This window comes from Salvia hispanica, chromosome 4 (genome assembly GCF_029641045.1).
Source record: "Salvia hispanica isolate PSC_SH4W2 chromosome 4, Shi_PSC_v1, whole genome shotgun sequence".
NCBI lineage: Eukaryota > Viridiplantae > Streptophyta > Magnoliopsida > Lamiales > Lamiaceae > Salvia > Salvia hispanica.
This window is the reverse complement of record NC_142695.1, coordinates 47,215,695-47,350,182: the sequence shown is the minus strand read 5'-3', so window position 1 is coordinate 47,350,182 and position 134,488 is coordinate 47,215,695. Positions and strand designations below refer to the sequence as shown.

Genomic DNA, 134,488 nt, shown 5'->3' with positions numbered 1-134,488 from the left:
TTTTATTATTAATTTCAATTTTCTGAAAAATTTGGTTTATCAAATTTTATGAATTCTACAATATTTGGAGAGTTACGGATTGTACTTATGTGAATATTATATTTATTAGTATTAATAAATCCAACCCACTATGCATCATTTGTTTATCTATCACTAGTATGCTCTAATTCCAAACACTTAACTTTAGACAGGAAAGAAAGATTAAACTTATTTGTTAATCCCATAATTTTTTGTGACTTTTTTTTTCTTTACGGTGTCAATTCGATTTGATTAGCTGCAGATGTATAATGAGATTAAGTTGGATAACCTTAATGTTTGCATGTCATGCATGATGGGCCCGCAATATATTTATAAATCTCCTAATATTCAAAATCCGACTCGTTGTCATATTTAAAATAATAAATAAATAAATAAAAATATGATAGGGGAAACTAGAAAAAATCTATGTGCACTATTAAATGCTACAGACTAATAAACAAAATAAAAACGTCATAATCAAAATTTCAGAATGTTCCTTCGCTTTCTATTAACGACTTTAAATGCGTGTTAGAAAAATCAAGATTATACATATATCAACTGAATATATTCATTTAAAAAAGAAGTGTTTCAAAATTTTGCCACATTATGCAGGGAAGTCCCATTTCATCTACACCACAAATGTACAACCGTTCGGAGCGTTGATCAGTTAATTTCATCAATCAATTCCCATCCTTCCCTCTCTTAATTTCTTTCATCTAGAAAATACCATTACATTTATTTAAAGATAATGTAGATATTGTTGGATGAAATGTAGAGGCCATTGTGCAGAAGAGTTAGAATATCAGAAAATAGGTGAGGAACGAGTATATTTTATTGCTCTATTTTAACTATAATACACACTCTTCTTGTATAGAGCTAGAGTATGATGCACAAGGAAATATGTAATTGAGCATGCACGGGTATATGTCAACTAGTTTTCAAGAAGACAATTGAATATAAGATCTCATATTCAAATTTCGACATTGGCAGTATGTGAGTTTCATCCTTAGGATGAGGGAATCGCCTTTTGAGTACAAGGAAATATGTAAACGAAAATCTGATCAAGTACACGGTCATCCAACCTATTTATGTGCTGTTGGTTACTATGACTCGTTATCATATGATTATTAATCTAGTCTTAAGTTGTGAGATTATTTTAACTAGAGGGGGTTGTCTATTACTCATTAGTATATGATTATCTATCTACGATTAAGTTGTAAAATTCAATCTCATAAACCAAACATAATACATATTCAATCAAGAGATACAGTCTTTCAAACTGAACGACCCTTATTAGACTAAATTTATTTAAATTTTGAGCATACATTTATTTGGATCTGTCAAATTTCTTACGACAAACTTATTTGATTATATTTATCGGAGTAAATATACCATTTATACAAAATGTTTCATATTTGTTTCATATTGTTCAAATATTTGAAGTTTATATAAATCATACAAAAAGTTTCATTCGTGTTTTATTTTAATTCCTCCGTTTCCTAACAAATAGGAATTTTAGAAATGACATAGGTTTTAATGTAAAATTGGTAAAGTATGAGAGATTTGAGAGAATAAATGAGTAAAGTAAGAGATGTGAAAAGAAAAAGTAGTGAAATTAGTGTTATTAGATTGTGGAGTCCATTTTCTAAAATGAAGAGTTTCTATTTTTAGGAAACGAGCTAAAAAGGAAAGAATTTCTATTAGGAAACAGATGGCTCGAGTAGTACATTTAGTTATTTTTATTTGGATAATGTTAACTCTTTTTCCATGTAAAATACAAAATGTTTTATCATTGTTTTATTTTGGTTCAAATAGTTTCATCATTGTTACATATTTCGTACGTCACGTGGGTAAAGAATTAACTATAAATACGGCATAATGTATTGAATTGAAACACGGGATGAAACTTTTTATAAATTGATGCACATTTTAAACATTTTGTACCGATATAAAATAAATGTGAATCATTTTGTATAAATTTTATAATTACCGTAAAAGTGAACATTATATATAAATTGTGTAATTATCCAGCATTTATCATGTGAGATGCAAATTCTTTATGTTTTATGAGAATTAAAAACACCTTAAAACATCGACTCTATTAGATATTGACAATATGGAGAGTGATCAATTGCTAACTCATCATTTGATTGTTAATTACAACTAATTTAAGACCATAGGATTTTAAAAATTTATGGTCTACAATTTGCCACGTGTAATTTTCATTTTTATTAATTAAATCGAAAAAAATAAAAAAAAAACTACCAAATTAGGGTTTTTGATGAAAATGTCGATAAAGTGTTTCGAAAATATCAATACAATGCTTTGAGAATGTCAACACAATGCTTTGAGAATGTAACACATTGCTTATATTGGCATTCTACATGTATTATATTGACATATTTTATATACTATATTGATATTTTAGCGGTACGAAAAAATAAAATATTTTTAAATTTTTTTTCAAATTTTGACGTCTGAACATATGCAAGTGAGATCTCGTTAGAATCCTCATGAAATTATCTTTAATTTGATATATGGTGTGCGAAAAAATAATTTAAACCGAGAAAGTTATATGCGTTTTAAAGTTATGGAATATTTTTCAAAAGTTAGTTACTAACTAATTTATTGTAATTTGACCTTAATACCCTTGTTGACGTTTTTTATTGATTGTATTGACATTTCGGGGATTGATGATCTAGGCGCTTAATTTGAATATCTAATGACTATTATTTATTTGTAGTTATCAATTAAGTGTTGAGTTAGCAATATAACACTCTCCTTGACAATATTATGTGCAAGTATGGTGCATGTTTTGATACTCTCAAATAGTACTATCTATATTCTCTAAAAATTGGACGAGATTATGTACTCCCTACGTCCCAAAGTATTAGACCAACTTTCCCTTTTGGGATGTCCCAACATATTAGACTCATTTCCTTTTTTAGCAAAAAGCATCTATCTTATTTTATTATCCACCTATTTTTTTCTCTCTCCTCTCTCCTACTTTTTCCCTCTCTCATACTTTACTCTCTCCACTTTAACTATTTAAATATCAATTCCTTAAATCATGTGCCCAAAAGAAGTGAGTCTAATACTCCGGGACGGAAGGAGTAATATATTTATAAAGCATGAAAGAAAAAAATAACATCATATTAGTAATGCAATAGAGTATGATAAAAAAAAAAAATTAAAGGAACAAAATACTCCATAAATTAATTTTAGAATATACTCCATTCATCGACGAATATGAGTCTCATTTAGTGCATGTTTTAAGACATATAAAAAACTGTGAATTATAAAAAATTATAAAATGTAAAGATCAATTTATTAATTATAATAGAATATGATGAAAAAAATTAATTAATGTGAGACCAATTTATCTAGTAATAATATATTGAGATTCTTTAGGGAGTGCGTAATTAACAAAAATAGACTAGTTTTAGGTAATTGACAAAGTGTTAGGAGTAGATGCTTGTTTCCACTTTCTAATCTTAAAGAGTATTTTATTTAATATTGCTCTCATCCATTCTCTACCTTTTTCTAACTTTCTATAACAAACTTTGTATTTTTAATTTTCTTCCTTAATTAAATAAACGTAGGTGTCGACACTCCATACTCCATAGCCGAGGATAAGCAAAAGCCAGCATAAATCAAAACCAATTTCGATTGCATCAATAATTCTCTCCCGCGTTGCGATCTCAGATAAATAGATTCATGGGGGCTTTCAAATTTCAGTTATCTGCCAATTCTTGCATTTATTTGCTATGTATGATCTCTCCTAGTTTAATGCTACTCAACATGCACATTTTCACGTCGTTCTTGCTTAACGCACACTCCTGTCTGAGAAACTAGTGTCGTGTTTGCCCTGTTTTGACCCACGCCCTCTTCGCAAAAATCAAGATTTTGACCATTTCTGCTTCGCCCATGTTTCAATTTTTCTTAGAAAAAAAAACCCTTTCCCTCTTCCGATTTCTCTCAGTGCGTGTTTGTGTGTGTGTTCTTGCTATGGATGGAAATTGTTTTATTCAAGTGGATGTCAATGGAGAAGAGGTTTTCGTGGTTGATAAGGTAAAGATTCTGTCAATTATTCCTCAAAATTAAACTTATCTTCTTCTCCTAACCGCGTGTTTCTCTCTCGAGAATCATGAATGTAGCTTTTAGGTGGTTGATAATTTTTAAGGAAATGGTTTATGGATTGTGAAAGACATTTATTTGCCATTATTTTGTTCACCTATTCTGTTTGTTTTGTTGCTCTTGTCATTTATTAGGAATATTCAATGATCATGACTTTTATCAGTACTACTGCTCTTTCCTTGCAAGAATTTATTGCTTGTTAACGGCCTCCCATCTCTACTCATCACCAAAAATTACATTTGCACATGCATTGATAGTAGTATTAGTTTCTTAGAATGTGTTAACTTCAACAAGCTCCATCGATCGAATAAATAGTTTTGTTGAATGCTACTATGTATTCTTCTTGATTAGCATAGATTGAAAGCAAAGCATTGCTTATTTCAATTAGGATTCATGGATATGTGATATACTCCATGGATCAAATATTTTGATATGTCAGGTATAGTTTTGCACCTCAAATCGGCTCTTTTGCTCGTTGTTGTAGAGCATTGTATTGTCTTGATTAGGATTGATTGTTACTTGATATTTTATCATACCTCTTTTTTCATTGAAGGCAACGCATATAATGCAGTTAGGATTGATTGATATGTCATACGTTTTGGTACTTTTTATGCATCTTTTGTGTCTAAAATCGGCTATTCTGTTCTTTTGTAGAGAGTTATATCGGCCTATTCAGAGAGGATACGTAAGTTTCTCTGTAAACTAAGAGATGCAACGGGAAATCTGAAGGTTATATTCCACGGATTTCCTGGAGGCGTGGAGGGTTTTGAGCTTATCGCGAGGTTCTGCTACAATAAAGGGAAGACCAGTATCAACGCCTCCAATATCTTCCCCCTCGCCTCAGCTGCAGAGTATATGGAGATGAACAAATTAGTCGATGGAGGAGAGAATCTTTGTGAGCAGATTGAGGCGTCGTTGGAAGAGATCAAGTATTGGAGATGGTCCGAGGTTGTGATGGCGTTGAAACAGTGTGAAAACCAATGCGTTGGAGGCGTTTCCTTGGCTGTGCACGATAAGTTGTTGAGCTCTCTCGTTGGGAGGATCGTTTCATGCTCTGAGACGAGCCCCTCTCCATCAGCTTCCTCGTCGGATAGCTCGTGCGATACTAGAAGCTTAGAGAGCTCCAAGAGCAGCTCTGCTCGAGCAATGTGGTGGTTTGATGAGCTCGTAGTGTTGGACGCCCGTGTGATTGAGATGGTGGTGAAGTTGATGGTGTGCAGAAACATTGACAGTGCACTGATCAGTAGGTTTCTGTTTCACTACCAGAAATCGAGATCTGCATCAGCCTCGTGTGGTGAGAGGGTTCGACTCGTTGAAGCAGTGGTCGAGATGCTTGGGATTTTGGATGTGCGTTGTGTCTCCTGCAAGAGTTTGTTTGAGCTCCTGAGGGTTGCGGTGAAGCTGAGGGTGAGCCGGCAGAGTAGGAACAAGGTGGAGAGCGCGATTGGCTCGTTACTGGATCAAGCGATGCTCGATGATCTGCTCATTCCATCCTCACCATCAAGGTGCTACTTGTATAATGTGAATTTGGTGTTAAGTTTCTTGAAATCCTTTCTTGGAAAGGGGGCTGGTTCGGTTGAGTCAAGCCGGGTGGCACACGTTGCAAAGTTGATCGACTCGTATCTAGCTGAGATCGCGCCTGATCCGTGCTTGAAGCCGTCGAAATTCTTGGCTGTGATCAGGGGGCTTCCTGACTCAGCTAGGGACTCTTTCAATGGAGTGTATCATGCTGTAAATTTATATCTTGAGGTATGAGAAAACTGTAAGTTCCCTAGTTGTGTTCGTGTTGTTTTGCTAAGGATCGTCGCGATGCAGGTGCACCCGGGCTTGTCAGAGGAGGAAAGGTGGAGACTCTGCTGCAGCATCAACTACGAGAAGCTGTCGCCACCGGTGTTGAGCCATCTCACCGAGAATGCTCGTTTTCCATCGGAGCACGTGGCTCTTGCGCTCGTCTTCCAGCGAAGCAAGCACGAAGAAGTATCTAACCTTGAAGGAGGGAGAGTGAAGGGTTGTGATGAGGTGTTGGTATGCATGAAAATGCAGCCTCAAATTGTAAAGATGAGGAAATCAAGAATTTCTAGGCTTGTTTATGGTAGATCTTTGCCCTTGTTTTGTTCATAGATTTGCAATTCAATATTGTTGTTGATTTGGTTAGTCTCTTGTACATCCAAACATAAACCCTAAATGATTTGGTTAGTCTCTTGGATCCCCGGGCCTGTCCGGTTTCCGTCCCCTTGGGTATGCCCAAGATGATGAATGTAAACTTTATTTTCGTCTATTCATTTGATTTATTTATCAAAAAAAAAAAAAGAAATGGCTTAATATCGATTTTGTTTTTTAGGAGCACTAACTGGATTACGATACCTCATGCTATACTCTAATTTCCGATCAAGCTTTATGGAGTAATTAGTTGTTTATTTTGATTTAAGAATTGTGTGGTTAAATCCACTCTATATATAATATCAGGCCCAAATCGATTGGATTTCTACTGTCAGCCCAAGTTTTAAGTCGATCACCTAATGATCCACAAATTATTAACTTCCCCGCTTTAACTACTCGTATTAATTCATTAAAAACTATTACTTTCTCCGTTCTTTTAAAAATTACAAATCATGTTATAACACGAATTTAATCCACGATTAGTAAAATAAAATAAAATAAAAAGAGAAAACATTGTCATAGGATAGTGTTAATAGATGGTGGGATTTATATTATTATTTAGTGTTTTATTATCGAAAAGATTCCTTATTTAAAAATAATCTAATTTTAAGAAACATTCCTCAAAAGTAAGGATGTCAATATACCCTGTAATCCGTGGGCTGGCCCGAATTGTCGCACCTCAACCTTTACAACGGATGCACTTACTATAAATAAATTCAAAATTTAAAGTAAATAGTCATACGTCAATTACATAAAACACACATATTATATAATTTCAAAACCAACATTTATCAAATACATATTTCAAAACATTCTGAACAGTCGTGGGACCCTCTTACCACTCTATATACTATACATTTATCTACATACAAAAATGATTAGGAGGGAAAGATTGTCAAAACGTGTCAGCCGCCGAACCCGATAACATGTCCAGTTCCTACGACCCATGTCAATCAAAAACTTCACTGATATCTTATTCTAGAAAAATATTAGTGGTTTATATGAGCCACAACTCAGTACATATAAACCTTGCCTTTAATTTCACACACAAATATCAAATACATTCTTTCACCAAAATATATCACCAGAAGTAATAAATATCATAAACAATCTAATATTCATATGCATATGCCTATCCATTCTTTTCATTTTTCTTTGACAGATCAAGCCTGGTATCTGCCTGGGATTTTCATTGTATACAGTGGCGGACGCAGAAATAAATTTTAGTAGGGGCTTTGCTAAAAAATTTTATTGTTAATAAAATATACATATTTCCTCCGTTCGTGAAATATTGTTCATTTTTGCCATTTTGGTCCGTCTTTGTTGTCCACTTTGTTTTTTTTTTTCTTTCTATTTTTATGGAGCCCACTTTCAACTAAATCATTACACTCATATTCTATCGCAAAACTAATATATAAATGTGAGATCCACATTCCATTAACTTATTCCACTCACTTTTCTTCGCATTTCATAAAATCCGCACTGAGATGTGGACAACATTTTACAAACGGATGAAGTATAGTATATAAAATATACTTCATCCATCCTAAAAAAAAGATTAGTTTTACTATTTTGGGTCATCCCAGAAATTAGAGTATAAATATGAAAGTTTTTATATTACTACGACTAATAATGTGGATTGCAATGATGTAGACTCCACAATCCACTAATATTATTTCTACAGTCTTTTTCCTCTCTCTTGCTTTTTTTCATCTCTCTTATTTTACTAATTGCATATTAAAACTCTTGTCATTTATAAATTTATATATTTTTTTTAGAACAAAAAAAATACTCCGTATATAATAATAATTATTATAAAAATGCATACATATATTTTACATAAAACTAATCCAACACAAATTTAACTATTTTGAGAAACCCTTTTCAGTTCTCAATAGTCATTTGAATAAAAAACGGTAGTGTCAGTTTAGGATACAATTTTTACTAGCTAGTGTTACTACTGGATGGATGATAACTTTAAATTTAGTGGCACTTTTTAAATTACTCCTATTTTAAATCTAAAAACATGCCACAGCCACGTATTTAATGAATACGTAGGCAATTGACATTTTCAACTCCATTATTATTATTATATTCATTTTAAGTTTAACAGTTTATCTTCTCCTCCTTCTAAATTATACAGAGCGGCCATTGATGAAATGTAGGTAGTTTTCTCTGTAAATTTAATTTTCAGCCCCTCCTTTCCATTAAATCTCCAACAATTAGACTTTAAAGACATCAATTTGGTAAGGGCTGAAGATACCTTTCAAAAAAAATTGAAATTTTTTACAATAGAAATATATTAAAAAGAAAAGTTTGGGAAGGGCTTAAGCCCCTCCCCTCTTGAACGTGTGTCTGCCAGTGATTGTATACGACCTGCAGGTCCCTTTTAATTATTTGACCTTTCCACGAAGGCCCCTCTTTGCATTTTGACCTTACCACGAAGGCCCCTCTTTGATTTGACATTTCCACGAAGGTCCCTCTTTTCATATTTTCTTTGACCCGTAGGTCCATTATCATTGAATATGACCTGTAGGTCTATTTTCATTACCATTAATATCAAACACAGGGCAAGATTGTCACATATCCTATTTAATTCAATGATGCAAATAATTTTAATGACATATAAAAATATATCAACTACACCACTCACATATCCATTGCACCCATCAGATATCCATAGCATATTCCACTAAATAATTCCAACATAATATATAAAACATATCCATACTAATTTCACCCCATATAATTCAATTACTCATTCAAATTCAAAACACATAGTAATCAGCCATATAACAAATATAAAATTTAAAATATGAGTTATACATACCTTATAAATAATTTAACTAAATTCCGATTTTGCTTTGCGATCCACAACTCTTATTTTCTTTCTTCTTCTAATTTTCCTTTACTATGTATCATTCTGTTTCCCTTTCTATTTTTTTTTCATTGCTCACTCACTATACGTGTAATTATATAAGTATGCAAAAGTGGTTATTGAAAAGTAATAACTTAAAGCTACTGATAATAATTATAAATATTAAAATAAATAGCAACATGCAAACTATATAGTCCATTTATTTGCCATTTGTCCTATAAAATTAGTGGCACTATTAACTAGTGACCACCACGTACATACTAACACATTTATATTTCAAGCAATGCTACTACTATTATTTATATTATATTGATTTAGGATTACTATCATTTTCTATGTACTAATATATATGTACGCACGTAATTAGTAGTACTATATCGTACACATGCACCCACATTTACATAATTATTGTATATATATGTACTAATTTATACTGTAATACAATATAGGTTTGTGTTAAAATGACAACCCCTCTTAAAATGACAACGTGATAACGCTTATACAGCAATATTATAAACGCTACACAGCAGTATCCAACACGTTGACAGCAATTTATAGATTGCTGTCTAACGTGTTGGATATTGCTGTTCAAGAAAAATTGCTGTACAAAGACCACAAAATTGCTGCCCGTCTTTTTTTGTTTTTGCCACGTGGCAGCTTATTATTCGTCCACGTGTACAAATGATTGGCTAGAAATGGTGGTATGGTGTTATTTTAAGGGATGGTGGCACCCTAACATGCCCCTTACAATATATATACATCCATTTAATGATTTCCATAAATCAAAACTATCTATATATTCGATTATAGTGAATCGATCATAACCATAAATATATCCTCTATGACACACTTAATATCAATTTAACATAAAAGACCATTTAATATGCAATGCCAATATAATATGATAATATGCACATTAATGTAAGTTTCGGGTTAGGGATGTTACACGAATAGCCCGACAAATTTATAGGGTTAGGGTTGAAAATTCTCAGCTCGATAAAATTACAGCCCGATTAGCCCGCACCTGATTAACTCGCAACCCATTAGGGCCAAACTCAATTTCTATTGTTCTATTTGTTTGACTCCTAATTCGACACTTTATTGATTATTTTATAATATAGATAATTGGAAAATAACTTTCAACTTCATATACTATTAAATAAAAAAATTATGGAGTATTAAATTTTTATTAACATAATGATAAATAAATTTCAAACTTCAAAATCACTAACAAATATATTTAACTTTCTAAAACAAATTTTTTGATGTTTATGTTTTATTTTGCACAAATCTCAAATATTAGTATTTGATTATATTTATTTTTGAGTTTAAGTATATATCTCAAATTTATCATATTTAAATACTCCTATTTTATATTTTATAAATATAATCAATTTTCATCATTATTTATTGGAATGATCGCATGTTAATTTTAGCAACCCGATTAACCCGATGGGCTAGCCCGAAACCCAACCATTTAGGTTTAGAGTTGAACTTTTATAACCCAACAAAATACAACCCGATTATCCCGCACCCGATTGACCCGCAACTTGAATAGGGGTTGGCCTGAAACCCGTTGGGCTGGCCCGATTGACATTCCTACTCAAATGTATTCCCCTAAACAATTGATATTTTGATTGTGTTGCAATAATATTTTTTTATCATTAATATTTGAATTTTGTTATTTTTATTTTTAGTACTCCTTATAGTAACTTTTAATCATATACTATTATCATTAAAATACTTTGTTTGTATATTTAACTTAATATTATTAAAATAAAATAATCAAGATATACTTATATAGATTTGGACGTGTTCAATGCATAACAATATCTAACTATATATCAACGTTTGAATCTGGACCACCGCATCACGTGTCATTTGTTGATTGGTTCTCGCAAATCTAAAATACCTCAAAACATTAAATTTCTCATAATAAACTTTTCAATTTAAATTATTTATAACATATCTAATTTGAGACAACTTTGGATTCTAACAAAATCCTAATCGTATGTGCTTAGAAGAATGTTTTATACAAAAATATGTGACGATAGAGAAAAAAAATACAAAAGTGTATTATATCAATTTACAAATCAGTGTGGATCGGTGTACACATTATACAAGTGAATGTGAATATAGTTGTTAATAAAGTTGTTATAGTGAGAAGGTATCATTATTGATGTTGAGTATCTCAAAATGTGAATATTGTTTGCAATTGCATGAAAACACAAAATTGTTGGTACAAAGAAAAATAAAAAGCAGAATTAGGTGGGCATGACGAAGCGGCAAAGCGGGCAGTTATGGCTGCTCTTGAGCCACCTCTCGATGCACCCGCCGTGAAAATAATGCCAACACGGCATCCTCAACACTCCGCCTCCCCCAAACTCCTCCAAGCAGATTGAGCAGCAGCTCTCCCCATCCGCCTCGTGCCCCTCCAACATCTCCAACGACAAATCAGCAGCCGGAACCATCCCCACATAATCGCCCTCCACGACCTCCGTCCACCGCTGCCGCCGCCGATCGAAATACACCTCGTAATCCACGTATAGCGTTCCGTAATCAGCTTCTCCGGATCCGGGGCTCGGAAACTTCTCCCGCGCTTCTGCTAGCGCGAAATCGATCGCGACGGGGACGAACACGCTGCGCTCGGCGTCGATCATGAGGCCGTTGATGGCTGCTTCCACGGCTGCGTATGCTCGGTCGAGCCACAGCGATTCTCCGACGATCACGGTGGCTTGGCGGTTGAACTTCCACGAGAAACGCTCTGTGATCTGTAGAGTAGTGGAATTTGGGGGTTGACTCCAATGCGTGATTTCGAAATTGAGGGAGAAGTTGAATCGGAGGCGCTGGAGCTGGTCTCGTCTGCTGGGCCGGAATCTGGACTCGATTCTCTTGAATTCGATGCAGCGACCGAAGTAGTGGTAATAGGGCTCTACCTCATCACCGGCCATGTTTACTGTGATTTTTCTTTTTGAGGAGATTTCTTGAGGGGTTTGATGGAATATATATAGGAATTGGAATGTTTAAAACAAATTGGGCTAGGCCTGACCCGCCGTCAAACTGTTAATTTAGTTAATTCTATTTTCATAATCACCATTTTATTTATAAATATAAATGTAATTATAATAAATATTCTATTCGTACATGAATAGGAGTCCCGTTTTTCCATTTTAGTTCGTCCACTAATAGAGTCTCGGTTCACTTTTGCCATAAATGGTTATAGGGTCTCACATTCAACTGCTCATTACACTCACATTTTATTTAAAACTAATATATATAAGTGGGACTCATATTCCACTAATTTTTTTCCACCCACTTTTCTTAACATTTCTTAAAACCCGTGCTGCCAACGAATGAGACTCCTAATAGCAGACAAAGAGAGTATCACTTGATCGTATCGGTGCAGTCCACACTTATCTGTGATACCAAGGACAGTCCTAGGAAGGATGGTCAAGTCAACAAACCCCATCACCGTTAGTAGACAATGTGATTAATCCTGGGAAGAGGATCTCAGGCCCTCCGCATCTCTGTCTCTTATCCGTCTCTTAACTAAGAGACATCATCTGCATCCCTCCATCTCTTAACCATCTCATCCCTTAACTATTCATTCAATATCATTTTTTATTTTTATTTCCAACAAATTCAATTAATAAAAACACATTTCATTAAATAAAATAAAATTACAATTTAAATACCTAAAAAAATAAAAAACACATAATTTAAAAAAACTAGAAATTACAAATTGCACACTTAAATTCAAATCACAAAAAAATGGAGGCAAAGAAGCAGAAGAAGGAGTTCTCTAGTGATGATCATCTAACGGTTGCCAAATTTTTCCCAAATGTGCTCCATTAGATCCTCCTGGAGTTGGGCATGGGCGGTAGAATCACGTGTCCTTGCCCGAATAGACAACCGCTCTTGCAAAGACGGATGCACTCCCCTTCGAGGGACTACTTGCGGTTGAGCTTCCCGGGGTTTCAAGGTCGAACCAATTTCCCGCCTCAGGTCCTTCGTCGACGACAATCATGTTGTGCAAGATTATGCACGTATACATGGATGTCGACCATATTATCCATAAACCACGTACAAGCCAGGGCTTTGATAATGTTATATCGAGCTTGGAGAACCCCGAACGCTCTCTCCACATCCTTGAGAGCAGCCTCTTGCTTCTGCGCAAAAAGAGACTGTTTTTCGTTCGCAGGCCTGTTGAACGTCTTCACGAAGGTTGGCCACTTCGGATAGATGCCGTCGGCAAGATAGTACCCCATTTTATACTGGCGATTGTTAGCGATGAAGTTGATGGTCGGCGCTTTACCATTCAGAACTTCGCTGAAGAGGTTGAAATTGTTGAGCACGTTGACGTCGTTGTTCGAGCCGGGGACCCCGAAATACGCATGCCAAATCCATAGCCGATAGTCGGCGACGGCCTTGAGTATAACGGTAGGGTGGGTGCCTTTGTGGCCACTCGTGTATGACCCCCTCAACGCCACAGGGCAATTCTTCCATTGCCAATGCATGCAATCGAGCTCCCGAGCATCCCGGGGAATCCGTGCACTTGTTCATGAAGTTGGAGCAGAAACTGGTAATCTGCGGTGGTTGGCTTCTTCAGAAATTCGTCGGTGAAGGCTGCCCGGACGTCTTTGCAGAATTTCAGCAAACAAAGTCTCCCAGTGGATTCTTCGACGTGCAGATATTCGTCGAACGAATCCGCCGTTTGTCCAGTAGCAAGCTGACGGATCGCTGCAGTACATTTCTGGAGCGTCGTGTGGCTAGGACGGCCAACAGCGTCGAACCCTTCTCTGAAGTACTCTTCACGTGCCGCCAATGTATTCGATATGCAAAAATAGCGCGCGTGACATACGGAAACGGCGACGGAAGTAGATATCTCCCCATACCGGGTTCCGATTGAAGTAATCACGTTCCAATCTTGCGGCGGCTTCCTCCCGGTTTCGATGGATGTAAGTCCGGGGTCGTCTTTGAAGAAGCGCGGCGGCTTCCTCCTCCTCCCTAGTCGATCTTCTTCTAGCGATTCTTCCATTATTCTAGCGGCTTCCTCCTCCTCCTCCTCCTCTCGTCGGGATGAGTCCTCGGTCGCAACACGGTCTCGACGTTGTCTCATCTTGTCGAGACGAGACTGAGATGGCATCGAGCCGCGCTGCGGATGTCCTCATCTGTAGGTCAAACCTAAACCCTGTATTGGACCCCATAACACAATAAAAAAAAATCAACAACACTATGAAATTGTTGGAATATATAAGATATATGTTGGAAGAGTCATTTGGTTTGAGAAAAATATTTGAGAGGAGAATGGGTGGAATATGTGGAAAATGATTTAGGAGAGGTTGGTTATGTGGGAAAGCAAATGAACACTTGTATTCTCAAATTTTCTCAAGTTATGAAAATGGTATGCAATATTTATAGGCATTCATTTTCTATTCTAGAATTCTCTACTAATTCTTTAATATTTTATATCTAGACTTTTCTCGATAAAAATCTAGAAATTTTACTACATTTTAGGGAACTCTACTGAAAATATCTAGATATTCTCCTACTTAATTCTTTTATATTTTAAATATTTGTATTCTAGAGAATTCTATCTCTACCAAAATATCTAGATATTTTCACCTTCAATTCTAGATAATTTTACATAATATCTAGATAGGGTCCTCTTCTAATGCTTATAACACCATAATCCAAAACTAAGACTAAATCTACACCCTTGGATTTTGAAATGAGTGGATGAGATTAAAGCTCACAAATTTCAATAAATAGTAGACAAAAAATCAACAAAAGGGTAATATCGTCATTATGTTCCTATGATAGTTTTCGTGGGTGTTTTTTTAAATCAACATAGTGTATTACAATACCAACAATATGTCATGAGAATATCAACACAAGGACAATAAAATATCAACACATTTTTATTGATATTTTACCTACACTATATTGAGATTTTGCATACACTATATTGAATTTTTTTTTTTTGCATTTATCAAGTTTTATCACCCGAACATTGTCGGAACATATGCAATTGAAATCTCATTGGAATCCTTACAAAAGTATCTTTTTGATATATTTTTTCCGAAAAAAATTTAAATCGAGAAAGTTACGTTAATTTAAAGTTTTGAGATGATTTTGATGGGAGAGAATTGACATTAATACCCTTTAAGTTTATTTAATAATTTTTTTAATTTAAAATCTAATCCATGTGGCATTATTTTAACCACTAGATCTCTTAATCTAATGGGTAAGATTTGGCCTTAATTTGTGATGGCTAATTAGTTAGCAATTGATCACTCCCCTATCTAGATATTTGTATAATATGTACATATTTACAAAATCAAGTTTATATTTCAACATTCTCCTTAAACTTGATTTGTCATTCCGAGCAGCGTCCTGATCTTGATAAAGTCTTCGTACTTGAGGGGCTTTGTGAAAATATTGATAATTTGATCTTGCGATTTAACATACTCCCGATTTGCAATGCATTCTCTGATGTAGTGGTAACGGGTGTCGATGTGCTTGCTTCGGTTGTGGAACACTGGATTTTTGGATAGCGCAATCGCTGACTTATTATCCACACAAATAGTTGTTGGCTCCTTTTGTGGCCATCCGAGCTCCGATAATAAACTCCTGAGCCAAATTGCATGACAAACACTGAAAGTGGCGGCCAAATATTCGGCTTCGCAGGTTGATAAAGTGACAATGGGCTGCTTCTTAGACATCCAAGTGAAAGCAGTGTCTCCCATGTAGAACATATATCCACTTGTACTCTTTCGTTCATTAGTGTCACCAGCCCAATCAATATCACTATAGCCAACAAGTCTATAATAATTAGTAGATGAATATAATAGGTCATAGTCGATCGTACCTCTGAGATATCGAAGTATTCTCTTCGCTGCCTTGAAGTGAGTATTGGTTGGATTCTCCATGTAGCGACTAACAAGCCCTGTGGCGTACAATATTGTTGGAACTGGCAGCAGAAGCGGTGTTGCATGGATTAACATAATTTTAACAATTATTAATCACACCAATAAATCACGTAATAATCAGATCTATTTAGCAGATTATTTAGACAAAATCTATTCGCGTAATTCTTACATGTATCATGCTCATAACTTGAATTGATCATGCTTTAAGAATATTGAAACCTAAAACATGCTTTTCTACGTAGCAGAAAAATACCTTATTAATTCTCCAAAGAATTGAAGATGGCTAGCTGCTTCTCCACTTGACGCTTTGAATACTAGACCACAAATCTTCTCTCTGGTTCCCGAACTGTACTCCGATATCAGTGTGGGCTGATCTCACCAGAATACTAGGACTTCAATAAAGAAAACAGAAGAAATCCTTTTGGGAATAGGAGTAGAATTCAAAATCCTCTTCAGCTAGAGGGAGTCGAAATTTTCGAAAATTTTAAGTATAAAATTGTGATCATTCTGTCTCCTTTATTCTACTATTTATATTAAGTTCCTTTTGGGTCCAGACAGGGATCTATGGAATGTTTTGGATATGGGCTCATCCAATTTACTTTTTACTAATTAAATTGAACCCACAATTTAATATAAGTTATAATTGGAATATTACGAGCAGCCACTACAGAAGTAATATTGAACTCTCTCCATCCAAATCCGAAATTACAAGTAATCCGGGTTTCCGTTTAACTTTCATTTCCCGCGCTTAAGATAAAAATGTCCATTAATTAATTAATGTCTGCTATGGACTTAATTAATTAACTTCTTATTAATTCCAAGAGTGGACTTAGCATGAAACGATTATTTATTATTCATAGAGTAATCAAACTCCAACTAGCTAGGTTACGAATAATAAAACCTTGTTTCGCGCTCCTCTTGAGGACATTATCAAACGAGACTCAGCTCGCGCACGATTCAATACAATAGCAATCCTAGCACCGCTAGATATTGATCACCATTACCCAATATATCAGGATCATTGGGTTACGAAAAACCCGCACCATTTGATAAGTCAAAGTAATGCATAATCAATACCACTTGCTCAATGCTAACCTACATTGATTAAGAAACAAATATTTATCAAGACCTCGCCTTTTAGTAGATAGCCTAAGGGCAAGTCTTGCTGTTAGATCCGTTCAGTGCTATACCACACCAATGTCATCTTATTTCAGTAAGGCTTAGAAATATGCGGACTGACATTGCAACCTTTCTCGATGGATAGTCAAATTCCAACTAGGTTGTGAAATTCATCTTTTTCTTTGTTTAGAACTGACCGTGTTACCTTAAAGTGGACGCCACCCACAACCGGTCTACTAAAACAAAGACTTAGACTTTGTTAAGTTAACTTATACATTTAAATATGCATTAACATCCATTAAATGTAAAACATAACAACATTATGACAAAAATAATCTGTTTTATTCATTGGAAAATAAAATAAGAGTTTTACAGTATTCAATTACTCGAAACGTGATTTCTAGTATACAAACTCTAACAATCTCCCACTTATACTCAAAACACTTTCGAGTGTACAAAATGTGCTAACGTCTAATTCTCCCACTTATACTGAAAGCGGATTGAGGTCTTGAATTAGTCGAACTCCCATTCCTTCAACATGGCTTTCATACGGCTTTACCGCTAATGCCTTCGTGAAAGGATCTGCCAGGTTGTTTTCTGACTCAATCTTGACCACTTTTATGTATCCTCTCTGCACTATATCTCGAATGATATGATACTTCCTCTCTATGTGCTTGCTCGCTTTATGAGCCCGTGGTTCCCTCGAATTTGCCACAGCACCAGAATTATCACAATAAATGGTGATGCTCTTGGGCATATTCGCAACCACACCTAAGTCCAGAAGGAAGTTCTTAAGCCATACAGCCTCTTTTGCAGCCTCCGAAGCGACCACATACTCGGCTTCTATGGTAGAGTCTGCAATGCATTTCTGCTTTACACTCTTCCAAATTACAGCTCCACCTCCTAAGGTAAACACATATCCGGAAGTTGATTTTCTCGAATCTACATCAGCTTGAAAATCTGAATCTGTATATCCTAAAGGACAGAGCTCGGCTGCATTGTAAACTAGAACATAGTCCTTAGTCCGATTAAAGTACTTGAGTATGTTCTTTACGGCAATCCAATGTCCTTGACCGGGATTTGATTGATATCTTGTAACCATGCCAACAACAAAGCAAATATCGGGTCTAGTACAAAGCATAGCATACATGAGACTACCAACTGCCGAGGCATATGGTATTCTTCTCATCTCTGCTATCTCAGACGTTGTCTTAGGACACATCTCTTGAGATAAATGGATGTCATGTCTAAAAGGTAGGAAACCTTTCTTGGCATCTTGCATGGTAAAGCGTCTAAGTACTGTGTTGATGTAAGATTCTTGGGATAAGCACAACGTTCTCTTTGCACGGTTCCTAAGAACCTTGATACCGGGAATGTGTCCCGCATCACCCATATCTTTCATCTCGAACTGGCTGGACAACCAAGTTCGCACTGATGACAACATCTTATTATTGTTTCCAATTAGAAGAATGTCATCTACATACAAAACTAAGAACACAACATTTCTCTTTTCAACCTTCTTATACACGCAGCTTTCATTATGGCATTTTTCGAATCCAAACTTTTGTACGGTTTGATCGAAACACTGGTTCCATGATCTAGATGCTTGCTTGAGGCCATAAATGGCCTTCTTAAGCTTCTAAACCATGTGTTCCTTGCCCTTTACCACATAGCCTTCGGGTTGTTCCATGTAGATGGTCTCCTCAAGACTCCCGTTTAAAAACGCAGTCTTAACGTCCATCTGCCATACTTCCCAATCCATGTAAGCTGCTATAGAAAAAAGTATACGGATCGATTTGAGCATGGCCACAGGGGAGAAGGTCTCATCGTAATCGATGCCTTCCTTTTGGGTATACCCCTTAGCCACTAGTCTTGCCTTGAAGACTTTAACTCGTCCATCGGGTCCACGTTTACGTTTGTATATCCACTTGCTCCCAATGGCAGTACAGCCTTCGGGTAGGACAGACAAATCATAGACGTCTTTGTCTACCATTGATTGTAGTTTCGAATCCATTGCTTTCACCCATTCGCAATGATCGACATCTGCCTGCGCCTCTGCAAGATTCCAGGGATCAAGTACATTGTTGTCCGAGGAGTGATCCATACACTCTCCCAAACCAATGTATCTATCGGGCTCATGCCCTACCTCCCACTGGGACGTGGCACTACAACATCTGGAGTATTAGTTGAAGTTTCTGGAATTGTTGTTACACTAGGTAATTGTTCTTGGTTAATGGAAGTTGTGACTGGAGTTAACTCTTCAAGAGCTATCTCACTGCTGGACTTATGATTCATTACAAAGTCTTCCTCTAAGAATGTGGCATGAGTGCTCACAATTACTTTCTGATCTCGGAGACTATAGAATTCATAAGCTTTCGTTCCTCTAGGGAATCCTATAAACACACATACCTCCGTCCTAGATTCTAGCTTAGTTGGATCCTTTTCCAATACATGGGTCGGACACCCCCACACTCTGAGATGTTCCAGATTGGGCTTTCGCCCATTCCACAACTCATATGGGGTTGTAGGAACTGATTTAGAAGGTAAGTGGTCTAATAGATAGTTTGCTGATAGCAAAGCATGCCCCCAAAACGAAATAGGTAACCGTGCATAACTCATCATCGAGCGGACAGTATTCAATAAGGTCATGTTCCTTCTTTCAGCTACGCCATTCTGCTGGGGTGTGCCCGGCGCAGTCGTTTGGGATTGAATTCCCGCCACTGATAAGTAGTCCAAAAACTCGGCACTTAGGTATTCGCCTCCGCGATCAGATCGCATGCATTTGATACTCTTACCATGATGCGTCTCTACTTTAGCCTTAAACTCCTTGAACTTGTCAAAAATTTCAAACTTGTAGCGCATCAAATAGATGTATCCAATTTTCGAGAAGTCATCTATAAAGGTAACGAAATATCGAAAACCGCCCCTTGCCTCAGTTGACATTGGTCCACACACATCAGTATGAATGAGCTCAAGTACTTCCTTGGCCCTATTCCCCTTTGACCTAAAAGGTCTCTTAGTCATCTTGCCTTCGAGACAGGATTCACACTTCGAAAATGGTTCCTTTTCAAGACCTTTGATGAGATCTTGATCAACCATCACACGAATTCTTCTTTCGTTGGCATGACCAAGTCTAAGGTGCCATAAGTACGTTTCATTCATTGAACTTGAAGGTTCTTTTCTTTTCTTAGAAATTTCCGATGTAGCGTTGAGTTCTGATTTACGTTGAGTAAATTGTGTAGAAGTGATTGTGTACAGATTGTTTTCCATGATACCACGACAGATATAAGAACCATCTTTCTTAATAACGCAATTGTCATTAAAAGAAATCGAATATCCATCAAAAGACGATTTAGAAACTGAAATTAAATTTCTTCTAAAAGAAGGTATCAATAAAACATTCTTCAAAATAAAAAATCTATCACTAGAAAAATGTAAATAAACGTCTCCCACTGCAACGGCCGCCACTTTCGTAGCGTGCCCAGCTGGACTTCGATCTCACGATCATGTAACCATCTTGTCACCTGCATTAAGTCAAGATCAAAACATATATGATCAGTTGCTCCAGTATCAATAACCCAAGTATGAGTAGATGTCGAAGCCAAACATGACTCGACTACTAAAGGGTGCATACCTGTAGCCTTGCCCTTCTTAGGACAATCTGGCTTCCAATGACCTTTCTCTCCACACTTGAAGCACTTTCCAGTAGGCTTCTTGTCACCCTGCTTCTTCTTCTTTCCCTTAGCATTCTTATCTGCCACTGGGTTCGGTGCCTTTTTCTTTCCCGCGCGAGGCTTAGAGCCAGAGGAATTGGGCGCCAAACTCACCATAGCTACCTTAGCTTGAACCATAAGGTCCTCCACCGACTGAAGTTCAGTCAGCAGCTCAGCCAAAGTGTAGTTCCATTTGTTCATCTCAACATTGAGCTTGAAATGTTGGAAGCTAGGGGGAAGACTTTGAAGGACTATAGTAACCTGGGACTCGGGATCCATCGTCCCTCTCAAAACCTCAATCTGGTTGAGGTGACTCATCATCTCGAGGACGTGTTGCCTCACTGACGAGCCTTCCTTCATAGTCTTCGTCATGATACTCCGAAAAGCTTGAGACTTAGCCGTTCGATTCTGAGTACCAAAAAGATTTGCGAGATTTGTCATAATCTCGGCGGCAGTTTCCATGGCAGAATGCTGATGCTTGAGTACTGATGACATAAAAGCCAACATGTAGCACTTAGCCATCTCATTCGCCTTATGCCACCGTCTATGCGCATCTCGCAGTCCTTGCGCGGCGTTAGCTGCCGGCACTGCTGGGCGTGGAGTAGTGAGCACAAACTTGTACTCTTCGGCTGTGAGAACGATATCCAAGTTTTGTTTCCATTCTATATAATTTTGGCCCTCGAGTTTGTTTTCTTTGAGAATGACAGAAAGAGGATTAAAAGACATCTTGACGGATTTTATTGCACTGCAAACAGAAGAATTTACTATTTGTCATAAACTTATGTAAGGAAATTGAGTAGATTAACCATAAAACTTTTCAAAATCTTACAACAGCAAAATTAATAAATTGTATCCTCCTCTGGAGGTTAATACGCATTAAAATTTTGACAATTTTACTGGTCACAACACCGACACATCAATGGCATCCTCCTCTGGAGGTTAATACGCCTAATGTTGCCTAAGCACGACCATCAGATTTAGCATTACAGAATTTTATTTCTACAACACACTCCCACAACAATGTTCATGTGCTGACAACAAAACCAAGCTATCTCATAAATTCTGATTGAACCCTGAAACTCGCAGTTCCTTAGGATTATTGTCCTAACTCTGCAGGTGGCAATAATATTGAGAACCACTTTCTAGTTCATTCTATTTACTATGTGAGAAGTCCGCCCTTATGAACTTGCTGTTTTCGTAGCATTATTGGCCCTACTCTGTAGGTGGCGATAATATTAGAAAATCAACTTCACAAAATTTGGCAGTCCAACCGATGGAGACCATATATAAACTTTTAGTTCATAATTATTTCTTAGATATTTGGGTTATGGTTTTTCATTAATTATCCTTTAGCCTTAAGGCAGATTAAGACTAATTAAATTTTGTTGGTATTTAATTGACTGGATAATTAAATCTTTTATTATCTTTAGTATCTTAGTTTAGGAATTTATTTATTCCAGAATTTAATTCTTATTCATGTCATCTTATAAGATATATCTAAAATAAAGTATATTATTTATAATCTTAATTAGACATGAAAAATTAAATTCATATAATTTTCAGGTTCAAGATTATGAAGAAAATTAAATTATATTATTTAATGTAATCTTATATATCTATCTTATTAAAGATTCTAGATATATATGATAATTAAGAAACTATTAAATTATTCTTATCTATATCATCTAGGATATAAAATATTCATAGATATAGAAAATAATCAAAATATTCCTAAAATCTAGGGAAATCTTCCCAAAATATTTTATTTCATTAAATAATATTATTTTTAATGATATCTTTTAATTTATGAATTAAATAATCATCAAAATAATCTTTCGTCAATATCTTGTGATTCGAGGTTTGCACGAATCAACACGACGAAGATTTGGAGACATCCCCCGGAGACGCTCGCCGGGGCGGCGAATTCGCCGCCCGACCGCTGCCGGCAGCCCGCGTCCGAAGGCGTGCTCCTTCCTCCTCCCTCTCTCCCGTCGGAAAACCGCCGAGACACTCCCCCGGTCTTCGTCAACCAGCCACGCAGCGATGGCCGCGTAGCTCCGGCGGCCTCGCGCGAACCAGTAGCCGCCGTTCTCGGCGTGGCTGCTCTCGGTCGTGCGCCGCTAGGGCTGGGCGACTAGGGTTAGGGTTTCTAGGGTTAGGGTTCGTCGCGGCGGAGAGAAGCCGCTGCTCTCGGATGAGGAGCGAGCTAGTTTGCTCTCCACCACCATCGATTCGCACCATGCGCCGCCTAGGGTTTCGCGGTCTTGGCTGGCGGCGCGTACGAGCCCACCCTCGCCAGCGCGTCGCCCAATCACCGTCGAACCTCGGCTCCCACTCAATTCGACAACCCTCTTCGATCGCATGTAGCGCGATTCATCCCGGCGCAAGCGCCGACGAATCGCACATCTCGTGCGTTCGAATAATTCAAGTTCTATTGATTCGAATGTTCTTGAGTTCATCATGCATAATTATAAACAATAAAACAAGAACCTGCTTCGCAATCAAATAACACATGCATACATGAAATTCGCGAAATTCAAATCGAAATAATCAGAGCCAAAGACTGGCTCTGACACCAATTGTTGGAACTGGCAGCGGAAGCGGTGTTGCATGGATTAACATAATTTTAACAATTATTAATCACACCAATAAATCACATAATAATCAGATCTATTTAGCAGATTATTTAGACAAAATCTATTCGCGTAATTCTTACATGTATCATGCTCATAACTTGAATTGATCATGCTTTAAGAATATTGAAACCTAAAACATGTTTTTCTACGGACCAGAAAAATACCTTCTTAATTCTCCAAAGAATTGAAGATGGCTAGCTGCTTCTCCACTTGACGCTTTGAATACTAGACCACAAATCTTCTCTCTAGTTCCCGAACTGTACTCCGATATCAGTGTGGGCTGATCTCACCAGAATACTAGGACTTAAATAAAGAAGACAGAAGAAATCCTTTTGGGAATAGGAGTATAATTCGAAATCCTCTTCAGCTAGAGGGAGTCGAAATTTTCAAAAATTTTAAGTATAAAATTGTGATCATTCTGTCTCATTTATTCTCCTATTTATATTAAGTTCCTTTTGGGCCCAGACACGGATCTATGGAAGGTTTTGGATATGGGCTCATCCAATTTACTTTTTACTAATTAAATTGAACCCACAATTTAATATAAGTTATAATTGGGATATTACGAGCAGCCACTACAGAAGTAATATTGAACTCTCCCCATCCAAATCAGAAATTACAAGTAATCTGGGTTTCCATTTAACTTTCATTTCTCGCGCTGAAGATAAAAATGTCCATTAATTAATTAATGTCTGCTATGGACTTAATTAATTAACTTCTTATTAATTCCAAGAATGGACTTAGCATGAAACACTTATTTATTATTCATAGAGTAATCAAATTCCAACTAGCTAGGTTCCGAATAATAAAACCTTGTTTCGCGCTCCTCTTGAGGACATTATCAAACGAGACTCAGCTCGCGCACGATTCAATATAATAGCAATCCTAGCACCGCTAGATATTGATCACCATTACCCAGTATATCAGGATCATTGGGTTACGAAAAACCCGCACCATTTGATAAGTCAAAGTAATGCATAATCAATAACGTATGCTCAATGCTAACCTACATTGATTAAGAAACAAATATTTATCAAGACCTCGCCTTTCAGTAGATAGCCTAAGGGCAAGTCTTGCTGTTAGATCCGTTCAGTGCTATACCACACCAATGTCATCTTATTTCAGTAAGGCTTAGAAATATGCGGACTGACATTGCAACCTTTCTCGATGGATAGTCAAATTCCAACTAGGTTGTGAAATTCATCTTTTTCTTTGTTTAGAATTGACTGTGTTACCTTAAAGTGGACGCCGCTCACAACCGGTCTACTAAAACAAAGACTTAGACTTTGTTAAGTTAACTTATACATTTAAACATGCATTAACATACATTAAATGTAAAACATAACAACATTATGACAAAAAATAATCTGTTTTATTCATTGGAAAATAAAATAAGAGTTTTACAGTATTCAATCACTCGAAACGTGATTTCTAGTATACAAACTCTAACAAACATATCCGGCCTTGTGCAAGTTAAGTACCGCAGGCTTCCAACCAAGCTCTTATACAGTGTGGGCACCACCTTTACTTCTTTATCATTCTTAGATACCTTGACTGGCTTGCAATCCTCCATTTTGAATTTTTTAAGGATCTCCTTTGCGTAGTGTTCTGGTGTGATGAATACTCCATCTTCAAGTTGTTTTACTTTCACTTCGAGGTAGTATGCCATCAGCCTGATGTCTGTCATCTCGAATTCTTCAGTCATGGCTTTCTTGAATTCCTTGAACATGCTTGGATTGTTTCCTGTGAAAATGAGATCATCCACATACTAGCACACTATTATGATATAATTTCCATTACTTTCCACATAGAGCGCATGCTCATGTGGGCATTTGATGAAGTCGTTATCTTCAAGATATTTATCGATCATGGTATTCCACGCCCTTGGTGCTTGCTTTAGCCCGTACAAAGCTTTCTTCAACATCAAAACTTTTTCTTTTTGTCCATTCACCACGTAGCCATCAGGCTGCTTTATGTAGACTTCTTTATTAAGGAATTCATTCAAGAAAGCCGATTTCACATCCATTTGATAAATCTTCCATCAATTCTGGGTTGCAAGAGATAGTATTAGTCTAATAGTTTATAAACGAGAGACGGGAGCAAATACATCGTCATAGTCAATTTCAGCTCTTTTCTACATCCTTTTGCGACGAGTCTAGCTTTGTACCTTTCAACTTCACCGTTGGAATTCTTCTTAATTTTATACACCCACTTAACTCCAATGGCCCTGTGTCTCTTTGGTAGTGTCACCAGCTCCGCTCCCACTTGTCATTCTTCTCTATGGCTTTGATCTCTTCATCAATTGCGACTCGCCAATTTTCACTTGTTGTAGCTTCTTCAAACCTAAATGGTTCACAATCAGCAAATTGGCAAAATAAGGTGAGATCTTCTAACCTTTCGGTGACTTCATACACTCCATCCAAACTTCGTGTGCGTTATATGGCTCTTTCATTAAGGAAAGATGGTGGTGAGCTTCTAACAGCTGATGCAGGAAATGTAGGTGGAGTTGTTTGTTCTTGTTGCATCTCTCTCGTCTGCTCGCCTGTTCTTTGATTTCCAAACGAAGGTATGAAGCTGAAGTCATTGTATGAGCTGAAATCCCATATTCCTTCTTCATCGAACTCCACATCTTGGCTAATCGTGGTTTTCTGCGATGTTGGATCATATAAATTATAGCCTTTAGTGTTAGAGTCGTACCCGATGAATATGAATGGCTTGCCTTTGTCATCGAGTTTGCTACTCGTCTGATCTGGTACATGTGCACAGGCTTTGCTCCCGAACACTCTTAAGTGGGCGATTCCTGGCTTTCTTCTGCCCCAAGCTTCTTAAGGAGTCATTCCCCAGACACTTTTTTGTTGGAGACCTGTTAGACAGGTATACGGCGCACGCCACTGCTTCTGCCCAAAGTTCTTTAGGTAAATTCTTCGTCTTCAGCATGCTTCGAGTCATATCAACGATGGTCATGTTCTTTCGTTCAGCCACTCCATTCTGCTGGGGGATCTTGGAACTATTAGCAGCTGTTGAATTCCGCTTTCTTTGCAAAATTCCATAAACTCTCTGGATGTGAATTCTCCATCTCGGTTGGTCCTCATTGATTTGATTTCTAGACCACTTTCTTTCTTGACGGCAGCCTTGAACTTCTTGAAGGCGTCAAATACTTCTGATTTTTGCTTCAAGAAGTATACCCACGTATTTTTTGAAAAATCATCAATGAAAAGTAGGAAATAATTATTTTTACCGAGGGAGGTTGGCTTGATTGGTCCACACACGTCTGCATGGATTAACTCCAATGGCTTCTGAGCTCTCAAACTTGACTCCTTTAGGAACGGCTTTCTGAAGTGCTTCCCAACTAAGCATCCTTCACAGAGTTGATCGGGGTGCTCGATGGGTGGTAATCCTCTTACCATTTCTTTATTTGATAGAAATTTTAAGCTACCAAAATTCAGGTGCCCAAATCGAAGATGCCATAGCCAAGACTTATCTTTATAACATGCTTGAAGACACTTTACTACATCATTTTGAACATTTAATAAAATTATTCTATTCTTGGACATTGACACCTTGGCGATTAAATCATTTTATCCATCTCTTATTGAAAGGCTATAATCTTTCATATGAATGGTATAACCTTTCTCTAAGAGTTGTCCAAGACTCAATATATTAGTTCTCATATTGGGCACATATTATACGTTAGAAATAAAGTCATGAGCTCCATTCTTCAAACGAATTAGAATCTTACCTTTTCCTTTAACTGGAATTTTAAATTCATCACCAAAGGAGACATTACCACTTACTAGTTCATCAAGCTCCACGAACATGCTCCTGTTCCCGCACATACGGTTGCTCGCTCCTATGTCGAGGTACCACATATCATTTTTTCTTCCAGCTTCTCCTTTATAAGCTAGAAGAACACATCTATTTTCTTCATTCGTATTCTCCACGTAATTGACCTTCTCTTCAACTTTTTATTTTGTCTCTCTGCACTCAGAAGCATAGTGCTCATATCTATGACAATTATAACACTTTATTGATGATTTATCATACCTCGACTGTGGGTTGCTCTTTCCTCGTCCTATGATTGGAGACTCCTTTCTTTCTTTATTTTTTGCAAAATATCCCCATCCACGTCCACGAGCATATTCTCGACCACGACTGCGATCTTGTCTCTGTCCGCGACCTCTTCCTTGTCGACCACCACCATTACCCGAACTTTCTTCTTTCTCCTTTGGACTTACTTGCAACTTTAAAAGTTGCTCCACAATTTCTTGTTTCTTCTTTTGTTTCTCCCCTATGCTTGTAGCGAACCCAATAAGTGGTCAATAGTCATTTCCTCCAAATCTTTTGTTTCTAATATTGTAACTAATATGTGCTCAAAATTAGGGGTTAGAGAGCGCAATATTTTCTCCATGATTCTAACATCCTCCAATTTTTCACCATTTCTTTTCATTTGGTTTGACACCGCCAAGACTCTTAAAAAGTAATCCGAAATTGATTCGGACTATTTCATATGTAAAGATTCAAATTCTCCTCTTAAAGTTTGGAGGCGTATCTCATTTACTCGCTCGACACTAACACACGAGATTTGGAGCTTCTCCCACACTTTTTTGGTGGTGCTTGCACTCGACATCTTCTCGAAATCGTCTTCCCCTAGAGCTTGGTAGATGAGATAGGTCTCTCTTTCTCGCATCTCGCAATCTATCCCTTGTTGTTGAGATAGATCGGTCTCGTCTTGCGGCTCCTCGTAGCCATTCTCCACGATATCCAATAATGCTTTCATCTTGATACTTCAATTACCGAAACTGCTCTTGTTGAGCATGGGGACTTGGAACGACGACAAGTTAGTCATACTACAGGTAGGAACTTATGGCTCTGGTACACTTTGTTGGAATATATAAGATATATGTTTTGGAGGATTAATTTGGTTTGGAGGAAATATTTGAGAGGAAAATGTGTGGAATATGTGGGAAATGATTTAGGAGAGGTTGGTTATTTGGGAAAGCAAAGGAACACTTATATTCTCAAATTTTCTGAAGTTATGAAAATGGTACAACTATGTCATATTTATAGGCATTTATTTCCTATTTTAGAATTCTCTACTATTTTTTTAATATTTTATATCTAGATTTTTCTGCATAAAAATCTAGATATTTTTACTACATTCTAGGGAACTCTACTAAAAATATCTAGACATTTCTACTAAAATATCTAGATATTCTCCTATTTAATTCTTTTATATTTTAAATATCTATATTCTAGAGAATTCTATCTCTAGTTAATTCTACCAAAATATCTAGATATTTTCATCTTCAATTTTAGATAATTCTATATAATATCTAGATATTTACAAAATCAAGTTTATATTTTAATATTCCAACAAAAAATCGGGTATTGTTATACCTAAATACACAAACTTTTATCCAATTTTGGTTTGTTTTTGGGCATGAACTAAATATTTTACCTCCAAATACACAAACTTTCAATTGCTATTATCAATTGTGACAAGGTTGTCAGTTTCTAGTGAATTAGTATCATCGTGGTTTAATTAATATGATTGTACCCGTAGATATTATGGCCCTTCCTCCCATTCAATATCATCTCCTTCAAATTCATCTTCAGCTTCCTTCTTATTATCTCTTTCTTTTTCTAGAGGAGCATAATAGGGTGTGATGTCATCATCACTAGAAGAAAGGGAGGTGGACAAACCACATTTGCATAAGCAACAGTTAGATCAGAAAAACCCGTATATTCTCTTTGTCGTTTGCGGACTTCTTTGTCGTCTGCCGTCTGTCCACGTTGCTCTTTTGTAAGATGATCAAACTTTCATAGGTGTACTAGTAAATGTTGAGATATGGATGATACAAAACAAATAAACCACGAATGTGCATTCATTCATTATAAAAATTACAAATAATTGTTGCTGATGTATTGATGATACAAAACTTTATTAATCCATTTTTGACAAAATAAACAAGTAAATAATTTGCGTTCATTATGAAATCATGAATTGTTTGCAGAGATGTTCATAGTAATGCTGAGATATGGATGATACAAAAAAAAAATCTCGGATTACCTCTCTAAATCCTTGCAGATGAGAAAATATATTTACGCTGTTAGAATGAGAAACAGGAAATTCAAATGGAAAGATGGTAAAGAAATTTGGATTAGTACATGAAGATCAACCGATCTGAGGTAATGAAGGTGTTGAATATTTGTGGACCATTGAGTTTTGGACTCACATATTAATTAATTGGGATGACCCTAATCCGATTAATATTTGAGCCCATGTTTCTGGTGCAGGACCAATGAGTTATTTGGCCCGTTACTTGCCTGCTTACTCCGATGGCCGCCATGTGTGCAGCTCCACGCGGATCCTGAGTCTCAGCCGTTGGATCTGGAGTGTGTTTGTTATGTGAGAGTCTGACCTCTTACCTCTCTCATTCTGTTCATCCATTCTAGAATTCTCTCTCTCTCTCTCTTTTCGAGCGTGCTCTGCCTTCTCTCTAGTTTTCCGGCGACTCTAGTCGGAGTTCTTCAAGCTTGTGTTTCCACCAATGATTCTCAGTTTCTAAGAGATCTATCGGTTTAGTTTGAGTGTTAGGAAACTTCTTCGATTTCCTTCTCAAACCCTAGGGTTCGGTCTTCTTTCTGTGACCGATCTCCTGAGCTTGGAGGTGGTGTGGTGAGATATCTTGGTTCGTGACTGTGTTCAGAGAGACTTATGTTGGTCTGCGTGTTGAGGAGGCCTACTGTGGTGGTAACCGGTGAAACCTAGGGTTTCTGGGGTCCTTGTTCAGTAATACTCCCTTGTGACGATTGGTTGAAGCTTTGGGGAGGTTCTTGGCCCGGTGCAGTCGCCTGTTGCGACCTGAGCCATATTCCAGTGCTTGTTACCTAGTCTTGCACGATTTCTTTGTGTGTTTAGATCCTGTGGGATCATCACTTGTGTTACTAACGTTTTTACCTAAGTGTGCAGGATTATTTAAAAAGATGAAGACTCAAGTTCTATGTGATACTTGAACTTATTTTAGGGTTCTTCAATTGTAATCTCTTGTATCAAATTAGTGTGTAATCTTAGTATCACGCTTGTATTGGCTTGTACCTCTAAGATTAGCCATCTCAGACTCAATCAATAAAAAGAGGTCCCGGTAATTAGTGAATCCTAAGTAATCTGATCCCTACAGTGGTATCAGAGCCACGGGGGGATCACTTAGGCACACCGGGTCGCAAATTAAAAAGGAGGTGGGCTCTTCAGAGTAAAGCTCAAGCCTCCGGTATAGGCTCTCAAGTATATTCGGGTTCTCCTTAATGATAGGGTTCCCGATCTGGTAAATTGGCTGAACCTCTCTTTTACTGCTTTCTTAGAACCCTAGGCTTGGGTTTTTGTTGCTGGTAGTAACCGCTGGTCGCGGTCTAGATTATGTGCTCTTGTTTTTCTTGCATGTTTCTTGGTGCTTACTGCTTACTTTTCTTCGGCTGCTTTCTTGCTTATCTTTTCTTACTCAAGGTGTGTATCTCAGAGCTCAGTTTCTGTGTCTTGAGTGAATTACCTATCCACCCTGAGTGACCCTCTGCGCCCCCATATATTGGGTGATTGTGAACTGGGAAATCCCCTTGTCGGGGTACACTTGATAATAGTGTGTCTAGGATCACCTTGAGTTGTTCTTCCTGTGTGTGTGCGCGCTTGCTGCTAGTTGCATCTGTGATTATTGCATGAAAAATCTCTGCATATCTGTTTCTAGTGGATTCCTTGACTGTTACTTGTTTAAATCCACTATCTGTGAAAGCAGAGTTGTTTGTTTTGCCCTTGGTGTTGTTGGTTCTTTTGTGTGTGTAAAGATCTTTCTCAAAATGACCCAGCCAGCTGGCATTGTCCCCTTCAATGGGAAAAATGATTTTGTTATTTGGAAACAAAAAGTAAAATGTGTCTTGATTCAGCAAAAGGTTTTCAAAGCCATTGAAGGGGTTCTTCCAAAAAATATGTCTGCTGAGAAAAAGGCTGAAATGAATGAATTAGCTAGGTCTTCAATTATCCTCAACCTTTCTGACTCTGTGATTAGAAAGGTTGGGGCTATTGAATCTGCCAGTGAGATGTGGACTAAGTTGGATACTCTCTAAACTGAAACTTCTATGTCCTCTAGGGTGTATCTTCTGGAAAAGCTTTTCAAATTTAAATTGGGTCTTTCAAAGGACATAGATGAAATATTGATACTTTTCAAAAATTGGTCCAGGACATTAAAAGGTCTGGAGATAAAACCATTGATGAGTATACTGGCATAGCCCTCATGAATGCTATCCCTGATACTTATGGTGATGTTAAGGCAGCTATAAAATATGGAAGGGATGGTGCCCCTCTAGACATAATAATCAGTTCTTTAAAGTCAAAGGAATTGGAGCTTAAAGAAAACTTTAACCCTAAATCTTCTCAAACTAAGGCTTTGAATGTGAGAGGGAGATCTAAATCTAGAGGGGATGACAGTAATTCCTCTGGGAATGATAAGAAGACAAACAAAGGCAGGTGTAGGTCTAAAAGCAAAGACCCTAAGTTTAAAAGAAAATGTTTTAATTGTGGTGAAGTGGGTCATTACAAGGCAGAATGTATTAGACCCAAGAAAGGTAAGAATCCAAATGGTAATAACCAGATGGAGTCTGTTGCAAATCTGGCCAGGGAAGATGGTGCTGATGGTGTTTGTTTTATGAACCATGATGTTTTTTCTGTAAACTCTGTCTCTGAGTGTTTCTTTACCAAAAATGACTGGCTAATTGATTCAGGATGCACTTTTCACATATGTCCTTTCAAAGATGTTTTCACTTCTCTCAAACCTGTTGAAAATGCTTTTGTGTCTATGGCTAATGATAAAAAGTGTAAAATTCTTGGCATTGGTACTGTGCTTTTAAAGTTTGAGAATGGATACTTGCTGCCTTTGAAAAATGTGAGATATGTGCCTGATCTGAGTTATAATCTACTGTCTTGCTCTTGTCTTAAATATGAGGGTTTTGAGGGTAAGTGGGGACAGGGTATTATGAAGATCTGTAAGGGTGTACTATGCCTGTTTAAAGCTGTGAAAAAGTGTAATCTGTATGTGTGTACTGCTAAGCCTCTAACTAGTTATGATCACAGTGTAAATCTGGTTAAAATGGATAAGGCTTTACTGTGGCATAATAGACTTGGGCACATGAGTCAGAAGGGGTAAAAATTTTGAAAAATTCTGAAATTTTGAGTGAGTTGGATTTCAAAAATGAGCTCCCCTTTTGTGAAACTTGTGTGATGGGAAAACAGCATAGGGTGTCTTTTCCTACCCCTGTGACTGAAAATGTTAGTCAATATGTCTTAAAGTACTTGCATATGGATGTTTGGGGCCCTGCCTCTGTTACTACCCACTCTGGATCTGTGTATTTCCTATCCATTGTGGATGATTTTTCAAGAAAATTTTGGTGTTTTCTTTAAAACATAAGTCTGATGTTTTTCAATCCTTTTCAAATTGGAGAGTTTTAATTGAAAATCAAACTGGAAAGTGTATCAAGACCATTAGGACAGATAATGGCCTTGAGTTTTGCAATGCTCAAATGGATTCTTTGTGTCAAAAATCTGGGATTAGGAGACATAAAACTACTCCTTACACCCCTCAGCAAAATGGAGTTGTTGAGAGGATGAATAGGACTTTACTTGAAAAGGTCAGGTGTCTCTTGTCCAAAAGTTGTTTGTCAAAAAAGTTTTGGGGTGAAGCCCTTTACACTGCATGTTATTTGATAAATAGATCCCCTTCTATTCCTCTTAAGGGCAGATGCCCTTAGCATGTTTTTACTGAAAGAAAACTCAATCTGTCACACCTAAAGGTGTTTGGATGTAGTGCTTTTATTCATTCAAAAACTGATAAGTTAGACCCAAGGTCTAGGAAGGGTGTTTTTGTTGGCTATCCTGATGGTGTTAAGGGTTATAGGGTGTGGGTTAGGGATGAACCTGGTTTCAAGGTTGTGGTTAGTAGGGATGTCATCTTCAACGAAGAATATTTCCCTTGTGTTGTTCCCGGGTCCCCTGCTTCTCTATCCTCAGATGGTGAACCTCTTAGTGAGGTGGAGCAATCTGAGGAGAGGTCCTCAAGTGAGGTGGAGTCCCAGGGCAGTGATGCTTCAACTGAGGTGGAGCAGGTGTGGAACTCTTCCCCTAGTAACCCAGATTCTATCACCCCTGAGCCTCTGGAAAACCAAGACCCTGATCCTGAAAATGTTTTTGATGGTGAGCCACAACCCAATAATAATCCAGATTTACGCAATTATCAGTTAACTTGGGATAGAGTGAGAAGGGTTGGTAACCTGATAGATTTGGTTCTTTTGTGAATTTAATTGCCCTAGCTTTTAATGTGTTTGAATCTGATGGAAACGAGCCTCAATCTTATAAGCAGGCTCAAAAGTCCAAGTTTTGGGATATGTGGTTGACGGACTAGGTTTTCGGTCGGGTGTGTAAATGCAGGGGTGTATCCAACTGATCAGGATAAGATTCCTAACCTAGCTGAGTCGTTGGCACGACAACCAAACCTGGTGTCAAATAAATATCCTCAACCCACTTCTAATGGCTAGTATAGTGGAGGTCAGGGTCGAAACCCACAAGGATGGACACGTTCGGATAACTGCGGTGACATTCCTGGGTGATTTTGGTTAGCTACCAAGCTTTTGGGGTTGGGATTCTACCTAGGCGAGAAATAAAGATGGTACTCTACTGACTAGTAGGCGTGAAAATGACAGACATGTGGTTGTGTTCGTGAAAATAGGGCACAAGGTAATTCAGAGACATGTGAAAAGTAAACAATTACTAAAAGAGGAAACTTAGACAATAGGGTATATCTGGTGGTTGGTTGGCTTTCTGACAGGTCTGGAAGGTACAACTGAAAAGTAAGAGACAAAAGCAAAAGCAACTAAAAAGCAAAAGTGGTCCAAGGCAAAAGTTGATTTTGACGTTTTCTTCTTCACCAAGTATTAACAGAAATCATATGAACACAAACTTCATGAAAAAACTCAGATTCGTGAATTCAAACTCAAGATCCATTAATTAAAATGCTTAGCTTAAGATGAACAGCTGAAACTGCAGATTACTTCTACTGACTAACATGCAGGGTGGTGATCACATCGCAGAACAACAAAAAAAACTCATGCACGAAAACTTAAACTGAGACATAACTACAATTTTCGATCAATAACTTCAGATCTAGCCTACTCGACGGAAAACACATGCACGCACTTAAAAATTAAAAGCAATGACTAAATCTAACTTTCCTAGGCAGAATGAAGCAAGCTCAAACCAAAGAGACATGAAATAGAAACTTCATAACTTAAACGTTTGGATCTTCACTAAGTACTTCAAAAGGCAACAAGATAAATGTTTGCAACAGATCCAACGAAGAAAACAGGTAAGAATTAAACTAGAAAGCAAATAACGATTGTTTTGCCACTCCGGGCGGTGATACTGCTATACTACTATGGCAAAATGGCTGGAACAGTAGAACGATGATTTCTCCGGCAGACTCTTGGACGTCAAATGACCATAGCTGTGATGAGGAACGAGAGACTGGATAATGCTGAAAGACTGATCTTCTAGAGAGAATTCTACTAAGTGTGAAGAGTGAACGACCCGAGTGTGTGTTTTCTCTCTCCAAGTGGCTTCTTTTATAGGGAGGCTTGCCCTTGCTTTTAGGGTAGACTTCCTTCTCGATTTGACTTTTCTGCCCTTGTTAATGATCATCCCAGCTATCCTTCTTCTCCATCTCGAGCCTTTTCTCTGGCATGCATGCTGGTCAGTATTGAAAAACCTAGGCAGTGGAATATCAAGTTTAATGCATGCATGCAGAAGTTAGGCTTTGTTAGGGGCACCTTTGATGCTTGTTTGTATGTGAAAAACCTTGATAAAGTGTCTGTGTTCTTGCTGCTGTATGTGGATGATATGCTTATTATGGGTCCTTGCATTAAGTCTATTAAACATGTGCAATCTGCTCTCTGTGATAATTTTGACATGAAAGATCTTGGTGATGCTAAAAATATTTTGGGGATCAATATTCTTAGGGATAGGAAGTCCTCTTCTCTGGTCCTTCATCAGGAACCTTATGTGCAAAAAATTCTTGAAAAGTTTAATATGCTTGGTGCTAAAATTGCTTCTGTTCCCTTAGCTACTCATTTTATGTTGAGTAAGGACCTTTTTCCTACAACTGAATCTGAGGTTAAAGCTATGAAAAAAGTCTTTTATTCTAATGCTATTGGCTCTGTGATGTATCTTATGGTTAGTACTAGGCCTGATATTGCCTATGTTGTTTCTTGCTTGAGTAGATACATGTCTAACCCTGGGCCAGTGCATTGAGAGGCTCTTAAATGGTTGCTTAGATACTTGAAAAATACTTCTAAGTATGGCTTATGTTTTTCTAAGCATGATTAAGGTGTTGAGCTGTGTGGTTTTGTTGATTCTAACTATGCAAATGATAAGGATAAGAGGAAGTCCACAACTTCCTATGTGTTTCAAGTTTGCAGGTCTTGTGTTAGTTGAAAATCACAGCTCCAACACATTGGAAGTCCACATGGGATGTTGTTTCTCACACCCCACTATTTTATTCATAAAATATATCATTAAAATAACCCTCTGTTGGCTTTCACCTTTCGTTGTATTATCGTAATAAGTATTATTAAAATTGTATAAGGACCGGAAAGGTTAGATCTCAATTTCCCAAGGACCTAATTGTAAATAATGTTTCATCTTCTATTCTCATGTTACCTCAGATGAGATGAGGACATCTGAGTGTGTTGGAATATATATGAGGTAACGAAATATAGTGCAATGTAACATCTTCTACTGTATAGTACAACAACTTTATAGATTCCTACTTGGATGATGCATGTATTTTCTCCTTAAATTTTATCCCTTCTAGGTAGGAATTTAAGTGGCGCAACAAAAAAGTTTAAATCTATTAATCTAACTGCGGGTATAATCTGAGCAATTAGAGCATCCACAATCCTGGCCCAGATTCAAGTCCCAAGTCCCCTCCACATCATCATTCCTTTAAATTTGAGTCCCAAGTCATAACTCCTCTAACCTTGCAGGCCCCATCCCAGACCACAACTATTAAATTGCATTATTCACAACTCTAACTTATCATACTTGTAAAAATTGAAAACGTCGAACAATTATAACACGAAAAATTCATTTTTAATTCGAAAATAATAAATTTCCAAACGTATAATTATAAATTATACTATAAATAAAAAAAATTGAAAATATTAAAAAAAATCACTCCCTCTTTAGTCGCGCCCCTCCCTCTTCTTCCTCTTCCAAACTAAAAATATCAAAAATTGGGGCTTGTGGTCCGGCCCGAAGCACCTCCAACCCTGGGCCAGGACTCAACAGCGGCGGCCCGGGCATGCATAACGCTGGGATTGGACGGACCTTAGGCGCGGCCCCGGGACGCGACTGCATCACTAGGACCGTCCCAGGCCGGAAAATGGGGATGTTTAACGCGCCAGGGCCGAGCCAAACCCCAGTTGCGGCCCGGTCTGGCAGCGTTAGTGATGCTTTTAGGCCCATTATCTACTTATTACTCCTATATCTATAATCTATGTCCAAGCCATACCCGTAACATTCATAATTGTGACGTCTAGTATAGTACTATAAAAAAATTTATAGTTAAATGAACAAAAGTGTTAAGAGATTACGTTATAATAATTTGAATTTAAGATCTTTAGTCTCAAATATTAGACTTTCTACGATCAAACTAACACACATATACTGATATACACTAATTCATCTACAGTAAACTTATGTAGATAGAGATATTTGTCTTTCAGATTGATTTGAATTATTGTTTGTTCTTTAATTTTGCAGATGCTACTTATATTTGATTAAAATTATGTCAGTGTTTAATGTCTAGTCTTGTACATTTGCACTACAATTAGGCCATACGCCCCTAACGTTGAATTAACCAAGTTTCAACAAAATGAAACTATACAATGACTGATCAAGTTTTACATCATACACTAAATTTATTTTTTCATCCGTGCATCACATAATAGATAGTACTTCATCAATATAGAGTAAAATATAACTATAGAATATTATGACGAATATTAAATACGGCAAAAATGTCATAAATTGTGGATACTATCAATTACAATCATCAAATTTTTAATATTTTACCAAAAATATTACAAGGGTTAATTTTCTCGACTCTGAAATGTTGATGTGTTTGTCGGATGTCAGCATCTTCGTAGTTCACAAAAACTTGCACGAAGCAATCTCGCCGTGAGGTGAGAAACATATTAAATTATAGATTCAACTTATATTCTGATTCAAATATTAATCTTATCACATAAAATGTAAAAAGATCCCACACAAGACTGCACTTATTCAAATTTTCATTATTGCATGATCGCACTAGTCTTATGAACTCTAAATTGTCGAACACTCACACGAGACTCCCCTCCATTTCTTGATATATACTTCATATATCCACCATTAAATGTCTATTATATTGACATTTAAGGATAGTGAGGATAAAACAACGTTCATAAGTATATCATAAGTATAACTGTGTAATATTATACAGGGATACTAGCCTCTAATATCATGGAATTTTCAAGAAGTTGAATTTTTCCTACGAACTTTCAAATTGGCAAATAATATCACAAACTTTACACGAGTTTGTTATTTCCCACCAGTTACTAAATTTTGGCTATATTAATAGATTTAATAACAATTTTAGACGGTGTACATCAAGAAAAACTATACTCAAAGATTGAAAAACTTGAAGCTCTCGTTTGTTGTCGAGAAATTACGATAAAAAAATCTGTATCATGATATTATTTGTCGAAATTTTTCACCAATAAAAAATAACAAAATCAGATAAAGTTCGTGATATTATTTATCAATCTAAAAGTTTATAGGAAAACCAAACTTTGTAAAAATTCCATAATATTAAAGGTCAGAATTCCATGATATTAGAGGTCATATTATTATTGTTATTAAAGGGCAGAAAAGTATTCGAAAACAAAAAGGCGAAACGCGTCATTTCACAGCCACAAAATAAAAGACCAACAAATAAACTAGTAGGGCCAATGGAACAGCAAAAGTGTATTCCAAAGTGAGGCCTTTCCGAAAAGCTAAAGAAATCAAAATCACCAAAAATATGCAGCCCGCGTGGCCCAACGACCCTCCCTGGACCAAGCGAAACTCCACGTCGGATCGCCAAGAATAAGGAACTGACACGTCAGCAGGGAATATAAAAATCCTCACCTCTCCACCAATAAAAAGATGCAGATTCCTGTGGGTCCCCGCCTCTTCTATCCTAGTCCTCAAGTGTCCGACAACTGGCACCGCAACCCATCTAATTCATCAAGGCCCCACCCATCCTTTCAAAATCTCATTCAAAATATGCTGATGAGTCTGAATCAAATTTGTGATTCAAATGGATTCAACTTTCAACAAAAAAGAATAAGAGTGAGAGCCGTTTTTACCTGTGATCGTGAAAATAAGTGATTGCAATTTTCAAACTCTTATCACACAATCTGCAAACAAACAACTAATATACTTGTGTGAATGTACTGATATAGCAATAGAGCGGTTAACAAAGATTTTGGATTTTAAGTTTACTAACACCACCCTTAAAATTTCTATTTATTTATCGTTGGTAACTGCATATTAAAATAAAAAATATTTCTTTTTTCATATTAATTTTTGAAATGACTAATACTAGTAAATTTGTAAACAAATACTCCATCGGTCCCATTAAAAATGAAACGTTTTCTAAAATAGAAATAATTATATCTCTACTTTTTCATCTTTCTTACTTTACTCTCTCTTTATTAACTCACAAAACAACACTACATAAAATCTCGTGTCGATTCCCAAACGTTTCATTTTAAGTGGGACGGAGGGAGTACTACATAGTAAATTACTACTTCCTCCGTTCCATGGTAATAGAGTCATTTTGTCATTTTGGTACGTTCCATAGTAATAGAGTCATTTTGTCATTTTGGTACGTTCCATAGTAATAGAGTCATTTCTCTTTCTAGTAAAAGTCAACACATTTTTCCACACTTACTTTACTCTCTCTTACTTTTTTCTCTCTATCTTTTTCATTTTCCACTTTATTCTCCCTTTACTTAACTCACCAAACACAATTTTTCTTAATCTCTGTGCCGAAAAAAAACGCATCCATTACTATGGAACGGAGGGAGTACTTTGTATAAAAAAATGTCAAAATTGTGGGAATTGGTATGGCAAGTGAGTACTAGTACTACTCTCTCCGTCTCAGCTAAGATGACTAATGAATATGGTTAATTGGATAGAGGAGTGAGTGCACTATTAAATGGAGAGAGAAAAAAAGTTGAATATAAAAGAGAAAAAAAATGGTTGGATGTCTTAATTGTAGAGAGAAAATTACCAAAAATAGAAAAATGTCATTTTAGTTCGGACAAACTAAAAAGAAAAGTGTTTCATGTTAGTTGGAAGTGAGTGAGTAGTATTTAAATCTCAAAATAATACATATAATTAAAAGGCAGTTAAAATAATAAAGTACTAATGAACTAAAAAAAAGTAAAATCTTGATATAGTAGGACTGTAGGAGTATTTCCTTTAACAGAAGTGTGTCCTTTTTGTATTCTTGTTCACACAGCTTAGCTTGTTTCTTCTTTCTTCTTTCTCTCACATAAGTTACCAATTACCAGTTTCTCTCCTATCTCTCCGCAACCGGAAAATTCGTTTCTCCTGTTATCCCTGGGATATCTCGAATCATATTCCTGATTCCTCTGTATCTCTTAGAAATTCAATTCAATTCAAAAGAAGCGATGAGGAGGTGTGAGCTGTGCAAAGCCAAGGCGCGCACGCACTGCGCGTCGGATCGGGCGAGCCTGTGCTGGGATTGCGACGCCTCCGTGCACTCGGTTAGCTTCCTAGTGGCGCGCCACTCCAGGAGACTTCTCTGCGACGTCTGCCAGTCGCCGATGCCGTGGACGGTCTCCGGCGGAAAGATCACCCCTACCGTCTCCGTCTGCGAACAATGCGCCGGTCAGGAGCTGTGCGAAGGCAGCGGTGGAGGAGAATCGGAGGAGGACAATCAAATCGTTCCATACTCGCCGCTGCCGCCAGAGAGCGACGATGAGGCGATTGACGGTGGAAACGTCGTCGTTTGGCGGAAGAAGATGAGAATTGAGGTTTGCTTTTAGTTAATTTTATTTTGCTTTTTTCAGCTTTTGAGGAATCCGATTCGAGAAATTACTATTATTCATGTGGCTGTTGTGAATTGGTAATACTGATAACGGCAGGCGGATCGGAGCTGCGCGATGTCTCGGCGTGGTGTTAATGTGTGTGGATCGGGGATTTTGGATTCGCTGCGTATGCTCCACCGTGAAGATACGGGTTCGGGTCAACAAACGGTGGACTACTCCGATTATTCTGGTCCGTCGATCTGAATTTCTATCAGATTTGGTTGTGTATATAATTTCACCCATAAATAACTTCTACTCCTATTTTGGAAAAACTACTACCTGGGAACTCTGATTAGATTTGAGATTTGGTTGTGATTTGGGATTGAATTGAGTTGATATGAATTCGAATTGATATGCGTATGCAGGGCCAGGGTATTTCTTTTCACTAGTTTTACCACCCGTGCGCACGGGCCAAAAGATTTTCAAGAAATATGAAAATATATTTATCACAAATTAAATAAAATTAAAAAAATATGTAAACATAATGAAAAAATTATTGAAAAATCATGTATATAACCTTCTGCATGTAGACCTTGTATTGATAAGATTGTAATGATTTAAGAAAAATATTTCTACTTCTGCATGTATCAATCTATGAAGATACTGTATGAAATGAAATGAGGGAAACAAACATAAATATTTTGTGTGTATACAGTATACACACATGATAAATAAAACTATTTGAAAAAGTAAACTGTTTCACACATCTTCTCAACAAAATAGTAACAAACATCTCTCTAAGATCAATAACTCATACATTTTGAAACACTTCTTTGTACACAACATTCAAAGTTGAATCACATTTACTATCATTCTCATCCCCACAAACTAAAATCTTCAAACCTTCACGACTTGTCACTCTAGATACAGCAACATAAAGTTGTCCATGACTAAACACCGATTTTTTCAAAAATAACCCAACATGCGAAAGAGATTGGCCTTGACTTTTGTTAATGGTCATTGCATATGACACAGCCAATGGAAATTGGCGTCGTTGGAATCTGAACGGTAGCCTTGGATCAGACGGTATCAAGGACATACGTGGTATCAAAACCTTATGACCGTTACTATGCCCACCCAACACCCGACCCTCCAAAACATAATCTCCTAACCGCGTAATTACTAATCTGGTGCCATTACACAAACCATTAGAATGATCTATGTTTCTTAACAACATCACAGGAGTTCCAACTTTCAACATCAATTCATGATTAGGTGTACCTGAACACTTCAATTTATTCAAAAATTCAACTGAATGTATGTCAGCAGAACCATTCGAATTAGAATCAGAAGCAGAAATGCTATCAGAGCTCAAATACACTCTACCTTGAGACTGATCCAACGCAATCATGAACTGGTTTACCTCATCAACAATATCAAGCGTGGGAGCAAGTATAGCACGATCATGTAAACAATTGCTCAACTCCTCAGGATCCATATAAGAAGGATAAATCTTCTCAACAATGGTTTTAAGAGGATCTCCATTATTATCCAAGACGACATCAGGCGGAAGATCAATAACGACTTCACCATCATTCGGACCTCCAACAATTCCATCACCTACTGAAGCAACCCAAGAAGAAAATTCATTCAACTTTGAAGCTTCAACAGCGGATTCAACACTCAACAATCTCATGTTTTTAGTCAACCTTAATACCGTACAACTACTCCAAAGATATGAAGAATTAATCGTAGCATTCACAATACTCTGACGACTCCCTTTAGGAACAACGGGTAAAATTTGTCTAAAATCACCACCAAAAACTACAGTCTTTCCACCAAAGGGTTTGTCCATATTGGATTCACTACACACACGAAGTATATCTCTAAAAGTCCTGTCGACGGCTTCTATGCAGTGTTTATGAATCATCGGTGCTTCATCCCATATGATAAGCTTGGACATTATGATAAGCTCGGCCAGATCTGTCCCTTGTCTTATATTGCATACTGAATCTTCATTCACATTGATCGGAATCTTAAAGCGTGAGTGTGCGGTTCTACCTCCAGGTAACAATAGAGATGCTATGCCACTGGACGCAACATTTAAAACAATACCTCCTTGCGAACGAATTCCGGCTGACAAAGACTTCCATATAAATGTTTTACCGGTACCTCCATAACCATAAAAAAAATACATTCTTCCTTCACTTGAATTGACAGACGACATTATCGTATCATGAACATTACGCTGCTCATCGGTGAACTTCAAAAGATATTCCAAATATTCTCTACCTAAAGCTTCACGATCATAACACAACTCATCGCTGACCAATGTATTCTGAGATGACTCAAAATACTGTGACTCTGGATACGGCATACCATGGTAATCTCGCAAACTTTTACCAACATTCTTCAACAGTTTCTCAATCTCAGCCAGCACATAATTTTTAATTTCTTCATCATTCAGCACCAAACCTGGCGTAATAAATATAAGTATATTATAAGAGCGATAGGGAACAAATTTACTATATTTAAAATGTACAAAAATATGATGTCAAATAAACATTACCGGGTTGATTCCTCAATTTTCTTTGGTTATAAACAACATCATCGGACAAATGCTTCCAACACTTTTTCCAAACCACATCCGGACGGGAAACAGATTCTGATGACAATATGCTCACAAAGAGCAATCTCAATGAATGGGCAGAGGACCAAAAAGAAGCCTCAATAATTCCATCAATATACTCTTTATCATCATCCAACAATCCCATAGCAAAGCATGCATCGCGAAATGTATCATACTGAACACCATTAACAACCCTAAGATCCTCAAAGCATGTAGCTCCTTTAACGACATTCAACAGACATCTCAAGTAATACATATCACCTGAACCAGGGGCAACATAAAACAACCTCCCAATCGAATAACGTTGCTTCCTGGGTTGCCAACGATTTTTCTTCCAAACAAACTTGCTCGGAAATTCCCCATATGTCAAATTTCTTCCTTCAGAATATATCTTGTTTGCCTCCATCCAACCTAAGAACTTACTCTCATGAATGGTCCTCCGACTCATAACATTATCTAAAGAATCAGCTTCATCAAAAATGATATGTTGTTCATTAGGAAGATGAAAACTCAACCTTTCAACCGAAGGATCTTTGTACTGAATTTCAAACCCCAAAATTCTCCAAGCAGCTTCACAGGATGATACATATCTACAATCATAATACAACTTAACTTCATCAAGATTTCGTTCAACACCATCAACACCTGATTGGAAAAAAGATGTTGTCACCCTATCATAACCCTTATGTACATATTTGAACAAATACTTGATTGATCGAGATTGATTGCACCACTCAACATTAATATGACCACCATACTTTATAAGGATAAATCGATTATGAGGAACAACATATCTGTTATCCAAAGGTACACCATCCTTCACCACAAATCGACCATTATCTCTGCGCCTATAAATTGGATAACCTTCATCATCAACCACTGTATCAGAAACAAATTTCTTGGGATAATACTTAGTACAACGTCCGTCACGCATGCAAGGGGACGATTTTCTCACAACACCACATGGCCCATGCATCATCAATTCTTTCACACACTCATGATAATAGGGATCAATCACTGGATCTGGAATTTCAGCAGATATAATTTCATCAATGCGTCGGGGATGAGGTTGTTTATCCTCATTACTTAGAAAAAGCAAGATATGTGCATGTGGCAATCCACGCTTTTGAAACTCAATGGTGTAAATAACTGCATCATAATTTATATAAAGAGTATGGTTCAGTAACAAAACAAAAACATTAACAACATGTTTACAAATTAAATAAAAATAAAATGGAAAATATACCTGCTTTAACAGCTCCAAAGATTTTTTTGGTCTTTACATCCCTTATGAAACCATCCAATTTCACTTTAAACATCCTACTGACGATATCAGGGCGATCATCCGATTTTAAACCCTTAGACCCAAGAAACCTAGTAATCTCAGGCCATTTAGGATTGCAAGTAAATGTTATAAACAGGTTAGGATAGCCAATCCACCTACAAATAGCCATGGCATCTTGGTAATTCTGAATCATATATCGGGCACCACCAACAAAACTGGAAGGCAATATTATTCGTTTTCCTTGCCTGGAACTATCAGTTTCACCACGTAGAACGGCCTCCTCCAACCCGCTATAAATTTCAGCTCGTAATTTTTTCTGTTGTGTTCGTACATACGTCAAACGACCAGACTCAATCGCAGTGTACGCATCAACAATAAATTGTTGAAATAATCGCTTCGCATACAAAATAATAGAACACTCAAAAGCTCTATCATGAATGCGGTACGAATAAAACTCTTTAGGGCTAACTCTCTTTCTGTTGCTCAATGAAGAAGTGGCAGAATCGGAAAAACCTATAAATTCAGTATAACCGTCCTCTCCATACGGGAACAACAACGGATATTGCAACGAAAGATAAGAAGGATGAAGTTCATGGATACGTTGCAATTTGCCTGACTGTTTTTCAACAACAATGTCTCTATCACCTAACGCCTGATCAAAATCCCCTACCACAAGCATGGCCACCTCAGACACAGAAGGCAGATTATAAGTCCTTCCATCCCGACCTCTTTTACCAAGCAACTTCAATTTAACATTTGGTGGATTATGTTGATTGATCATTTCTTTAGCCAACCGGAATGACTTTACCAACACATTATACTCATCCAACATAAATTGTAGATCACATACAATCTCAGAGTGAAGATTATTTACATCATTCCTTTCCCTACAAAAATAAAAAATACATTATATAAATTATAACAAAATCAACTGAAAATTAAGAGTAAAACCACACACACACACACACACACACACACACACACACACACACACACACACACACACACACACACACACACACACACACACACACACACACACACACACACACACACACACACACACACACACACACACACACACACACACACACACACACACACACACACACACATATATATATATAAATACATACCTCACTGACCCCATCCTATAATTGATTTCATTATCAGTGTCATAAATATACAACTGGGCAAACTTGGGACGTACACCATCCGGGGGTAGCAAACTACCAATCAAGTGGTAATTTTGACCATGTAAACAGAAAACAGGTGGAGAACGACCAGTGTTCATACTATTATCAATTTTACCTCCCAAAGAAGTAAAACAAAACATAGAATTATATGAACGAATATTTTTCAAGAAATGAACACTTTTGGCATCGTTAGAGAACATCAGACGCAACAATACTTCAGGAGGTGTTATCATCAAAGGAATCTCAATATTCCCATTCATACAACAAAGGGAATATCTTGGAACCTTGGGTTTATTAGGTTTGCCAAGACGTTCTTCATACCAAAAAATCGCACCACAATGCGAACATGAGTACAAAGCATCACCAATATCCCAATAATCTACATATAGAAAAAATAATTAATTTAATTCAGTTGCATTAAAAATAATATTTTATTAAAGAACTAAACTAATTAATAAAAGAGAATATTCAACACGATAAAGAATTGATACAACACAATCTAAATAATGATAGAAATATACCTCCAGATTGAAATAAAGATGACGATACAACAGTGCTCCCTTCCGTAATAGATGTACCAAGTTCATCACCAACAACATCGTTTATAACAACAGGATTCTCAACAGATCCACCAACAAAGGCTTCAAAAAAATTTTAAAAAATAGTACAACAATATTAATGAATAAATAATTAATAATTTGCTTATATTAAATACATACAAAATAAGTTTCATAATAGACAATTAGATGGCCCAACACATTAAAAAAATAGCATACTTATTAAACATACATAATACACAATTAAATGCCCCAACACATTAAAAAGAATTTCTTACTTATTAAAAAAAAAATTCAAAGATAATTTTAATAACATTGTACATGATATTAATAGTTACATGAAATTATGAACAAAGTAAATACAACAAACGTTATAATTAACCTATAAACTAATAAATAAAAAATTAAAAAAATATAATACAAAAATATTTTTAATGTTTATATATAAATATTAAACAAAATTATTAAATAAAAATTACAAAAGAGTAATACACAATTACATGGCCCAACACATTAAAAAGCATACCCAAATAGAAAAAATATATAAGCCCAAACAGATTTATAAATTAGGCCCATTCATTAAAAATTCCAAGCCCAATTCGTATGTCAAAAATTATACGGAAGATTAGTGGTGAATTAATTGATTTAATTAGACTATAGATTAATTTTAATTAACACGCTTAAGAAACAAAACAATACTTTATACAACCTATATAAGGCATTTTCCAATTATTTAATGTCGGCGGCATATTTTGTAGAAAACCCTAGCTAAACGCTCATTTCCTCCACCGGAAAACGGCGTCTTCTGCTCGGAATCGCAGCCGCATCGAACACCACTACACCTTACAACTCATTTGCAACTACAATACTACCAAAACAACCCCAAACCCTACAAATTCGACACTGAAAAAAACCAACGAAAATTTCTAGTTCGACTGCTAAATGCTGCCTCCATCATCGGTTAAACGGAGACGACGGAGAGGGGCGTCAAACAGTAGACCTCAGCAAAACGCCATTGTCTAGCTAATAAATCAGATCAAAATCGGTTTCTATTACAGGTATATTGCTAAATTAATTTTACTAATCTATCAAAAAAGTCGAAGATTAGTTATATTCTGACTTTATTCATTGATTTTTTTTTCAGAATCGGAGAAGAAATGGATGGCTTTCGATGATTCAAAGCATAGACCGAAGGAATTGAAAAAAGAGACCACAAATATTTCAATTACATCAAAATCGGTTTCAATTGAAGGTAAAACTCTGGTAGATTTCAATTAGTATTAAAAAATGTCTATCAATACACCTATTTTGACCTTTGTTTGGCTCTTTTCCAGAATCGGCCAGAATTTACGAAATGGTGGAACACTTTCTACGATTCAACAAAAAGATCGACAACATTGGACAAAAACAACACAAAAATTCGAAAAGCCCCAACTTAAGATGCCAGATAAGATAAGTACCTTCATAATAAGTTTATTTCACAAAAAATTTCAATTTTTACATGTTTAGTTGTTTCTTAAAAAGGGCACGAAATACACACTTATGATTATATCATTATGAGATTTCAAATTGATGCAACAAACTTGGAGATAAGAGTATTTATTAAAATTTATGAAACTGTGAAAATCTAGAGGTCTATTACAAATTATAGAGTGTTATGATTTTTCACTGCATACATCAAATGCTTTTCCTATAGAAATTTCATTGCTAAACAATGGGAGAATTCACCACTTTGAAAGAGGAAAAAGATCATTTACAAATTGCTCAAAAAGAGAAGCACAAAATCAGTTTTTTCTGAATTTATGAACTATATTGAAATAAACATTCTATAACTACTGTCATTGGATCTTATACTTTACTGCAACTGACACTCTAAAAAAACACTTAAAACTTTCTAATTGCAGGAGAAAACTTGAAAGACAAAGCTATATGCAAGAAGAAGAAGGAAAAAAAAGAATTTACAGTGGATTCGTAATGCAAACAGAGGTAAAATACTGACCTGCTTCATTTGATAAACCTTCATATGAGCAACCCTTGATTATTGTGGAACCCTTCAACTTCTTCATTGCATACACATGTAAATGACAATTAGCAGATGTGTCATTTATATAAAGAAATTTTGTTCTTAAAAAGGTGTTCAAATGGAAAGCAACACAAATTCCAACATGACCTTTCAATTGCCTTACAATTAGGGTTTGAGATTCATTTTGGGCTTGAATCCTACTGAATATGCATGCTTAAAAAGTAAATTGAAGAACTTCATTAGTGAGATAAATAGAAATTTAAGGTATTTAGAAGAATGACAAAAAAATGTAGATATGCCTACCCTGATATATAGTTCACAATTAGTTTCACATCTGAAATGTATTAAATTTAGAGCAATATTTTGTATTAAATTATGCATCTCTTAAGTAAAGGAGATAAATAGCTTTAAGAATTAGTTGATAATGATATGACTATTTTCTTTGCAGATAATTAGATGTAATAGATGACTATTTTGAATGCAGATAATTAGATTTTTAAAAATATAACTATTCAAACAGATTTTCATATCTATAACACCAGATTTGTAAATGAATACTACACATGTTGCAAATAAAGTGAAAGAATAGGATCCTGATTAATAATTAAGAATGTTGTTATTAGATTTGAATTAATAACTTCTGGTTTTTAAACTTTGGAATTTTAACTTGCTATTTCACTTTGATGTTTCTTGAAAATCATCTTTGCATTATTCATTAGAAATGGATACTTGACTATGAGTTACTCAATAAACCTCCATTGAACATTCTGTTGTTTAACATACTTAAGATTCAAATAAATCCTACCATGATTATGCTAAGTAATGGAGACCAAAATAAAGATAAAACTTCTGCAATATAAATAATTCAAAAAAGACAACCAAAAGCCATCAATAGAAATAAAAACCAACTTAGAATTGTATTAATACCAAAACAGATAATGATCCCATCCAAAATCCAGCAGTGTTACCTAATGTAACATAATGCAACAACAAAACCCCCAAAAAACACAGGTGAAATTTCAGAAATGTTCAAAATACTTAAGCAAGAAATAAAAAACAGATAAACTCTAAAAATTTCCCAACTCTAATCAGCACCAGACAAATCTTGAGTGTAGCTGACAGATGCTTCATCTTCATCTTCAATCACATTCACTTCCTTCGTCTTCTTCTTTATCTTCTCAAAACAGATATCATCACAACTATCAAAATCATCTGCCAGGCATCTTTTCACACTTCCTTCAGCAAAGCATTCAATCCCCTTCTGTTTAGTAACAACTGATAAATCAGGAGTTACAAAACCTTTTCCAGAGACCTAAAAAAATCCATAAATGAGAAACATAGTTGCCCTAATGCATATGCATACTTATTTCAGTTAATTTACTTAAAAAATACCTCAACAATATCAGATCCGAAGAGTAAATCAGCTAACTTGACATTAGTATTGAAAACTTGGGATGCAATGTTCTGAGGAACAAATTTCTCCACCACTTCTGGAATATTACAGATTTTGTTAACCGTGTATGGATATCTGCGATAATATTCCTTGCTATTCCTAGTTTGAATCTTAAACAGCACTTGTTGACCCACAAGCAGCTCCTCAATCTTCTTAGGAACATACTCCATAGCAAAATGCTATAACAACAATAACACACATTAAAATAGAAAATATAACTACTATTGATAATAAATTCTTATTTAAACAGGCAGATTACCTCCATATTACTCCCTATCAAGTCATTCACCCTTTTTTCCAATTAGTTGAACAACTTCTCTATCCCAAAGCAAAATGGATGCATTACTTGAGTCATCAACAATGTTCGCAACAAACCTAAACCTAAATAAGAGGAAAAAGGTATTCAATTTAATAACTTCTTGTAAAATAAAAGAAAAGAAACCAAAAACACACCAAGAAAAAAAAAAGGAAACAGATTAGTACCTCTTCACAGCTACATCAAAATTCTTAATACAAAAGTCACACCTAAACTTTTTGTCATCCAAAATCCTGACTTTCTTCACACATGTCTTACATGCTAAATAATACCATTCTCCAAAATGAGGTTCGATTGATTCAACTTTTCCAAAAACCCAATAAGATCCATCCTGCTGACCAAAATCAGAAATAAACTGCTACAACATTAAACAAAAAGACAATATGGAAAATAAACACAATCTGCTTTAAGAAATGATTATATACCTCCAAACAAACAACATCACCAAGAGCCTTGACATCAAGATCATCAAACTCTCTATTAACCATCATTCCAGGTTGACCAACAGAAATAGTTTCAAGGAATGTATCATCATGTTTAATCCTATATAGTATAAATCAAATCAAATCAAATCTATTAATATCATACAAAATTAAGTCACTAATAATTATCCAAAAAAATACAATACCTGCTTCGAAACTCCTTCACTTCATCTATATCAGCATTGATTAAAATTTTGGAAGCTTGATAATGAGTGGATACACCAATCTCACCTAAATTTATAATAAAGAAATCTTAAAACCAATACATGACAAACATTTAACTAAACATTAATCTTAAAACCAATATATGACAGACATTTAACTAAACATTAATAAACATCAATAAGATAGAAACATACCTCTGAAAACATTAGGCTTACAAAACTGTACTATAATGATAGGAACTGTCCCTTCAGCCTTTGACAATTGAGACAAATAGGATTCCACATTAGAGTCCCAAATTGTACACAATATTTTGTTGTGGCTGTTACAAATATAGCAAAGTCAGTTTCAAATATTTACACAGTTAACTCAATAGATGATACCAAAATGTTTAAAAACGAAGGAAAACATACTGCTCATCACTTATTTCCACTTCAATCAACCTATATCTACTTTGCTTAACAACTCTTCCAGGTGAAGTAATGACACCAATAATGTCTGCCAAGAAAAAGATCAGATCAGTATACTTAGAATTGAAAAATAAGATCTGCACCACAAAATATCTCAAAATATTTATACCAAAAAAGGATGACTGGTCTGCATTCTCACTGCTTGCTATTTCACCAAATGGTTTAAATGAAAAAACCATGGCTGGAAACTCAGTATCTCTGACTTCATACATCTCAGTCCTGTAATTCATCCATAGTCTATATGGATGATTAGTAGCCTTGTTTCTAAGGTTGTTATCCCTAACAAAGAAGTTTTTTATGTAGTAGATGCCTCCTTCAGTAAGTTTGTGTTCTAGATTTTGAAGTACGTTCTTTGGAAATGTGGCTTGAATGAATGTCCCCTGATAAGAAAATAATTTACATATTAGTGAATAGAAATAGAAATAAATCAAATCGAAGAAAAAGATCAATACGAAAGATATTACATATTAGATATATAAATATAAATCAGTAACCTAACATACAATAAATTATGTCTTTTCTTTTGCAGGCTTAAAGATCTATTATAAACACTAATAGTGCCGATTCCAAAAAGGATCAAGAATGATGACATTGAATGCCAAATTTCAAACTTAAACCGTGCAGCAAACAATCTGTGGAATAGGAAGAGTGCAAAGATGAAGAATGAAACAGAAGTAATAAACAAACATAGGTCAGTTTTTCTATTCTAGCTGAAGTAGCATTCAATTGAGTGTGCCTAAGGAAGTAGTATTGTACAGTTGCATAAAAACAATGAAGAAATAGAACTATATACTATATACATAAGATTAGGATAGATCAAGATATAGCAGATAAAAAATTAGTATACTATTGAATACAATAAAATTTTTAATATACCTTAGTATCATGGAAAACAGATTCTATATTGATGTCCTTGTTGTCATCAGGAACACCTCCAAAGACACGAACGCAACGAACTTAACAATTGAGTTAGTAATGGCAGTGTGAAGATTCTGAAGCAAGGTAACATAGGGAGCCATAGTGGAGACTGATTCTGATGAAGTAAAACAGACCATACAGTAAGATATAAATACACACTAATTTTGATCTCAATTGCTATCAGGTAGACAATATAAATATTCCATGAAACGAATATAGACTGCACAATAAGCACAACTAATCACTGACTTCTGTCTTATTTTACAGGTGCGCAAATCAAATTGGAAGAGAAGAGCAAAGTTGAAAAAAAAAGAAAAGAGAGAACAGATAGAAGATATAACACATGAAAGGTGAGAATAACTAGGGTAAACTTCTTCTCCTTGAAATGAATATCTTATTTGAGGTATTGGCATTGTCTAAAATATAGTTCTAATAAAAGAACAGAATCTATCACAGAATTCATCCATTTTTTGGACACAAGTTTATTCTTCTTTTGTGCAGATATTCATCATCTATCAATAATAAAAGTGGAAAAGAGTAATGATCAACAGGAAAAGGTTAAAACACAAAGATAAATATGGAAACAACAGAAGATACGGAGATATCAAAGGTGAGATGTACTAAACTACTAAATTTTCAGCTACATATAAAGATTGAAGCAGAAAAGTAAACTAAAATAGAATAGCAAAAGTGAGAACATCATTATTTAGTTAAAACTACTAAAACTAAGATTAGGCAGTATAGAAGTGGTGTAGAAGAATTATACAGACTACATAGAAGGAAGAAAGACATATACCAAAAGTAGAATGGTATTCTAAGCTGGGGAAGAAGAGATTGCAGAGTGAATAAAACTGAAGTAGAATGGGGTATTTATAGTTGTTTGTTGCTGTTTATTTGCAGACACAACAGAATAAAAACAATTAAATTAAGAAATCAGACATAATCATGAGTGAGACCTTTCAGATAACAAAAATAAAGGATAATAAAAAAAATCAAAAATAAAAGAAAAAAAATCGATATCCAAGTATATGCTAATATAAAGTAATATGCTATTTTTTGGAACTACTAAAAAACTACTAAATATATTCAATCAATGTGGATTTTCATGCATGCTGTAATAAATATAGGGCCAACTAATTGGGCCTCCTGACAGAGTAATAAATGAGTAGTAGTTGATGTTTCCCTATTAATATCAAGCCTATTTTTCCAGGTATACCAAGAGATAAATAAAAAACCCTAATCAGGGATGTGCAGCCTCTAATTTTCAAGGATGAAGAGAGAGAAAATCCTGCTGCAACCAATAGAAACGAAGCAGGCAGAAGATGCACGCCTAATACCTCTCCTAATCTGCAAATACGTCTCAATGTGAAGGAGAAAGAGAGAGAATATTGGATGCAATCATTACACAGAGAAAGAACAAAGAGTATGCACGCTTAAACCTATTCTAATATGTTTATTTCTTAAACCTTTTAAGAAACTAATCCATATTTCTTATGGAAATGCAGGATTCCTTCATATATTCTATGAAGATAGAATTTTGACTTCTTACAATCTACAAAATGGAAAGAAGAAGAAGAAGAAGAAGAAGAAGAAGAAGAAGAAGAAGAAGAAGAAGAAGAAGAAGAATTAATATAATTTAGGTAATATATTTAACTTAAACACACTTAAGAAGTATAATTTATACTACATACTAATCAACAATTAATTCGATTTGCAGGTTAACATAACATATAATTACAGACATGCTTGAAGACATTAAGAATATACACCAATTTGTGCAATAAGGAAGATGAAGGCTCAAAACAAAAGTAAGTTCATTAATTTATACACATTTAAGCAGTCTAATAGTTTTGAAAATTAATTGAATGTATAGGTTCTTCAATCATATGATTTTAATAAAATGCAATAGCCCTGACATCCATGTATTAATCACCACCATTGGAACAAAAAAAATTCAAGTGGCTAGACAGATTCTATTAATCCCTATTAAACATGAAATATATTTATTAGTCCAGAGGATAATTCTATTAATCCCTTCCAATATTAAACATCAGTTTAGGCACTCACGCTTGCCATGTTATCAGTGCTCTCTTTGTGTATTTTGGCTTTCCAGTTCTCTAGGACTTTCTCTCTCTCCTTATTCTGCAGAGTGATCAATGCTCATTTATATTATTGGATTTTTTGTGTCACAACTAAATGAGTCACCTATATACATATGATTAAGTTAGCAATATAATAGAAGAAATAGGCTTTATATGAAATTATATAATTCTGAACTTTATGAAATTAAATGGGTCGAGCTTTACCAAATATTTCCAGTAATTTAAATGACCTATATACATGTGTGTTTATAAAATTATAGATTTAACGTTTTTTGCATATTTTTCTTAAAGGCCTTTCACTGAACATTATTAACTGATCCAATATTTATATTTTACTTTATATTTATATCATCCATCATATTGTACACAGATTCAACTTATGCCTTGCAAAATCAGTAGTAATCAATAGAACTTATATATTTATTGTACATATGCATATCATACTAAGTTTATCAAGCTAAACTAAAGGAGCATCTTTGCAAAGTGAGTTTTAATCAGTTGTGTTAATCTTATATTGAAGATATGCATTGCACATCCAGTTGATTTATGTCTATGCTATTTCTCTCAATCCCTTCCATGTTCGTGCAGTTCACTATATACTTGCAAAGTGAGTAATAGTAGATTGTATTAATCTATGTTGAATATCAGTATATCCTAATCATTATGTAATTGCTATTTCACTTAAATTGTTAATGTTGTAAATGTGCAATACTAATATATCCTTTATACTTGTGTAGGAAAATGAAGCATTGGATTTTGCAGAAGATATATATCTGAATTACCTTTAAAAAGTGTGACCTCATTGTATTTTGGAACTGTAATAAAATAGGCATATGCTATAAAGTGAACTGCACAAACCAATCAAACAAAGGCTAAATAAATGATAAACAAAAAACATACAGCATTGAAACCCACAATGACAGCAACAATATTGACAAAATAAAAACGCAAAAAAAATGAAAAACAAAAGCAAAAAAACTTCATTTTCCCGCCAAAATGCTGCCAGGTGGCAGTCAAAAAAACTGGCACTTTATATATTAATTTTTATATATTAATTAATAGATTTCAAACTTATCTACTGCAAATATATGTATTTTAATGGATACAAATAATAAATACATCCCATTAGTATTGATATCCAATAATTTCGTTGGCAGTCGGCAATTTGCATGCATACCAAATGATAATAATGACGTATAGCATTAATTTCTAATAGTCAAGGCAAGCCAATTTTTCTATATGGAAAGAATGAAGTCGATATTGATTTAAAACTAAATCAAATTTGTACATACTATTAATATGTGAATACCAAAATGAGTGTCACAATCATGCCTATACCAATTACCATCCAACATGAAGAGCGTTTGGTGCATATTTTTGTAAGAAACTAACTATAATCGTCTCTGTATTTGATAAGTACGAATCTTCCATTATTTTCATAATATTTCGAATTTAGCGATATTAAATGAAATGAAACCAAAAATATCTTTCGCTAGTCATGGGACTAAATTCAATTGATATAATTGTATTTTCCCTTTGAACGCCTTCGGGTCTCCTATTTCTGTGATCGAGTTAAAACGAGTTTTGTTATAGTATTTGTAAAATTAGTTAATATTTCCTTTAAAAATATCTTTCGATTAGGCTAATTTGACTAGCAAAAGCTATACATATCTCAACTTTAAGTTAAATTAATCTCCAAATTATGGCCGGCGATTACTTCTAGTGGCAAATATTTTCTGCAACTGTTGAAGAATCGACTTTTAATTTCTGTCATTATTTTTGGATGGAGTTGATTGTAAGTCTAACTGTATGATTTCAAATGTCAGCTTATCACTCTAATTAAAATGTGTATTGTACGACTTATTATGACCATCAATCACTCTGAGTCGTGACACATCTCCAATTACAAAATAGTTTACCTTTATTAGTAAGTTTCTAAATCATTTTGATTTATCTAGTCTAAAAAATTTAAGTGTACAAGCTCGCGAAATTTTTGGGGGATAGTATGTTTAGTAGTAGTATTATTTGTTTTATTTCTCTCATCCATTGCTTATCTTAACATCGAATTTTATTGATCATCAATAAAACATAGTACTAACATATACTCCTATTATTTTTATATAGACACCACACATTCTGTGAATCTATCTCACATAAACAGAAAAATTATGACGATTTGATTGGCGTTGCATCATTTTAATTATATAATTACCCATATCTATTAATAGATTATTTTACTTTATCTAGATGTTTAATCTGAATAAAGTATTTTATGAAGTTGGACTACTTTGATGAATTATAGTTTTATATTTTATATTAATTTATCGATTACAAGTAGTTATTTATTACTAGTTTAAGAGAAAATTATAAATAATATAGTAATATTTTATAGTAAAATTTTGCAAATAAAAAATTAAAGAAAGGGAGTCGTTAGAAATAATTATAAAAATGATGGCCAGAATTAACTAAAATAGTTTTAAAGTCAGAAGTCAGAACCATGAAAGAAAGAATAAAAATCTCTGAAAATAGTATTTATATTAAACGAAATTAAATCTTTTTCTAAAAATATTGGATAATATATACTCCAGAAAATACAAGTATATTTCATCATCCACCCAAAAATACAACTATATATATTTCATCATCCACCTAGAATATATTTTTATTGAAAAGTATGAAAAATAGAGATGGATGAGGGAGGCATGTGTTGTTTACATAGTTGATCTCTCAAGCGCTGTATCATAACAATTCTGCCGTTTGCACTCTATCACACACAAACAAAGAAAGAAGCCCACCCATCTCATTATCATACAAAGCAGTAATAATTGAGTCTCAGATCAACGTTGCTATCCGACTCTGTTCGAGTTGGTTGTGATGCTAAAAATATGTGTATATTTTCATTTGGGGATCAAGAACAAACTTTAGAAGAAGGTACTATTGGTGTATCAGGTGAGCATGGTTCATTGCTGGATGATGTTACACCTAGCGGTATCGTAAAATCACATTCGTTAACTAAGTTGGGTTCCACCAAGAAATACTCCCCCAACCTTTAAAGCACACCCTGAAGATTTGAGTACTCTAGATTCTTGGAGGAAAGGGATGGATGGAGTTGGAAGGCAAGTACAATACTATCAATTATCAAGAAAGACATAATACAGTGCATAACGATAATTAATGAGAAAGAATACTACTTCTTTCCTGCTAATGAATTGCGAATCTAATGAGTATGATCAAGACACTCCAAAGCCGATCCCTTATTGGACCGGAAGAACCCTCCTACATCTCTTCTATGAATGTGTCATCTATATTAGCTCAGCTGAGTAACCTTGGCCTTTCTCAGTGCCTCAAAGCCCTTAATCTGTCTTGAGGAGTGATTTCTCCTTTCCCCGGAGCGATGGAAATCTTAGAATGCTTTAAAACTCAAAATTCTTGTTTCAGATATTGCATCCTAGGTGAGGGAGGCACTGTGTGACTGTGTGTTATATTTTATCATACAATTGTCACTTTAATGATATTGATTTGCCATTTCAACTTGCCATACTAATAATTAATCCGCAATACGAGAGATCTGATAATTATTGAAACAATAAGAACAATTTGCTATATGGAGTACTGAAATTTAATATTCTTGAACTTTCGATCCTCTCTGTCAAAACAAGCAAAAACTGAAATGGAATGATATCCACCATGGCAGAAGAAGGTACATTCAATAGTCAAATGGTCTGCATTCAGAAATTATTAGAATGGAGGAATGCAGAGCTCAGTGATCAAGAACAATGTTTCTAGACCAAAAACTTGCAAAAAGAAAAATAAAAAAAAAAAAAGAACTTCCATCAGGATCCTCACTGAAAAGAAGGTATTTCCTCATTCCTTCTTTCCGATCCCATGAGACATGTTATAGATCCCTCTTCCCTGAAAACACAGATACAGTTGCCCATTAAAACACAAGCATGATAAAGGAATGAGAAGAGACAGTCACTGGGAGATGGACTCACAATAAGAAACAAGGAGGTGCCAGCCAAAGCCATAGGAATGGCAACCGATGTGAGCTTATCCATCGGCTGCTTCAAATGGATGTATTTGTGAATGCTCTGGAAAAGTTTTTGCTTCTCAATGAGCTTTGCTCTCGGCCTAAATGGTTCCTCAGACATCCTGCATGATTCATCACTATGTAACTAATGGCTGTACAGGGAAATAACTTTTTCATTGCAGAACACCACACAAAAAAATTTGGCTATTTTCAAATATAGTGTAGGATCAATACTCATATTAATCGACCTCAAAATATTAAATCAGAAAGAAAACAGTCCGTAGCATGATCAGTTAACATGTCCAAATTAACTTTATGCTAAAGGCTTTCAGCTGCAGACAAAGATGAAATGCTCTCTTTGATTCAATTGAGTCACAAAGAATATGCAAAACAAGAAAATTTGTTGCAAAGTGCATTCTAAAATATTCATTGCAATTGATACCAATTATCACAACCACACAAGTGCTAATTTTCAAGAACTCATGCTTGAAGAAGACCAATGACATAACGAGAATGTATTAAAGACCTACATTTTCACTCATTTTTTTTTCAAACATGGAAGTTAATGTAAGTTTTAAAAGCAATTTTTTTAGTTCATGTCCAACACCAGAAATGGGTGTAAGTTCATCTATTTAGGCAAAATTACCAAAACAACCAACAAGGTCTCCGCAATTTCGCCTAAAGCACAAAACACAGAAATCACCAAAAATGAAAAGAAAAGAAACGAAAAACGGATATTCCAGGTCAAAATCAAACTCAACATCTCAAGTGAAGGATCGATCTGGGAAATGACGACGACAATAAAAGATCTATTTCTAGAGGGAAGGATCCGTTCCATTAACACAGCAGATAACAGATCAGCAATCAGGAGTAATATTAAAAGTTTAGAAATCCAGATTCGGGAAGCTAAAAAACTCATAAATTAATAGTAACAAACCCTAACTGAAAACGAATTCGCTTCACGGATTAAAAAAAAAACAAATAATAATCGAAAGAGAGAATGATCCGAACCTGAATTGCAGATGTTGGAAAATCAGAAACGGCGAAATTGGATGATGGTAGAGAGTAAGCGAGATCGATTGAAGTGAAATGAGGGTTGAGAAAGGAGAATTTGTTCTACATAAATGGGTTTCGGGTAGGGTGGATCCACTGAGTATTATTCGGGCTTAGTTTCTGAAACGGCCCACCCACACAAATTATTAATTCTAATTTTGTTTATTTATTATCTTTTCTATTTTATTTTTTTTAATTAACGACAAACACACGAATAATGCCTAATTTTTTATTTATAATTAAATTTATTTATAGGTTAAAAATATATACTACTTTAGACTTTTGTAATTTAGCCAGTATCAGAATTCCAGACAAACAAAATAGTTGGATGTTTGACTGAAACTGCAACCTCCTAAATAACTTACTATAAATTGTTGAAAATTGTTTACCAAAATAAGCTTATATATAAAAGATTAAACAACTAGTAAAGTCACCAGTTCAATTTATCTTTTCCTAATCTGAAATTTGTACATCAATAATTGTACCATTATAATTTATTTTCAATAATTATATACTTCAATTGTATGTACCTTTTATTTTATTTCTCTAATTCACAATTCTCTTTCCAGTTTATACGTTTAATTATTCAGACATTTTTACAACTTACAGAATTATAAAAGCTCTTGAAATATTTTATGCATTCTCTATGCTAAACTAGGCCAAACAGTCTGTTATTCCTACATGGAAGTCGAAAATTAATTATCTACTTGCATGTTGGTTCTAATTTGATTCAAAATATATAAAATGTAATCGGGACTTAAATTTTGAGTATGTTGTTGTATATTTTATCGGATAGTTATCTTAATTACTCTAGTTTTTATTTATATAAATCCTGATTTAGTTAGGCATAACTCCAAATTCAATAATTAATGATATCATCTAAGATACTCATAAATTATAGTTATTAGGTAGTAAATTTGTAACACGAAGCATAAGTTCATATCTTAAAGAAGTTTCAAATAAAAACCTATATTTCGATAGAAATGACTAATTAACATTTTATTATCAAATGCGAGACTATGACAATTCTTGACTGTTCATGAATATACATGAATTATATAAACAGTGTTACTTGAACTTGGAAATAAAAATATATTAATTGTCGATATAAAACACCGATGAATTGGGATATAGTACAAATATTCAGTACAATACAGCTAAAGTCTCTTTCAAAACGTTATGGCCCTCCAATAATAAAGGGACTATATATAGTATTAACTTATTTCTGGAATTAATATTCTTCTTTATTCAACCGACGAGTGAATTAGAAATAAAATTTTAATTCGTGCAAATTATTTTCAATTGTGCTGGTTTTAAAATTATGTAAGATATTCAGAAAATTAATGCATTAAAATTATTGATATATGTAGATTGGTTGGCTGAAATGTACATGTGTGATAACTCAGATGTGTTATAAAGGAGAAAACCTACCATGGGGCTTTCATCATTATACCAATGGTCCCTTCCTTCCTTGAATTATATCTATATTATATTTCTTGCAATGATAAAATACCAAACATATATGATGTACATACTGATAATAGTAAAAGACAAAATATATCAATAGGCAACAGGTTCACAAAGTGCCACGGGAATATATATATAATTGTTTGTATTTTTGTTCATTTAGTTTATTAAGTATACTTACTAATTTTTCAACATACTAGTATCTCGGAATATCAATGAAAATTATTAAATTTCGAAAATCAACGAGTACAACATTGGATCCCAAATTTAAAAACGAATATAACATCATTATGTTTAATGGGTCCGTTTCACTTTTAAAAATGAGAATATGCTAATTAATAGGGCCCTCCCACTCACACGAATTTCAATTAAAACTTATGATATAAAAAGATAAATTAAGATATGGTGTATATGAAATGGAACATCATGAATCCACTTATAAATTGTACAGCACTAGACGACGTGCTAAAGGTCAATTTAATTTATCATAAAAGTTTATATATAAAATAAATAATTGAAACCACTTTAATTATAGTACTAGTAGATTAATTGATCAATATTTGATTGACTAATGGGGTGTCTAATCGTTGAAAGTTAAAATCTGATTACGTCAACAATAAAGTAATGTAGCACTTGATAACAGCATGATTATCATGTTAATCAGCTAATAGCACATGTTTCCAATGTTTTCAGTCAATATGGCCTTACTCTTGCAAAATCATTCAACCAGGCAAAAGATTTTCATTATGTAACGTTACTACGTCATCTGTGACTGTATTATTACAATAATTAAAACATGACAAAACATCCGACCTTTTGATTGGAAAAGTATAAAATAATTGATATAGTAGTACAAGAAAGAAAAGAAATCACATGCATCGAATATCAAAGATTAATTGCAGCTGTCCTCACACATAAATCTGATTTTTTTCACATTGTGTACGTATCTCAAATTTGACTTTATTACTAGTAAATTAATACACATGTTTATTTGTGATGGAATGGAGATTGAGTAGTTATACAAAGATGTCATACCTTATTAAACAACGTGGTGAAAGCATCCATTTTAAGTGGAGGCAAAGCGACACCAATTTCAATACCCCCAATAACCTCTCTACTTTCACTTAGAGAGATTGCATTATGATTATGAATCGACACTTCTTCAAGCTTGACCGGTCTTCCCCACCCGAAATCCAGATCATACAAGTCCAATTTGGGCGATCCACTCACCGTAATATGGAGCTCCGACTCCCGCAACTCCTCCCACTCGGATATCCAATTTCTCGCCCCACTCAACATGTCCACATTCAACTTCTTCACCGTATCCCCGATCGCCTTGGCAGCATGAACAACTCCGTCTTCACCCACCAATTCCCCTCTCCTCGCTGCCGACCGACCGAACCCCACACAATTACCCGCATAATTACTAGGCACCGCGAATGGCAATCGGGTCAACCCGCCCGCGATAAAGCCGAAATAATGAACCACACTCGCATCGGTACACCAATGCGCCTTCATCCAGCACACCCATATAAAAGCGCATGCCACCACATACGGCGAGAGAAGCAACTGGGTCGACCCGAATAAGAGATCCGACCGGGTCAGGATCCATTTCTTGATCTCTCCCATTTCTTTGGGGCCCAATACAAATGTGGCTCTTACAATATCATTATTACTACTTTTATAATAATTTGATTCTTTTATTTCATTTTTCAATTTCCAAAACTCAGTCAAGAAGAACGACCTCAGCCCACTAGTGTCAAGGATCACTGACCTATCATGGGACGCCACGTGTCTCCCGCCGGCGCCATTTTTGCAGATCCAAGCCCACTCTTTCAAGAAATTGTTGAACGTTCTCCAATCCGCAGCCGCATTTCGCAGCGCGAATCCAATGCTGATTCCCATTTCGGGGAAGACAGTGATTTGAACAGCCAAAACCGGTCCGTCTCCGCCGCCCATTTCCGGCACCAGGCGGCGGAAATCGCCGCAGCTCCGGCGGTGGTTTCCGGCGAGATTCTTGAACGCGCCGCCGTCGGGCGCCGCGGCTACGATGAGGAGAACGGAGTCGGTGTCATTATACTCGAGGCGGGGCTCGGCGGAGAGGGCCAATTTTCCGGCGAGGGGGAAGAAGTGGGTGAGGGCGAGAGAGAGAGAGTGCTTGAGCTTTGGCACAGCGGCGGCGGCGGAGGCGGAGGAGAAGAAGAAAATGGGCTGAGATGGGGAGAAGAAGAGCCAGGGAATGTCGAAGAAGGTGAGTGGGAGAGTGGCCGGAGGAGTGGAGCGCGGCGGAGGGGAAATGGCGCAGCGCTCCACAACGGTGACGGTGGCGCCGGAAGACATGAATTGGGGGGTTGAGGGAGTGGGAGAAGAATGGGGTGAGGTGTAGGGAAATTCCTTATTTATTCAACGGTTTAAGAATAAGTATATGTATGTAATTTTTATGTGTGCATAATGCATGTTTTATTTCAAATACGAATGATTATGTTACGACTTTAGATAAAAGTTTGTCGAGTAATGAATTTGTGAAGGAAAATGTATGATGGGAACTATGGGACCAATTGAAACTCGTGAATCAATACCACATACGGACACAAATGAATCTATGCTTGTATAGTAGAATAAATAATGCATCCTTCGATGATAAATCGTAAATTATATTAATATAGCGATACTATTTGTTACGAGGGAAAAAACATTTTATTTGGCCACAACATATAATAATAGTATAGTGATGTTTTCGCATTTTTCACTTGTTAGCTGGCGCTCAAATAATTTATATGGAAGTATTAATACTCCACTACTTATCAAATTTCAAACCAGAGTGACTAGCTAGCATGAACACATGAACACACTTGGCAAGCAAACTACTCCATCCGACTTTACCACCTATGTTAACTCAGCTTGGGCTAAGGCTAGCCGCGAACCTAAAGTGTATTTTATTGGGTCTGTCCAAGTCACTAAAGTCGTACTTGACTGCACATATGGTCGACCAAAGATTGAATGGCCTCATATCACTTTTTCTTATGTTTAAGTAATTTCTATATCCTCCATGTCATCTTCCATATCATCAATATTCATCCAACCCAATCATACATTTTTTCAAGATTTATCAATGACCACTCAACCATACCATTGTATATTTTTTATATTATTTTTCAACAATATTATTATTATATAAAATATTTATTATTGCATAGTAAAAATTATAATAAAGCACAATAAATAACAAACTAAAAATTATAAAAACAAACAATAAAGGTGACTACAAAATAAGAAACTATACCAAAGAAAGTATTGTATGCGGAGAAAAGATGAGATTTTTTTGTATGCAAAACTCTAGCAAATGTGTTTATTTATAGAGGATGAAAAATTATAAATTTCGATATATAATTTTTTAATATAATATATTAAAGATATATAAATTTTCTCAAAAATAAATATCAACCAATTAGATATTTGGCACAACCTCATTGGAGTAAACATCAAAGGATTGGAGAGACCAAGCGATCGGTGGTTGCACACCATCTTACCGCGATTGAAGAGAGAGAGAGACGGGAAGGATCCCCTGCTGTGCACAGCAGGGGGCTGTGTTCAAAACACAGCATTTTGTGAATAAAACGCACATACACTTGATTTTATCCTTTTTCCATTTTCATTTTCTTTATTTAATTGTATATGTAACATCCCGAATTTCCGAACCCTAATTTTAGAGCCCTAAAATTTATTATTGATGACGTGGGAGATGTGAATTATTTGCTAAATTAATTTATTGCATGAGTTTCCTTGACCGGGGAGTTTGAAAAGTCAAACTTGTTAATTAGGTGATGTGGCATGTGATTTATTAAATTATGAGGTGAAATTTATTTGTTTAAGGGTGAGTGAGAATATTAGAGAAAATTTCCATAAATGCTAGCCATCTAAATATTGAGATTTTCGAACCCTTGGACTTTTGGAGAAGGAATTCTATTTTTCCGGATTTAATTTAATTCTTGGGATATTTATCCAAATTAAATCCAAAACCTAATTATTTCCTTATTTCTTGATGAGAAAATCGCACCCTATTATTTCTAAGGTGATTTTCGAAAATCACCTATTCTTGGGAAGGAAAAATTTATTTTGTTTTTATGGATCCCTTATTTGATTTCCTTCCATACCTAGAATTAAAATATTCTATCAAATCTTTCCATACCTCAAGAGATCTTGCCATATCCTATTTTAGTTAATATTCAAAAATCTATGCCTTATTTAAGGCACATATTACACGCCTATTTCTATGCCAATGGGGTAGGATTTTTATTTTTATTTTGCTTCGTGATATTTTATTCTACTCCGTAAAATATACCAAAACAAAATCTTGGCTAATTAAGAAGCCAAATTTTCGAAAATCCCATGATTTATGCCTTAGAGCTTATTTTTGGTATTTCTTCTCCCCTACTCCATAATATTGTTTTATTTAATTGTGGAGAATAAATCTTACCAAATATTCTATTCTATTTACCTAAAGATCTTGTTGAGCACTATAAATAAGAGAAGCCCCAACCCTAGCCCCCACATTTTTCGTCCCCTCTTCTTCTCCATACTCTCTCAATTTTCTTCTACTTTACTCCAATAATCCTCCATCCTTTGTGAAGAATTAAAGTTTGATCCAAGAATTTTGAAGAACCGAGTCTAATACTTAACTTCTACCATTCGTTTTTCTCTTAAGGTATTTTTATATCCATCTTCTTAATTCTACTCAATCCTTCTTCTTTCTAACCGATTAATCGGTCTTCTTGAACCCTCATGCATCTTGGTTGAGTGAAAGTGAGATAAAAGGGGATATGGGAATATGTTTCATGTGTGTGCGTGTGCGTGTGTGTGTGTGTGCGAGACGTGTGTGTGTGTGTTGTGTTGGTGTAGTATGTGTTCGATGGCTAAATATCCTTGCGTAACATATGTCGATGTTAGATCTAGATTGGAGATGCGAATGGAACTTGTGTGATAAACATGATTTTGATTGATTAGTAATGATAAGATAAATCGATGGGAAAAGGGAAAGGTTTTGAGACATGCATGAGTAAGAGTAGTGTTGAACCTAATTTGTGATATGTGCCTATGTGATTAAAAGGTGAAACTTTGGTTGTGAAGCCGGATAACGGAAAAGCGAAACTACTTGAAATCTAAGCAGTCGAGGTGGGCTTTACTCTTAAAACTCTCTTTTATTTTGTCAAAAGTATTGATTGGTGTTATAAGGGTGGTTTAACTGTTATGTCATGCATATGCTTGTTTTATTGTGATATTGTGTGCCTGATGCCTATTTTGTGAGTTTGCTCCATTGGGCTATAGGGCTATGGATATGTTAAACGAATTCGGGTCTGAGTATGGGCTGCAAACCCTACCAGGCTGTGTACACGAGGGGATCGGGAGCCGTCCTTGCTAGTCGGCCGATCTCTTGGGCGAAAAGTGTGGCCACACTTTCGTCGCACCATGGAAAGATTGTGATTGTGGAATTTGATGAGAAAAGTGGGGAGTATGTTTGATTGGCCAATCTATGAAAATATATTTTGTGATACTCGTGATATTCTCTTATAACTGCTTAAAAACTCGAGTTCACTATGGTAAGGGTGGCATAACTTATAAAATGTTTTGGCAACGAGCTCACTGAGTATTTCAAAATACTCAGCCCTGCATGTGTTTTCCTTATGTGCAGGTTGGACGATGACGAGCGGTGGCGGGTGTTGAGCATGATAATTAATTAAGATGGTTGTTTTGAACTTCAAGCGTAGTTGTGTCTTCATACAGAGCTATTCTTTCTCTTGGTCGCTTTCCGCTGAGTTTTTGATACACTTATGTTTATTTTGAATATTTTGCACTCTCCTTTCGGTTTAGAGGCCTTAGACTATCTTGTGGTTTGTATCTTGAAAACTATGTCATACTCTGGAGATTCTTGAACGCCATATATATTATACCTTCCTTTTTCTTATTCAAGTTTCTAGGTGAAGTTGTTGTTTTAAATACTCTGATAGTTCTTTCTAATCTTTTGGTCAACACTCTTTAAATGAAACCCTAGCCTTTGTTCATTTCTTCGAGTCCGTTTGGTAGCAGTTGCCGCATTTATTGTACCCTAGGAGGGCGGGCTGTTACAGTATGAGTAGGAAATAGCACAACAGTGTTGTGCACAGTAAAGAATCTATTTCCGAGAGAGATCAGCTTTGATATATATATATATATATATATATATATAGGGGCGCACTATGGTCCATAAGGCAAATTCTGTCAAACATCAAAGCAAATCTCAGCCCTTGGATCCTCAGATTAGATGGTTGTGATCATAATACCCGAGATACATTATTACACTAAAAGCGTTACATTATAAACTAGGCTACATTATTAGACTGCACAATCTACATTATTAGACTACAGCGTGTTACATTATTAGCCGAGCTACATTATTAGACTACACGATCTACATTATTAGGTGACACGTGGCATTAATCTAACGGTTACATTACAGGATCCAATGGTTGAGATTTGCTTTGATTTTTGACAGAATTTCACTTATGGACCTGATCACATCCCTATATATATATATATATATATATATATATATAGGGGTGTACTAGTATAACAACTAATTTTAAAGTTACAACGTACATCCAACCACGTGCTGCCACATGGCACGAAAAATGCAATATTGTACACAGAAAAATGCAATACGCATTTGTAGAAGCTATAAATGAATTTCGGCAGATTGCATTTTTGTTATATGCAGATTGCATTTTTTATTGTTAAGTTTTGCATTTTAGATATTGACTGTTTAAATTGCATTTTATATATAGACGGATTGCATTTTTATATGTGAAAATGCAAAACTTAACAATAAAAAATGCAATTTATGTGAAAATGCATCAAAGCAAATCTCAGCCCTTGGATCCTCAGATTAGATGGTTGTGATCATAATACCCGAGATACATTATCACACTAAAAGCGTTACATTATAAACTAGGCTACATTATTAGACTGCACAATCTACATTATTAGACTACAGCGTGTTACATTATTAGCCGAGCTACATTATTAGACTACACGATCTACATTATTATGTGACACGTGGCATTAATCTAACGGTTACATTACAGGATCCAATGGTTGAGATTTGCTTTGATTTTTGACAGAATTTCACTTATGGACCTGATCACATCCCTATATATATATATATATATATATATATATATATATATAGGGGTGTACTAGTATAACAACTAATTTTAAAGTTACAACGTACATCCAACCACGTGCTGCCACATGGCACGAAAAATGCAATATTGTACACAGAAAAATGCAATACGCATTTGTAGAAGCTATAAATGAATTTCGGCAGATTGCATTTTTGTTATATGCAGATTGCATTTTTTATTGTTAAGTTTTGCATTTTAGATATTGACTGTTTAAATTGCATTTTATATATAGACGGATTGCATTTTTATATGTGAAAATGCAAAACTTAACAATAAAAAATGCAATTTATGTGAAAATGCAAAACCCAACACTATAAAATGCAATTTACATACAACAAAAATGCAATCTGCGAAAATGCATGTACAACTAGATTGCATTTTTGTGTTTAAAATATTGCATGTTTTGTGCCACATGGCAGCACCAGATTGGATGTACGTTGTGACTCTAATTAAGGGGGCACCCTAGTGCTCCCCTATATATATATATATATAGGGGTGCATTATAATGATAACCCCAATTTGTGTGATAACCCTATAACTAAATCTCCACCACACATTTTTAAAATATGTGGTATAGATTTAATCTAACAAAACTATCATTTTATCAAATAAAACTATCATTTTCGGATATATTAAGGGCAAAATTGTCATTTCGTTTTAAAATTTGGTGGGAAAGAAGGAAACTTGACTCAAACGTTCCATTCGATTTCTCACACACTCAAACCCTGCATCAATTTCTCTCACAATCAAACCCTCTGAATCGCGTTTCAAAGCCTTCGAATCGAAGGAAAAATCATCCGATTCTGGAAAATGTCGAAGGAAAACGATCAAGCATCATCGAAGAAAGGTTGGATGAAGTTTATTACTTATTTCACTTTTGATTTTGCTCGATTTTTTTAGATTCTGTAGTTTTTTAGTGTAGATATTTCTTATATTTATACAATATCATTCATGCATAACAATATTGAGAACAATCTATATATTTAGATTTACATTTTGCTATATGTGCTGCTGGTGTGTGTTTTTCTGTGTTTGTGTGTGTGTTTTGCTTTGTTTATGTGTGTTTTGCTGTGTGTGTGTGTTGCTATGTGTTTGGATGATCTGTTTAAATGTAGAAATTGTGCTTTTGCTTGATAAAATGATACTGTGGGTGCATAAAATGAAAGTTTCTGAAAATGATAAAATGATACTTTGTGAATAGTGTTTTGTTCTACTTAAGTGACAAGTTATGCCCTCTCTGCTTTTTTGAACTCATTGAAATTTAGAAAATGATAGTTTCAGAAGATAAAATGATAGTTTCATGGGATAAAATGATAGTTTCAGATTATAAAATGATAGTTTCATGGGATAATATGATACTTTATGTTTGTGTGTGTGTGTGTCCTGAGGCTACTGCTGCTGTGTTTGTGTGTGTTGTTGTGTGTGTCTCTGTGTTTTTGTGTGTGTGTGTGTTGCTATGTGTTTGGATGATCTATTTAAATGTAGAAATTGTGCTTTTGCTTGATAAATGATACTTTGGGTGCATAAAATGATAGTTTCTGAAAATGATAAAATGATAATTTGTGAATACTTTGACTTTATATAATTACATAAACTGTTTAACACACTGAAATCTTTTGTTTATTAGGTAAGAACATTCGTGATGTTGAATTCTTCTTTCTAGATTTTTCTGCTTCCTGAATATTTTGGTGCTTATTGCTTCCGCAGCCTTCGAAGAGTCCTGCGGCTCAAACGAGAAAGAAGTCCGCCACAAAGCGGAAAAAAACAAAAGCTGTTGTCGCTGACAGTGAACAGCCAGCGCCTGCTGTTAATGGTGCCCAGGAAGATGCCGCCCAACAGGCATGAAGTGCGTAGATGGTGAAGCCAAGCGCGAGCATGATAGGATCTCTAACTGAAACTCAGCGCTTGTTTTAATTACCATACTTCAGCATAGATTCTGTTGGTAGACATTTACTTATGTAGGCTTTAAACATTATTTTGCCATTGTTTGTGGTTCAATTTGAACTAGATTAGACTTTTCATTTGTAGGTCTGTGCAATGTGAAGAGAACTCTTCTGTATTGTTCAATTGAAATTTATTGTTCAATTGAAATTATTTTGGAAGCCCTCTTCAAAGATAGTTTGTCATAGAAGTTTCCTTGTAGATGTAAACCGTTGTAGAAACTCTGTTCCAAGGTTGCTCATTTTATCAGCCAAAAAGTATCATGTTATCAGACAAAAGTATCATTTTATTAGTAAAAAGTATCATTTTATCAACTACTATGACTATCATTTTATCAGCTATGACTATCATTTTATCAGCCAAAAGTATCATTTTATCAGCCAAAAGTATCATTTTATCACCTATGACTATCATTTTATCAGCTATGACACGCCTGAAAAGTATCATTTTATCAGCCAAAAGTATCATTTTATCAGATATAACTATCATTTTATCAGCCAAAAGTATCATTTTATCAGCTATGACTATCATTTTATCAGCCAAAAGTATCATTTTATCACCTAGGACTATCATTTTATCAGCTATGACACGTCTGAAAAGTATCATTTTATCAGCTATGACTATCATTTTATCAGCCCAAAGTATCATTTTATCATAGTATCATTTTATCCGACAAAACTATCATGTTATGCAGTAAACCTAATATTTATAAGCCAAAAGTAACATTTGAACACATAATCGACAATACATAATATAATCAAATAAGAATTTCAGTACATCAGAAACATAAACCAATCGACAACTAATATTAATCTAAAATCAAATTCAATACATGAATATGAACACAATCAATAATGATTGTTACCTTCGTTATTTGCTACAAATTTCATCGAAGCAAATTTTCACAGCAATTGAAGAGGTAATCAATGAAAATAAGAACGCAAAATTCAAAACATCTTCCCGATCACAATTATGCGAGAAATATGGAAACAAAATCTGGAGACTACGGAATAATGAACAAATCGAAGAAAATCTGGAGATGTTGAAATAAAATAGGCGAGAAATATGGAAGATGGAGATGAGAGAATCGATCTGTTAATTGTGAAGATGAAGATGAAGATGAAGGTGAGAGAATTGAGTTCAAACAGAATGAAAGCGTGAATCGCGCGTTTAGAGTAAAATTCAGAAATTAAATGAGGAAATTATATTTTTACCTCTCTGCGCCTTTTTTATGAAGTAAATCTAAGTTTGAATCTCAACCACAAGATTATCAAATATGTGTGGTCCAGATTTGGTTATAGAGTTATTATGTGATTTGGGGATTATGATATGATCACATCTCTCTCTCTCTCTCTCTCTATATATATATATATATATAGAGAGAGAGAGAGAGAGTCCCGTTATCCACAAATCCACTCTTAAAGACCGAACCACCGAACCCTACCAAATTAGGGCTTTTAGATCTAGTTTTTTATGGATAAGATACAGAAATTTATAAATTATTTTCGCCTTCATCACGAACCTATTTTAATTCATCTGAAGGTAAATAAGTCATACTAACATGTTACGAAGATTTAACTTCGTTCCAGAATATATTACTTCGTTCTAGTAGGTTTTTACTTCATTCTAGTAGGTTTTTACTTCATTCCAGTACGTAAATGTGGTTTCGCCGTCGCGTGCCGTTCTTTCTCTCTACAATATCTATCACCAACGCCATGGCGCTAATATGGTTTAATAAACACATGGAATAATGTAATAAATTATTGGAATAAAGTATGTGCAGAAGCATTTGAAGTCCTACGGGAATGAAGTAAAAATCTTATCCAATGAAGTAATAACGTTTCTGAATGAAGTAATAAACTCACTTGAATAAATTGCATTTTTAAATGTTAATCAAGCAAAATCCCACGTCAATGAATTTGAATGAAGCATATGTTGAATCATTTTAAAACCTATTGGAAGCAAGTAAAAACATGTTGTAGTTTCAAGGTATTACGTACAGAATGAAGTAATAAACCTATATAATGAAGTAAAATGGGCTTGTAATGAAGTCGAAAAAATTTTCACAGCAGCACATCTCATCAAAAAAACTAGATCTAATGGCCCAGATTTGGTCTCTTGTTCGGTCTTTAAAATTGGTTCGACATTGATCACAACTCTATAATGTCGAACCAATTTTAAAGACCGAACTAGAGACCAAATCTGGGCCATAAGATCTAGTTTTTTGATGAGATATGTTGCTGTGTAAATTTTTTTCACTCTTCATTACAAGCCAATTCTACTTCATTGTATAGGTTTATTACTTCATTCTGTACGTAATGCATTGAAACTACAACATGTTTTTACTTGCTTCAAGTAGGTTTTGAAATGATTCAACATATGCTTCGTTCGAATTCATTGACATGAGTTTTTACTTTATTCACATTAAAAAATGCAATTTATTCAAGTGAATTTATTACTTCATTCAGAAACGTTATTACTTCATTAGATAAGGTTTTTACTTCATTCCAGTAGGACTTCAAATGCTTCTACACATACTTCATTCATATAATTTATTATATTATTCCATGTGTTTATTACACCATATCAGCGTCGTAGCGGTGGTGATAGATATTGTAGAGAGAAAGAACGTACGCGACGACGAAACTGCATTTACGTACTAGAATGAAGTAATAATCCTATTATAATGAAGTAAAAACCTATCGGAATGAAGTAATATATTCTGAAATGAAGTTAAATATTCGTAACGTGTTAGTATGACTTATTTACCTTCGGATGAATAATAAAAGACTGGTGATGAAGGAGAAAATAATTTATACATTTTTAAATCTCATCCATAAAAAACTAGATCTAAAAATCCTAATTTGGTATGGTTCGGTGGTTCGGTCTTTAAGAGTGGGTTTGTGGATAATGAGACTCTATATATATATATATAGGGATGTGTTAATATGACAACCCTCTTTATTGTAACACCATACCACAATTTTAGGCCATTGGATCTGAAAATCGTGTGCTTGTCATGCTGCCACGTGTAAAAACACGGAGGGGTAAAATAGGAAATTTCTAATTTTACGTTACCAGATTGCAGTGTTGTTCATTGAACATTGCAGTCTTACCACAACAATATTGCAGTTTACCACGACTGCAATATCTAATACGGTAGACTGCAATATCTAATACAGTAGACTGCAAACCCGTGTTTTTTCACGAAACTTAATCCTAGACGTCTATAAATGAGATCTAACGGACTATATTGGTGGTATGATGTTATCCTAACTATGCTGGCACCCTAGTGCACCCCTATATATATATATATATAGTCCCATTATCCACAAATCCACTCTTAAAGACCAAACTACCGAACCCTACCAAATTAGGGCTTTTAGATCTAGTTTTTTATGGATAAGATACAGAAATTTATAAATTATTTTTTGCTTCATCACGAGCCTATTTTAATTCATCTGAAGGTAAATAAGTCATACTAACATGTTACGAAGATTTAACTTCGTTCCAGAATATATTACTTCATTCTAGTAGGTTATTACTTCATTCTAGTAGGTTTTTACTTCATTCCAGTAGGTTTTTACTTCATTCCAGTACGTAAATGTGGTTTCGCCGTCGCGTGCCGTTCTTTCTCTCTACAATATCTATCACCAACGTCATGGCGCTAATATGGTTTAATAAACACATGGAATAATGTAATAAATTATTGGAATGAAGGATGTGTAGAAGCATTTGAAGTACAGAATGAAGTAATAAACCTATATAATGAAGTAAAATGGACTTGTAATGAAGCCGAAAAAATTTTCACAGCAGCACATCTCATCAAAAAAACTAGATCTAATGGCCCAGATTTGGTCTCTAGTTCGGTCTTTAAAATTGGTTCGACATTGATCACAACTCTCTATATATATATTTATTTATTTTTTAATTATGAAATGACTTGTTGGTCGGCCTCATCATATGACCGATAAACTTGGTCTAATTGTCAGGCATTGTATACTTATTCGCATTATCAAATATAAGTACCTTTGGAAAAACTCTAGATGCAAATTTAGGAAAAGAATTGTAAATGGCAGAAATTCGGAAAATCTAATTACAAATTACAGCAGAAGAAAAAGAATAAAAATATAAGTAGGAACATCATAGTATTCCATGAGTGCTCATTTTTAAATAAAGGTTGATAATTTAATATGCCAACAATATTTGATGTGTCGTTCCAAACTTACCGTGCTCACACTCTCGTCTTTGTATCTACTTAAACAGGCAGATATTGCAAGTCTTTTTTGCTGTAAATAATGAAGAAATAAAATGAGAAAAGATGAAGACAAGTAAGATGATTGAATAAAGAAATTGGATATCTGGTTTGTGATAATCAATTAGCTATCCAATAAAATAATTGAAGTACTCCATGTACTAGTCTACTTTATACAGTATTATACAAAAAAGTCAACATACGTACGAGCACCGATAATGACATTAATTAAAATATTTAGAGCATCCGCAGCGGTGCTCTTAGCACCGTCCGTCCGTCCGTGCCGCTGAGCATCCGTCGTCTGTCCGCCGCTGCAGCTCGTCCGTTCGTGCCAGCGGCACGGACATGCTCTTAGCTAAGAGCACATCCATGCCGCTGAGCATCCATACGTGGCAACGTCTGATTGGCCAATGGCTAATTCGATTTTTTATTTTTATTTTTTTAAAATTCGAAATTTATTTAAAAAAATGTTTTTAAATAAAAAAAAAATATTTTTCCACTTCCCAAAAAATTATATTCGTTTTCTACCCACTTTTAATTTATTTTTCAATTTTTTTCCACAAAATTCACATTTTCATCTATAAATACCTCCACTTCAACACCAAAAAATCACATTCTCTCATCTTATTTTTTTATTTTATCATCTACATTCTCTCATCTTTTTTCTCATATTCTCATCTTTGTAGGATTTTAATTATGTATTTTTTTTATTTTCTAGGATTTTAATTATGTATTTTTATTTTTAAAGATTTTAATTATGTAATTTTTATTTTTTAGGATTTTAATTATGTAATTTTTATTTTTGAATGTATTTTTATAATGTAGAAATGTTTTTAATAATTGGAGTATTTAAATTGAATAATAGAATGGTGGGACCTTTGATCTTGTCCTTAGCTAAGAGCACGGATGTGAGTGTTGTGCTCTTAGCTAAGGACAAGGAGTAAAAGTGGGTCCGAGCCCACTTCCATGCTCTTAGCTAAGAGCACGGATGAGAATGCTCTTACAACTATTTCAACTTTTATTACTAGCTAAGAGCACGGATAGGGCCATTTCAACTTTTATTACTGAATCCGCACATTCTATTTAAATTGTATACTTCCTTGTAAATATACTATGGTTTTTATTTAGATAACACTGTTATGTACTGTACTAGGCCATAGCCCAGACCATACATTTGCCTCGTTAGGCCCAATTAAATTGAAAAACATAAGAAAAAGTCAATGGACCGCATGCATGCAACGAGGGGGGAATATCGCATCCGTCCCTTATTAAGTGTCACATTTAGTGTGAGCGCGAGTTTTAAGAAATGTAAAGAAAACTAAGTTGAATAAGTTAGTAAACTATGAGTCACACTTTTATGTATTAGTTTTAGAGTAAAGGCTAAAATTGGTCCTGAACATATGGTCATTTTACGATTTTTGTCCTAAATTTTATCTTTTTTATTTTTTGGTCCTGCACATTTCAAATCGGATCACAATTGGTCCTCCGTCAATAGTTTCGTTAATTTTATAACGGTCAACGGGTTAAACCCAATTTTGACCAAATTAACTTTTAATTTTGATATTTTACTCCCCCTAATTAATTCCCTAATTAGACTAGTTCCCGGCGCTCCCGGTGCGGAGCCGGAGGGCTCGTTTGCGATGGAGATGGAGCAGGAGACGTCGGCTTCAACAGAGCCGGGGCTGGAACCGAAGCCGGAGGGGAAGCAACCAGAGCCGGCGTAGGTGCAACCGGTGGAGGAGGAGATGGCACCGGAGGCGGCGGCGAGGCGGGAGGAGGAACTGCCGGCGGAGGTGACGCTGGCAGTGGTGTGCTAAACGGAGGAGGAGCAGCGACGGGTGTAGCAACAGGTGGCGGAGAACTAACCACCGGCGGAGGCGCGGAGACTGGCGGTGGTGTTGAAACCGGAGGCGGCGTTGCTGCTGGAGGCGTCGGAGTGGTCACCGGAGGCGGACTAGCGGTGGGAGGAGTGGGAGTGGGCGGGGAATTGGTGGCGGTAGGAGAATTCGCCGACGATTGGCCGCTGACGGTGGCGACTCCAATGCAGATGGTGTTCCTTCTCTACAAGTGCCGCATCAAGCGTATGGATGAGTCACAGAAGCTTGCTGGAGGGAACTCGCGAAGGATGAATGAGCCGGCAATTCCTCCTCCCGCCTCGCCCCCGCCTCCGGTGCCATCTCCTCCTCCACCGGTTGCACCTACGCCGGCTCTGGTTGTTTCCCCTCCGGCTTCGGTTCCAGCCCCGGCTCTGTTGAAGCCGACGTCTCCTGCTCCATCTCCATCGCAAACGAGCCCTCCGGCTCCGCCGCCGGGAGCGCGGGGACCTAGTCTAATTAGGGAATTAATTAGGGGGAGTAAAATATCAAAATTAAAAGTTAATTTGGTCAAAATTGGGTTTAACCCGTTGACCGTTATAAAATTAACGGAACTATTGACGGAGGACCAATTGTGACCCGATTTGAAATTTGCAGGACCAAAAAATCAAAAAGATAAAGTTTAGGACCAAAATCGTAAAATGATCATATGTTCAGGACCAGTATTGGCCTTTACTCTTAGTTTTATAATAAAATGAATGTGACTATGTGTGGTCTATTCACCATTTATAGTAAAATTATGAAGGTGAGTTTAAATTAAATTGAAATTGTATTGAATTAAAAGAAATTGAATTACAGTAAATTTTAATAAAAGAATTGGTGAGAGAAAATTTGGAAATCTATAGTGAGTTTGTTGTGATTATCCAAATACCTATCTAAAATGCAGAAATCTAGAAGAAACGACAAAATTAAAAGAAATAGTACTCCCCCACCATTGAATCTTTTTATCTGCTTTTCGAAATACTATAATAGGCTAATAATGCTCCAAGTAGCACTCCGCCCATGACGACCGCCCTGCTCGAAACATCCCATATCGCTCCGCCGCCGCAAGCAGCCGCGGCGCAGTCGCTGCCCCTCACCTTCATCGACATCATATGGATAACTTTCCACCCCATCCGCCGCCTCCTCTTCTACGAATTCCCTTGCTCAAAGCCTCATTTCTCACAATCAATCATTCCCAAACTCAAACAATCCCTCTCACTCACTCTCAAACACTTCTTCCCTCTCGCCGGCGCCATCTCCTACCCTCTCAATTCCGCCGATTTGCCACAACTCCGATACACCCCCGGCGACTCTGTCTCGCTAACCGTTTGCGAATCGAGCCACGATTTCGACGATCTCGTCGCGAACCACGCTCGAGATTCGGATAAATTCTACGACCTAATCCCTAATTTGCCGCCGATTACTGTCGAATCCGATTTCAAATTACTCAAAGTCCTAGCTCTGCAGGTCACTCTGTTTCCCGGCCGCGGACTCTGCATAGGCGTCGCGAACCACCACTCCGCCGGCGACGCCACCTCCATCGCCGCCTTCTTACGGCGCTGGTCTTCGATCTGTAAAATTGACTCTGAAATTGAATCTCCGCCACTATTCGATAGATCTCTATTCAATTATCCTCCAAAATTGGACGCTCTTTACTGGAACCTAGTCAAACAATTTCCATTCACGCAGCCGTCCTTTCCTCTGCCGACTAATCGCGTCCGAGCTACGTACGTTCTGAGCAAATCGGATCTGGAGAAGCTCAAGTTCTCGATTCAATCAGCCAATCCAGATTTAGGCGGCGTATCTTCCTTTGTAGCTATGGCTGCTTATGTGTGGTCATGTTTCGTAAAAACGAGTGCAGTCGAAGAAGACGGAGACGAAAACGGGGATCGCCTGGAGTATTTTATGGCGGCAATCGATTTACGAGGTCGTATCGAGCCGGTGGTTCCAGAGAATTACTTTGGGAACTGTTTAACGTACGGACTGGGGAGAGAGCGGCGCGTGGAGCTGGGTGCGGAGGATGGATTGTTTGCGGCAGCGAGGGCGGTTGCGAAGGCGATTAGGGAGAGGTTGAGTGAGAAGGAGAAGATTCTGGAAGATGCGGAGAATTGGATCAGTGAAACGGCGGAGGTGGCGGAGATGAAGTTGGGAGTGTCTGGGTCGGCAAGAGTGGACCTGTATGGGATGGATTTCGGATTGGGGAGGGCGAGGAAGGTGGAAGTGTTGTCGATTGATGGGGAGAAGTATGCAATGTCGGTGTGTAAGGCTAGAGATTTGGAGGGAGGTTTGGAGATTGGAATGTCTTTGCCCAAGATGAGAATGGATGCTTTTGCTACCTGTTTTCATCATGGAATCAAGAATTTCTGAATTTTCAACCCTTTGTTTCATGAATAATTTTAATTTTAGTTGAGTCTCGTATTCGTATACTATATCTCTACCTAATATTTCCTTCAAGTGCATGTAATAACTTCATCGTGCCATAGTGTTAATGCATGTATTTTTACTATGCAAAAATCGTTGAATGATCCAACGTGCAATCTCTCTATTTTATTATTCAATTTGTCCCACCAACTTCATTACCTACGGTACTAGTACTCTTTATATGTTTTAAAATACATATAGTCCATTTTTAAAATTTGATCCGTACAATAATTAAGTATGATTTACATTTTTCAAATAACATCAAATTTTTTAGTAAGTAAAAAATTGGAATTTGACTTATATGCATGGAGGAATAATAACTTCTGCCAACGATCTTATATTACATCTTTAATAATCATCAAAGAAAAGTGACTCTAGGCTGTGAGATAAGAGGGTGAACGTTATTAAGGAGGAGCGTGCAAGTTTGGAAAGACTTATTGCACGAACCATTACTATGGCTAAGAATGTGGAGATGGCTAGTTTAGTTGATGAAGTAGGTAGTGGAGGGGATAGGCCGCCTACTTTTGTGGGTAGGAGGCCTCCTCTATTCATATAACCAAAATTAAATACGGATGTTGTCTGTGTGGCGCGGCGCAGTTGGTTTTGGAGGGGCAGAGTTGCAAAAATAGGCAAAAATTGAATCTCACTACTGTTGTTTAGTTGCAACATCTCTCGCACACAAATGTGAGGTCTTGGAAGGTGGGCTTCTGACAGGACTGTGAGTTACGGCCTTCCCCCTTAGCAGGCCACTGCGTATCGTAATTAAACACCCTTTACAATACTATTGGGGCCCTTGGGTTTGGGATTTTGACCTTTTTTGCAAGAAGAGTAAAGTTAAATACAGATGTCTAATTGGAAGGAGGATTATGTGCATTTGGCAGACTCCTGATTCTAGATGTGGTGGAAATTAAAAGGTTGCTAAAACTATGGTGTTTGCTCTAATTTGACTACCGCGGTACGAAGTTTATTTATATTTTATGGTAGTCGAAAATTAGATTCAGAAAGTGATAGTTTGTTGAGCTTTCAATGGTTACTGGTGCTTTCATATTTCACTTAATTGTTGGTCCATGTGAAGAGGGTACAAAGAATTTGCCAAGATTTGTGGTGATCAAGCGCATGCAAAGAGAGGGAAATTTCACTGTTGATTCTTTCAAGAAAGACATTCATATGCGTAGAATTTCTTACTAGATTTCTCTTATTTTCATTAGTTTATCCGTAGTCGGCCTTTGTCTACTTTCTTGGTATCCACAATAGGGAGGCCGAAGCGGCCGCCCCGGAGTCGGGGTGGCGCAGTTCCCGAGTAGACGGCGTGGGTGCGCCGATTTCGAATTTTTCATTTTTTTTTATTTTTCGTTTTGAAATCAGTAGAATGAGAGGAAGAGAGAAAGAGGAGAAGAATGAGGAAGAAGATATATAAGTAGGGTTTTGATTTGATTAGATTTGGGCTTTTTTAAATAAGGAAGAATATAGGTTAATTTTGGGCTTTTTTAAATGGGTTTTGATTACTTCAGTCAAATGAGTCAATCAAAATTATTTGGTTTTTGGTTATTAGTTTTAATTTTTTATTTAATTATATGTTTTTTCTAAGTAATTATTTTTAGTCCGATAATTTTAGTTCTAATTGAATTAAAATGTATAAAAAATAAAATAAATTGAAATGTGGCCAAAAAGTGTCCACTATTGCTGTGAAAACCTTTTTTGTGGTGGTGGACAAATCAGAAGTGACTAAGGACAAAAAAAAGTTGGCTTGTCCAAGGAAGTGTTCCTCCCAGGGTACTAAAAAAAAATAAAAGTTTAATATTCTTTCGCTGCAATGCAGACGAAATGGTGTATAAAAACAACAGCCCAATTTATTAGAGCATCCACTATAGGTGGATGCTTTTTGGTGGACAATTTTTTTTTTTTGTCCATAGCCCCATTTTATTTGTCCACAGCCACAAAAAAAAGTGTCCGCAGCAATAGTTGGTGCGGACACTTTTTGGTGGACAAATTTCACTTTATTTTAGTTGTTGTATTTTATAATTCAATTAACAATTAAAATTATTGGACTATAATTAGACAAAAACGGCTAGTGCAATAAAATTAAAATTGAAAACTAAATTTTCGTCGGATTAAAGTGAGGGGAAAATTACAACGAAACTTTGATCTACGGAAAATCACACATGTTCTTCACGCTACGCCGCCTCCCCTACGTGCCCAGATCTCTTCAATCAAATCGACCTGGAGTTGGTCGTGTGTTGTGCTCCTGCGTATATCAGCGAAACGTTGGATCGGATATTCATTACTACGTGGTACACCCATCTGTATCGGCGCGGAGGCAACGCCGTGACTTGTACTTGCACCATCTTCCGGCGCCCAACGTTCTGCAGCAAATCCTTCATCTTCTATTATCATATTGTGCAATATGATACATGCTACCATAATATCCGCGACATCATCTTCGTGCCTGAAGCGTGCAGTGTGTTTGTTTGCTTTGTCTCTTCCTAGTGCTTGTAAAATTATCAAGCCTCCTAGATCCAGCGAATCGACTAGATCGCAGGGTCTAGGAACTCGCGGAACTGGAGAAATTCGGTCGTTGGATACACAGAACACTCCTTCAAAACCCTCAACCACAAATACTAAAATTTAGCACAGGGAAGTAGGGATCGATCCCACAGAGATGGATGCGTAATGATTATGCATAGAGATCTGGAAACTATTTTTTTGGTTTGGCTGCTGCCACGCATTTTTTGGGTTGAGGAAATTAAACTAGGTTTGGAAATGAACTCTGCTATGCTAACAGCTAAATCTAGGCAGAAATGAATATTGCATGAAAACTACGACTAGACAATCACTAGATCTAAAGACTCGTAACTAATTTACCTAGACCAGGGAATTTAAAATGCAAGTGGGACCCAAAGCTGAAAAAGTAAATACGGACGAAAAGAAAAGCTGCAGAATAACTAACTAAAGCATCAACTGAAAAAATGACTTCATCTTCTCCGATGGACTCGCAAGAACACTCGGTAAATTTAATTTGACGCGATTCGGAAACAAACAATCAGATTCAAAACATGCAGGTGACATACGAAAAGATAACAGAAAAATCTACGCCACTAGACGAAGCCTAACAGAAACAGAGCATAACCCTTGAAATTCATGCACAAATCTATCTCCCCTGCTCAGATCCAAAACTCGGATGCTAAATCCACTCCGGATCCAAGCATCCGACACAAAACTCCAACCAAAAACAGCTCCATAACAACAGATTTGGATTCTCCACAGATCAACAACAACAAATACAGATCAACCATCAAACTCCCAGATCAAACACTATGTCGACAGAGAAAATAGCTCAACATAAATCAACTCCAAAACAGCGGAAATGAAACCAACAGAAATGCATAGGAAATTAAGCAACATCAACAGCAGATTCGACTCCCGAAAGTGAAGTTCGAAACAAGAAACAACAAACTGAAATTAAAATGATTGTATCTTCGCCCTCACGCGGACGGTGTTACGTCGGAACTACTGAACTCAAAACGACCCCCTTAACTACCCCGAATTCCCATTTCCAAGTGTGTGTGTGAGTGCTGAGAGTGAGCAAAAAACAAAAAAAACGTCCTTTTTTTCGTGCTGCACACTCCTCCATTTATAGGCGTTGAGGTGGGGCCCAGCGAGGTATAGATAGACCTTGTTGCCCTCAGCTATTAACTCCCTTCCTCTAGCCTTCTTTTCCTTCAGTTTTGATCAATTTCTGCTCTGTTCCCCGCTAGACTGTTTCCTCCAGTATCTCCTGGATCTAGCGCTTTATCACACACCTGGCTTAATCAAACATGTTAGACCCAGCAGAAATGTGATGCTTTTCACTATATAACCAATGCATGAAATTAGCCTTATCAGTGCCACACTCGTGCCGGGCAGCGTAGAATGGCCCATCGCGCTTGGAGCACACCAAAAGCTCGCTCAACATCTTTCCTAGCGGCCTCTTGTTTTCGCGCAAAATATTGTCTCTTCGCTCTAGCGGTTGGCGAAGTGTCTTGACGAATACGGGCCAACGAGGGTATATTCCATTTGCCAAATAGTATCCCCTGCGATACTGCGTGCCATTTGCTACAAAACTGATCTGCGGACCCTCTCCCCGGCACTCATCATTGAAGATAGGCGACGACTGCAGAACGTTGATGTCGTTGTTCGAACCTGCAACACCGAAATACGCATGCCAGATCCGCAAACGGTAGTCAGCAACGGCTTCGAGGATCATCGACGTATGTTTCTGCTTGAAACCGGTAGTGAACTGGCCTTTCCACGCCACCGGCAGTTTTTCCACTCCCAATGCATGCAATCAATGTTGCCCATCATGCCTGGGAAATTGTGCACCGCACCGTGCATATCTAGCAGTCTCTGGCACTCATCAGGGGTTGGCTTTCATAGGAACTCCGGACCAAAGACTTCCCGAATGCCCTTACAAAACTGCCGGAGCACAGTTAGACTAGTCGTCTCACCCATCTGTAGGTATTCGTCGAACATATCAGCCGGTCCGGCATAGGCAAGCTGCCTAATTGCAGAGGTGCATTTATGCAAAGTAGACAGCCCGATTCGGCCAGTGCAATCACTCCGGAGAGTGAAGCACTCGAACCGATCCGTCAATGTCGTCGCTATATGGGTAAAGAGCGGTCGCGACATTCTGAAACGCCGACGAAAAATCTCAGCCGGGCAACGAGGGTCAGCGCTAAAGTAGTCGGCCATAAGCCGCTCAGCCGCTCCGACATGGTCCCGTGGGATTGTCCGACGATGACGAATCTCATGAGGGATCGCCGCCGCCGCCGCCGCCTCCTCGTTGGCCTCCCTCTGCACCTCTTGAATTAAAGAATCCCATGCTTGATTCCACAAATCATCCATAATCGAAATGTTTTTAGAGATAGAAAATTTGGATAGAAAGTGAAGATGTGTGTGGAGAGAAGATGAAAATGGGAGGAATATTTATAAAAAAACCTTTATAAATTCGAAAAAAAAAAAATTTATTAAAACCGGCGACCGCCGCGCCGGCGTCGCCGCACAATAGATAGGCGCGGCGGCCGCCGCGCTTCTCTCTCCATCGCCCCGTCCTCGCCGCAAACGCGGCGAATTGCCGTCCGCCCCCGAAAATTCGTTCGCCCGCGGGGCGGACGCCCCCTCCCCTATAGACCGCCGCGGCTAAGCCGCAATGGGGGCGGCCGGCGCGCCGCCCCTATAGTGGATGCTCTTAGTACTACTCTTTTACTTAATATTGTGACTTGTCACTTCCGCTCATCCCACGTAAAAATCATATTTCATTTTTTTATCATAAATGGTAATTAGGTCTCATATTCCACTAACTCAATTCAATCATATTATTATATTATAAAATCAATATAAAAAAATAAATCTCATAAAAAAGTGAATATGTTCCCACACCAAATATGATTAATATTGTGGGACAGAGAGAGTATGATTATTAATCGTAGAGTGATTAAAAAGTACTCCATTGAATACATATTTATGCACTTATATCATAATAAAAGGTGAGGTGTGTTATATTGCTAACTTTTTAAGTTGCTAAGTCTGTTAACTCATCGATGCAGTGTATTAAAAATATCAACACGATGTTATTAAAATGTCAACATATAATATCAACACATTATATTAAAATGTCAATAGAATAATGTGTTGGCATTTTTAATACACCATGTAGATGAGTTAACAGAATAAACAACTTAAGAAAGTTAGTAATTAATCACTACTCTGATTATATTATACTCCCTCTGTTAAAATCCATACCGTCCACAATGGGACTCTTTTTATGGACGGAGGGGGTATAATTATACCTTTCAACAATAGTATTATTATTATTAGTGATATATAAAGTGTAACTCAATTCTTAATGATACAAAAATGATTGAAGTTTTAAATAATGAAAAAGAGAGGAAAAAAAGAGAAAAAAAAAAAATATTAAGAAACTAAGCAAATCGATGTCCACATACTAAAATGATAAAATCACATGCAACGAGAAAGAAATGACATTGATCGAAAATTGAAAAAAATCCTATAAATTGTTGAGTGATTGCTGAAAAACGGCGGCAAATGCATCCAAGAATTGGCGAGGTCTGGACAATCCAATCTCCAATCCTCCTTGAAAATCCCTCGACTTACAAAGCGACATCGACGTGTCGCTGTCGATCGACGGCGACTCGAACTTGTTCGGCCGCCCCCACCCGTAGTCCACTTCATACAGATCGAACTTGGGCGACCCCGCCACCCCGAACAGCCTCTTCCCGATCAATTCCCCGAACTCCCTCGGCCACTCCTCCGCCCCCTCCAGAATCCCCTTCTCGTTGTACACCCTCCTCTCTATCGCTCCGGCGATGCTCTCCGCCGCCGCCGCCACCCCTCCCTCCCCCCTCAGCTCCCCGCTCCCCGCCTCCGCCTTCACGAACGCCAGGCAGTTCCCGAAGTACCCCGCCGGCAGCGCCGCCCGCAGCCTCCCCCGGCAGTCCGCCGCGAAGCAGAAATACTCCGCCTCGTCGGCCGGCGGCGGCGCCGCCTCCGCTGCCGCCAGGCAGCTCCACACGAAGGCGCAGGCGGCGACGAACGTCGTCGGCCGGATCTCCGGCCGACGGCCTTGCACGTGGATTTTCAGGCGGCGGATGTCGTCGGCGGTGAGGGTAAAGGTTGCCCGGTGTTTATTTAGAGGGAACGTGACCGGCGGCGACTCGACTGCGCGTGATTTTTTCATCAAATTCCAGTAGTGTGAATCGAGGCCGGCGGGATCGGCCACGGCGGATCTATCGAAGGACGGCAGCAGCGAGGTATTCTCGATTTGGGCGGAGTTTTTGGTGGCGGCGGCCCATGCTTTGATGAATTGGACGACGGAGCTGGCGTCGCCGATGGCGTGGTGGTTGGTGAAGCCTAGGCAAATGCCTTGATCGGGAAAAAGTGTGATTTGGAGAGCTAGAACGGAGAAAACGACGTCGTCGGAGGATTGCAGCGGCGGCGGGAGGTGGGGGACGCAGGCGTGGAAGTCGTCGGCGTTGCGGGGGTGGTTGGCGGTGAGGTGGGAGAAGTCGAGGTCGGATTCGGCGACGGTGAGGGAGACGGAGTCGCCGGGAGAGAAGCGGGCGAAGGGGGGATCGGAGTCGGAGGTGAGGGGGAGGGTGATTTTGCCGGTGAGAGGGGGGAAGTGGAATAGGGTTTGGGATAGGGAGTGTTTGATTTGGGGGAGAATGGATTGGAGGAAATGGGATTTGGAGCAAGGGTGGTTGAAGAAGAGGAGGCGGTGGACGGGGTGGAAGTAGAGCCAGGTGATGTCGAAGTGGAGGAGGGGGAGGGTTAGCTCCGGTGTGTGCGGCGGCGGCTGGATGGTGCAGCGCTCCAGCACGGTGGACATGGTGGTGGTGGGATGGCAGTGGGAGTTGAGGGGGTTATATATAATTCGATTTCGTTTAGTTAAGTTGAAATTTGCGATATTAATTTGGCAATATTCGATTAAGAAAGTAGTAATATTAGAAAGTGAGTGGGTTGGCGAATATTAAATTATGATTTACTACTATGTATACGTATCTTTGAAGTTCTCAAGGTATAAATTCTATTTTAATTTGGCTACTTGATAATTGATATAACATGGGATGCACTTAAAAAACTACTACTAGTATCACTTATATGAATATGAAATTTATGCATCGACCTGTCGCATCCACAGCTGTTGGCGGAATCTTGCTAGTGGATTTGGTATGGTGCTTTATTACTTAATCAATTGCAGTGACTTCATAATCCACCTAACCCCATTTTAATTTAATCATTATTAGTGGAAGAATTCATAGGAAACTTCTTAGGGTCGTGCAACCATATCTGAGAAATGATATTGCTGGACTCTTATCGAATTAAAAAAAGGATAAAAATCAAGTTATATGGTTAAAACTTGACCATCGCCAAAAACCACCACCGCATAACGCTATTGCCGATATGTGACAAATATTAATATAGACCGGAGTTTAAATCCTAAAGGGGTTGAATTCCTTTTTAATGCAGTAGAGGGGTTTATTTTTTTTAAATCATAAAGGGGTCGAAGTGAGTGAATCGTTGAGAGAGAGAGAGACGTTTTAGTGTTGGTGTTGAAAGAATTGTAGTGATTGAGAGAGAAATCGACGGGTTGTATTTCATTTTAATTTTTTATATTATTTATTTAATTTTAATTTTAAATGGATATTTGTTAAAATAATTAGAAGATTAGTTAGTGACTTAAAAATCAGAATTAAGAGTTTAATTTGGTCAAAATCGGGATTAAACTCGTTGACTGTTAGTTTTTAACGGAACTATTGACAGGAGGACCAAAATGATCAAATTTCCATATATACAGGACCAAAAAATCCAAAAGATAAAATTTATAACCAAAAAGGTAAAATGATCATATGTTCAGTACCAATTTTGGTCTTTACTTAATAAAAGTATTCACGCTGTCACCCATAATTTTTTTTTTTTTTATTCACCCTTACCTACACATCGGCTCTAAGACATTGAAAACAAAACAGTTAACTGAAATAACTACCACTCCAATTTTAGGCATTTTCCTTAATTTACAATCATGGTAACTATAATTCCTACGAATATAACTCAATCTTCATTGCACAAACAACCTACGACAAATCGAACAATCATTAATTTGCAAACTTTCTTGATTTGATGTCGAGCACGTCTCTTTCATGCTTGTTAGTTTTAAACAGATTCGATATAGTCCTCAGCAAAATTTCCAGTGAGATTCCTATTTTTGAATTGTTGTTTTGTTTTTTTAGAGAAAATGATTTTTTTCTGTATATATAAGAATATTTCATCATGGATCTGTTTATGAATTGTTGTTATATCTTTTATGATTAGTTATGGTTAGCATGTGATCTAAATAACTCTATCATCAGATATTTTCTTGATTTAAACACATGATCTTGGATCATAGAGCAAAATTTGAAGGGAATTAAACCATGCGTGACATTAATTCTTATGCTTTTATCTTTTCATATAAATCGTTTCGAGACGAACTACAAATTCTTGGTGAAATGAATAAAAGAGTATATAAACTTTGATTGCAGATGGAGGTAGGATTGGCATTACCGGACGAATTTGAGAACTTTATCGCAAAATTTTACATCCCTACCTACATCCTTGTTCCTGAGGGGAGGGCAGAGCGCTTGCCCGACGTGCCTGAAAGCCCCGTGTTAGTATTCATCAACTCCAAAAGTGGTGGTCAATTAGGTGCTCAACTTCTCCTCACATATCGCTCCCTACTCAATAAAAACCAGGTGAAACTATCATCCTTCAGAAAAACATTACATTTCCTAAATGATTATGTACATTAATATTTTGATCCATGCAATTTTGCATTGATGTTGTGAATATTAGATTAGAAGGTCCATATATTTGGTTCGTTACATGGTCTCATAATGCCAGCTTTTTTAGGTTTTTGAATTGGGAGAAGAAGCTCCTGATAAAGTGCTGCATAGGATTTTCCATAATCTCGAGAGGCTCAAGGAAAATGGTGATCAATTTGCTCCTAAACTTGAGAAGAAGTTGAGGATAATTGTAAGTAATAAGCTTTGTAAAAAATATGGTTTTTCCCCTTACCATTTCTAGTTGTAAAATTTGATGAAGCTGGGCTTATGTAGTGAAACATCTCATTGTTGATGATTCGCAGGTTGCCGGAGGAGATGGCACAGCCGCCTGGCTTTTCGGGGTGGTTTCCGATCTAAAACTGTCTCAGCCACCTCCCATCGCCACTGTACCTCTTGGAACCGGAAACAATCTTCCCTTCGCTTTCGGATGGGTGAGAATACACTGGTTATTTTTCCTATATGTCACGAAAATTTATTTCTAGAACTCAAATATTTAGAAAGCACACCCCTACCGAGATTTTCTTTTTTTTTTTGGTACGTCTGCCCTTGACAAGCATTTGCATATATGTATTCGTTTATTTTCTTTGAAGCTTAGAATTCCATTTTTCAGGGAAAGAGGAATCCCGAAACAGACCGTGATTCAGTACTCGCATACTTGGATCAAGTGGGGAAAGCAAGAGAGATGGCGATGGACAGGTGAGTATGAATTCAAACTCGGTTTTAACATCTCACGAAATTCTTGAAAATTCAGAAGGTCTGTTCTCCAGTTGGCACATAATGCTGCGGATGAAGACAAAACAAGAGCACGAATGCGAGCCCATCGCACCTCTTGAGCTGCCCCACTCCTTGCACGCAATCCAGCGCGTGCTCCCAACAGACGACCTCAATCTAGTAAGCCTCTTCGTTCATCAGAAAACTCGTCATAAACTGCAGCAGCACCTCATCATAGTATTTGTTTCAGGAAGGCGGCGACTCATTCCAAGGAGGGTTTTGGAACTATTTCAGCATGGGTTAGTGCTCTCATTTGTTTCAGTTTGCTTCCATAATATTAATACATAGTCTCACTCCATTTCATCTGTCTCTGTAGGAATGGATGCGCAAGTCTCTTATGCGTTTCACTCGGAGCGCAAACTCAACCCAGACAAGTTCAAGAACCAGCTGGTTAATCAGGTAATAGTGGTGATTCCATTTTTCGGAATAAACTTTGTTTTTTTGTCCAACACAAATAAGAGGGGTTGCTTTCTTTCTTGCATCTTAGAGCACATATGCAAAGCTCGGGTGCACGCAAGGGTGGTTTTGTGCTCCTCTAATTCACCCATCCTCGAGGTTCATTTCATCTCATGTTTCACTCCATCCTAATTGGGAGCTCGTACTGTGTCACGGTTTGCTAACCCAGGCACCTCTCGCGCAGGAATATTGGTCAGATCTGCAGAGCTAAGATCATGAGAAAGCACGGCGAGTGGATAGACCTCCCGATCCCTACAAGGTAATGATCGAACTCTCCCGTTCTTGCATGTTGTTGTTTTTGCATTGAGACGCCAACTGCTTGCTCTGCAGCATCCGTTCTATCGTGTGCCTTAATCTACCAAGCTTCTCTGGAGGACTAAACCCATGGGGGATTCCTAACCCAAGAAGGCGACGTGATGTGAGCATAGTCCTTCAATTTTTTCCTTGTTTGTTTACTTGAAAACGACTAGTTTTATCATCCTCAAACTAATGGACAGAGGGAGTTCACTTCGCCTTATGTGGACGACGGGTTACTCGAGATAGTAGGGTTCAAAGATGCTTGGCATGGGCTAGTTTTACTCGCCCCGAACGGACACGGGACACGCCTTGCACAGGTTACTTATCTTTTCCTTTTCTTTCCTGTGCAGTAGTCTTCAAACTATAACTAAACGTGCCCTATGCAACGACACCTAGAAGGATTGATGAAAGTTAAATTCACTAGCCTAATTCTTGTTATCTGCTGCAGACAAACCGTATAAGATTCGAGTTCCAAAGAGGAGAAGCTGAAGATACTTACATGAGGATTGATGGGGAGCCATGGAGACAACCTCTTCCTGTTGACGAAGACGACATAGTCGTAGTGGAGATCTCTCATCTTGGCCATGTCAAGATGCTTGCCACAAATGAATGTAAATCCAAAAGTATTCTTGATCCTTCATCCCTCCCTTCGTCTCCGATGGGACATGACGATGACAAGGACAGCGATAAGGAAGAGGAGGCCAATGGAGACGAGCTGAGGAAATTTGGGGCTGCAGACACCTTCAAAATTCCAGATGATGTTGACATATCTCATGTCAGTTAACTCTTTAGTGCATCGTTTTCTTCGAACATCATACCTGAACTCAACCTCCTACAACTGTCACAGTTACTGCCTGAAATACTCAAAGAGAGACAACACAACTTTACACAATGTAGAAAATCAGAATATATATAACCATCAAATTGGATGTTCATGATGCCTCAGTATACAAAATGCCTGTATTGATATGAAGTGTATCATAGAATTACATATCTAACTTAAACATCAAGCTGCCCCTCAATTTTTGGGATTAGTAGCAGCTGCCACTTACTGTGGTCTTTTTTTTTTCTTTTTCTTTTTCTTCAACAACTGCGTGAACGTTGAGGAATTGTGCCGTCTCTCGTAATAATGGACTCTGATATGTGGTATGTACTTGGATTATGTCGATTATTTAGTGACGGCCTCATTTGCTTTCTGGGACGCAGCAGCCCTTTCTTCTGTTTTCTTTTTCTCTCTGAAATTGATGAATGGAAAGAAAGATCAGTAGGAGGTTCAGAGAGTATCAGAACTTCTTGGAGCAATACTTAACATCATTACCTTTCTGTATATTCCTTTAACAATTCTTTCGCTTGAACCAGCTTAGAAAGCAGATTACGGTAGACATCTAGGTCGCGATCAACACTTCTCTTGCTGACATTCAGTGCAGCACAAAGCTGTCAAGCCATCAGGGAGAAACAAACATGAAATGTCTATCAGATACTAAAGATCAGGTGAGAAGCAAACGAGAGACTCATTTTTTCCACAATTTTCATAAAACTGTATACTACACGATAGACATTCAATTCCAAAACAATGCAGACTGTGGCCTAGAGTCAGAAACTGCGATGTGTGCCCTCATCAGACCACCTTCTAAAAAATGATGATTCATTGGAAAAGTAGTTATTTGATTAACCTATTTGGTGCATATGAAAACTCATATATTTAAAAACCTGAACCCAATTAACAATTGAGCACTCAGCATTCCAGAGTTGAAAAACTCTACTTCACTATTAACATTTGGATGGATGGAGATAGGATTTTTTACCTTATCCAAAATGTTTGGTTCTGTGGAATTTGATAACTCAAGCAGACGGAAAAGGCCAACTGCAAAGAAACGACTGTAACTGAAACTCCCCTTGGTTCCCGCTCTTTCTGCAATGTCCTTTAAAATCCCTTCAATTTCTCCATCTCTTGATGCAAATTCTACTAAAGAACTGGGTGATTGAGTTTTGGCCCATTCTTCTACTTTCTGTGCATCAGCCCTGCAACATAAAAGTGTTAATATTGACACTTCGTGAAAAGCTCCGAGCATTTTCAGTTGCCACTGCTGTCAGAAAGAGGTTGGCCACCAAATGCAATATAATTCAGAGCAAAGCACTTCTTTTCTATAAACATACAAGGTACAAATAATAATCAAGAAGGAAACAAGTTTATGAATAAATTCAAATACCTTCAGATACTATGGGGAGTATTATTCAGTGATAGCAAACCTAGTATCATCAAAAATAAAATGGAGTAAGACAAATATAGAAAAATGTTAGATGTACCTAAATTGAGCAGGATCGTCATTTAAAGCCCTGATATAAGCCTCGAAAATGGCTTGCCGGTCCTCATCACTCGGGTAACCCTCCATTAGTCGATCGTACACGGTAACAAAACCCAGAGCAAACACGGGATCATACCGGAATGACTTCTTGTATTTCGTGAGATGCTGCTGCACAATAAGCTCTTGCAACACAGTGTTGTATATACTTGGAATTGGCCTCTTATACGCCTTCAAGAAATTCAATTTTGTCTGAGAAACAGTAGGCACATCTGGAGGCATTCAAACCCAAAAAATAACTTGAGAATCCAGTCTAACAAAAAGAGAATATTACTAGATTCAATACAAATATAATAGATTCATAAGTTCTCCTAAGGAAACAATTGTTCAGCATAGTATCATTCGTATGTTTTAGCACAATGTCATAAAATTTGCACAAATATATACCTTAAAAATGGGGTTTTTAGGAGAAACAACTTAATCAAAAGCCAGCTAGCCCTAGCTAACATTACATTCTAATTAGATCACATCACTATAATAATAAGTTCCATTCAATTTCAACCACATCCTAACATCATAATTACTCATATTCTTAGCACGATTTTATAAAACTTTCACAGAATGGACCTTGGATTGAACTTTTCAACATAAAAGAAGTCTGCTAAATTGAGCTAACATTAAAAAAAATTCACATTCTAACTAAATCATTCCAACAATACGTTCCATTCAAATTCCATTACATCTTAGAAATACATCATCCAGCCATTTCCATCAGAATGCATCCAATCCACACCACTAAAACAACTAATCAAATCCTCCAAACTCTTAAATCCCAAACGAACCACACTACCAAAATCGAAACGTGTTCTTCAGCAAAAATAAAACCGATTCAGAAGAGGAGAGAGAGTAGAAAACTCGCCTACTGAAGTGCACATGCAATGAACGACCATGCGAGAGGAGCTCGAAGCGCGAACACTGCACGCGTCATACGTCACCGCGCTACGGAGTTTGAAAGCATCAAAATTCGAATAACTCCGAGCTGAGGAGTTCAGATCCGGAGATTGAACTGCGGCAGTGAAGGAAATTGTAGTAACCGCCGCCATTGGAGAATCGAAATCAAATGTTTTGCGATTGAATCGAATTTCAGAAAAGAAGAATAGAAGCTAATATATGTGAGAGGAGTGGATAAAAGAGATTATCCGTTCAGTTTTTTTCCCAATTTTATATGCCAGCCAATGAATGTCTCACACGTCTATCATTCTTTTAGACCATCTATTTGTTTAAATAAAATGGAGTATTGCGTTTAAAAGTTCGCATAAAAGCTTATGGCTAGTTCGGTTTGTCTATTACATTTGTAAGTCGTTAATTGGTTTAGAGTAAAGCCCAAAATTGGTCCCCTAATGTATGATCATTTTATGATTTTGGTCCTAAATTTTATCTTTTGGAATTTTTAGTTTTGTACATTTCAAATCGAATCATAATTGGTCATTCGTTTACAATTCCGTTAATTTTATAACACTCAACGGGTTTAACCAAATTTTGACTAATTAAAGCTCTTAGTTATGATTTTTAAGTCATTAATTATATCATTAATTATTATTCTATTTATTATTCTACAACAATAGTACTCCTCTGTCCCATTAGAAATGAAACATTTTCCTTTTTAGTTTGTCCCATTAAAAATGAAACGTTTCTAAAAATGGAAACAATACTCTTTCTACTTTTTCTTCTCTCTTACTTTACTCACAAAACAACATTACCTAAAATCATGTGCCGAAAAGCAAATGTTGCATATTTAATGGGACGGAGGGAGTATATCATTAATTAGGTCACAAACGGACGGCGAGACGATTGAGTGGCTGCTGCAGCAGGCGGAGCGGTCGGTGATCGCCGCCACCGGCACCGGAACAATTCCGGCGAATTTCAACTCGCTGAATATATCGGTGAGAAGCTCCGGCTCGACGTTCTCGGCGCTGTCGCATTTGAGCTTGAGCAACGGCGCCTATTTTGGGAAGAATTTTGGGGATTCTTCGCAGAGGAGGATTTTCTTCCACGGAGGCGGATTGTCTTCGTCGGAGAATGCGGCGAACTATCTCAATAAGCAGGAATCGCGCGACGGAGAGGGGAGCGCGGGGCGGAAAAGGGCGTCATAGGAGGATCTGCGGTCGGCGGTGCAAAATCAAATGGGGAATTACATGATGCAGTCTAGCTCCGATTCCGTCGACTCCTCTCCCCGCTCCCGCCACACCGACTCCTGAGACACCGAGGCGCCGGCGCCGGCGCTGCCACCGCCGCCGCAGAAGCTCCGCCTCATGTGCAGCTACGGCGGCCACATAGTCCCCCGCCCCCACGACAAATCACTCTGCTACATCGGCGGAGACACTCGAATCATCGTACTCGATCTCCACACCACCCTCTCAGGCCTCCGCCACCGCATCTCCAAAACCCTCCTCAACAACCAATTGTTCTCGCTGAAATACCAGCTGCCTAGCTAGGATTTGGATTCGTTGATTTCAGTCACTACCGATGAGGATCTCGTGAAAGACGAAGTTCAGGTCCGTCACTGCTTTATCGCCGGCGATTGAAGTGAGGGGGAGGGAGATGGAGGGTTAAACGTCGCGGGAGGGAGAGGGTAGAGGGAGAAGACAATTCATTCTATGGTCAAAATTGGGTTAAACCAGTGACTGTTACTCCCTCCGTCCCGATTAAGAGTCACATTTTTCCATTTTGGTCCGTCCCCAATTAAGATTTACACTTCATTTTTACCATAAATAGTAAGTAGGTCACACATTCCACTAACTCAATTCACTCACATTTTATTATAAAACCAATATAAAAAAATAGGTCTCAAATTCCACTAACTTTTTCAACCAACTTTTCTTTACATTTCTTAAAACTCGTGCCCGGTCAAAGTGTGACTCTTAATCGGGGACGGAGGGAGTATAAAATTAACGGAATTGTAAAGGGATGACCAATTGTGATCCGATTTAAAATGTACAGAACCAAAAAATCTAAAAGATAAAGTTTAGGACCAAAATCGTAAAATGGTTATATATTCGGACCAGTTTTGGCCTTTACTCGTTGGTTTATTACACTGTAAATGAGATAGAGCAATCTAAAGTCATGTTACTCTCATGAGCACGACAGACATAGTCGCCACTACAGCGAAAGTTGGGCCGATAATGTCGGCCCAAATTAATTATAGCGTTTTTTAATTATTTTTTACCGAGAGAAGACGAGTTGGAGAAAGAAAAATCTACAAAGGAGTGGAGACTGAGAGGAAAATGGGCCAAAGGGAAGTGAGTCTAAAATTACAACTTTGCACATTGGAGGTAAGAGTTCGATTTCTCATTTTTTGTGATTATAATTTAAGCCTTGGGGAATATATTAGTATTTATTCTTCTATTTTTAAAGTAATACGTAATACTGTATTCCCTCCGTTCCATAGTAATAGAGTCATTTTGTCATTTTTGTACGTTCCATAGTAATAGAGTCATTTTTCCTTTTAGTAAAAGTCAACACATTTTTCCACACCTATTTTACTGTCTCTTACTTCTTTCTCTCTTCATCTCTCTGCCTTTTTCATTTTTTACTTTATTTTCCCTTTTTTTAACTCACTTAACACACTTTTTCTTAATCTTCGTGCCGAAAAGAAATGTCTCCATTACTATAGAACGGAGGGAGTATATTGTAGAGAGTATTAAGTACAGTAATATACTGTATTAATCCAGTTAAAATAAATTAAAACTAAATGTAATAATGACTCGTACTCAAAGTCATGTAATGATAAAAGTATGGAGTATATATTTTATGGATTATGGGTAGTGATATGCAAATTCATATATTGTACAAATTTCAAATTAACTTTGTAATACAGTGTCAACATAACGGCAACATAATGTCAACGTAGTGTAAAATTTCAAGATTTTGATGTCAACACAATATCAACACAGTGTCAATAGGTGTCAACCGTTGACATTGTGTTAATTTTTTTATTACTATTATTTTATATCATAATTTAGAATTTATATAATATTTAGAATTTGCATTTGATTACATTCATATCCTTTTACATTATATACCAGTGAATTTTTCATTGCAACGAGGGAGAATTTAATAAATAGTTTTCTCACTGTAACATTGTTTGTGACTTAGATATGAGATAGTATTGGTTTTGCACGTAAAAGAAGCTTTTATTGTTTGTATATAGATATACAAAAATGACGTGTCTAATTTATTGATAAATAGGTTTTCTGCAATTCGAAAATGTCCAAGAATAATGCAAAAATCCCTTCAATATCATTATGCCATATGCCAACGCACTAGCAATTAGTATAGTAAAATCAGAGACCTAAATTGTACAGGTTACTATTTAAATAGGTTTATGTATTGTTTTCATTTTGTTTTATAATTATGTATCTTTATTTAAATTATTAATTTTTATTTTATCCATAAATCTTAATTCTAATACTTAGATAAAATATAAAAATAATAATAAATGTGAATAGGTTAAATGATTTAAGATTTAAGAATTCTTAATGTCTTATGTACTGGACTACTGGTACGTGCATGCTCATGGAGAAATAGAGAAATTCAATAAAATCCTTGACCAACTCTTACAAATAATTTGTAGTTTGGACATTTAAACTTGGCAAAAATATCAACACCTAATAAATCTGAATAAAATTTGAACCCAAAATTAACCTTTAATCAAATCGGAGCGTCTGATGTAGCCGTTTACCATCCCACGGCCACGATGGAGCGGACTAATCAATAACGTTTATTTCAAACCCCAACGGTCGAAAATCCCACAATAAACATAACAAAATTTTCCCCCAATTTCTAATCATCGATTCATCTCAAGAGATAAAACCCCCCCAAAAAATCAAGATTCTCATCCCAATTTCATCTCTGATCAATTAGAAGCCTATTTGAGAAAGAAAGCAAAATGAGCGTGGCGCAGCTCCCAGACGCCATGGATTCTTCCGAAGATGTGCAGATATGGAACAACGCCACCTTCGACAACTGTGAGATTTCCGAAGATTTGGCAGCGAGCAAGCAGTCTTGGGGCTCTCTGGAATCGATTTTCGGAAATCCTAAATCGTCTTTCGATTCTGTTTCAGGTAAAGAAAATCAGGGTTTCACTTCGGAGAATCATAATCAAATTCCCTCTGCTTCCCCTTTTCCCACAACGACGCCGTTTAAGCAGCTCAACGCTGTCGAATCGGTTCAAAAATCGAAAGTTAGAGGTTTCGAGAAAAATCGAGTCTTCAAGATCGACGAGGAGATTGAAGAAATCGAAACACAAATCGCGCGATTGAATTCAAGATTGGAGGTTTTGAAGGTGGAGAAGGCGAGTGTCAGTGCTGTGGAGAAGAAAGGGCGAGTCATCGCGGCAAAGTTCATGGAGCATAAACCGAGTGTCAAGAATGATGAGATTTCGAATTTAAACGCAAGAACAAAGCCTAACAGACGAGGGATTAGTTTAGGTCCAGCAGAAATCCTCTCCGCAGGGCGTAGAGGGATGAGTTTGGGGCCTTCGGAGATTTTCGGGGCGGCGAAGTCGAGGCAGATGATGATCAACAACACCCCTCTGCAGAGTAGGAGGCAATCTTGCATGTTGAAGTTGCAGGGGATTGATGAGGAGAAGGTGAAGAGCTGCAGTTTGAGCCCGAAATCGAGGAGAGTTGCTGCAAAATCAAGGCAAGCTGTGACCACCATTGGATCAAGAAAGACTGTCAAGAAAGAAGATGCTGTTTTGAGCTCGGTTCAGCCCAAGAAGCTGTTTAGAGATGGCGAGAAATCCGCCCCAAACAAGAAGGCGGTCAGGCCGGGGAGGGTGGTGGCGAGTAGGTATAATCAGGCTTCAGCGGTGAGGAAGAGATCTCTGCCGGAGAATGATGGTGATGCAGGGAAAAGGGTTGAGAAGAAACGGTCTTTATCCATTGGGAAGATGAGGGCTAATGAGGGCGAGGGGCGGGTGAAGAAGAGGTGGGAGATTCCGAGTGAGATTGTAGTTCACAGCAGCAGTGTGGAGGGAGAGAAGTCACCAGAGCCAGAGTGTGCTGTGGTAGCGCCTTGCTTGCTTCCGAGGCTTAGGATTGCCCGTTGCAACGAGAGCCCACGTGGCTCGGGGCCTGCGAAGAAGGTTGCGGAGCTGGTTGGGAGGAAGTCATATTTTGCTAGTGATGATGGTGTGTGTCAAGCTCTTAGTTATTGTGAAGAGGAAGAAGAAGATGATGATGATGAATGAAGAGTGTTGAGTTTTGGTTGGATTGTGTTTTTTGCATTGTTATGGTAAATAGAGAATAAGGAGTAAAGCATACCTGTGCCTTTTATATTGACTAGAGTGGTGCATGTTCTTGTATGTGGCTTCATCTGTGCACGTCATGTTTGTATTAATGACGGCTTTTCTATCATTTGAGTATTGAGATTACAATGTTGTTATATTTGAATGAAAGCATATACTACTTACTACTTTTTTAAAAAAATTAGGAAAAATATGTCCTTCGTAAACAACAATTCTAGTTGAAAGTTTATACGAAAATCAAACCTTTTAGTAAATTTATTCAAATGTATTTTAATTACACGAAATCATTCAAATGAATCAATTCTCAACCCTTGTTTTTCGAAATTGTTATAGTGGTATTATTCAAGACTTTAGAGCATAAAATATACATAAAACTGTAAAATTGGAGTTCTAATGTACAAATGCCAATCCATCAAAATATATAGATGCAGTCAAAAAATGAATTGAGGTCGAGTAACTAACGGTGTTGGCCGGGAAGCCGACGACAGTAAATAGTTTTATTTAATTCAAATTTAGTTTATACCAAATTTTTTATACATACCAATATTTTATACTATTAACTTTCCACCACTTTATTGCCCCCTACCTTGAAAGAAGAAATGTTGCTAGTGAAAAAATAAACACATTACGGCGTAGTACTACAAGCAATACATATGGTGAACTTGAGTTTTATTAAATAGAACTGGCTCATATTAACAGGAAGTTAGCATGTATAAATTGGGCTGTGACTCTCAAGAAAATCAATTGAATTAACCAACATATATGTCTACGAGTGAACCCTCACTGAACAAATTGCACCAAAATAAATAGGAAAACATATAGGTGCAACGTCAAGAATAAAAGGAGAGTAGGGGTAATAAACAGCTCGATGATTCTCATTACCAATCTTTCAATAAGGTAACATTTTAAATTACATAAAATGGAAAAATACAACATGAATATGACTTCATTCCATCTACAACAATTCGAACAACTTCAAGATAGTGGAATCAACGAACCGCACTTGAATAAGTAGATACCCACAAGCCTGTAACAAAAGAAAAACCCCAATACTATACAAAACAGGTAGAGCTATAACAATTCAGGTAAAGCTGTGATTTCCTTAGTGGAATTAACATTGAAAAATAGAGGAATTACTCAAAGATTGTTGCGCTGAGATTTAACTCCAGTCTCGTAGAAAAATCGAGAGAGAAGCTGATAAACAACACATGTGATGTATGAGTTTTCCAGACCCTCAGCCAATAAGGTTACAAAAACATGGCAAAGGGTATAGTATAAGTGTAAAACACTAAAAACTCATTATCAAAACAACTCAAAAATTCAAAAAAGATTCAACTTTTACAAAAAATTAATAGCCTCAGCATGTTAATTATAATCAATAGCAAGGTAGATCCACCGAGAGGTTCCCCTACATAAGCAGGACCCGGCTTCACTACACCTCATATACTATCCAACAACCATCACAGGCAATGATTTTAATCTAAAAAGAATATTAGAAAATTCTCAGATATTTCCATATTTTCATGGCAAGATGTAGCAATATCAAGGGGTTCTCCCTTTACAGGGTCTCAATATCACTACACCTCAAAAATGGAAGTTTCATCATTGATTAAAAAACCTAAAGAATTATGAAAATAGATAGAATTATGATCAATGACAAATAAATTGGTAAAAGTGTGAGGTTCAGATAATTATACAGCTCTATCGATCATGAATTTTCTGAAGCAGAACTGGCGTTAAGCTGATGATTCATCATCACAACCATAAATCAAACAGTAGAAAAGTTAAATTGAGAAATATTGGCTCATATTAAGAAATTCAACCATTATTATCAATCTACTTCATCGATTGGAAACCTCGGAAGCGCGGATAATTGTTTAATCATAGCCAAAACCCTAATTATTTAAAAAAAAGGTTGAAATTTGGATTTGATTTTGAAATTTAGCGGACATTTTTAGAGGTACAACAATGGATAGCGTAAACCCCCACGTGAAAGCCGCCGAATCTTTGCCCCTATGACTAGCTCTATTTTTCAATCAAAATCAGAAAACAAGCTAAAGGTGTGGTGAGGCAATCGGATTTGAAAAAATAAATGAAATAGTGAGAATGTCGCCGTTGTTTTGACACAAATAAGCCGTGAAGAAGGTACAGCGGCTTATCTGCAACACTAAACAGCATCGTTCTGGCACGAGCTTTGGGACTTGTTTCTTCATTAGAGAAATTCAGAGGAGCCCGGGTTGCTACATGCGAAAAATGCAAAGATTTTTTCGAAATTGAGCAAATAATGATGAACGAAGGAAAATGATACACGAGGATTTCTGAAATTGAGATCTGGGTGAGGAAGAGAAGAGAGATGACTATGCTTTTATAGAGAAACCCTAATCACAATTGGGTGGGCCGTAGAGGCTAAATTTCAGAGGGCCTGACAATATTGTGAAATTAGGAATTTTGAGATGTAAACTACTTTCCCAATATCCAATTATGAACCAATTTATAAATAAATGAAAATATTTTCATTATATGTGATTTCAGATTTTTGAACGACACCACAACTGTTTGTCCATTCTTGCTATCTTCGTGAGTCGTGACCATGTCCTCAAATCAGATGAATGGATATGACTCACACTAACAAATACAGGAAGTGTCTCTATTTTAATATAGTACAAATATAAATATTTTTATTTTATTTTGATTCTTTGGTTTTCTAGAAAACAAATTATATTTTTCCTAGTACCAATCTCTTTACGTGGAAACTCAACTTATTTGGTTTATGCAATTTGCTGACAATGAGGCAAGCACTCACCAAAAAATTGTACCAATTCCAATGTTCATAATGATGTCGCTGTATTGGCTCCCTCACTAATCAAATCATCGCAGTCTTACCGCGATACGAACACGAAACCGAATCTACATGAGCTTCGAATTCCACCCATCGAAATCAACCAAATTTCCAATCGGAGTCAGCTGAGTTCGAATTGATGCTGCTGAGAACCGTCAATTCAGGTTATTATCATCTCCTAATTTGGCTCACCGCCGAATATTCGACGCCTATATGGGCAGTTTTGATTGCCGGAACATTTGTCGTCGTCACTCTCACCCTCTCCATCTACCTCATGTTCGAGCATCTTTCCGCCTACAAGAATCCGGAGGTCCATTTCATACGATTAAGAGTTTTTCCTATCTTTCAGTTGTTAATTTTGTTGGCGATTTGATGATTGCAGGAGCAAAAGTTTTTACTTGGAGTGATACTAATGGTGCCATGCTATGCTGTTGAATCAGTAAGCCTTTTGGTGTTTTTTTATTCTTTTTCTGTTTGGTTGAGCTGATTGAGGAGAATGATCGTGAGTTGTTTTGTTGATTTTGGTTGGTGGTTGTGTTACAGGAGTGGAAATTTAGTGTATTGGAATATGTTTATGTTTAATTGAGTTTGTTTTTAGTTGAAACGACGAGCGAAGAGAACTTATATGGTGAAAGATGAGATGGTGCAGCAGAGTTATTTCTTAATTCATTGATCACATTGGTGAAAATTTTAAACGTTTGAGTCTGAGAAGTTTCTATCCATATTATAATTACTGTGTGGTGACTGGTGAATCACCTGAGATTAGTAGATGATTCTCATGTCGAAACACTATGTTGCAACAAGCTACAGTGTATCGGTATATATGCCAATAGTAGCATTGGGAATTTATTCACTATTGACTCAAAATGTGTGTGTATGTAGCACCTTTTTATCAAGTTTTTGGTGTTTGGGAAGCTTGTAGAGTGTCCTATAATTTTATGGTATCATTGACCATTTACTATCACATCTCTGTAGTGGAACTGATATGGGAGCATAGGTCTTTTATTGTTTTCAGCTCTCAAGTTACTCTGTAAACTTCTTAAAGTGCATATGTAAACTTAAAAGCTGTGGGATTTAATGGCCAGATGAGAGCGTGTTTTTTAGCATATAATTCAAATATTAAGTAGATCTCCATATTGGTTGTCTTGTAATGCTTAGTACTAATATTCAACTCTTGAAGGTTTTATCTGGGTTCTTTTTTCACTTATGCTCTCTCAACTACTTCCCACATTGATTCTTCTTATTTATGTTCTTAGATTTTTTTGTTCCGTACTTTTTTTTGTGTGTGAATGATGCTAATTCTGTTAATTTGCTTTCCTTAAGACAACATTTCTCATGGGATCACTTCTCATACAGTCATGTAGACAGATTAATGACTGATGATATCAATTAATTTTATTGAATACTTCTATATAAAGTAGTACATCTTCCTGACTGACATCACATTAGAAATCTGCTTGGCTTCATTCTTTACTACTAAGGTTTTGTGATGATGAACGTTGCCTATGAAATGTTTAGTCAAAAAATCCTCATTTTACTTCTTCTCAAGCATGGTCCTCTGTTTGCAGTTTGTCTCGATGGTACACCCAGCAATTAGTTTTGATGTTGGGATTGCACGTGATTGCTATGAGTCCTTTGCCATGTATTGCTTTTGGAGGTATCTAATCGCTTGTTTAGGTATATCATAAAGCTTACCCTTTTAATATCGAAGTTCTTTAGTTAGAGTTTGTTATTGCACATTTTATCCTTTTTCTCACATAAGTTAGTAGATCAATAAAGGCTTCTGAAGAACTTTTATAAGATTGTGGTAGTTGACGTCACCCCTGGCCATCAGTTTTTTTCCCTAAACTAGACTAACTAACTAGTTTGTCAGAACAAATTCAACCTATTTTCACATGGTGGATTAGGCGGAGAGGAGGGAGCAATTGAGTTTATGATAAGGGAAGGACGAGCAGGTATGAAAGCACCCCTACTAGATGATCATGGTCATGAAAGGGGAATCATAAAGCATCCTTTTCCAATGAATTATATCTTGAAGCCTTGGAAACTTGATCAATGGGTTTATCAGGTTATGAGGATTGGAATTGTTCAGTATGTAAGTTCCATCCTCGTGTGAAATTCTTTAGTATGTTCTGTCACCAACTATTTGTACGCTTTAATCTCGCTATGCCTGACCAAGTTTGGTATACTTCTATGGCAGATGATAATAAAAGCATTTACCGCCATTTCAGCAGTAATTCTCGAAGCTTTTGATGTGTATTGTGAAGGCGACTTCAAATGGAACTGTGGGTGCGTTATATCCTTTGAATATTTTTAGTAGCTATCTTGGAACTTGTTTTAGATTAGCTGTAACTCTTTAGGACACGAAGGAGGGATTTCAAACGGGAAGGTGGAAGCTGAAATAAATGGAACATAGCAATAATAGGCAATCATGTTTTTCTTGGGATATGCTAGTCACTAGAGCGAAAAACTTATGCTACCTTTTGGTGAACCACTCTTTGAAGTGAAATTATACTTACAAGCTAGTGGGGTGATTCAACTTGTTTTAATGAATTTGTACTCCTTTGTGTCCTGTTTAATGAAAATTTATATCATTCATAATCTGCATACACATTACACAATATGCTACTTCTGTTTAATATCGATTCATTTTGAAGTTTTTTTCTGTTGGATTTATTTCAAAGTGAGACTTTTACTACTATTTGAGTGGCTTAAATGGATGTATGAGAAGCCTAAGTACTCTTAACACTTCGTTGTTTTATAGGTACCCTTATATGGCCGTGGTTTTAAATTTCAGTCAATCTTGGGCTTTGTATTGCTTGGTTCATTTTTATGCCATCACAAAAATTATATTGGCACACATTAAACCTCTGTACAAGTTTTTGACATTCAAGTCAATTGTGTTCTTAACTTGGTGGCAAGGTGTGGCAATTGCTCTATTCTACACTGTTGGCTTATTTAAAAGTCCGATAGTTGAGTCATTGCAATTTAAATCAAGTGTTCAGGACTTCATCATCTGCATAGAGGTAATTGTTTTAAGCTGACTTATTTGTTTTGACAGCAAAAAAGAATCTTGTCGGGGCTTCCATTGCTTATTACAGATATCTAGATTTTGATAGATACACAATCTGCTCAATAGTCAATTTCTTATTGTATTCTAGTTTGATGTGGTCTGTGCAGATAATATATTGTGTTATAAATGTTTGCATATTCATCCAGGACAGATGGGTCTTGCTTCTGCGGTTCACCTTTATGTTTTCCCGGCAAAGCCTTATGAGTTAATGGGAGAAATCTTTTCTGGAAGTGTTGCAGTCCTAGGAGATTATGCATCCGTGGATTGTCAGCTGGACCCTGATGAGGTTAGGGATAGCCAACGTCCCACAAAGCTGCGCCTTCCTCAACCCGACTATGAAGCCAGGAGTGGCATGACCATCAAAGAGAGCGTTAAGGATGTCTTTCTCGGTGGTGGTGAATACGTAAGTTCTTCCCTCTTTATTTAATACACATCTCCTGCCCAATATCGAAATTATTCCTAAATGTGTATATATAGTTGGATTGTTGGAGTATAGTATACTCACAAACCTATGCTTCCTCCCAAGTTCTGTGTCAATGATAGGGCTTGATAAGGTGTCGTTAATTTCGCCTGCTGGATGTATTAAAATAGGCTTCCCGTTTGCTCTGCAGATTGTGAATAATGTGAAGTTCACAGTCACTCAAGCAGTAGAGCCAGTAGAGAAAGGAATCACTAAAAATCAACCAAAAGTGGCATATGATCTCCGAGAACATAAAGAGGGAAAGGACAACCAAGGACGACAACTGCATTTCCTCATTGGCACAGCCAGTGATCCGTGGAATCGACGATCCCCTCCTAAATGGGAGCTTCAGTGACAGCAGTAGTAGCTCAAGGAAGAAGAAGAAGAAGAAGAAGAACCGAAACAAATCCGGGTACACCAGCGCAGAGAGTGGCAACGAAAGCAGCATCGACTCTGCGTTTGGTGGTTACAAGACTCACGGTTGTCGCTGGCTTGTCAAAGATTAGTGAATGTGTATAACACCGATTGAATTTTCGTTGAGCCAGCTACGTACCGCCACAACAATTGTAATTCTGATGGCTGGGACTATGTTGTTCTGTATTTGGTGCTTGATGATCAGACCAAGGAATTCGAGCTATTGAAAAAAACTATAGATTTTCTCCCCCTGTTTGAAATTATTGTATAGAGAAGAAAAAAAAGAAAAACCTCTTCTATATGCCACACACTACATAAACAAGAAACCATTGTTTGGTCATGAAAATTTTAAATTCTTCGTACAATAAGTAAAATAAGTAATTACATATGGGTGACGTAATGATCCTATTTTTCATGAGGAAATTATGTGTTCTACTTGTAAATTTGATCATATCATCAGTATATTATAATCAACTCAATGACTTAACGTTCTGCTTTTCATACATTCGAAACTCGAATGTTACTTAGTTGTTTCTATTCGTTTCGTGAGATACTCGCAAAGTTAAGGCCTTAAGGCCATATTTGGTTGTCAGGATTCTATCTGATAAAGTAATCTGATTCCTTATATTTTTAACCTGTGTTTGTTTCAATTTTTAATTAGACTGGAAAAGTAATCAGAATCCTAGAACAAGAAAAGTTATTACAACTTTCCAGGATTCAAAATCCTAATTTTTCTTAAGGATTTTCTTTTCCAATTTTAGGATTCTTACATATTTAATACAATATATTATTATTAGTATTATTATTATTATTAAATATAATATTATAAAAATAATTTAAAATTATAAATTATATTTAGTTTCAATATAATAAATAACTATAATTAAATTTATCGTAATTATAACTGTATTATTATAATATTTACATATAATCGTTATTATCATTATAATAATTAATAATTTATTAAATAATTAAAATATAATTATAATATAAATGATATAATAATAAAAAATAATTATTACTATTATTTCATAAATTAATAATTAATCAATAAAATCGTAGTAAAATTTAAATTATAAAATTTATTTAATTATAATATCCGCAAATATTATAATAATAATAAAAATAATCATATTTATTATTATAATCATAAATATAATAATATAATTATTACATTTGTAATAATAGAGCATGTAACTATAATGACAATTATATTATTATATATTATGATGGATGATCCATATTTAAACTATCCATCGTAATAATAAATATAATAATATAATTGTTATCATTTGTAATTAATAATTTATTAAAATTTTTATATTATTATTTCTTTTTATAAATAAAAATTAATATATAAAAATAATAAGTACCATATTTTTATTATTAGTTTGGTGTTTAAATCAAACATAAAATACAAAATCGTGATATTTTCCAAACACTGTAAAGTAAAGTTATTAGGAATCATATTCCCGGGATTCATTTTTCCGAGAATCATTTTCCTTTCCAACTTTACTTTCCCGTCAACCAAACAAGTGTAATTGAGGTATTAATTTTTCTTTTTTCATATCTTACTTAAAAAATTTAGTCACTCTAAAATTTCTCTACCAATTTTTTAAATTTAACTTTATTAGTAACTTTTTAATAACTGGAGTACTAATTTAGTGTTTAGTTTTTAATTAATGTAAATAATATAAGTGATAAAATAAAGTGTTTTTGCAGATGCATGTTGCGACTTGCGAGTAGTAGATATAGTCATAGGGTTATACTAAAATGACAACCACAATTAAAATGACAATATACCACTAATGAGAATCCTTAGATTTAGGACGAGATTTAACCTTAGTTTGCCACGTGGCATACTTGCTTGCCTATGTATCGCAGATCACTTGATTATCTTTGATTTCATATCGCAGATTGTTTGGAACCATATGTCAAGTTGTTTGTCTATGTATAGCAGATTGTTTTCCTAGGTTGTCATTTTAACTATGGTGTCACCATAGTGCTCTGATTTCGTATTACAAATTGCTTAGAACCATATGCCGAATTACTCGCCTATATATAGCAGATTGCTTGTCTAAGTTGTTATTGTAACTATGTGGTCAATATAGTGCTCCCCTATAGTCATACGTGTTCAAGATTATTTTCATGTTGCGGATGCCTGCGGAAAATCTAGTAGGAGTACTATGAAATTCCACTTTTATACCATAATAAATTGGAAGAGATCGTTGATTGGTTTAAAATAAACTAACATTGTCCCAATTTGGTTTTTGCGAATAGCTTTTATATTTTGTTCACAAATGAATCGACAATTTAATTAGTTAGTTGCATACAAGGCTCCCTGTACAAAATGGTACTACTAGTTTTATTTTATGGAATAAACAAATTTATTTTTTGTATTTCAAGACGTACAATTTATTTTTCAAGTCAATTTCAGCTTCACCATAAAGTGGAACTGGGAGAGTATTTCACACAATGTAAAGTCTGTATTTGAAAATGAGATTTCAAAATTAAGCGCTGAATAAAAAAAAAGGAGCAAAGTTAATGTATGGTAAATCAAAATCAATTCTTAAAAAAGAGAGATAAAAAATTATTAAAGTACTAGTATAATTTATTTTATGATATCCTTAATTATGACAATTGAAATTGTATGTGTTGAATATGGAAAAATAATATTGTATTTTCCCTTTAAAAAAGATTAATTTATTCTTTAATTTTGAAATTATAATATGAATTCGAATCAAGAGATGAAACAGGAAAGTAATCCAAAGTAAAATCTTGCGAATCTTAAGGGGTTACTCTCACTAACAAGCATTTGCATCTCTAGATTACAAATTGTATCTCATTGAGATTCACGAAATCTCAAATTTCAAATATTTTTAGATGCAGTTCAATGTATTCGATATCATGAATATACGGTAGTAACATATTTCGTATAATAAAATAACTGTGTGAAATTAAATGTGTCGAGATTCAAATTTGGACATGTTTATTTAATGTACTCGATGTGAATTGAAACAAAATTAAAATCTCCTGCATATCGCCAGTTGCCATGAAATCAGTAGCTTTAAACTTAAATACTACTACACCAAATGAAATGTTGATAGAGTAAGAGCCAACACGTTTAAAGTTTAATATAACTACTTCCCTCAAATCAAGATTGACTCTTGACAAATCCCCCTTAAAACCCATGATTAAATCGCACCTAATATACTCATATATTCTCAAACTAAAAAGAAATTAAAAAATACCCCACTTAAAATATGCCGGCTAAGCTAAACAACTTCTTTCTCTCCACATATACACACAAAAAATCAAATTTGAATAAATAAATAAAAAAAGTGTCATTTTCAGTTGTACTCTTATTTCTAAGGAGTAATTGACTCGGTAACCTTCAAACCAGTTAAAAAAACATGGATTCCCTAAACTACCCCTCGAATCAAACCAATCCACCAAATCACATATACCCTAAATCCAATTTCTTCATCTCACGAATAAATTATGTAAATGAAAATTCCAATCCATCCTTTGTTACCTCGTATGGTCAAATGTTCAAATTCAAAAACGAAAAAAAACAAATAATGTACCATTTTCCATGCAAGGGCATTCCCGTCATTTCATAATATCCACAACTATATAAAACTCGCCGGCTTCCGTATCTATATTGCCGCCACTTTTATAGCAACGCTTTATTTTACTACTTCTCTTCAAAAAAAATAAAATATAAAAAATTCTCACCCTCACTGCGTGTTACGATATGCAGAGCCACGGCGGCGGCGGCGCCACTTCGAAGAAGGCGAAATCGAGAGAAGTGAGCCCGAGATACCTCTCGCCGGCACCGACCACGCCTTCTTCTTCTTCTTCAACCTCAACGATCGATTATCACCGCGGCAGCCATGAATCCCCAAATAGCACTCTCTCTCCAATAAAACAGAAGCCTGATCAATCGAGAAAGCCTAAAACCCTAGAAAAAAAATCATCGGGCTTTCTCCGCGGGCTTTGGCCCTCATCGTCGGCGCCGAAGAAGAAGGCCGAAATGCTCGCCGATCTCATCGGCGACGAGAGGCGTGAAGAGTCGAAGCAGCGGAGGAGTAAAGCCAAAATTGAGCGGAATCCGCCGCTGGCTCTCGGCCGGCACCGGAGCTGCACCGAATTCAGGCGGTTCGGGAGTCAGAGGGAGAGTTCGAAGGAGAATCGCAACCCAATTTTGGGCGGATCGATGCGATATTTGGGGAAATTCAAATTTTCCGGTACATCGCAGTCGTCGGAGGAAGACGAAAATATCATGCCGGGAAGATTATCTGTTGATGAGGTGGCGGTGAGAAAGAAATCTTTTCCAAAACACGTGTCCGAGCCCGAATATTGCGATTCGGGCTCGGAATCCAGTGATACCGGCCCGAATTTTGATTTCTCGCCGGCGTCGTATATGGCCCCGACCGTCAGCTCGAGAAAGCACGGGATCGATGTGCCGTCGCGATTCATGCAGGATCGGTCCCGGCGATGGAGTGACGGCAGCAAATATTCGTCGGAAAATATTTCTAATAATAATAATAGTATTAATAATTCTCCGAAGATTTCAAATTTGAAGCAGGGGAGTGGAGGTTGGGCCGGCTCACCGGGCTCGGTGAGAGCTCCGTTAGGTGAAAATAAGGGGAAGGTGGCGGAGAAGCCGCCGATGAGCCCCTCGAGGGGGAAAGGAGTGAGGAATATTTTGAATTTGGGGATTGAATTGGTGACGGGGAGGAAATCGTCGTCAAGTTCGTCGGTGCTTGGGCCGGGCTCGGCCGAGAATGTGCATCAATTGAGGCTGCTGCATAGTGGGTTGGCTCAATGGAGGTTTAGCAATGCAAGATGTGAGGTTGCTAATGAGAATTATATCAAAGAATGTGAGGTATAACAATATTTCAATTTCGTATTTTATTTCATGAAGGTTTTGTTGGTAATTTAATTGTTGATATGTGGTCGTTGATTTTTAATTTGTGAGGTTATTTTTCGTAGGAAAAGTCCGGACATGTTCAAATTGCCATTTACAAGCTTCAACAATCAATTATACAAAAGAAATTTCAGCTTCAAAAAGAGAAGTTGGAGATGAAATTGGATTACATAATTCACTCTCAGGTAAATTATATAGTTTTTATAATTTCATTATAACCGTTAATATATTAATTTATATATGTGACCTATTTTGAAATTATAGTATTACTCCTCTCTACTTATGAGTAAAAGAATCTTTACATCTAACAGATTAAGGCATTGGAGGCTTGGGCAAATATGGAAAGACAACATTCAACAGCAGTTTCAAATACAACAAATTGTTTGCATTCTGTTGTTTGCAAATTACCCCTCGTTGATGGAGCAAAGGTAATATTTATTTTTTATTCCAAAAATTAAAACATGCACTATGAAATAGGAGATTAAAAATGAATAATTTGCAGGTCGAACCACAAATGACTTCAGTTGCTATGTGTCATGCATCAAATATTGCAACAAAAATCAACATGACGGTTGCTACTTTTCAACCTACGGTAATTAATTAAGTTTCTACTTATTTGTGTGTGTATGTGACTTTATGTTTAGAAAAGAAATAAGTTTGTATTGTTTAGGTTGAGAAAACGGTGGAAGTTGTAGCTGAATTAGCAAGGGTGGCTATACAAGAGAAGCTAATGTTGGAAGAATGTTTGGAGCTTTTCAAATTCATTTCTGCATTGGAGGTAATTAAAATTTTTCTATATAATAATTAGTTATTACGTAATTAATTTAAGTTAAAACTAGTAGTAATTGTTTGTTCGACTTTATTTTTGAATTTGATTGCAGTTGGAGGAGAGGCATTTGAGGGGTAGCATCCTGCAATTAAGGTTGAAGGAGCAGCAACAGCTAGGGATGTTGGCGTAACATCTTACACACACTAGTCAATTTAGTTAAATTTGTAAAAGTAATGAAATTTCGTTTTAGAGAATTTGTATTTTCTATTAGAAACAGGAGTATATAAATTCGAACACAAATTATATCGGAATCCGGCAATAGAATGTAGATTCATTCATTCTCAACCAAAGTTACAAAATCCAAATCCAACAATTACTTGCTAAACAACAAAATTTTCCTGTCTCGGAACGCTATCAAAATTCGATCATTTTGAAGCTACCAAAGAAAAGAAAGGAAAAACCATAACCTATATGAATATATATTACACGATTAATTAAATTACACACAAAAATCACAATTAATTTCTATATCAATTTCGCCATCACAAGATTAGACCATAGCGGGAATGTTACAAAAATAATGAGGATTATAACAAGCAAAACGGCGTAGTAATACCACTTTCTTGACTCCTTTTGGATCTCACGTGCGTCCTGCAGCTGCTCCGTCCCCCGCCGCACAAACGAGCTCGCGTGCGCCACGTGGCTCTCGATGTCGTTCAGTTGCTGCCCTTGTGCCTCCACAAGCGCCGCCATGTCGAGGAAGATCTGGTGGAGCTCGATGAGATTTTTCTCGATCTCCTTCACAGCATCGTGCCGCTCCTGGATCTCGGAAATCGCGTCCATTATTTGGCCGCGCCCTTGCTCTTGGATCGCCTTTTGCATGAATGACTCGCTCTCGCCGCTCGAGATTAGGTTCTCGATAAGATCTTCATCGGCCTTTTGCCCGGTGACGGTGAAGTACCGCCGCCCAACAGTCTCCTTGTACTCCTCATTCATGCGGGCCCGCAGGCCCTGGAAGTCGTCCATCATGGTCTTCAGCTTTTTCCCTAGTCCGCTGACCACTGAAGTCCGCGTCCTGTCAGCTGAAGACCCTGGGCCACAGCCTGGGACCCGCCTGTTGGTGGCATTGGACTTTTCCAATGCCTCCAACTTGCCTTTAATGAGTTTGACCCGCTTCAAAACCTGTGCCACGTCAGCATCCATGCGGGCCCGCAAGTCCTTCATGGTCTTGGCATTGTGGACCGTTTTGCTCTCCTCGTTGGATTCCTGCAGCCGCTTGTAGAGCTTCTCGACATCGCCCATGTCTTTCTTGACATTCTCGACATCGTCAAAGAATGTATCGAGGTTAACGCCCTCGATGCGGCCATCGCCACCCGCCTCGAGGTCGTTGCCCTGGGCATTTTTGAAAGAATTTGAGAAGAGATCGTTCATCTTGGCCGCCTATTGGGAAAGCCGAGTGGTTCGTGAGTGCTTGTTGCGGTGGCGTTGGCGGCGACAGAGTGAGAGATGTGTGTGTTTAGATTAGGGGTGGCAGGTCAACAACTTTTCTTGCTCTCTCCGGACTAGAGTCGCATGGTAGGGTTGGAGGGAGAAGAAAAGAAGAGAAAAGCCAAGATTTCATGTGGAAATTATAAAAAAGTGGATTTGTATTTTTTTACTATTTCAGTAATAAATTATGGAAGACTTATTTTTGAGTAGTTGAGATAGTAATGGACACCCTAATGTTTAGGTCTATTTTGTCGGAGAAGGATGTGATTGTTTTCCTTTTTTTCATTTGGTTTCTTGCATTTCAAATGGGTATGAAAATAGCATTAGGTATAGTGCAATTCTTGCATTTCAAATGGATATAACATAAGCCATTAGGTATGGTAAAATTCTTGTACACATAAAAATAGCATAAGGTGTTGTAAAAATTATTCTACTAGTAAATTCCTAAATCACACTTTCTGAGCGTACGACGTCGTTCCTTCTGAAACCCTTTTCCACAGTCGCATCACAAATCTGTCTCTCTCCTTTGAACATTTTCGGTTGTGAAAACCTTCGATCTCCTCAAAAACTAGACGTGGTAACAAGCAATGGCCACCTCAATTGCCGCCATGACGGCTCGCAGAGCTGCTACTCTTGCTCGGCTCTCACCATCCACTCGAGCCGCTTCTCTGGTTTCCCGCCGCGGCCTCGCTGGCACAGCTGGTGCTGATCTGAAATCTTTATGCTGATTTGTTCGTTAGTGTTAGTCTTGCGATTGGTGATTGTTGTGTATCTGATTGATTAATTTTGATTTTGAATCTGCTTGGCGTAAATTAGTTTTTTTTACTTGACAATGTTTTCGAATTTCAGACCTCCATGGGCCACCGAAGGTTAATATTTGGGAAGACCCGATGAGTCCGTCCAAGTGGAAGGAAGAACATGTGAGTAAATAAAAACTCGGATTTTTGCCAAAATTGTCAACCAATTATGTAATTAGGGTTTCTGGATGATTGTATGCTAAAATGAATGCATATATGGAGATTGGAAACCTTAGGTTGTGTTTCGATTGCTTGAAATAAAAATGTTATAGAAGAGTTATGGAGGATCAGTAATTGAGTAGCGTTGCTTGCTAATGTCTGAATTGCATGATGTAAATTTTCTAGTTACTTGTTGCTATCTGGAGTTATTCCTTGTGTTTTACGAATCGATTGATATCCATACTCCATAGACATAGTCATAGAATATTTTTATTGTGGAAGCTTCAATTTCTTGATAATCTTTGTAAGACAGATCCATAGGAATAGGAGCAAGGATCTGCCATGTACTTACTAGGCACTGAATATTGAACAACATTGAATTTCTTCGTTAGGAGTAAGTGATATTCTTCATTAACTAGAAGTGTGAAAAGTAGGAGTGCATTGGTGCCCTTACACTCACAAAAAATTCAGCATTTCCTGAACAATGATTAAATATAAGCTATCATGAAAAGGGTAAAGGATAAGAGAATCAGACTATAAAGTTAGTAAACGCACATGAGGCATTCCTGAACAGTGATATAAGTCCTTATCTGGATAATAATTGATTTTTGGGATTTATTGAAGGTTTGTACTAGGAAGTTCTTTATTTTAGTTTGGATTAATTTAGAGGGATAGGCATGAATGCATATGCTGGCTCTTTATAATGGGCCAAGATCCTGTAATTATGATGTGGTTATGTCCTGATTCCAAATTCTTATGAATTCTCAGCTCATTCCTATGGTCAGCTTGCTGGCTAACCCCCTCAGTTTATAGATTCTTTCACAAAAAATATGGAGTTGAACAGTTATCATGCAGACTAGTCCACACAAAATGCATGTTATTGTTTCACACAGATAACTTGTCAAGTTTTTGCCTTTTGACTTTATGTCATGATCACAATTCACAAGTATCTTGTCTCATGAACATGAAGTGTGTTTACTAGTAAGTTTCATTGAGTCTCCGACCTCTGTCTGCTCATGTTAAGTGTATTAGTTTTTGATACTTGCAAGCAGGGTCTGTAACCTTCTCAGATTGCTTCTTAAACGTTTGATATTTATTTATAATTACATGTCCTTTTGATTTGTAGTTTGTGATTGCCTCTTTAACCGGGTGGTTTACCCTTTTCTACGGTGCTTACAAGGCTTTTAGTGGAGGCAAGGACAAAGGAGAGGTATGTTTCTTCTTCTGAAAATACTTAGATATTGCAGCAATTAATAGGAGCAAAGCATGTTTATGTAGAATGTTATATATATGTGTATGTGCGTGCGCATCTGCATCTACTTAGTCAATAAATACAGATATAAGTTATATAACCCATGTTGTTCCCCTGTTTTTGATTTTTTTTCCTGACTTGCCTGCAATTACATTGATTTTTTCATGTACTCTGCAGAAAGTAGCAGAAACAGCACAATAGGACGGCGGTTCAAGTTGCTGTTAATTTTTTCTTCTAATAATATGTGCTTCAACTTATTGTTTGTGTGAAGAAAGTTCATCTCCACCTGGTTTCTGTAATGATCATTAAGAATATTCAGCTGATTGATTTCTCGACGCTGTACTTTTTCTGGTGGAAGAATGGATGTCCTCTCTTTCCCTAGTCGTTTTCCTGTTCCAACTACATCTTTCCAGTTGCTTGGGAAATTTTCTGATAATAATGAAAACCATAATTTTGTTTTACCATTGCTAGTTTGTCACTCTTTTGTATGTTATGGTTCCACTTTGGAACTACCTTTTTAACTCCAAATTTAGGTGTGAAATTGGATAAGTGAAACCAGGTTCGAGATTTATGATCTTTAGACATCTAATTTGTTTATGGTATCATGTCAAAATTTTCTCTAAAAATGATTGAAGTTCGGATTTTTTTTCATGCAATCTGAAACTCTTGATTTTTGTCTCTATCTATATTTACAATAGTCTTCGTCTTTTTTCTCTTTAGTTTTTGAAATTGAGGGATAATATTTTCGAAAAAATTGTTGTACTTGGCCTTTCAGAATGCCGGAAGTATTCTGCTATCATACGAATATAGATTCAAAATGGACTAAATTAGTAACAAATTAATCCCAGCCTAAGGAAAAATATTTTTGGCATGGTAATAATATATAACTCGTTCATGACTTGTACTATTGAAACAAATTAGACAATGCAACAGGAAATTCTAAGAAGAACAATGATAAACCAAATGTGAAACTTGATCAGTAATTTGTCTCTGAATCTCGAAACTTTGTACTAATAATAAATTAATAAATGCCTAGAAATATATCTTTCAGACACTATTTCTACTTACATATTTGTCCAAGAGTTTTCATAGAATAAATTAATAATAGAGACAATCAGACAATTAAGTAAATACTAGTGCCATTTTACGGCTTGTTCATCCCAACAAAAAGAAAAAAACAAATTCTCTCTTTAAGTTCATGATCTGAATTCTTGTGAAAATGAATGCTGCATGGCAAAAGGTGTAAATAAAACATGTTTTAATTGGAGCAAAACTTGAAAATTTGTGGAGAGTAAAGCTCACATGAACCAAAAAGGTGAACATGAAACATGATTACATATTATACAACATGTAACTACAATTAATAAAAGGTTCGCAAAGGGAAGAACAAAAATTTGACAGAATAATTGGAATAAAGTATTTCTCACGAATGCCCGCCCCTGCCCCTGCCACCACCATTACGCCCTCGGCCCCTGTGATGTCTTCTTCCACCACCACGCCCTCCATTGAAACTCATGGACGGAGGAGATGGCTGCAAACCTACACTATCTTGGGATCCCTGAGACTGGACTGCTTGCTCTCCGCCACCATTCAGAGGCTGTGGTGTACCTTGCTGGCCTTGCACTCCAAACTGAGGCCGTGGTGGACCTTGCTGGCCCTGCACTCCAAACTGAGGCGGTGGAGGTGGACCTTGCTGGCCCTGCACTTCGAACTGAGGCGGTGGAGGTGGACCTTGCTGGCCCTGCACTCCAAACTGAGGCAGCGGTGGCCCTTGCTGGCCCTGCATTCCAAACTGCAACGCATTCTGATCCATAGGCCAAGGTGGATTCATCCCACCAATATTTTGTAGTCCAACCATTGGATTAAAGTTTGGTGGCATCCCGGTGATCATACCAATTTGCTGTTGAAATGGTGCACCCGCTGGGAACAGGTAGGGTAGGTTTTGCTGCATCCACAGCATCCCGTTTGGCGGCAATCCAGCAAGAAGGTTTGCATTTAGTTGCTGATGTTGCAGAAACCCATTGTTCCAACTTCCAGTCGGAGCAGGAAAGGCCGGTGCTTGAGGGCTTTGCTGGAACGGAGGAGGAATGGCACCTTGATCACCAAAACCCTGCCTAGAGCCCGATGAACCCTGGTCTTCACCAACACGAGGAGTTTGTGCAGTAGAATCACGGTTATTGTTCCAGCTCCCGTTCCCTTTCTGATTATTCTGCTGACGTTTCTCCTTCCTCTTGTTTCCGGGCTTGGAATCATTTGTTCCCCTTTTCTTCATCTTCATCATTCTCTTGAACTCGGCCTCTTTCTCGTCATCCGAGAATTCAGCATCCTCATACAGCTCTTCGTCGTTCTCATTAGATGCATCATACCCTTTCTGGTAGAGATTCTTGTTATTTAGTACATGATCTGCAAACTCTGCAACGAACGAGATCAAGGTTCCTTGTTGGATACCAGTAGGGACTTCCTCCTCAGAGTTGTATCTCACAATGTAGTAAGGGTTCTTCACAGGCCCAAAGATTTCATCAACAATCCCCAGAGGGGATCTGCTATCAGTAATCCAAAGAATTGAGCCTTCATTGAGAGGATTGTGTTTCTCGACACCTTCCACAATCACTTGGGCACCAATCATCTGTTCAATGTTAATAATACTACTCAATCCAAGAAAACCAAATCAAGAAAACATTATCAATAAATGCAACATAGCAAAGCAGTTTTACCGACAAAACTGTTCCAACTGGAAGGGTTTGATGATGTGGTTCCAAGGTCACATCAACAGAAGGAACAGGAGGGAGATCCTGCATAATAAGAAAGAAAAAGTAGAACAACATAAGCTTTGTTTCACATTAGGAGCAAATCTGACTACAGATTACAGAAAGCGAAACCATGAAAATGCATCCATCATAAGATAACTATGAGCAGTCATCTGTTGACAAATGACAGATATTGAATGAATTGTTGGTTCCAAAACAACACGTTGCATGGTAATGGTCCTTGCAGAACATAGACTTCCATAGGGCATGGCAACTTTCGTTGCACGAAATGAAGGTATCTCACATAACACAGATATCAAGCATCAAAGGGCACGAACAATACCTTAACCAAATGATTCTTTTCTTAGGTCAAATCTAACTCAATTTTTTTGGCATTTTCTAAAACTTGAAGATTAATAAAATACACATTCGACAATTCCCTCGTACTAAAATTTTCAATGTTTCATAAGTAAGCAGCATTACAACACCAAATTGCAATAAATAAGACACATACATTAGATGGAAATTCATGCATGATATACAGATATAGCAAGTGTTTAAATAACATAAATCCACCAAATTTACAGACACAATCACAAACCTTGAGCTCATTCTTAGATTTGATCGGGCCACCTCCGGCACCACCCCCATCCTCATCTTCAACATCACTCCACGAAACCATTTCTTCTAAATCAGACAACAAAATCTCACCATCTTCCATCTCAGTCTCCTCATCACCGCTACCCTCTCCATTCTTGCCTGTATTCTCGCCATCATCATCGTCCTCACTGGAACTAGAGGAAGACGAAGAAGATGATGAATCAGACGAGCTCTCGTCTTCATCTTCACTCTCATTCTTACTCCCATCTCCATCATCCACACTCTCATCAACCTTATTCTCATTGTCACCAAGTACCACCACATCACCATCACTCTTCATACCATCACAAGTACCAATTCCTACTTCCACACTCTTGGAGCTGTCTTCCGTGACAGCTTCTTCAACACCACTAATCTCATGGTTCAATGAAGTAACAACTTGAAGAACACATAGATTTTTTTCTGTTGCACCATCTAAGCTCACTTTCCCAAGCTGCTCCTCAACCAAACACCCTAAATCCCCCAAGTTTCTGCCACTACTCTTTTCAATACATTCCTCAACATCACCCTCAATTTCTCCATCTTCCAGCTCTAAACCACACAAAGGTTCTGCCTTTACAGTAGAACCCTCCAAAGTTTCCCCCAAAACGTCAAATTCCTTCCTACCATCAACTAATTGACCTCTAATGGATTCAAAATCGACCACTTCTTCCACTAAATCAGGCATATTCACACCGACGCCTTCCATAAACCAGCCGCCAGGGGCTCAACGTCAAGGAACGAATCAGAAAATGATGAGGGGAAATGGTCAAGCTCTGGAACAAAGAGTTCAGTAGGTTTCTCGGTGAGGTGTTTCGTCCTCTTCCGGGTTCGGTCCTTCAACAGCGGGAGTCTGCAAGAAACCAACCATCTTTAGCAGTAGAATCTAGGGTTGTTGAGGTGGATAATTTCATGGTTATATGCATATATGAGGGGGTTTGAAAACGGAAAATCAGCGAGGTGAATTATAAGTAATTAACAGAAGCCCAGTAAAAGACCAATGGATTTTCTACTGTACAAAATTTTGAAGGAGACAGCCGAGTTCAATCTAAACAAAGAATATATTTTTCACATAAAACAAATGACAGTAGTATACATCAACATAATTGAGCACTTGGACAACGGAAAACAGAAAAACAATGAATTCACAAAAAAAAAGGAGAAAGGAAAAACACTCTTTTACCTGGATTTTGTCCTCAAAGATCTTCAAATCGCGCCTCAGACCTTAAATATCATTCATTCTGATTCTCCCGTCGAATTCCCACTTATTGCTCAAATTAGCCCTAAACCCCTATATCCCCATCTGAAGTTCAATCAAATTGCGATTTTTGGAGGAATTTTCACATAATCAAACGGTGATATTCACCTGGAACTTGCTTCAAATCTGCAGCAATAATTTACCTAATATTCCTTAAACCCTAGGGTTTATTGCACGGTATTGTACCAAATTACCAATATTGAGTTGCCTTTTCCATATTTTTGTTTTATTTTTTATTTTCTTTTTCCTAGTGTGGGCTCCATCCATCGTGGCCCTAGTTTCGGCCCGATTTAGATTTCAAGATTCCGACCTAGCACTATTTAACTATTCCTCTCTATTTTGATATTTTGATTTTTGGACCTATTTAAAACATGAGTGAATTTCATGATTAATCCCAAAAATAGGATTTGCACCTTTTAAGTTTTTCAAGTAGGAAAGTTAAGTTTAAGGATCATGAAAACGAAAAATTACATATAAAAATATAAAATGTCTCTGATGACTATTTTGCGTTTGCTCCTGAAACTATAAATGGTGTATGAGTTTTTTTTTTTTTTTATCTCCATTTATTTCTTTTATGATACATTGATCATTTAGATGCCATATTTATTGATGATTGGATTGATTTTATTTTTTCTCTCTCTTAATTTACACATCATTATTAGTGCTACGATACCTATGTGTATGAATAGATGACATATTTATTGATGATTGGATTGATTTTATTTTCTCTCTCTCTCTTAATTTACACATCATTATTAGTGCTACGATACCTATGTGTATGATACTTACCTTGTCCTATAATAAATGTCACATTTTTCTTTTTTTTATTCAACAAAAAGATGTCACATTTACATATAAATCCTCTCTCCACCCCAAGGAAGATGACTCCTTCCTTGAGCGGCACGAGATTTTATATAACTTTATTTTGTGTGTCAAGTGGAGAAAGTGAAGTAAGAGATAGAGAATAAAATAGATATAAAAGGTGTTTTCATTTTTAGTAATGAGTCATATTGGTTGGGACAAATCAAAAAGAAAAATTTGTCATTTTAGTGGGACAGAGAGAGTGTATACTATTTTATCTTTCAACCTACTCACAAACAAAATCTCCTAAAATTTCGTATCATTCATCAAGTATGTCATATATTAGTATGATTTAATTCATAACATCTTTTTTTAACCTACTTGAAATTAAATACATATGCATAAAATAAAAATCAAACTATTAGTCTTCAATGGAAGTCACATTTGAAAGGATATAGGTAAACACCACGCAAAAACAGTTTTCATGAGTACTTTTTATTCTAGTAAATGGATGACACAGTTGGATGAACTAATTAAGATCTCGTTGTAGTTTCTATAAAGCAAGAATAAATCTTATAGTCGTGTAAAATTTACAATATATGTTGTGTCAATTGTTATAGTACGAAAGTTATTCTTTCCGCATTTTAAACTCAAAATTTAAAAAACACAATCATTTAAAAGTTATGTCTGCCCGTGGTTCTAGAACAATACTATTATATAGACATACACTAAAGCTAAACAAGTATTACTACATATAGATGGCCCCTACACGACACATAACATACTTAGTGGTGCAATTAAATTAATTGATGTTTTGATAAATGCAAAACGAATATACGAAGGCGAAAAAGGGAAACCCAAAATGAATGGCGACCCATAACTTAATTTTGGCAGTCAACAGAGGAGAGTTTAAATGCAGCCAACTATCACATATCAATGGCGGAAATATGTTGCCATGCATCTATGTTTCTGCCAACTCAACTATTAATCAATTTCCAGCATACTATAGATATATAGATGATTATTAGTTTCCGATTTCCATATTCGTACACGTGGTATTGCATTTAATGTATACACCTAGATATTTCTACCCCAAAACTCAATCCTTGCTTACTTGCAAAACATACTTCTCTTTTGGCATGTACAGTGGTTTAGGTGAGAATCTTGATTACCATGTCGCTATCTTTTGATACATACATATATATACATATATATATATATATATGTATGTATGTATACATATGTATTACTCTCTCCATCCCCGATTAAGAGTCACACTTTTCCATTTCGGTTCGTCCCCAATTAAGAGTCACACTTCATTTTTACCATAATTGGTAAGTAAGTATCGCATTCCACTAACTCTCTTCACTCACATTTTATTATAAACCAATATAAAAAAGTGGGTCTCAAATTCTACCAACTTTTTCAACCAACTTTTCTTTACATTTCTTAAAATCCGTGCCCGGTCAAAGTGTGACTCTTAATCGGGGACGGAGGGAGTAATTATTACTAACTCAGTCCTGAAAATTTATCCCATTTTTTTTATTTCTGTCTGTCTCCCAATATTTGTCTCATTTCACTTTTACCATTTTTTGTAGTGGACCTCATATTCCACTAACTCATTATTACTCACATTGTATTATAAAACTAATATATAAAAGTAGAACCCATAATCCACTAACTTTTTCAACTCACTTTCAATTACTCCCTCTGTCTCCCATTAAGAGTCACACTTTTCCATTTCGGTCCGTCCCCGATTAAGAGTCACACTTCATTTTTACCATAAAAAGTAAGTAGGTCCCACATTCCACTAACTCAATTCACTCACTTTTTATTATAAAACCAATGTAAAAAAATGGGTCCCACATTCCACTAACTTTTTCAACCAAGTTTTCTTTACAATTCTTAAAACTCGTATCCGGTCAAAGAGTAACTCCTAATAGGGGACGGAGGGAGTACATTTTTTAAAACTCGTGCCGGGTCAAAGTGGGACAAATTTGGGAGACGGAGGTAGTATCAAACTATAACATGCATCTTTATCTTATTACTCCTATATACTTATGAATAAGTACATTTTATTAAATTTTATTACTAATATTTATATTTAGTTATATGTATATATGCTAATCCATAGTATTTCAACCTGATTAGCAATAGCATGTACCATATTGGTTCGACCGATTAAACAATGAAGTGATAGTTTCGTAAGTTAGTTTGCTTACTCATGCGGTTGTTAGAACATTGGGTAGTTGGTATGTACTCCTTTTTTTTAGATGGGATGTAGTAGCATTTATTTAACAACAAAAGTGTAGAGAGAAAAACATTGTAAATAAAATTTAGACAAACGAGTTGATCGGCGACTCAAAGGAAAAGCTTTATTTACAAATTTCTTCCACTTTATACAACCAACAATGAAGTTAGTACATCATCCAAATAAAAATAAAATCGATAAACCGCCTAGCTAAACGATTTCACGGGCATTAGCCATCTCAAAAATAAATGGACTAGTTAATTAATATTAGAGGCGGCGGCGGCGGCGGAGGTGAAATTACCTATATGACTTGAGAATGGAGCCGCAAAAGGTACACACGATAGCTCTCCAAGTCCTCCAGTAGAAGGGCACGTAGCAGAATCTGGTGGCCGTCTTCATGTCCGCCACGCTCGCTCCGCCGCCGCACCGCGAGCATATTCCGGCCGCCGGCTTCTGCTGCCGCACCTTTCTCGTCTGATCTACCAGAAAGCAGAAGCAAACCATTGTATTTACTATTTTAATTTCATACTAGAATTGTTTACCTTTGAGTGATGAATTGAGTAAAAGGATTTGATAAGTATTTATAGGCGACGGAGGTGTGCAGCATGCAATCATGATTGTACGTTGACTTTTTTTTCCTAATTTAGATTTTCTTTTCTTTTCAATGGGACTTGGCCAATTAGTGTTTTTAATCATTTATTTATTTCTGCTGTGTTATTAATTTTACTGCCCTGTATGGTTGGTTGCTCCGACTTCCCAACAATATAAAGTCAAAACGATAATTTATTACTCTTGTTGTTTTAATATTATTATTTTAATTTTTTTTAAGAATGTGTGTTTTTAAGTCTTTATACTCAAGTTTTTAATCTTTCATTTGACCTGTAGAGGCAAAATATTACTCGAATCTAATAGTTTTTGAAGTGGATAATTTTGCAAATGTTCATTTATGTGAATGCACAACTAATGGTTAAGAGTTAAGACAATTGTAAAATGATTAAAAAATCAGTGCCAAGCATTAAAAAATCAATTACATACTGTATTTAATTGATACGCGAGGGTATATATCATTTGAGGACACGTATACATTTTATTACATTTTTCACATACATCTGGTTGGATTATTAAATGAGGTCTGGGACAGTTAACATGTTCAGAAATATTTGACTATTTAATTAATATCTACATACAATTCGTTTTAATAATAGTGCTGCAACCTATTTCCAAGAATAGAATTAATTAAAATAAATCCCTTGATCAAAAATATTTTCAACTATGTTTTAGAATTAAAATATTTTAATAAATATTTAAAAATAGTCACATATAGCTTAATGTTTTGGTTTGCTCTTAATTGTCTGATTGACAAACACAGAGTCTAAAACTAAATTCACTCACAAGTTTAGAAGTTTGTGATTGCGAATTAAGATTAGTTTTGAGACAACTGTCGTCAAATTAGGATAAATATGGTTGTGAATTGGAGTCACAAATTTTATTTTGTTTGATTTATTAAAATTTGTTTTATGGGGGTGTAAAACATGTCCTCTTTCAGCTGCCAAGCCAGGATATTTTCGTTTATTTAAACTTCAAATCATAAATATCAAAATACAACTTTTTGAAGAGATATATGTATCACGATAGAAATATCAAGATTCAACACATACATCGCTAATAATAATAATAATAATAATAATAATAATAATAATAATAATAATAATATACTACTGATCAAATAATTGTATGACTGTGTATATATATCCTTTGACATTATTAAAAATTTATACTCCTACTACGTAAGTATTTAAATGTAAAGCTTAATAGACATAAGATATAATAATAAAAAAAATATATCAAAATTACAAACAAAATTAATATAAGCAATCATACAAATGCGTAATATAATATGTGATTTATTCGATGTTCCACTAGGTTATACTCCATTTGTTCAACCTTGGATACCTGATATGCGACTTATTTGGAATGTGAAAATATCCTTCTTATGTTGAGGGACATTTTAGTCCCAAAAAAAATTGTATAAAACTCCCTAACATATAAATTCATCAAGTTCAGAGACTTTTCATAATTTTCGAAATTGCAAATATATGAACCTCAAACTTTCTAGATAATCTATGTAACTCACTCTTATATATTTATTTGAGTTTGTGACTAATTAAAGATCCATAACCAAGATTGGTTAATAGATATTCGTATATTTATTTTGTTGTGAATTAAAACGACAAGTATCTAAGTATATACCAGTAAATATGTGGAGTAGCAACTACCTACAAAGACCAAATTGATAACCCAATTGACAAACTCCATGGATTTATACACTACCGGTGCCGATCAATGTCATCATTATCGTACAATATGATACTACATTTGAATTTTTATCAAAATAAAAGATACTTAAATGAATTTGACTTGTCGATCGAGTTAATTTATTTTATCATGCAAGTGTTTTGCAATTAATATGGTTTTGTGACTTTTGTCGATTTGCATGTATACATTTGCCGACGTCTAGGCCCTTTTATATCTCTTCATTATTTTGTGGTACAATGATTTGTTGTTATTTTTAAGGGGGAGTAAATGAACCTTTCCCTATACCTTAATGATTTATTTCCTAATTTATGCTTCTCATATTATATTTTTATATATATTCAGAATTTAATGTATAGATAAGATATGGTTTGTAATAAATTCATGTTCAACTGCCCTACCGGTACCGGCCACCCTAAAATCTTATTTCAGGAAGGGTTATGTAATTTATGTTGAGATATTTTTTTTAAAAATTCCTTAGATTTTATTTAATTTAAAAATTCGTAATTGTACTTTTCAGTTATTGCTTTATTGATTCCCGCAAACTGATTTGATTTCGTAATGTTGGATTGGCCAGCCATGATAGGAGTATATAAATTTTTAATACTACCTTCGTCCCCCAAAATTTGCTACACTTTAACTCGACACGAGTTTTAAGAAATGTAATGGAAAGGGAGTTGAAAAAGTTGGTGGGATGTGGGTCCTACTTTTAAAGTATTAGTTTTATAATAAAATGTGAGTGGGAATGAGTTAGTGGAATATGAGGTCCACTACCAAAAATGGTAAAAGTAAAGTGTATCAAATTTTCAGGGACGGACCGAAATGGTAAACTGTATCAAATTTTCAGGGACAGAGATAGTATACGCTACTCCTTTTGTTTGATAAGTATATTAATAGGAGAACATAAAATTTTGATTTATTTCTAATTTCAAAATTATATTACAATGACTTATTTTTAAAATTTTAGCTAGTTCCCTATATATAGTGAGTTATATGATACAGTAATTGTAATGGGACGAACGAAGTATTTTGCATTCTACATTCCCTTCATTGATCATTATAAAAAAAAGTTAAATTTTACAGCTATGTGGATTGTGTTGGAGCCGCACACGTAATAGTAGGTGTTGCAGGCTATTTTTGATACTGTCAATATCTGTGCCATACCACCCATTTCATGCAATTATTAGTTCTATGTACATGTGTTATTTATATAAATATTTTTAAATAAAATATTATTGCCACAATTTCAGAAGATAGTTTGGAAATTAAATAGACAGGGAAAAGAGAAGAAGTTATAATTGATTGAAAAAGCTTGGAGTGTATATATTCAACAAGTTGATGAACCATATATCATTTTAACTATTAAAATTTAAGAATGAAGATTGTCTGCAAGAAATTACGTAATTCCTTTCAAACAAATAAAACTGTAATTATGGATTAACCAAAATGGGGATGTAGCTCAAATGGTAGAGCGCTCGCTTTGCATGCGAGAGGCACGGGGTTCGATCCCCCGCATCTCCACTTTTGTTACTATCATTCATTATTTTATCCAATTTTTTCACATTTCTTATCTTGTCCACTTTACTTGTTATTTCTGTTATAATTCATTAAGATTTTTAAAGAGTAAGAAAATTCTGAGGTACGTAAGAAAATTCTGAGGTACTTTTCTGATTATTTATGCTCAACAATATTATAACAAGTCCATTTTATTTAAATACAAATTCCTTTTTTTTTGTTTAATCAACTAATGATTTAGTAAGAGAATAGAAATATTTACTTGAAAATAAAATATCTTGAAGATAAAATTCTGATATTTTATTCGTAAAAGATTCTTTAATTGAATGTAAGTAAAACTTACTCAAATATGGTTTTTAGAGAAAACAAGACCATGTTTTTTATTTTATGAAAAATATTAAGGAAATATATTTATAAATTGAGAAAAGAATGTTTTAATAAAAGTTTTATTTGTTATATACTGTTTACAATGGCGTTATAAAAAATATACGAAAACGTAATTATAAATTGTGAAAAATTATTCCAATTTAATAATAATTCTTATTTTATTTAACCAAAAATAGTATGACAGCACATTTATAAATTGTGAAAAATATATTTTATTTTCGTAAAAAGTTTTACTAAGTGTTTAGTGTTTGATCAACTTGGTTTATCTAAGAGTGGAAAAATAAAGTTGGTTAATTTAGAGCATCCACGATAAGAATAGACCAGCTATAGGTCAATGATAAGGCTAATTTCATGCATCGGTTATATGTGAAATTTGCTGGGTCTAACATGTTTCCTAAGCCAGGTGTGTGAAGAAAAATCGCTAGATCGAGGAAGTGTTGAAGGAGATGGTCTAGCGAAGGAAATGAACGAAGTGAGCAGGATTTAAAAGAAAAGAAGGCGTGACAGAGGAGTCAATAACTGAGGGCAACAAAGTCTTATCTATACTTCGCTGGGCCCCACTCCAACGCTTATATATAGAAGAGCATGCAACGCACAAAAAGGAATATCATCACTTTTTCACTCTTCTTAGCTCACACACATTACACACACTTGGGAATGGGAGATCTGGGGTAGTCGGGTACGAAAGGTTACTTTCTTTAGAAGTTTCGCGGTTGGTAACACCGTCCGAGTGTGGACGAAGATACAATTCCTTTTAATTTCAGTTGTTTTGCTCGTTTTGCTGTCAAACTTCACTTTTGGGAGTCGACCTGGTTGTTGATGATACTTATTGTCTTCTGCTTTGTTGATTTGCGTTTAGCAGTTGAATTTCAAGTCGATTTGCGTAGATCTCTCTGCTGGTAGTTTATTTCTACAAGTATTATGTCGATCTCTGTTTTATTTTGATGTTGTGGTGTTTGATATGGGAATTTGGTGATAGATCTGTGGTTTATTGACTTTTGGAGTTTTTTTTTGTTCGAATCTGAAGTGATGAAGAGTTTCTGTTGGTTGGAGTTCGTGTTGGACGCTTGGATCCGGAGTGGATTTAGCGTCTGAGGTTGGATTCGACGTGAGAAAAGAAAGTTGTTAGATGGATTCGAGTTTTCTTCTTGTTTTCTGTTTTGCTTCGTCTAGTGTCTGCAGATCTATTTAGTTCTTCGTTGTTTATGCATAAATTTGATTTAAAATTAGTTTGCTCTGTTTTGATTTCGTTCATGTTGAATTTCTTATGAGTTTTACGCAATTTGGTTGTAGAAGACGATGTCGATGTTAGTTAGTATTAGAGTTAGTTATTCTGCCAGCTTTTCGTACGAACTCTACTTTTTCAGTCATGGTCCCCACAGTCGGTTTGTTTCCCTAGGTCTAGTAGTAAAGTAGTTTTCTTAGATCAAGTGTTGAGCAGTTAATTTCCTTGCAACGTTCTCTTATAATTTCGCCTAGGTCTAGCTGTTAGCTTAGGATTTTTAAAGATTCTCAAGTCAAGTTTAATTTGTTTTCCTCAACCCAAGAAAATGCGTGGCAGCAGCCAACACCAAAAACACACCCAAATCCTTGAACATGAGTATTACGTATCCTTCTCTGTGGGATCGATCCCTACTTCCCTATACTAGGTTTAGTAAAGTGGTAGAGGGTTTTTGAAAGAAGTGCTCTGTGTGTCCGACGACCGGGATTTCCTGCGACCAACGAGTTCCTAGACCGCGTGATCTAGTGGATTTGCTGGACATAGGGAACCTGTTTTTCCTTTTGAACACACTGTATGCAACAGACAGACTTTTCAAATGGCGCCGTTGCCGGGGATGGATGGCGTTTGTTGTTATTTCATTTAAAGATTTGGAGTAAATATTTTAATTTATGTTATTTTCTTTCTCCTTGACAGTTTATGAAAGCAGGCTTCCAATCTGGAAGTTGGGCAAGCTCATCTGGATCAGGGAGTGGCCAATACAAGTGGCGAGTAAAGGAATCTACATCTACCATCACCACCAGATCAGGATTGAGGACGGAGGATCCATTCCCGTTCGAGTCAGAAAGTGAAAAGGAGTGGAATTCGTCGACAGAGGAGAACCCAGGGTCATCAACAGAACCAGAGCATTCCGAGACCGAGGAGGAGAAGGATCCAGATATGGCTCATCTGCTAGATCCCGATCCGGAAATAGGGTCGCTCACCGCACATCTTGACGGTGAACCCGCTCATGCTATAGTCTCGAACCAACGACGGAGGTCGATCGATATCAAGACAAATGTACTTGGAGTTCTTCCTACTTTCTCTGGACGTAGGAACGAATGCCCCTATGAATTTTTGAACGAGTTCAGTAAACTATGCAGCATTCAAAAGCGACCCAACGAGGCAACAGAAGAGGACTACCGTCTTCGAGCAATTCCGTTTGCTCTCAAAGGGGAGGCGAACACTTGGCTGCTAAGGCTTCCACCGGACTCGATTAACACGTGGAAGGATTTTAAACTGGAATTTCTGGATTACTTTTTTCCATCCAACAAGACGAATGCCTTGAAGAAGGAGATTCAGGAGTGCAAACAAGAATACGATGAGTCTCTGAAGTTCTTATTGGTCCCGTTTCAAGGGGCTGTTGGATGCTTGTCCGAACAACAGGATGATAGAAGTGGAGACTTACTATCTGTTCTACGAAGGTGCAAACCCTGAATCAAATGACTTGATGAACTCCTCGAGCGGGAGAAATTTTACTAAGAATAAGGCAAGTGAAGCTCGGGAAACCTTGGGGAGACTGATCGAGGCAAAGAAGGTCTATGATAACCCGTGAAGCATATTGAGGAGAGGGTCAGCTAATGCAATGATGGATCAAGAAGACAAGAAGGTGGAAGATAGGATCGATAAACTGGAAAAGGCCTTGCTAAATGCAATTGAGAAATACAATCCGCATGCTCCAGTGGAAATTGAGAAACCCCCTGGTCAAGAGGAAAGACAACTTCAACCATACTACAGTCAGCCCTGCGAAGGGGAGTGTCAAGCGCAAGCGAATTCGATGGGAAGTTGGAATCCCGATGGAAGTTGGAATCAAGGAAGACAGAGGGACGCTCCATGGAGGACTCACCCAAACTTCAGATGGACTGACCATGATCAAGGCCAGCCACCTCCACTTCAGCTCACGAATTACGCACACCCTCAGGAGAGGCAGTCCCACTGGTCAGGGAAAGGTCAAGAGGGACAATTGCAGCTGGGGTACAGGAATTAGGACTAGACTAATTGGGGAAACCGAAATCAGAACAATCCAGGGAGTTCCTATGTGCCACCTCATCAGAGAAATAATCAAGGACACTACCAGAATTCCCAACCAAATCATCAAGGGAATCAAGGGTCTGATAGCCAGTACAATAATCATCAGGGAAATCAAGGGTCGAATAACCAATACAACAATCATCAAGGCAACTATCATCAGAACCAAGGTCAAGGACCAAATTCGGGTCAATTCAACTCCAGACCACAGCGGAGTTTGGATGACATGGTCCATGATCTAGTGAATTCACAGCAGTTCATGCAAGGTAACCTACACTCCAACAATGACATGGTGCACAAGTTACAAGATGCTCAGTCTGAACATAAAGCTGCCATGGACATGATGGCAAAACAACTTTCCCAAATCGCAGTTTCCTTGAATGAGATGCGAGGGAATGAAGGCAAACTTCCTGCCACCGTCAAACCGCCGGACCGAGCAAACATTAGTCAAATCACCTTGAGGTCTGGGCGGGGTTATGAAGGGCCGACGTTGGAAATTGATGAGGAAGTGCCTATGCAAGCGAGTGAAGGGAAACAGAGTCACCAACATCAAGAGGAAGAAGCTAGACCGAGGGAGATCCTTGTTCAGAGAGACCTCCAGAAGGGAGATTTAGGGGGATCCCTACCTCGATCGAGGGACCCGTTCTTCCTAGACCCCGAACCTGAGGAAGTGAGTAAGGAAGGAAACAAGGGAGTTGATGAAACTCAGGCTGGGACTTCCACAAATGCAGTAAAGCGAGCAAAACCATTTCCATATCGTGGGGAGGCGAAGAAGAAAAAGGATGATACAAAGGATCTCATGGAAATTTTCAGCAAGTTGGAAATCAACCTGCCATTCTTGCAAGCCTTGAAAATGCCCGCCTTCAGTAAGTTTATCAAGGAGTTTATTGCAGGGAAGACCAAGCCAGATGGGAAGATTGTGATCGGGGAGACTGTGTCTGCTGTGATACAAAAAAGAAGGATGCCCTCAAAATGCACCGACCCAGGTATGTTCACATTACCCATCTCTCTAGGGGATATCAAGGTTGAGCATGCTATGTGTGATCTAGGGGCGTCAATAAATGTTTTACCACTTTCGATCTATAAGAAGTTGACTGGGGTAAGAATGGTTGCTACCAAGGTAGTGATCCAGTTAGCAGATAGAACTTGCATGCCCTGAAGGAGTGTTGGAAAATGTTATAGTCAAGGTGCATGATTTTCTATATCCTGCTGATTTTTATGTGATCAAGATGAATGATAATGAGTCTACTGAGTCCAGGGGGGTGATTTTGGGGAGTCCATTTTTGCGTACTGCTAAGACCATTATCGATGTTTTTTATGGAACAATTTGCTTGGACTATAATGGGGAAAAGTATACCTTTAGCATAGATGAGGGGATGAAAAGGCCTTTAGATGTTGAGAATCTCTATGCTATTGATGTTATTAACCCTTCGGTCCAAGAATATCTTGAGACGGAATTGATGCAGGAACAAATCGACAACTCGGAGTTGAGCCATTCGATTGACAAAGAAGTTGTGGGATAGTGTGCAGCAATGAACACAACAGAATTAACAGATGAAGAACTCACAAAGGCCATTATGGAATTCTGCAGAAGCCCTTAATCAGCTAGATCTAAGGGATCAGCTTATGTGGCTAGTCTGTAAAAATCTCCTAGGTCTGGGAAGGAGACCTTACCAGAAATTACAGAGCTGAAGACACTTCCACCGGGCCTCAAGTACGCTTACTTGGAGGAGGATGAGACATTTCCGGTAATAGTCAACAACAACTTGACCAAGGAGCAAGAGAAGGAGTTATTGGAGGTCATCAAAAGAAACAAGAAAGCAAATAGGATGGACTCTCTCAGATTTGGTAGGAATAAGTCCGGATCTTTGTATGCACCACATTCGTTTAGAAGAAAGTGCGAAGGCTCATCGAGATGCACAACGGAAGCTGAACCCGAACATGCGAGAGGAGGTCCTAAAGGAGGTATTGAAATTGCTTGCTCTAGGGATCATCTACTCCATTCCTGACAGCGAGTGGGTCAGTCCTGTTCATATGGTACCAAAAAAATCAGGAATACAGGTTGTCAAGAATGAGAAGAATGAATTGGTACCCACCAGATTAGTGACAGGATGGAGGATGTGCATCAACTACAAGAAGTTGAACGAAGCCACAAAGAAGGATCATTTTCCTTTATCTTTCATTGATCAGATGCTGGAAAGACTACAATGGCTACTTCCAAATCTACGTGAATCCAGAGGACCAAGGAAAAACCACATTCACGTGCCCTTTTGGTACATATGCATACCGAAGAATGCCATTTGGATTATGTAATGCACCGGGAACTTTCCAACGGTGTATGATGAGCATTTTCTCGGATCTGTTGGAAGTATGCATTGAGATATTCATGGACGATTTCACTGTATATGGGAACTCATTTGATACTTGTTTAGCCAGCCTTGATCTAGTGTTACAGAGATGCCAGGAGAAGCATTTAGTGTTAAACTTCGAGAAGTGCCACTTCATGGTGACTGAAGGCATTGTCCTGGGTCACGTGGTTTCTGAGAGGGGTATTCAGGTAGACAAAACAAAGGTGGATGTGATATAAAAATTACCATACCCTACGAATCAAAAAGAGGTGAGAGGTTTCCTAGGCCATGCAGGGTTCTATAGGAGGTTTATCAAGGATTTTGCAAAAATCGCGCAACCACTCACTCGGTTGTTACATAATGATGTGGAGTTCGTCTTTGACGAAGGATGCAAAAGGGCATTCTAGTTGCTTAAAGATATGTTAATATGCGAAAGGGCGTTCCAGTTGCGAAAGGGCATTCCAGTTCCAGTTGCTTAAAGAATACATCAGGGGGAAACAGAAGAGGCCATACCCGATGCCTTCCCCGAGGAGCATTTGTACCTTCTGGAGAAATTTTCTAGACCACCTAACTGGGAAGCAGTTTTGGCTTTGACCGGTCTAGGGGAATCAGATAAGGGGAAGCGCACACTGAATGCAGAACCATGGTTTGCCGATTTAGCCAACTACTTGGTCACGGGAGAGATGCCAAGTCCAGACGAGATTTCCCGGGCCCAGAGGATGAAGATTAGAAGTGAAGCTAAATATTACTTTTGGGACGATCCTTACCTATGGAAAATGTGCTCAGATCAAGTGATTAGACGATGCATCCTCGAATGGGAACAAAGAGATGTGTTAATTCATTGCCACACGTTAGCATGTGGAGGTCACTTTGGACCAAGGAAGACAGCGAGGAAAGTCTTAGACAACGGTTTTTATTGGCCGACGCTAAATAGGGATGCCTTTGAATTTTGCCAATGTTGCGAGAGGTGCCAGCAGACGGGGGGAATTTCAAGAAGAGACGAGATGCCTCAGGTCCCAGTGATAGTGTGCGAAATTTTTGATGTGTGGGGAATGGACTTTATGGGACCGTTCCCATCGTCTTGTGGGAATACATATATATTGGTTGCAGTAGACTATGTGTCTAAGTGGATAGAAGCTAAGGCCACCATAACATGTGAATCGAAGGAGGTGGCAAAATTTTTGAAGGCCAATATTTTTAACAGATATGGAGTTCCTCGGGCCATTGTCTCGGATCAAGGGACTCATTTCTGTAATCACACCATCGAGGCTTTGATGAAGAAATATGGTGTTCACCATAGAGTGTCGACTCCTTACCATCCTCAGTCTAATGGCCAGGCAGAGATTTCTAATCGCGAGATCAAGGCGATATTGGAGAAAACAGTTAATCCATCAAGGAAGGACTGGAGCAAGAGACTCGGGGACGCATTGTGGGTCTACAGAACTGTTTTTAAAGCGCCTATTGGAATGTCTCCTTACAGACTTGTGTTTGGCAAGATGTGTCACTTACCGGTTGGTATTGAGCACAAGGCGTACTGGTCAGTGAAAGAAATAAACATGAAGCCGATAGCTTGCGAAGAAGAAATGAAGTTACAATTGCAAGAATTGGAGGAACTTCGGCTGGAGTCGTTTGAGTCTGCCATGTGGTACAAAGAAAGAACGAAGTTATGGCATGATAAAAATCTCCGGGTCAAGGAACTTCATGTGGGAAAGAAGGTGCTCCTTTTTCAGTCTCGGCTCAAGCTAATGCCAGGAAAACTGAAGTCTAAATGGATCGGCCCATATACCATCATCGGCATCCGAGCAAATGGAGCAGTGGAGATCCAGGGAAGTGCTCCAAACTCTGTTCCTTTCCTTGTAAACGGTCATAGAGTGAAAGTCTATAGGGATAATTCCGAGTTGTGTGTTGTGGACGAAGTTCCACTACATGCACTCTCTACTATCGCCTAAACGGACGGGGGAAATTTCTGATGAATTCCTGGGTCAAGGAGTAAGTTAACAATTTTGAAAATACAAACTGAACCAGGGAATCTCGGAAATACAATAAGTGTGTAAATAGTTTAATTGCTTTTTAAACTTAGAAAATCCAAAAATATTTTCGAAGCACCAGACTCCAAGGGGAACCGATATTTTATGCTCTAACCCTGACCTAGGAGTCTGGAGCCTTCATTTCTTTGTTTTGTAGGACATGGTCGAGGGAATTAGCTAGAGAAGAACCTGATGGAAGGAGTCAAGGGAAGTCTGGAGGAAGGAGTCGAGGAGGGAAAAAGATATTTTGAATTTCAAATTCTGGCCGATAATTAGGGAAGTTGTACGGTTGCTTACATCATGCCTGCAACCGCACCATCTTTTCACCAGAAAAGCAACCGTCGTCCTTCTCTCTCCAATTATCCCCAAATCGACGAAAATTTGATTCACTCTCCCTTCTTTCTAATTTCGTTCTCTCTCTAAAAAAAAAAAAACTAAACCCTAACCAAATTCGACCAGTTTTTCTCTCATTTTTCAGATCTACACCGATGGATTCTACCCAAAGCACTGTGTACGACCCAACCTTGCTGGCAGAGTTGACGCAGAAGGTGGGGAGCGTCGAGAAAGCAAAGGAGGTGTATGAAGCTATGAAGCTAGCTTAGAGTTATGAAGCTATG

The 134,488-nt window shown here is 36.8% G+C and overlaps 16 protein-coding genes, 1 long non-coding RNA gene, 5 other non-coding genes and 3 pseudogenes across 30 annotated transcripts; 10 read left to right on the top strand and 15 right to left on the bottom strand.

Annotated features, from left to right (window-relative positions):
• The first annotated feature begins 3,559 nt into the window (after window positions 1-3,559).
• On the top strand, window positions 3,560-6,477 carry LOC125193257 (BTB/POZ domain-containing protein At3g22104-like). The gene is made up of 3 exons (XM_048091024.2): window positions 3,560-4,089; window positions 4,810-5,904; window positions 5,971-6,477. Exons 1-3 carry the CDS (start codon window positions 3,946-3,948, stop codon window positions 6,274-6,276), a joined length of 1,545 nt encoding a protein of 514 aa, XP_047946981.1. The 5' UTR covers window positions 3,560-3,945; the 3' UTR covers window positions 6,277-6,477.
• A 9,081-nt stretch (window positions 6,478-15,558) lies between these two features.
• Window positions 15,559-16,125, bottom strand: LOC148929314 (secreted RxLR effector protein 161 pseudogene; annotated as a pseudogene).
• Window positions 16,126-40,203: 24,078 nt separating this feature from the next.
• Window positions 40,204-41,186, top strand: LOC125197136 (uncharacterized). Its single transcript, XM_048095845.2, has 2 exons — window positions 40,204-40,774; window positions 40,886-41,186. Exons 1-2 carry the CDS (start codon window positions 40,409-40,411, stop codon window positions 41,030-41,032), a joined length of 513 nt encoding a protein of 170 aa, XP_047951802.1. The 5' UTR covers window positions 40,204-40,408; the 3' UTR covers window positions 41,033-41,186.
• Window positions 41,187-41,579: 393 nt separating this feature from the next.
• On the bottom strand, window positions 41,580-42,227 carry LOC125192214 (uncharacterized). The gene has a single exon (XM_048089732.2). The coding sequence runs from the start codon at window positions 42,177-42,179 to the stop codon at window positions 41,580-41,582; it is 600 nt and encodes a 199-aa protein (XP_047945689.2). The 5' UTR covers window positions 42,180-42,227.
• A 20-nt stretch (window positions 42,228-42,247) lies between these two features.
• Window positions 42,248-46,078, bottom strand: LOC125195255 (uncharacterized). Its single transcript, XM_089056793.1, has 5 exons — window positions 45,819-46,078; window positions 44,644-45,569; window positions 43,338-44,546; window positions 42,486-43,243; window positions 42,248-42,388 (listed from the first exon to the last, which is right to left on the bottom strand). Exons 1-5 carry the CDS (start codon window positions 46,076-46,078, stop codon window positions 42,248-42,250), a joined length of 3,294 nt encoding a protein of 1,097 aa, XP_088912919.1.
• A 1,095-nt stretch (window positions 46,079-47,173) lies between these two features.
• Window positions 47,174-55,278, top strand: LOC148929313 (uncharacterized). Of its 8 annotated transcripts, none has more exons than XR_016128833.1 (11): window positions 47,174-47,493; window positions 47,580-47,687; window positions 47,770-48,421; window positions 51,871-52,032; window positions 52,268-52,343; window positions 52,527-52,609; window positions 52,761-52,869; window positions 53,470-53,682; window positions 53,765-53,899; window positions 53,977-54,067; window positions 55,099-55,278. It is a non-coding gene; the product is annotated as an uncharacterized LOC148929313 (long non-coding RNA). The 8 variants fall into 8 exon arrangements; XR_016128831.1 differs by having other exon boundaries at window positions 52,268-52,399; XR_016128827.1 differs by having other exon boundaries at window positions 52,268-52,399; window positions 52,527-52,624.
• On the bottom strand, window positions 49,453-50,126 carry LOC125192715 (uncharacterized). The gene is made up of 2 exons (XM_048090340.2): window positions 49,851-50,126; window positions 49,453-49,770 (listed from the first exon to the last, which is right to left on the bottom strand). The coding sequence occupies exons 1-2, from the start codon at window positions 50,079-50,081 to the stop codon at window positions 49,543-49,545; spliced, it is 459 nt and encodes a 152-aa protein (XP_047946297.2). The 5' UTR covers window positions 50,082-50,126; the 3' UTR covers window positions 49,453-49,542.
• A 2,693-nt stretch (window positions 55,279-57,971) lies between the features above and the next one.
• Window positions 57,972-59,561, bottom strand: LOC125193150 (uncharacterized). Its single transcript, XM_089070290.1, has 3 exons — window positions 59,403-59,561; window positions 58,357-58,513; window positions 57,972-58,273 (listed from the first exon to the last, which is right to left on the bottom strand). Exons 2-3 carry the CDS (start codon window positions 58,510-58,512, stop codon window positions 58,226-58,228), a joined length of 204 nt encoding a protein of 67 aa, XP_088926416.1. The 5' UTR covers window position 58,513; window positions 59,403-59,561; the 3' UTR covers window positions 57,972-58,225.
• Window positions 59,562-61,708: 2,147 nt separating this feature from the next.
• Window positions 61,709-63,340, bottom strand: LOC125192727 (malonyl-coenzyme A:anthocyanin 3-O-glucoside-6''-O-malonyltransferase-like). Its single transcript, XM_048090357.2, has one exon. The coding sequence runs from the start codon at window positions 63,249-63,251 to the stop codon at window positions 61,941-61,943; it is 1,311 nt and encodes a 436-aa protein (XP_047946314.1). The 5' UTR covers window positions 63,252-63,340; the 3' UTR covers window positions 61,709-61,940.
• A 13,811-nt stretch (window positions 63,341-77,151) lies between these two features.
• LOC125195271 (anthocyanidin 3-O-glucoside 6''-O-acyltransferase-like) lies at window positions 77,152-78,738 on the top strand. The gene has a single exon (XM_048093446.2). It carries the CDS (start codon window positions 77,201-77,203, stop codon window positions 78,545-78,547), a length of 1,347 nt encoding a protein of 448 aa, XP_047949403.2. The 5' UTR covers window positions 77,152-77,200; the 3' UTR covers window positions 78,548-78,738.
• A 5,812-nt stretch (window positions 78,739-84,550) lies between these two features.
• LOC125192652 (malonyl-coenzyme:anthocyanin 5-O-glucoside-6'''-O-malonyltransferase-like) lies at window positions 84,551-86,062 on the bottom strand. The gene has a single exon (XM_048090274.1). It carries the CDS (start codon window positions 85,983-85,985, stop codon window positions 84,645-84,647), a length of 1,341 nt encoding a protein of 446 aa, XP_047946231.1. The 5' UTR covers window positions 85,986-86,062; the 3' UTR covers window positions 84,551-84,644.
• Window positions 86,063-87,250: 1,188 nt separating this feature from the next.
• LOC125196794 (diacylglycerol kinase 5-like) lies at window positions 87,251-90,601 on the top strand. Its single transcript, XM_048095420.2, has 13 exons — window positions 87,251-87,347; window positions 87,679-87,888; window positions 88,046-88,168; window positions 88,281-88,409; window positions 88,589-88,674; window positions 88,746-88,869; window positions 88,940-88,988; window positions 89,066-89,148; window positions 89,237-89,304; window positions 89,390-89,464; window positions 89,536-89,623; window positions 89,703-89,819; window positions 89,951-90,601. Exons 2-13 carry the CDS (start codon window positions 87,679-87,681, stop codon window positions 90,284-90,286), a joined length of 1,488 nt encoding a protein of 495 aa, XP_047951377.1. The 5' UTR covers window positions 87,251-87,347; the 3' UTR covers window positions 90,287-90,601.
• LOC125196795 (protein THYLAKOID FORMATION1, chloroplastic-like) lies at window positions 90,397-92,993 on the bottom strand. The gene is made up of 5 exons (XM_048095421.2): window positions 92,725-92,993; window positions 91,810-92,077; window positions 91,308-91,524; window positions 90,821-90,936; window positions 90,397-90,737 (listed from the first exon to the last, which is right to left on the bottom strand). Exons 1-5 carry the CDS (start codon window positions 92,906-92,908, stop codon window positions 90,671-90,673), a joined length of 852 nt encoding a protein of 283 aa, XP_047951378.1. The 5' UTR covers window positions 92,909-92,993; the 3' UTR covers window positions 90,397-90,670.
• Window positions 92,994-96,632: 3,639 nt separating this feature from the next.
• Window positions 96,633-98,236, top strand: LOC125195250 (uncharacterized). The gene has a single exon (XM_048093427.2). The coding sequence runs from the start codon at window positions 96,754-96,756 to the stop codon at window positions 98,056-98,058; it is 1,305 nt and encodes a 434-aa protein (XP_047949384.1). The 5' UTR covers window positions 96,633-96,753; the 3' UTR covers window positions 98,059-98,236.
• Window positions 98,237-99,257: 1,021 nt separating this feature from the next.
• LOC125197648 (small nucleolar RNA snoR97) lies at window positions 99,258-99,366 on the bottom strand. Its single transcript, XR_007172181.1, has one exon. It is a non-coding gene; the product is annotated as a small nucleolar RNA snoR97 (small nucleolar RNA).
• Window positions 99,367-99,791: 425 nt separating this feature from the next.
• LOC125197604 (small nucleolar RNA Z223) lies at window positions 99,792-99,882 on the bottom strand. Its single transcript, XR_007172140.1, has one exon. It is a non-coding gene; the product is annotated as a small nucleolar RNA Z223 (small nucleolar RNA).
• Window positions 99,883-99,915: 33 nt separating this feature from the next.
• On the bottom strand, window positions 99,916-100,005 carry LOC125197664 (small nucleolar RNA U36a). The gene has a single exon (XR_007172196.1). It is a non-coding gene; the product is annotated as a small nucleolar RNA U36a (small nucleolar RNA).
• Window positions 100,006-100,219: 214 nt separating this feature from the next.
• On the bottom strand, window positions 100,220-100,365 carry LOC125197674 (small nucleolar RNA snoR134). The gene has a single exon (XR_007172206.1). It is a non-coding gene; the product is annotated as a small nucleolar RNA snoR134 (small nucleolar RNA).
• A 331-nt stretch (window positions 100,366-100,696) lies between these two features.
• LOC125192607 (protein LAZ1-like) lies at window positions 100,697-105,149 on the top strand (annotated as a pseudogene). The gene is made up of 8 exons (XR_016128932.1): window positions 100,697-101,264; window positions 101,337-101,393; window positions 102,523-102,631; window positions 102,862-103,049; window positions 103,155-103,243; window positions 103,719-103,980; window positions 104,179-104,430; window positions 104,639-105,149. The product of XR_016128932.1 is annotated as a protein LAZ1-like (transcript).
• Window positions 105,150-108,646: 3,497 nt separating this feature from the next.
• Window positions 108,647-110,872, top strand: QWRF3 (QWRF motif protein (DUF566)). The gene is made up of 6 exons (XM_048095823.2): window positions 108,647-109,792; window positions 109,900-110,019; window positions 110,146-110,262; window positions 110,337-110,426; window positions 110,505-110,612; window positions 110,716-110,872. The coding sequence occupies exons 1-6, from the start codon at window positions 108,659-108,661 to the stop codon at window positions 110,791-110,793; spliced, it is 1,647 nt and encodes a 548-aa protein (XP_047951780.1). The 5' UTR covers window positions 108,647-108,658; the 3' UTR covers window positions 110,794-110,872.
• Window positions 110,873-111,057: 185 nt separating this feature from the next.
• Window positions 111,058-112,238, bottom strand: LOC125197120 (syntaxin-125 pseudogene; annotated as a pseudogene).
• Window positions 112,239-112,523: 285 nt separating this feature from the next.
• Window positions 112,524-114,763, top strand: LOC125192998 (uncharacterized). Its single transcript, XM_048090696.2, has 4 exons — window positions 112,524-112,793; window positions 112,941-113,011; window positions 114,174-114,257; window positions 114,477-114,763. Exons 1-4 carry the CDS (start codon window positions 112,679-112,681, stop codon window positions 114,498-114,500), a joined length of 294 nt encoding a protein of 97 aa, XP_047946653.1. The 5' UTR covers window positions 112,524-112,678; the 3' UTR covers window positions 114,501-114,763.
• Window positions 114,764-115,615: 852 nt separating this feature from the next.
• NAF1 (nuclear assembly factor 1) lies at window positions 115,616-119,144 on the bottom strand. Its single transcript, XM_048095730.2, has 4 exons — window positions 118,869-119,144; window positions 117,648-118,538; window positions 117,014-117,091; window positions 115,616-116,925 (listed from the first exon to the last, which is right to left on the bottom strand). Exons 2-4 carry the CDS (start codon window positions 118,392-118,394, stop codon window positions 115,723-115,725), a joined length of 2,028 nt encoding a protein of 675 aa, XP_047951687.1. The 5' UTR covers window positions 118,395-118,538; window positions 118,869-119,144; the 3' UTR covers window positions 115,616-115,722.
• A 2,949-nt stretch (window positions 119,145-122,093) lies between these two features.
• LOC125197483 (uncharacterized) lies at window positions 122,094-122,607 on the bottom strand. Its single transcript, XM_048096234.2, has one exon. The coding sequence runs from the start codon at window positions 122,497-122,499 to the stop codon at window positions 122,293-122,295; it is 207 nt and encodes a 68-aa protein (XP_047952191.1). The 5' UTR covers window positions 122,500-122,607; the 3' UTR covers window positions 122,094-122,292.
• Window positions 122,608-125,756: 3,149 nt separating this feature from the next.
• Window positions 125,757-125,829, top strand: TRNAA-UGC (transfer RNA alanine (anticodon UGC)). Its single transcript has one exon. It is a non-coding gene; the product is annotated as a tRNA-Ala (tRNA).
• Window positions 125,830-134,488: the final 8,659 nt, after the last annotated feature.

Coding starts and splice junctions, on each gene's coding strand:
- LOC125193257 (XM_048091024.2), top strand. CDS start 3,946: ATGTTTCAATTTTTCTTAGAAAAAAAAACCCTTTCCCTCTTCCGATTT. Junction 4,090..4,809: donor AGGTTTTCGTGGTTGATAAG/GTAAAGATTCTG, acceptor GTTCTTTTGTAG/AGAGTTATATCGGCCTATTC. Junction 5,905..5,970: donor CTGTAAATTTATATCTTGAG/GTATGAGAAAAC, acceptor GTCGCGATGCAG/GTGCACCCGGGCTTGTCAGA.
- LOC125197136 (XM_048095845.2), top strand. CDS start 40,409: ATGAGGAGGTGTGAGCTGTGCAAAGCCAAGGCGCGCACGCACTGCGCG. Junction 40,775..40,885: donor GGAAGAAGATGAGAATTGAG/GTTTGCTTTTAG, acceptor TGATAACGGCAG/GCGGATCGGAGCTGCGCGAT.
- LOC125192214 (XM_048089732.2), bottom strand. CDS start 42,179: ATGATTGCGTTGGATCAGTCTCAAGGTAGAGTGTATTTGAGCTCTGAT.
- LOC125195255 (XM_089056793.1), bottom strand. CDS start 46,078: ATGTTCTCTAACGATGCCAAAAGTGTTCATTTCTTGAAAAATATTCGT. Junction 43,244..43,337: donor AAAATTGAGGAATCAACCCG/GTAATGTTTATT, acceptor TTATTACGCCAG/GTTTGGTGCTGAATGATGAA. Junction 42,389..42,485: donor ATCTTTGGAGTAGTTGTACG/GTATTAAGGTTG, acceptor TTGCTTCAGTAG/GTGATGGAATTGTTGGAGGT.
- LOC125192715 (XM_048090340.2), bottom strand. CDS start 50,081: ATGGAGTATGTTCCTAAGAAGATTGAGGAGCTGCTTGTGGGTCAACAA. Junction 49,771..49,850: donor TCGGATCTGATATTGTTGAG/GTATTTTTTAAG, acceptor GGATTTTTTTAG/GTCTCTGGAAAAGGTTTTGT.
- LOC125193150 (XM_089070290.1), bottom strand. CDS start 58,512: ATGTCTGAGGAACCATTTAGGCCGAGAGCAAAGCTCATTGAGAAGCAA. Junction 58,274..58,356: donor GCACCTCCTTGTTTCTTATT/GTGAGTCCATCT, acceptor CTGTGTTTTCAG/GGAAGAGGGATCTATAACAT.
- LOC125192727 (XM_048090357.2), bottom strand. CDS start 63,251: ATGTCTTCCGGCGCCACCGTCACCGTTGTGGAGCGCTGCGCCATTTCC.
- LOC125195271 (XM_048093446.2), top strand. CDS start 77,201: ATGACGACCGCCCTGCTCGAAACATCCCATATCGCTCCGCCGCCGCAA.
- LOC125192652 (XM_048090274.1), bottom strand. CDS start 85,985: ATGTCCACCGTGCTGGAGCGCTGCACCATCCAGCCGCCGCCGCACACA.
- LOC125196794 (XM_048095420.2), top strand. CDS start 87,679: ATGGAGGTAGGATTGGCATTACCGGACGAATTTGAGAACTTTATCGCA. Junction 88,169..88,280: donor AGAAGAAGTTGAGGATAATT/GTAAGTAATAAG, acceptor GATGATTCGCAG/GTTGCCGGAGGAGATGGCAC. Junction 88,989..89,065: donor TTGGAACTATTTCAGCATGG/GTTAGTGCTCTC, acceptor CTGTCTCTGTAG/GAATGGATGCGCAAGTCTCT.
- LOC125196795 (XM_048095421.2), bottom strand. CDS start 92,908: ATGGCGGCGGTTACTACAATTTCCTTCACTGCCGCAGTTCAATCTCCG. Junction 91,525..91,809: donor GACGATCCTGCTCAATTTAG/GTACATCTAACA, acceptor TTTATGTTGCAG/GGCTGATGCACAGAAAGTAG. Junction 90,738..90,820: donor TTAAAGGAATATACAGAAAG/GTAATGATGTTA, acceptor CATCAATTTCAG/AGAGAAAAAGAAAACAGAAG.
- LOC125195250 (XM_048093427.2), top strand. CDS start 96,754: ATGAGCGTGGCGCAGCTCCCAGACGCCATGGATTCTTCCGAAGATGTG.
- QWRF3 (XM_048095823.2), top strand. CDS start 108,659: ATGCAGAGCCACGGCGGCGGCGGCGCCACTTCGAAGAAGGCGAAATCG. Junction 110,020..110,145: donor ATTACATAATTCACTCTCAG/GTAAATTATATA, acceptor TACATCTAACAG/ATTAAGGCATTGGAGGCTTG. Junction 110,263..110,336: donor CCCTCGTTGATGGAGCAAAG/GTAATATTTATT, acceptor AATAATTTGCAG/GTCGAACCACAAATGACTTC.
- LOC125192998 (XM_048090696.2), top strand. CDS start 112,679: ATGGCCACCTCAATTGCCGCCATGACGGCTCGCAGAGCTGCTACTCTT. Junction 112,794..112,940: donor CGGCCTCGCTGGCACAGCTG/GTGCTGATCTGA, acceptor TTCGAATTTCAG/ACCTCCATGGGCCACCGAAG. Junction 113,012..114,173: donor CCAAGTGGAAGGAAGAACAT/GTGAGTAAATAA, acceptor TTTGATTTGTAG/TTTGTGATTGCCTCTTTAAC.
- NAF1 (XM_048095730.2), bottom strand. CDS start 118,394: ATGGAAGGCGTCGGTGTGAATATGCCTGATTTAGTGGAAGAAGTGGTC. Junction 117,092..117,647: donor AATCTAAGAATGAGCTCAAG/GTTTGTGATTGT, acceptor CTTATTATGCAG/GATCTCCCTCCTGTTCCTTC. Junction 116,926..117,013: donor CAGTTGGAACAGTTTTGTCG/GTAAAACTGCTT, acceptor AACATTGAACAG/ATGATTGGTGCCCAAGTGAT.
- LOC125197483 (XM_048096234.2), bottom strand. CDS start 122,499: ATGGTTTGCTTCTGCTTTCTGGTAGATCAGACGAGAAAGGTGCGGCAG.